A 144,179-nucleotide genomic window follows, 5' to 3' on the forward strand; every position below is an offset into this window, starting at 1 on the left:
TTGAAAAAATGCCCTTTATTTCATCTCAATCTTGAAAGGCGGTTTTACTGAGTACAGAATTTTAGCTTTTGTTTTTCTCATCATATCATTTTTATTTGTTTTGTTCAAAACAGGCTCTTGGTCTCAGTCCATCCCGGTCTGGAATTCATTATGTATTCTATTCTAGGCTGACCTTGAGCTCTTGGCAATCCTCCTGACTCAGCCCTTCTTCAGGGCCAGCACCACTACCCTCCACCTCTCCTAGCACTCCCAAGATGTCCTCCAGGGTTTCTGGTAAACGCAGTTAAAAGTGAGAAGGTAGCTGTCCGTTTCCTTGGCCTCAGTTTGGAGGTGACCCGAATTTTCAGATCTGTGTAGGGGCGACTATTACCCTAGACCAGGATGACTCGAATGCTGTGGCTAAGGTCTGAGTCTTTATCGGATTTGACAAACAACATTCCCTGCTAGGGCTAGAAACAATTGGGGAGCCAGAAAAATCAGGGACGCAGACACTGATGTATACGCTACATAGAAGCGCTGTTCAATGTTCACTGAAACAGATACAGTCTGTTTGCCCATGCTCATTAGCCCGTAAGGCCAGATTCATCAGAGGCCCCACCTTGAGAGAGACACTGGATGTGGGTGGGAAGATGGCAGGGACACAGGCGCTCAGAACTGCAGAAGCCATGAGGATAAGGGTGGGCAGGCCCAGGATGGGTCAGATCCTGCAGGAAACCCTGAGCTCTGGCCCTGGTTCTTCACTTTGAAGAACCTCCCCCACCGGCTGCTCCCATTTGTGGCTAAATACACACTTCTTAGAGTTTACAGATCAAACACGCCGCCTTATTCTCATTTAGCAAAGTATTTTATTCAAAAGCTTCTCAGCACCATCAAGTTATCAGAAGAAGGAGCATCACTTCCTCTCCCCACCCACACCCCAAGGCAGAGACACAAGTTAAACCTGTCAATGGGGCACCCCAGTGACCACAACTGACCCCACAAGGTTTTCTCTAAACCTGTTTAACCTGACCCAAGCGAAGCTGTGTCCCACAGGAAGGAATCATGTCAGACTGATCAACCTTCCCTTCTCGGGCTATCAGAATCACATGAAGCAACCCTGCAAAAGCTGAATTAGTGACCACCATGTAGGACGGACAGTGACCTGTGAGGCAGCATGCAGCGCTGAGAGTTCAAATCCTAGCTAACCCTCCCCCAACCTCCTCTAGAAACAAGGAGCACGGGGTCTGTTTGTTCTCCACACATCTCAGGGGCTCATCGTATTCTCTTACTACAAACACAATGACTATGACAGTTAGGACAATTACATCTGATTAAAATGCTAAGAGATCCTGAGCCGTCAGAGATGAGGAGAGCAAACAGTACTCTCCCTTTTTCTTTTTTTCCTTGTGAATATTTTGTTTCAGCATAAAGCATCTTTCCCAAAGAGATTCCTGGAGGAGACTGGGAACCCAAGAGTCTGCCTGTGTCCTGTGGGAACAGCCACCCATGTAACTTTGGTTTCAGTCCCTGGATCTGTCCTTGGCAGCTATATCCGATCCCATGGGAGGAGGAAAGAGCTGGAAGCAGTGCCACTCACTCAGCCAAAGCCCCCATGGGGTCCCATGCCGGCAGGACAATGGGCTCCTGCTCTAAGACAGCCAGCACCTCTTCTGGGACGTGTTTCCTGTCCACCACCACCTCGTAGACGTACTCGGAGAACCACTCATCGGTCATGCACAGGTAACCTGGAAGGAGAGAAGGGCACCTATGAGTTCAGAGGGTGGGCAAAGAGCAGGGAACCTCCTGCAGAAAGGTCTTTCACCAAAGTGCTTTCCAGCTTTAACCTGCAATCACATTTGAATCCCAGTCTTATTAGCAATTTGGTGAAGCAGACAGGATAGACATGGCTGTACTTTTACCAATTACAAAACGGGAACTCGGAGGAACTGATGTCCAGTACTAGGGAAGTTTGGTTCAGAGAGGACCATGACTATGGTCCATTCTCACCTCACCCACACTCCCAGTATCCCAACTAAGCTGCTCCAGGATGTAGATGGGCCATGTCACCATGTCCAGCAGCCACTTACTCATGCAGTTGACAGTGAGTGATCACACAGCCCTTGCTTTTCTCAAAGGGAATGTGTAACGCCAAAACACCGAGACGGCAAGTGTCCCACATTCCCCAGCATGGTCCTTCCATGGGGAGCTGTACCCACAAGAGCAGCCTGCCTCTTCCCATCAGAGAGATTAGTCTGAATCTCAGCCTCTACAAGGTCACACAAGTTCCTCTTCAGGACCATACCTCCAGCAAGCTCATGTGGGCAAATAATCTGCCTAAGCCACCAGCAGTATGAAAAACAAAATGGAAATGAGAGACTACTAAAGTGTGTGTTAAAACATGTTAAAAGCATGATTATGAGCTAGGGAAGGGATGCACAAGCATACGCAAAACACATACCTAACAGGAGCACAGCAGGCGCATCAAAGGATTTGCAAGAAAGAGCATCCACTAGCTACAACTATATAGACACTTAGCCACCTTTCTCTCTGTTTCTGCAAACTTGGGTTTGTGGTATTAACTCCTGCACAAGACCAAGAGTAAGGGAGAAGACATAGATGTTTCTCCCAAGAGGGTTTTCTAAAGTTAGGTATGGTAGCACACTCTTATAATAGCAGCATTTCGGGGGGTGGGGGGGGGAGGCAAGAAGATCAAGATTTCAAAGCCATCTTCTGCTACATAGGGAGCTCAAAGTCAGCATGGGCTACATGAGACCCTGACTCAAAAACAAAGCAAAGCAAATAATACACAGAAAGAGACATAGAAACAAGTGTGCGCGCGTGCACGCACACACACACACACACACACACACACACACACACACACACACACTCTCCCAAACCCCAAGAGGGTTCTGTAGTTAGGCGATTTCCAAACTTCTTTGGCCTCAAGATCTGTCTACACTTTTAAAATAATTAAAGATGGCTGGAGGGATGGCTCAGTGGTCTAGAGCACTTACTGCTCTTGCTGAGGACCTAGGTTTGATTCCCAGCACCAATACGGTGACCAGCACACGTGCTCCAGTTCCAGGGCATCCAGGGCATTCTTCTGATCCCCAAGGGCACGAGATACATATGCAGTACACACATGCCTGCAGGAGAAACTCTCACACACACAAAATGAAATAAATAAACCTAAAAAGTTAGTTTATGTGGGTTATATTACTATTTATTATACTAAAAATTAAGTGATCTGCCCTGACACTGATTACCGCCACCTGTATCAGTGCACCCAAATCCCCTCCACTATATCCGAGCAGGATGCACTCCTGAGAAACTCACATTCGCCTTGTCAAAGACATGCACTGGCCAATGCCTGCAACCCTAGCATCTAAAAGGCTGAAGCAGGATTACTCCAAGTTTGAGGTCAGCCTAGGCTACAAAGTGAGACATCTCCAAAGCTCCCCAGCATCATTGTCCCCTACCCCAGTGCAGGCTGCGCATGTCCTAGAGCGGCCGCGGCAGTGAAGCAGGTTAAGGGCAGAGCAGACTCCGTAAGAAAGCTCTGTCCCCTAACAATACTATCGCACACAATCAAATGAGTCTCCCAAGACTGCCCCGAGAAAATGGACAGAAAGTACATCTGCACGATCTTGTTCCAAAAGCAGATCAGATTAAGTCCTCACAAATTAAATCTCCTATCAATTGTAGCCCACCCTTTCCATGTCCCTGCCAAGAGGACCGCCTTGATTAGCTTCTCTCTGCAGGATATGAGTTCTTCGAGGCCCACGACACCCTCACAGTGTGAAAGCTGCCAAGTAATTGCACACAGGGAAGATAACAGACCTGGCAGCTCCAATTGTTGACACCGCATGTCTCAGAGTTTTACCAAGATTAGGATCAGTGGGGCTGAAACCAGGAGGGCTGACACAGTCTGGAGCCCCAGGGTACTGGGGTGCACTGGGCAGCAGATTGTGGGTGCAGGGCTCTGAACTTCAGTTCCCAGTCCAAATGAGAACAGCAAATTAGGATCCCAAAGTTAACATTTAGGAAGACAGACAATGCAATGTATAATGAAGTCAACTTCAGAGATAAAATTTCACTTAAGCATTAGTATCTTATTTATATTCTTTGAGCAAATAAAATAAAATAAGCAATTCCTAAAGTTTTGTATGGGGAACGGGCAGGCAGGGTCTGGAATAAAGGTGCAGAGCCAGGTGCTGAGACTCACACGTGAAGAGCGCTGGTCAGCAGCTTTACAGACTGGAGTGCTTACCCGAGTTTCTGACCACCTGCCAGGGGTCGGAGATTTAAACCTTGTAGACTATATTAAAACAACAAAACATTATCATTTATTTTTTAACTGACTAATACATATTTTTAATTATTATTTTATTTCTAGTTATATGTATGTAGTAGGGTGTGTAGACGCAGTGTAGAACTATGGAGCCAGAAGAGGAACATGGATGTCCTGGAGCTGGGGTTACATACAGGTGACTGTGGGCTCTCTGTCTGATCTGAATTGGGTGCTGAGAATTGAACCTGGGTCCTCGGGAAAGGAGCATGTGCTCTTAACTGCTGAGCCAGCTTCAGTCCCAATACTGCCACTTATGAATTAGAAATATTTCCTAGTTTTTCTCATCTTGTTCTAAGACATACTGTACCTCACTGACAATTTGTAGTTAATTATTATTTTGCTATTAAAAAGGTGTGTGTGGGGGAAGGCCGGAGAGATGGCTCAGTGGTTAAGAGCATTGGCAGCTCTTCCAGAGGTCTTGAGTTCAATTCCCAACACCTACATGGTAGCTTACAGCCATCTGTAATGAAATCTGGTGCCCTCCTTCTGGTCTACAGGTGTACATGTAGATAGAGCATCATATACATAAGATAAAACTTAAAAAAAATTATTAAAAACAAACAAGTGTAGGAAAAACAAAATCATTAAGCTAGGAGTGGTAGTGCACACCTGTATGTAATCCCAGCACAAGCAGCCAGACAGGAAGACCACACAGTTGAGGCTGGCCTGAACAATGTAATAAGATTTTGTACATATAAATAAACCGTGAGACATTGCCTGCTCAGCTCTGGTGAGTGTGTTCAGCTGCACTGACCTAAGGAAGGCAACTTGTGACTCGACACCCTAACTCAAGGGTGTAGCTAGGCTTCCAGAAAGGAAACTGAAGCCTGCCTGTCTTGTGGTCCAAACTGTCTAAGACAGAGTGAGAGACACCTTACAGACACTAGCCAGCCACTGCAACGATACTGCAAAGAACACACAGCAACTGAAAAGGTACTTAAGAAAGCACACATAAGGGCTGGAGAGATGGCTCAGTAGTTAAGAGCACTGGCTGCTCTTCCAAAGGTCCTGAGTTCAATTCCCAGCAACCACATAGTGGCTCACAACCATCTGTAATGAGATCTGGTGCCCTCTTCTGGCCTACAGGTATACATGCAGACAGAATACTGAGAATACTGTATACCTAAATCTGTATAAATACATAAATACTGTATTAATAATACATAAATGTATACACAATAAATCTTTAAAAAAAGAAAAAGAAACCACACATAAGCAGTATGTCATCTACACAACATGCACTGTACACACACAGTCCAACACATAACAGTAACTAAACAGCATGTCATGCCATGAGGTAATCCATGTTCTCTCGCAGATATTTGAAAAGTTCTATTATTTTTTGTCTCCTTTAAAAAGTTACCCAAATAATTCAAGTTTATTATAAGAAAATATTTTTAGAAACACAGTAAGAAGAGAAGAGAAGAAGGAAGAGGTAATTTTAAAACTACCTACACCTACTAGAGGAACCCGTTAACTTTACACCGCAGCTTCAGTAAGTCTCTACCTTCAGACTGCATCCTGGGGGACAAACCGCAAAGCACCACGTGCTGCTCTTCCAGTTCCTCTCCTTCCACAATGCTCGAGCTCACTCTCACTACTAAGTGTCAAGTCCGGATGAATCATCCACCCCCTACCACTGAAGTCTGGGCTGTTTATTCACGCTCAGGACTAATACTGTAATACTAACAACATTCTGGAACTGAATCTGTATCTGCATTCTCAATCTCCATGTGTCTCTTTTATTAATGCTTATAGAGAAAATTGCCAACTTTTTTTAATGGTTTGTTCAAGCCATTTTTAAGTTTTCTTGTACCTCAGGCCTCTCAAGATGGCTTTTGATGGGCAAAGGCACTGGCTGCTCAGCTCAATAACCCAAGTGTGACGCCTGGAACACACATGGTAGGAGAGAAGCAGATCCTTCACGTAGCCCTCTTCCTTCCATATTCTGGCTGTGGCATGTATGCACACACACAAATAAATGTATGGAGAAAAGGAAAGAGAAGCAGTAGAGGCTGGAGAGATGGCTTAACAGTTAAGAGCCCTTGCTGCTCCTTCAGGAGACCTGAGTTCAGTTCTCAGAACCCATGTTGGGGGGCTTACAACCATCTGTAACAAGCTCCAGGGGACCCAATACCACCTCCTAGCCTCCAAAGGCACCTGTACTATGTGCACATACACATAAGGACACACACATATTAAAAAAAAAACTCTAACAAAAGAAAAGGCAATAAATTATCTGAGCTCTGTCTTACCCCTCATAAAGGGTCAATGTTTCATAAAGAAAAAGGCAGAGGGAGGTGACCAAATAACCACTTGTACTTATGACTGTCACTTGGACAGTGACTTAAGAAGCTGCTTCTCCTCCAGACTAGACACAGCTGTCTGGCTGGGCTGAGGACACATTCACGGTCATGAACCTTTGCTGATAACAGCTGAGATATCCAGAGCCGGATATTATGGGTGGCCACTCTCAGACACAAAGGCTAGAGAAGGTAAGGTGGCCCTGCTAAAGGCACAGGAAAAATGAGGCATGGTGAAACAGCAAACACAGCAAAGGAGGGCTGCTTGGGTATCTTTAAGTGTTTAAATTATATTTATTTGGATGTGCAAACAAGCCATGGTATAGGAGTCAGAGGGCAACTTGTGGGAGATGGCTTTCACATTCTACCATATGGATCTCAGGAACCAATCTCACGGTGTAAGGTTTAGAAGCAAGGTCCTTAACCCAATTTCACTGGCCCCATTCATACTCTCCCCCAACTCCCTTTTTCTTTCTTTCTTTTTTTTTTGTATTTTGTTTTTTGAGATAAAGTTTCTCTGTATAGCCTTAGCTGTCCTAGCTATACTGAACTCACCCTGTAGACCAGGCTGTCCGCAAACTCACAGAGATCCACCTGTCTCTGCCTCCTAAGTGCTGGGATTAAAAGCGTGCGCCACCACTGCCCAGTTTTCATTTGTACTTTTAAAATCCATAACAAAATTCAAGAACCAAAAGTGCAGTCACCCCGAGGAGGTGTCCTTCCCTAAGTGGTCCAGAGACGGCAGCTTACTGCAGGGCTCAAGTCTCCTACCCCCAGAACCCAGGCACGCCTAAGACTACATGTGAGTGGGTCAGGCCAAGTTTTTCCTGCCCAAAGGCCTGATTTCACAGGGAACTTTTCTCTGATCCCCCAAACCGTCACTCCTTGTTCTAGGGTAAGACCCCTGGATGGCAGGCCACATTACTGCTTGGCCACATACCTCTTGTCCAAAGCATTCTCCAAATGCCAAGGACTGCTATCTGAGCTACTACCAACTCCCTAGCCAGCCTCTCCTCAGCCTTGGCAAGAAGCCCTACCCTTTATCAAGTTGTCTTCCTGGAGAACTCCTAAGGAGAGCCCACAGTTTACTCTCCTTGCTCACCATTCTGTTCCTCTGCACTTATTGTGTTTGTCACACTCACACACACACAGAGTGAGCGAGACTAGCCTCAACCATCCCAGCTTTAATACTCCCCCCCCCCCCCCACCAACACACACACTGTACTAGACTAGAAGATACAATAGTGAAAAGCTGGTTTGGCACAAAGGACACAGTGTTGGCATCCCGGTCTCCTAAAGTTCCCAAAACCAGCCGTGTATCTAAGCCCAAAGCTCCTTCCTTTGTCCTGACTACTCCTTCATTACATTACTATGGCCCTCCCCAATCTCCCAAACCCTGACACCTGGCTGCTGAGGTAAGCTTTCCACCCTCACCTTCTCAAGAACCTCAGCCCTGTCTTCCCATATCCCCCCACTGAGGGGCCAGGCCCAGCCCTTCCTCTCTCCGGAGAGTCACCAGCCTCTTGGAGCAATCACCTTTGCTTTTCTCGGTCTATTTGTCCTGTATCTTACAGTCTGAGGAGCACACCATGAATGCCACTTCTGTCACATCACAGCCCTCTTCAGATCCTGTTCCCGTGTCCCAGGAGATTAAGTATAAATTCCTCTGAGGGTCAGGGACATTCACTTCATCACAGTCTGTGCACGGGTCTCTGCATCCTGTTGATAAATGGGAGCTGATGCCACTGCTAATGGCTTTTCCTCAGCACCAGGTTTATCCATCTTCACTGCCTTTTCTCACGAAACCAAGCTTACAGTGTAACTGTGACGCAGCAGCAGTCATGTTGAGAGCTGTATTCTCAAAGCTCTGAAGTCATGGCAAGTTAAACAGTCCTTTCCAAACGAGAGAGTGAGTGAGCGATGTTCCCGCTCCCGTCAATCTAGACTAGCGACAGCAGCCAAGGCTGCGGTGTGCTTCCTTTGCACTTCACATAACAGTTACATACCAGCCTTATAGATGAGAAAGTCACACTCAGACAGGCTCAATACCACACAACACCATGCACAGCCAATGGACGGTAGGACACTTGGAGGTGTCCATACAGCCTAGCTCCAGATTCTGTGCTTACCCATCCTTAAAATGGCATAAACACGCCTTAGGGCAAAGTAGAGTCTTTTACAGAAAAAAGCAGAAATATCCACATAACATTTTGTTAACTAGGAGAGGAGTTCTCTCAGAATCGGAGCCCGTTTACAGGTTTGAAGCCTTGGACCTGGAGTGTGTCCCTGTGCCCACATGGCAGCTGTCCCAAGTTCTGCATGTCAATAAGGACGTACCGCTGACCCCACAGCCTGTGCTCCCTCTGCTCCACTCACACGCACCAGTTTTCAGTTAACAAAGATAAGCAGTGAAAAGTCCTCAAAGAACTACACTCCCAGATGTTCCTTGCAAGAGCTGAATCGACCAATCGTGGGGAAAGTAAAGTAACGAGCTCTCGAGATCAAGGACCTCTGCCGTAAGCTATAAAAATCACTCTTATTACAGCCAGTTCAGCTCACATCATTTATACTATTTGAGTTTCTAGCTTTCCCCAAGTGAATCCTAAACACACCAGCAAATATCGGTTGTTCTCTGTAAGTCGTATATGACTAAGGAATCTATGAGATTTGAATCCCAACTCTGCCCCAATCCCGTGCAACATGTACACATCAAAATCTCTCAATAAGCTACAACTGCTTCACACACAGCACTGGTGCAACCACACAATCACATCCTGTCGTGCTGCGGTGCTGTGATAGGAACACACATGCACATTAGCAAACCCATCTTGGGCACCTCTGACAGCTAACTCTGGAGTCTGAGCAACTGCCATATACAGTCTGAGCAAAGCTTTATGGGAAAGGCAGCAGCTGTGCTGCTGGGAGGGCAGCGCAAAGGCCAGCGAGGCCCTCAGGGATCTGTGCCCAGGAACCGATAAGCAGGCTTTCACCACAGCACACCAGCTTCCACGATAGGAAATCACAGGAACACAGCAGGTTTTGTGCTAAACTCTGAATATACTGCTTTCAAAATTATGTGCTATCTGGCTAGTGAGAGACACTTATTGGTCATGATGTTGGATATAATAAAGCATGTAACATAAATTGGCAAGGAAGTTTCTTTTTGATTAATATCCAACACGCTGACATTTCTCTAACCAGAAACACAGAGTTCTTTTTTTGGAGGAAGTCTAGACATTTCACTAAAATTAAATCAGAAACAGGCAAATTTATTTATAAGATAAAAAAATGTGGGTTAAAGTCATTTTAAAAGCTTATGTACCTGAAAGATGCAAAATAATCTGAATGTGTGAAACTCATCTTGGCTCAAAACAAAAAATAAGAGATTTTTTTGTTTTGTTTTTCAAGACAGGGTTCTTTGTGTAGTCTTGGCTGTTCTAGAACTAGCTCTATAGACCAGGCTGGCCTTGAACTTGTAGAGATCCACCTACCTCTGTCTCCTGGGTGCTGGGATTAAAAGTGTATAACACCACTGCCTGGCTAAGAGACAATTTTTAAAAGACAAAGATTTTCATCCAATGAAGAGAATTTGCAGTACTGGAAATATCCCCTCTCAAAAGTTACATTATTCTCTTACCTTCTCATGTAATCTTAGCACTCAGAGCGCAAAGACAGGAGGATCGTTGAGAGTTCAAAGCCAGCCTGGGTAACAGTGTAGGATGTTGGCTCAAGACAGACAGACAGACAGACGGATGGACAGATAGACACACACATACACATATGTGTTAGAAAGCAGACTGAAGAAGCACTAAGAACTCTTATATGAGATCCTGTCTCAAAACAACGAAGAACAGAGTCTTATATCCCTTCAGTCACTGTTTCTGGTCACCAAAGATCAATGTCTTCCTTTTCTGTTGCGGTGATAAGAGACCATGATCAACACAGCTTATGGAAAGTTGTTTGGGGCTTATAGTTTCAAGCTATGGCTTGCGACCACCATTTGGTAGGGAGCACGGCAGCAGGCAGGCAAGGTGCTAGGGCTGTAGCTGGGACAACCACAAGGCTGAGAGCTAACTGTGGACTTCTGAAAACTCAAAACCCATTCCCAGGGACATATCTTCCCCAATGAGGCCATGTCTAATTCTTCCCAAACAGTTCCACCAATAGGAGACCAAGTATTCAAATATAACTGAACCATGCACTGTCTTGTGACTGAGCCAGATGCTTCCACAACATGAGTTCAGAGAAAGCATTGCTTGGCACTCAGGAAGCTGCTCTGCAGTCAGGGCGGGTCTGACCTGGCTCTGTCACACACACATCACTGTGGCTGCAGTCATTCTGGCCTAAAGACTATACTCTCTCACATAAATTTCTGACTAAGGATGAGTGGAGTCAAGGGCTATTTCCTCTATTACTTTTCTTTTTTTTGGGGGGGGGGGCGCTGATACTAGGTCTCCTACAGCACAGGATGACCTTGAACTCCTAATCTTCCTGCCTCCACCTCCCAAGTACTGGGTCACAGTGTAGGTCACTATCCTCAGCACTATTTCCTTGAACTTACACTTCTGAACATCTTCTATTTTACCAGATCACCTTTTTAAAATAAGAAATAAGGTAGTAAATCCCACAGCCTCTTTTCTCATATCACTATGAGACCCATTTCTGATATGATTCATAAATGAGGATCAAACGAGGCAGGATTTCATGCAGGGCAGGAAACAGTTGTGTGGGATGCCTGCTCTACACGCATTCCATTTCTAGCACAGCAGACTGCGAGTACTCACACCCACACGTATGAAGCGGCTAGCCCAGCCAAACAGCCAACTTACCCTGAGTAGAAAATGCCAGAAACATGATCAATGGAGAAGACTGAGGTCAAGTCAGGGGAGGGAGCGAAGACAGCCTGCCTAAGTATCTTTGCCTGTTTACTTCCAGCTTATAGGATCAAAGCTACTTTTCAGAAACTTACTGAAATCCTAAGTAGTAAGAAATCCTACTTTTCAGGGTCTTAATGGACAGAAATCCCAAAGAGAACAATAACAAACTGTTAACAATGTCTACAGGGGCCCACTTCACACAAATTACAAGGTCTGCCTTCATGGGCCAGCCATGGACTACAGACGAAGGACCTTGTCAGCAGAGTAACACATTAGGTGCTCTCCAAAGGACAGGCCAAGTGTGCCAATAAAATTAGATCATAGTTTCCTTTCTTCCTGTTAAGTTAGAAAGGACATTACCAAGAAATACTTAAGAGTTATTTATTTTGGCTTTGAATGAACAATTCCTTGCCCATCCCCAATTCAATCTCTTATCTTTGTGGCTCTACAATCTCAGGCATTTTAGCTATTTGAGAATAACCACCAAAACGGTATTGAGCTTTCTCAAGACAGATTCCAGAGAGTGTGAGCATCAAGACCCTGGTTCTCTCAACATGACAGAGGTGGTGAGACTGAGAAGGTAACCTGTACTCACAGGGAAAGAGTCCAACCCAAGGGGAAGCCAGCCAAGTGGCTAGAATCCTCTCTGGAGCAAGTATTTGATTTGGTTTTTTAGTAGTAACACAGAACATTCTCCTAGCTTGATAAGTGTCCAGCCTTCCTTCTATCTGAAACCCAGTGATGTCACAGAATGAAACTGCCAAAAAAGCAAGCTGTATGTAACCTTAGTTGTTTTCTTGGACAAAGATGAGACAGCAGGGGCTGGAGAGAAGGCTCAGTGGTTAAGAGCACTGCCTGCTCTTCCAAAGGTCCTGAGTTCAATTCCCAGCAACCACATGCTGGCTCGCAACCATCTGTAATGAAATCTGGTGTCCTTTTCTGGCCTGCAGCCATACAAATACTGTATACATAATAAATAAATAAATATTAAAAAAAAAGATGAGACAGGAACCAGAGAGGTTCACCTGAAGCAAGAGAAAAGTAACTTGAACTCAGTATTTAGATTTGCTACAAGTTACCCCATCTTTAAAACGTAAGCATCCCTTTCTTTTTTAAAAAAATTAAAACTAGAGAAGAATGAACACAGTAAGTTTTCTGCATCTGGGGAAACTGCAGCGGGTCAACAATGGAGGACAACGGATGAGTCTCACTCTGGGAAACCACCTTTGTGCATTTCCCCGCCAGGTAACATAAGTGCTCATTTGTTGCCAGACATTTGTACATTGTGTGAACATGTATTGCTGTGATTGGTATAATAAAAAGCTGAAAGATCAATAGCTAGACAGAGGTATAGGCGTGATTTCTGGGGAGAAAAATTAAGATGAGGAGGAATCTAGGCATGTGGGAGGCATGGGGAGGAAACAGGAAGTGCAAGATAGAAGAGAGGTAATGTCACTTGATAGAACATACATAAATATAAATGGGCTGATTTAAGTTATAAGAGCTAGTGGGATAAGCCTAAGCTAATGGCCAAGCTTTTGTAATTAATGAGATGTCTCCATGCTGTTATTTGGGAGCTGGCTGGCAGTACAGAGAAAGATGTGCTGCATTTATTTCTTAGCCATCACTGACTCACGGATTTAACAGACGTTGTCACTCTTTTTGCTAGCTTTGTTAAGGCTTAAAGTCTCTACCCCCAGATACCAACTGCATTTGTACTAAAATGAAATTTATTTAGTAAGAAAGCATACTTTTTAAAGTACTGCATTGTAATTCTGTTTTTGTTTTTGTTTTTGTTTTTCAAGACAGGGCTTCCCTGTAGTTTTAGAGCCTGTCCTGGAACTAGCTCTTGTAGACCAGACTGGCCTGGAACTCACAGAGATCCACCTGCCTCTACTTCCCCAGAGCTGGGATTAAAGGCGTGTGCAACCATCACCCCGCTGCATTGTAATTCTTAACAGTGGAATTAGCAAAAGGAACACTTCTGGAGGGAACTCCTAGGATTCTCTTAAGTATGAAGCCTAAAGTGACCACTTAAAACACTTTCTATACTTCAATCCCAGACCCTGGTAGAAATCAGAATAAGTTACAGTGGCAAGGCTAAACAAAATAATGTAGGTATATACCGGCTGTAGGAAAATTTTAAATAAAGATAACTAAAAGAAAAATTAAGATCTCTAATGACTACTGATTAGTAGTTGGGAATGTTCTTGGAAACCTTGAGATTTTTTGTCTTGTTTTGTTTTTTGGATACATAAAAGCTTTTTAGGGGCTGGAGAGATGGCTCAGTGGTTAAGAGCACTGCCTGCTCTTCCAGAGGGCCCACGATCAATTCCTAGTATCCACATGGCAGCTCACAACTGTCTGTAATTCCAGTTCTGGGGACCTGATATACATGGCCAAACACCAATGCACATAAAATAAAAGTAAATAAATTAAAAAAAAAACCCAACACTTTTTAAAGGCTGTTTATGCTTGAAATTTTAGAACCTCAAGCAGAAATGTGGTCTGGGGATCCAGCTCAGTGGTAGAGTGCCTGTTTACCAGGCACAGGCCTACCTGGTCATACCTCAGCATGGACAGAGTGGGGAAGATGAAGAGGGAGAAAGAGGGAGAAGTTAGGTATAGTAGCACAGCCCTGTTACCTCAGCTGAAGGATTGAGAATTTAGTCAGCTTGGGCAATTTAGTGAAGCCCTCTTTCAAAACGAAGTCTCAAAGTGGGCTGGGGAATATAGTTCAGTAGTAGAGTGCTTACCTATGCATAAGGTACTACCTAGAACAGTCCCCAGCATCATTAAAAAAAAAAAAAAGCTGTAGCTACAGTCACATGTGATAGGACCACATACATGTGTGTGTGGGCTGGTGTTTTTGTGGTCACCTCTTTCTCAGCATCTGTCTTCCTTACTTTTGGAAAAAACATGAACTACACAGCCTACCAGTGTGTAGTTACAAGACCAGTTACAAGAATGAAAAGAGTGAGTGTGGAAGCCAGAGATACAAGACAGACACTTAGGACCAAACTTAAGCACACATCTCACCCCAAACGGATCAAACAGCTGGAAGGAGGGACGGTTTGATCTCAGCCTTTCTTGTTGGGGCCCCATCTCTAACATGATGGTGCAGGGACAAGAATGTATGAAATGTCGCATACCAAGGACACTGAGAAGGACTCACCACTTTCATTCAACCAAGATGCTCTGTTACAGTCCTAACAACACATGTTGGTCTCAGTGAACTTGGGAGTTTAAGTACACATAAGAAACCGGTTTTTCCTGTAGAAGAGCTGAGCCAGAGGGATCAGTATTGACAGATCCCCTACACTGGAACATTTTTCTACCCAGAGAGGCAGAGTATAGCAGGTCCCAGGTTCACTGAGTTACAAGTTGAACCTTACCTTTGTGGCCGTGGTCTTCACCCCATGAATTCTCTACTCTCCATTTCACAAATACACCATCCTGATCATCCTGCCGAAAGTGAACAACAGTATGGTCTGAAATGAGAGTCAGTTAGCTGGTTGTCACGTTGTTTAACTCATCACAAGCTACTTAGAGAACTGTGGTGAGCAGGGCCATGTTACCAAGACACTCCAAGATTAGGGGAATTGTAATCTCTTGGAGTAAAAATACAGTAAAAAAGGAAATACTACCTTCTTTTTTATTTAAGAGATCTATGTTTTATTTATGTGTGTTTGTGTGCACACATGCGCATACATATATGTGTGTGCTGTTGAAGGCCAGTGGGTATGAGACCCTCTGGAGCTGGAGTTACAGGCAGTTAGTTTCTGAGTCCCCTGCCCTTGGGTGCTGGAACACAAAATCTTGTCCTCTAAAGAGCAATAAGCTCTCTTAACCACTGAGCTATCCCCCTCCCCCATATTTCCTCCTTTATGTTCTATTCTATACAAAAAGAAAAGGCACCTAGGGCTGGCTGGAGGGCTCAGTGGGTGAAGTACTTGATACACAAGTCTGACTACCTTAGTTGGGTCTCTGGGACCAAGCAAAGGTGGATGGAGAGAGCCAACTCCTCAATGCACAAAGCTGTCCCCAGGGCCTCTTGCTTTCACTCAGAGTCTTTAAAAAGGTATCCCACTGCTTTAATTTTAGGAAATTCTAAGGCCTGGCCAAAGTTTTTATAAAGCAAAACAAAAAATATCAAGATACCCAGTTTTTTATTTGGGGAAACTAAGTAATGACATCCTCCAAATATGTTCTTTTACTGATTCAGTTACATAAATACTGAATTTAATATAAGAGATTGAATGGCAAAGCAAAAATAAAAAGAACAATTTCATAAACAAAGCCCAGGCAGTTCAACTGTTCTCCCTCTTTTGTCTCCATTAATAAAGGAAGTTCCATTTTCATCTTCTTAAAGAGGCAGTGATACTCACCATGATAACCCTCATTCACAGTATTTATTAGAGACACAGAGAGAGACAAAAGGCAAGCTCCATTTGGGAAAAAGGTTTTCCTGTGTCTACTGAGGACACTGCTGCTGTCAGAACAGCTCCCATCTCTGACCCTTGTGTCATGTTCCAGTGACTTCATGTGCCAGCTCCCACTTGCATATCACTGCCTGATGAGTGTCATCCACTGGGATTCAGTTTCTTCTGGCTTTGCCCACCCAAACATTTGCTATCTGCTCTTAGGAAACGTTTCTTAGATCTCAGATTTAGCCAACAAACAAACTCACACACATCCAATACCTGCACTAACAATACCAAACTAGCCATACTGGGTCTGACTTGTTAAGTGTTGGCTTTTGCTCTCTACCCTGCCCACTGCAATCCCTCTTCTCTTCCTCTGAAACATCATCGTTACCATCACATCTGTTCACCTGTCAGTCTAAATCTAACGATGTTTGCTGTGGATTCCTGTGCAACCTAGATCAAGCGGTCCTCTAGATCATATACAAATTGTGAATGACACATGGTCCTGCTTCATAGAGATTCCAAGAAATTAACAACACAGCAGGACATTTTAGGAATTATCACTAGTGTGCATTTAACTCAGTATGACTATTAAAATATAGTTCAAACTAGTTTTAGTAGCCAAAAACTTGTGGTGGTAGGAAAGAAAACGTTTTTCTTTCTTTTCTTTGAGATAAAAGTCTCACACTATAGCCAGGCTGGCCTCGAACTCATGGCAAACCTCCTGCCTCTATCTCTTGAATGTTAGAATTATAGGAATGAACTATAATGCTTGGCAAATGTTTTCCTTCTTAAAAACAAAACAAAAAACACATGTAAGAATGTGCTGCTGCATGAATGGCTTTCCCAATCTACAAAGGCAACAGTGACTGTACTCCATATATCTGTCTGTATCTTTGTATCTTGGTATGGGAACCTCTCTACCTACTGAGCTGAGAAGATACAATGATGAAGAAAACAGCTGCCTGGCTGTAAGACCTCACCTTCTAGCAGTTTAGGAAAAGTACCTAAGGATCAGAAATGAGCACTGGCTGCCTACTTAGCTCAGGGTGCTTTATATACCACAATGGGCTTGAACTCACATAAAACATCTAAGAGTCTTATTGCTTAAAAGCCAAACCCTATAACTTACATAAATGTAATTAAACCTGTAAGATTAGGTTTTGGTTTTGGATTCTTCCGTTTTGAGCAGAGTCTTGAGATACAGACCAAACTGGGATCTAGCACTCAGCCTTCCTGTCTCAGGCTCCCCAGGGCTGGACGGTAGGAGCTGCACCTTTACAGCCAGCTAAGATCTGGATCTGAGTATGAGAGCACAGGGTTCTGGAGCACTGTGAGGTCAAAAGAATATCCTCTAATGAAGCAGCTGCAAGGGATGGGAGGAAAGCACACAGTGAAAACTCCATCCCACTCTCACTTCTGCCTAGAGAGCACACAAAATGATTCAGACAAATGCCTCAGAAACATCAGGACTTCTAATAGGATAGTTAAGAAAATCTGGCATAACAATACGCCAGATATTTCTAAATGCTTTAGTGATCATAAATCTGGCAGGAAGCATAGCAAAATCAACTACAGAACACTTCCTAAAGCAACTTAGGTAAGGTAGTGAGTGAGCCCGAGTGCCTTTCTGGTGATGGTGCTGGACAGAGAACACACTTGCTTGTGAGGGTAAAGAGCCAACAAAGCTCAAGCCTGCTCTCTTCTGTGCTTCCTGACCCCTCCACAGCTTAGAATGAAGCTTATCTGTGAAAGGGTCCGAGAACAGCAGTACTGCCACTGACCGAGTGCCCAAAGTGTTCACATCCCAATAACTATAGCTATGTGTAAATCCAGTGATGGGCACGGAGGCCACAGTTATCGTGGACCACAGCAGCTTGTGAATCGGAATGACCATGGCAAAGAAGGTGAGCAAGGCCATCAAGATACTTACTCTAAGAGCCCATTTCAGTTTCTGACATCTTTTCCTAGGTTCCTTTCCTAACCTTCCAAACCTCGGGAAAGAAGTTACTGCTTTGCTTCTTGCTGACCCAAACTTTCATTCTCCCAGTATATTACTGTTTTAATTACCACTGAGCAAGTAGCCAAACACTGAGTGACACAGGAACATCTTAGCTAGCAGCTAACACTCAACAGAAATCAAATACAGAATGCCCATGGCTCTGCTGGACTGACAGTCTGCAGAAGCTGGATCCACCTGTGCATCAACGAACCCATTAGTGGCATGCTGGGGGCCTACCTTCTCTGAGACAGCAGTGAAGGTCATGGCGTGGGTCATGAGTGACTCACCGAAAGCCAACCTCTCGGCTTTATTCATGTTCTTCAAGGAGACACCAAACACTAACTCATGGTCGTAGCTGTAAAAAGAATAATAGAGTAAAGTAAGGAGAGCGTGGCCAGTTTGACTACGGGAGGACACAGCCTGGCAGCTCCAAAGGAGTGGCTGCGAGAGCACCGGCACACACAGCCAGTACCAACGGGCGCCCACTCCTTTCATGCCACTACAGTGCAGGGCAAGCTCGATTTGTACTGTTATTTTGGAAAGAAAACTTAATTTCTTTTTTCTTTGTTTTTGTTTGTTTGGTTGATTTTGTTTGAGACAGGGTCTCTCTACATAGCTCTGACTGTCCTGGAACTCACTCTGTAGACCAAGCTGCCCTCTAATTCAGAGATTCACCTACCTCTGCCTCCCCAGTGCTGGGATTAAAGCTATGCACCACCATATTAGGGACAAAAAAATGAAAAAACAAAAAACCCTCTATCTTAAGAAATTAAAAAGCTTTTGAAATAACTTCTTTATTATGAAAATGGTCTCTTTCAAGTTGGTAGGCCCTCCCAGTTACTGACTCAAACCACTGGTTGTGGAATTAGTTAATTTATAGGCAGAGTCTTATATAGCTCAGGCTGGCCTTGGACTCACTATATAGCAGAGCTTCACTTGAACTCTTGATCCTTCCTGCCTCCACTCTCCAAGTGCTGGGGTTACAGCCCTGTGCAACTACACTGCTCTAAATGTGAAATTTAAATATATAAATGCTAAAACAATGGAGACTAATTTCAAATATAAAACCAAAAAGTTGCCGGGCAGTGGTGGCGCATGCCTTTAATCCCAGCACTCAGGAGGCAGAGGCAGGTGGATCTTTGTGAGTTCGAGGCCAGCCTGGTCTACAAGAACTAGTTCCAGGACAGGCTCCAAAGCTACAGAGAAACCCTGTCTCGAAAAACAAAAACAAATCAAACAAACAAACAAACAAAAAAAACCAAAAAAGATTAACCATTAGAAGTTTCTTTCCTTTTGTTAAACATCAGGATATTACTCCTACTAGTAATAATTACTTATGGATAAATCTAAAAAGATGTATTTCACTTTATTATTTTTGTAAAGATTGCATGTGTGTGTCTGCAGACGCCGATGGAGGTCAGAAGAGAACATCAGATCCTCTGGAGCTGGAGCCACAGATGGTTGTGAGCTATCTGACATTACCTGGGAACTGAACTCAGGTCCTCTGCAAGAGTGGCAAGTGCTCTTAAAACCATGCTCAGCCATCTCTCCATATCCCTAAAATGATATATTTTAAAACCTAGGAATCTTGCCTGATTAGGCTTGGAAATGAACCTTCAATGTCAGCAAAGCTGAAGGAGAATGATTTAAGGTAAATATATAAATTAGCCCAATTATCCTAAAGGAAAATATATAAGGCATCAAAGTAAGAGAAGCATTGAAAGAAAGATCAATGGAAGAGCTCCAGAAAGCCTCCTATTACACCACAATGTGCCGAGCAGCTTTCCTGCCGGCCCACTGCATGTTCAGTGTCTTTCCCACATAAGCCAGCATCTTAAGAACTCCGGTGAGTTCTGCTAGTGTGATCTTGGTTTCCTGGGTTACAGCAGTTACACTTGTGCGGCCTCTGCCAGGAGCCACAACTTCACAGATGCAGAGAAAGACCCACCCTCAGGCCAACCTTAATGTCTTGATGAACCTCAGCAGAGGATTTCAAAGCAACAACCCACAGAGAACTTTCTATTTTGAATTCCGTGCACTCACACATTCATGTCACTGAGGCCCAGCTTGCCATTGAAGTGTTTTCCAACATCACAGCCAAACCACACAGCCTAGAAATAGAAGAAAGTCAACATAAACCAAAGCAGTGAAAAGGAAAGCAGCAGCTATGTTAACACCCATGTGGGAGACACAGAAACGTAAGGCAGTACTAACCTCTCCATCTTTGATGGAGGCAGCAACCATCTTTTTCAAGAAGTCAATGGGCTGGTTGTTATACAGCGTTTTTCTCCCTCCAACCATATTGCTCAAGTAGTCTACTGTGTACAATTTATTGTACTTGTGCTGGGGTCGTGGGTCATTCACAAAACAAATCTTTTGAGATCAAGAACATGTGTATTAGAACACAAGACCAAAGATGTCAAGCAAGACACAATCCTCACTGCTAGGTTGCTATGGTTACAACAAGCTCATCACCTCTACAAGAAGAAACACTATAGTCACAAGGTAAAAGTAACAAATAAGCAAAAACTGGTCAAACACGTATAAAGAAAAGGTACTACGTATTCTAATTAGTACAAAGAGCACACTTGAGAGCTGTCTCTACCTGTCTTCCCTACTGGTAAAAACTGCCCCCAAATTAATCCTGTCATGCTGCACATAACACATGAGGCACCACTCGTGGAACATTGTCATACACCCTTCCTCAGAGTGCAAGAGAGGCTCAATGTGCAGCAATGCAATTTCTTGAAGAGGGTCAAAAAGCCCATTGAGGGAGGGGGCCCTGGTCATCCTGCTAGGCAGATGCAGAAGAAGGAAGAACAACACTGGATGCCTCCTTTAACAAGAAAGCTCCCGGCAAGGCCAGGAGATTGGGGTGCTCTGAGCCTATCCATACTATCCAATATACCACTATCTATGCACCTGAGATTGATCGGGACCTAACTTACAGGAAAGAAGGGTGGGATGTGGGAATAAGCTGACTCTTGGCCTAGAGTCAGGAATCCTCTGAAGAGACACACTGGGGGAAGTGACCCTGCTGTGCCTACTTCTGTCAGGTGCATATAAACTTCAGAGAATGAAAACAAAAGGTTTCTAGAATCCAGTTTGATGGATGTGCACATGAACCTGGGACTCTTATGCTCTCCGTGTAACAACAGACCTGACCATTTACATAGTCAGCGGCTGCCGACACTAGTCTCTGACCTTATCTTCCATATTGAAGAGTGGCTTCACGTGTTCCTGGTAAAACTGCAAGGGGGTTATGGGGCCAATCTTGTGGTAGTTTTTGTCTTTGTCTCGATACTCCCAGGTGAAGGTCTCTGGTGGGTTACCCAAGCAGATACACACCACTCGGAAGATCTGGAAGAGATGGGTGATTAAGGGCTTCATTTCCACAAGCCTGAAAAGTGCTCAGGAATTAACAGCTATGTTTCAAACCCAGAAACTGCAAAAGAATCTACTACTGCTCCAAGATTTAAAAATTATCACAAGTCAACATCTAAGTTCTCAGGCACTCTGAACAGCAAAACTCTGAAATGTGAATATATTAATATTCTTAGCCAAGTGCTGCAAACTTCCTTAGCTAAGAAACTTGTCCACACCAGGCAAGGTGGCACTTGAACAATTAGTAGAGCAATTAGCTTTAATCCCAGCACTTGGAAAGCAGAAGCAGGTGGATCTCTGTGGGTGGAAGGCCAGCCTGGTCTACACAGTGAGTTCCGGGACAGCCATAGCAAATAGTGAGACCCTGTCTCAAAAGGAAAGAAAGGTAAGTGCTCTAACACTAAACAATACCATCAATCCCCAAATAATGTATTTTTAAAATACTTATTTATACTTTTAATCATGTGTATTTGTGTGTCTGTGTAGGGAGGCACGGGTGCTGGAGAAGATACTGGATCCCTCTGAAATTGGCGATATAGGAATTTATAAACTGCCCCATATGGATACTGAGAATCAAACTCAGGTCCTCTGCAAGAGCTCTTAACCAGTCCCAAATGGTCTATTTTTTTTTTTCTTTTTAAACTTTTTTTTTAATCTATTTATTTATTATATAATACAGTATTCTCGGTATTCTGTCTGCATGTATGCCTGCAGGCCAGGAGAGGGCACCAGATCTCATTACAGTTGGTTGTGAGCCACCATGTGGTTGCTGGGAATTGAACTCAGGACCTTTGGGAGGGCAGGCAGTGCTCTTAACCACTGAGCCATCTCTCCAGCCCATAATCTATTTTCTTAAAGTTATAAAAAGACCTTTGTGCTAGCATTAATAAATTTTAAAATATACTTGTATTATTTTTACTTTATACAAAAAAAGAGGAATAAATACTTTGTACAAGGCCAGAATATACAAAATATTTCCTTTTCTTCCTTCCTTTTTTTTTCTTTCTTTCTTTCTTTTTTTCCTTTGAGAATACTATTGTGGTTGTTTGGATAAGAATGGCCCCTATGGACTCATACATTTGAACACTTAGTCACCAGGGAGTGGCACTATTTGAAAGCATTAGAAGGATTTAGATGTGTGGCCTTGTTGGAGGAAGTGCATCACTAGGAATGGACTTTCCAAGGTTTCAAAACCCATTCCAAGCCCCAAATCTCTCCTCTCTCCCTCCCTCCCCCCACCTCTTCCCTCTCCCTCTGGAGGAAAATGTATTTCTCAGTTACTGTTCCATGTCTTCTACCTGCATTCAGCCTTGCTTGCCATGATGATAATGGGCTAAACCCCTGAAATTATAAGCAAGCTCCCAACTAAATGCTGTAGTTCCTGGGTGTGGCAACTTCACAGAAATGGAACAGTGAAGAAGACAGCTATTCTGGGTTCAGTGGCACACATCGTTAATCCCAGCACTTGGAAGGCAAGTGGATCTCTGTGAGTTCAAGGCAAGTTCCAGACCAGCCAAAACGACAGAGTGAAACCCTCCCTCCCTCCCTCTCTCCCTCCCTCTCTCTCTCTCTCTCTCTCACACACACACAACATAACAACTTGCCTCTCATCTCTCTACCCTACTGTCACTACTGTTCCAGGCTCATCTCTAACTCAGCTTCACTCCTCGAGCCACAAACGTGTCTGCTCCGCTACACTCAAAGAAGTGAGTCTTCTGCCTACTAAGTATGAGCTGTGCTAGTGTCTCTGCACACTACTAGGGTAATTCTAACACTCTCAAGGTAATCTACTCCTTTCCTCCTTTTTTCAGTTGAGATTGTGACTCAAAAAATTGAAGTAACCTACTTAAAATCATTGAGCCGGTGACTGTAAGGTCAGGATCTGAGCTGAAGTCACGTGCTATTAAAGGAAAGTATTCTACTTAGCTTTAAAAGGGGACCATCTACTGAAGGCCGACTGTGTTGTGCTATAATCTACATACTGTAGCGCTCAATCCTCTCAACTAAGATGGCAGCTGTTACTGTCACTTGAGAGATAAAGACCACAGCCTCAGGAAGTAAGCAGTGTGCCGGAAGTCCCAGAGAAAGTAAATGGCAGATCAGAACTGAGTTTAGACTGAACTTTCCAAAATACTGTAAATTCACCTCATGGCTTTCTGGGTTTCATATAACTTTTTCCCTTTAACGCAGTACAAGGCTTTTAAAAATAAAGGCCAGCAAACTGTCCTCTGATCTCACACTTGTATCATGGACTGTTTGTGCCCACATGTGCATGTATGTGGCAAATGCACACACCTGTTCTCTCTCTCTCTGCTAAAGAAGAGAGGAATGACCTGGCTATACCAGCACACCTGGCTCATTTTCCACATCACCTCAGGGTAAATAATTTTAGAAGTACTTTCTTGGAGTCACTTCCCTGTTGAAAATTTAATAAAAGTTGTCTATTACCTCCCACAACAAATCCAAATTCCATGACCTAATTTCTTTTTCTTATGTTTTGTTCATATGTTCAGGAAGTATACATGCACTACTCTTAGACGTACAACTCAATTCACTGTGTTTCACATACATGGAGGTAACCACCGTCTAGAACAGAATACATTAAAAAGGATCCTTGGTTCTTCTTTAGTAAATAACTCACCTACTTCATGGAGGGAACCATCATTTGACTCCTACACTCTTGCCGACATGCCTGTGGGCTTCGCTCACGTTCCCGTGCATGTAAGCAGTGTGCTCCTAATGCTGTGACCCCATTGTCTACAGGAGGAGGCTGACCTTCAGAAGAGGCTCTGCTGTTTTCCAAGAGAACTGTCCTTTAGGGGGATTCTCTGTGTGCTTTATGAGCTGACACAGCTAGAACATCGACACTGTCTTCTAGTACTACACTCTCAAGCTGCTTTCTGCATAGCACAGAGGCAGAGCAGTTTACAAGCAACTGTAATCGAGCTGTCTCAGCCATGGACTATGAGCTTTGCTTGGGATTCACATAGACCATACAGTGTCTTGGATTTGCTCAGTGGTTAGGCTATAGAAGGCAACTTTAGGACTCTGTCGCCATGGGAACACTACCACTGATAACTAAAGCAGACACCATGATTGTATGTTCAACTGTTAACTGCTAACATCCATGTATGTATACCTATCAGTGAAATTGCTCTGGTCTACTCCAAATTATCCAAAAGTGGTGAATCTACCAAGCTCTAGCCAAATAAAACAGAATGAAAGTTTAACACAACTTTCTGGTTTCACTTTCCTCTCTAAGGTGCATGGTACCGTACAGTATATTCTGTTTCCCTACCTGAATATCCAAAGTAAAAAGTATTAAATTACTACCTCCTCCCCACTACCTCCTCCCCAAAGCTGCACCTGAGGTAATACTCACAAATACACAACACACACACACACTCACGAAAGCATCAGAAATTGGTACTGGCCAAATGGCTCAGCAGGTAGACACTGGCTGAATACGCCTGAAGAGCTGAGGGTTTTCAAAACCCGTGTAAAGGTGGAAGGGATCAACCGCACAGAGCGGTCCCCTCTGGTCTCCTTATGTACACCATGGCACATGCACACCCACAGACACACCATACACAGAAGTAGTAATAAAATAATAATATAGTTTTTTAAACTTTTTAAAAAGAAATCTGCATTTACATTATCAAACTGAATTCTCTAGAAAACCGCTTTGCAAGATGATAGTTACCCAGTTGCTCACCCCTTATAAATCTGAAGATTTTAATCAAATATACTTGATATGGCTGAGAGCTCTTCCTTTTAGATTCTAGAAAACTTCAACTTAAAACACATAGTTTTTCAAGCCAGGAATAGTGCACACCTTTAGTCCCAGCACTGGGAAGCAGAAGCAGGATATTTCTGAGAGTTTGAGGTAGGCCTGGTTTACACTGTGAATCCTAGGACAGTCATAGCTACAAAGTGAGAACCTGTCTCAAAAAAACAAACAAAAACACATGAAGTTTTACTATTTAGTCACTACTTTGGGTAATTTATAGCCCATCTATACCAAGGTGCAGGGGACATCTGGCCCCAGTCAAGTATCGATAAATAATTTTAAGGATTCCTCCAAAGCATAGTCTCCAAGGTTCATAAGACTGCATTTTCTTGAAATGTAAGAGTCTCTGTTTTGAAATAACACTATCTTCAAAGGTACAAAATGGCAGTTAATGTTGACCATCCAAGCCTGCTCTCTGGTGGACAAATCAGGAGTGTCTCCTGATTCTCACAATATCTGACTGACATTCATGACACAGAATATGCACAACAGTCAACCATATTCCTCAGAATATAACTACATATGAGAGTCCACCATTAAGCCCCTGGAGAAATGCACTGGTGACTTCGGGATTCTCTCTCTCAGTCCAGCACCTCTGCTCTCCCTTTATTTTCTCCACGGGATATTATACTTGTTACATATTTTATTTGTCTATGCCTATTAGAAAGTAAATACCAGAGACAGGAATCCCTGTTATTTGTTCACTGCTAAATCTCCAATGCCTAGACCGTACTCGGCACAGGTAATTTACTATTTGTGCCTTCTAATTGTGATTTCAGAGTAAACCTAGTGTACAGCCCAGCCTGACTTAGAACAGAACAGAAGACTACCATAGTCAGGAGAATGAGCTGAAGCAGTGCTGGCTCTCCAGAACACTGGAAAGCTACAAGCTTTAAACACAGATGCCCTGGATTTGATTCTCCTTTCCCAAATCCCCAAGCCAATAATTACGTGGTCTTGTTGGTTTTTATTTTTATTTTAAAAAAGAAGCCAATGCTTTTTAGCTATGCTCTCTGGTCTGTGGCCCACTGAGACCCTTTTCCCTCTCAACTTTGGAGAAGGCAGTCTAGAGCAACCATGCTGAGCATGGCTACACGTGTCTCCTAGTCCATCTGGCTTTTAATTCTTGATTAGTTTAACTGTAATTAAGTTGGAAATTTAAAGTATTCTTACTTTGGGAATGTGTAATCTTTGTCTACCAACATATAACCCTTCAGAAAAGCTGAAGTCTGTATAAGAAAGATCTAATTCCTATCTCGAGTTAAATACATCTTCTAAGGGGGCTTAAGAGTTGGCTCAGTGGTTAAGAACACTGGCTGCTCTTGTAGAGGACCCAGGTTCAATTTTTAGCACCTACATGGCAGCTCATAACCATCTGTGACTCCAGTTCCAGGGCATCTGACACCCTTACACAAACATACATGTAGGCAAAACACCAACGCACATATATAAAAATAAACTAATTAAAAAAATACATTTTTCTGGGGCTGGAGAGATGGCTCACCAGTTAAAGAGCATTGACTGTTCTTCCAGAGGACTCAGGTTCAAATCCCAGCACCCACATGGTAGCTCACAACTGTCTATAACTCCAAGATCTGACACATTCAGAAACATACAGGCAGATAAAACACCAATGCACATAAAAAATAAAATAAAAAATATTTTTAATGATACATCTTCTAAGAAGGCAGAGTCTAAGTTTCAAGTTTACTTTTGTTAAAAAAAAAACTATTTTAATTGGCTTCTAAAACTATTTCCCCTAGCAGAGATTTATTTTCATTGACTTATCGAAGTCTAACATGAAATGACATAGACAGCATAAGGAAAGGAAAAAGGAAACAAGGCACAAAAAGCATGGGATTCAGAACAAAAGCAAAGCCTACCTGGCCTCAATTTAAAGACAAACAGATGGAGAAAGTCAATTCTCACGCACATGGCTACATCTGACTACATCAGGTGAGGAAGAAAGAATTTAAAGCCAGTCAAGGGTAACAAGAAATGAATAAAAGGTTAGAAGGAGACAACAGGTAAATCTGAAGATTCCAGAGGTCAGAACTACGTAGAGGTGACACAATCTTAGAAGCAATAGCTGTTGGGGGGGGGGGGGGGAGGGGGGGGATGAAAACATCTAAAGCATGGTAAAACTTAGTTACTCCCATTGTTATAAAGTACAAAGCTACAATGCTGTTTTATTTTGAGATACTTTCTGACTATTTAGGCTAAAGTAGCTCAAATTTGTAATCCTTCTGCCTCAGCTTTGGAAGTGAAGAGATTACAGGTATGGATCAGTGTCCAGCTAGCTACAATGTTCTTAAGAAATCAATTACCTAAACTTCCTACTTTTACTGATGGAGAAACTAAGTTTAAAGGTAAAATGAACCACTGACCAGTCTGGCCACAAGCATCTTCATAAAAGCAGTGAACTTTGAAGGCAGTTCAGGAGTTCAGTGAACTGACTTCCAGAGAGGTATGTTACAGACCTTTGTACTGAGCTACACAGAGAAAGGGGACAGGAGGAGGGCACTCTCTACAGCTCCCCGGTAGTAAGATGGAATAAGATGCTTAAAAACAAAAATACCTCCCTACGTAAAGAGGGCAGATACACCTGGAGTCATTAAATCTATCTTCAAACAGGAAAGGCATGCAAGGTGCATGCCGGAAAACACAAGGTATAAGCTGCTCTGAGAAGCTAGGAGAGTGCGCTCGGTAACCAACAGTGTTCTTGAGATTGCTTCTAGAGTAGTGTGTGGATTAAGGAACCAGAAATGCAGACCTTCCTTCCCACCTCACTGCAGACTCTTAAACTGTATTTTCTGTACTGCTTTATGTAGACTTGAAAAGTTTTTAAGTACTTCATTAGACCATATCTTTCCCTCCTCTCAAATCTTCTCAATTATTATTTCTTTCCCACACAGTTTCCCTTCTCCTGATTGAACTGATAAAAAGCCTTTCCTCATATCTACAATCTTCCCTCAAGACACCATGACATCACCAAGATACCTCCCCTTCCCTGTCTTCCACAGAGCTCACTGGCAAGTCCTAACAGCAACCCTTCCAGACAAACCCAGAGATGTCACTGCTCGTGAGTCTCTCTAACCTGTGTGCTTACAACTAACTTTCCGTCTAGTTTCTCTGCTTCTACAATCTGTTCTTAAAATAGCCAGAGCGTAGGTGTCTTTCTGTCCTTGCCTCTCCAACACACACACACACACACACACACACCTTCCTTGAAACAGGGTTTCATATAGCCATACTGGCCTCAATCTTGTGATTCTCCTGTCTTAGCCTCCCTTGCACTACAATTACAAGTGTGTTTCACTATGCACAGCTTCAGAGTAAAAAAAACTAAGCAAAATATTAGTTAAACTCCCCCAAAGCTACCTTACTTAGAATAAGACGTAAGCTCTTCACCACAGCTCTGGGCCCTGCATTAAGCTGGTTCCCATTTCATCTGCTTTCTGTCCCACTCGTCCCCATCATCCCTTCCCAGGCTCAAGCCACAGTGCCTTCTTTCTGTTACTCAGGAACGCCAGCTTCTTCCACCATGGGGCATTTGCCCTTGCTGTCCCCTGCCTGGCTCACTCTTATTATTCTTAGCTCAGCTCAGATTTTACCTCTGAAGACCTATCCAAACAGGTAAAGTATGAATCCTGGGACTGTAAGGATGGTTCAGTGGTTAAGAGTGCTTGCTACACTTACAGAGGACCTGACCCAATGGCTCACAACCCACATGTAATGGCTCATGCCTACCGTATCTCATCCAACACCCTCTTCTGGTGTCCTCAGACACTGCACTCTTATTCACATATCCACACACACAGACACACACATGAAGAACACATAATACGGTTTTTTAAATAGTAAATTTTAGGACCTGGGCAGGTGATTCAATGGTTAAAAGCACTTGCTGCTTTTATGGAGAACCCAATCACTTCTAGCTCTTGTTTTAGGGGATTCAACAGCCTTTTCTGACCCCTGCAGGCTCCTGTACATACACAACACAAACATAAACTCAAACACAGATACATACACACAAAATTAAAAAACATATACCTAAACATGATTTTAGAATATTAATATAGTTCATAAAAATGTTCAGTCTCACCCAAAATCATATATCATGAGATAATATTGTTTACCTATCAGACTGATCCAATCTAATTGTCACTGACGATAGGAATGGACATTAGTATAACCCCCAGATAATTTGGAATGTGTTATCAGCTCCTTCCACTTCGCCTCCTATGGACATTAAAGACCTTAAGCATGTTAGGCAAATGCTAAACCACTGACCTATATCCTTAGTTCAATGTTTTATTTAAGGTTTATTTATTTATTTATTTTGAGGCATCTCTGTGTAGCTCTGGCTGTCCTGGAACTTTTTCTATAGACCAGGCTGGCCTCCACCTCAGAGACCTGCTTCTGAGATCAAAGGTGTGTACCACCACTACTTGACAGGTTTATTTATTTTTATTTTATGTGCATGAGTGTTTGCCTGCATGTGTGCCCGTATCCAGAAGCCAGAAGAGGGTGTAGGATCCCCTAGAACTAATATTACAGATGTTATGATCCACCATGTGAGTGTTAAGAACAGAACTGGGTCCTCTGGAAAAGCAGTCAGTGCTCTTAACCATTGGGCCATCTCTCCAGTACCATTAATGTTGTTTTAAAGAACCCTGCTATAGAATTTCCTAAGCCATCAAAATTATTTCCTGTCCATTTTCACAACCCTGACAAGTACTAGCTTTAGTCTTTGTTTCAGGATTTAATTTTAATAGAGCATGTTTTGGAAGAGAATATATTAGTAATCCTAAGGGATCTGGAGGCTCCAAGAGCAAGCACATGGAGAACACCTGTAATTGAAGTGGCTACATGATTCCAGAAAGATCTGCTGAGTCTCCCACATCCACAAACCACCTACGCTCCTCTCTGAAAGAAAGCCTTTGGCATAAACAAGTTCCCTTCGTGCTACCTCGGCTTCATGGTTACTCACTGAGATCATCACTGAGACTTGCCCATAAGGCTAGGTAAATCATAGGTATTAATTTGTGGCTTTAAGTGAAGCTAGACTCTTCATTACAAAAGAGTCAGGTTCAATAATGAGGAGTTATTTGGAAGATTGTAAAAATGTGAAAACCTACCGCACAGATTCTGTAGTGAACAGATGAAATAAGTCCCTAAGTAAACAACCCTATAAAACACCTGGACTCAGGACATGGCAAAGTATTATCTTTGGATTTCAAGGCAGGGGTAGAAAAAGAAAACAAAACAAAACAAAACGTAAAAATGTATGGCTATAATTCTGAATCATTTATTATCCCCTACTAATCCTATGGTTAGGACATAAATCTTAAGACTATTATTAATTTGAGGATCACTAAAACAAACACCATAGGCCATGATACTTATGGTCTATAAGCAGTGTATCTGGGAGCTGGAGAGATGGCTCAGGCAGTTAAGGGCATTTGTTCCTGCAGAGGACCTAGCCACCCACATGGCAGCTCACCAATGTCTGTAACTCCAGTTTCATGGAATCTGATGTCTTCTGGTCTCTGTGGGCACTGCACTGCACTCCCTGCAATTATATACATGCAGGCAAAGCACTCAGAAGTAAAAATAAACCCTAAGAAAAAAAGAAGGCAGAGCAATGGTGATGCACACCTTTGATCTCAGCACTCAAGAGGCAGAAGCAGGAGGATCTCTATGTTCGAGGCCAGCCTGGTCTACAGAGTGAGTTCTAGGACAGCCAAGGCTACACAGAGAAACCCTGTCTTGGGGGGAAAAATACTACTACTGCTACTATCTGGACCTTTTTATTAACCATTAGCGCACAATCTTTTAAAGTTATTCCATTCATTTATTTCTTTGTAAATGCATGTGTAGAGGCCAGAGGATAACTAGCAAGAATCCATCTTCCCTTCTACCATATGGGTCCCAAAGACTGACCTTAGGTCATCGAGCTTGGCGGCACACCGTCAGTACCTGCTCAATCACTTGTTGGCTGACTTACAGTCTTCATGCCTGCTATATTCCCATTACCTTAATCTAACCACAAGTTAAGGCAAACTGTCAGGAGAGATGGCCTCAGCAAGAGACACCATTCCAAATGGGAAGAGAAGTCAACAAATGACACAGGGCACTAGCACCTGGCATTCTGACATTAATTCCTTACCATTCCAATGAGGGAAGTATTTTAAATCCCAAACTGAGTCTCAAGTTAGTGAGCAGATCTCAGGATGAGGGTAACTAAGACAGAATGTAAATCCATGATACATCAAACTCTAAAGTCTCTTTCCCTCTGTACTAAGAGACTGTTCTTCAATAGAACATTTAAGAAAGGTAAATATAATTTAAATGCAGTTAACAAATAAATGCTATGCATTCATCTCTTCTAATATATAAGAAACAGTTACCATGTCAAACACTGGATATGGAACCCATGGACAAACCAAGACTTGAAGCGGTAAGGAACTTGTCCGGGCATGCAGTCAAGTAGGAAAGGTCACTGTTCTGACTGTAAACACGCTCCACTATGCTGCACTGCCTCCCTTAAACAGGAAGTTTCCACTGAAGTGACAAAATGTGAAGCCACTCCGCTCCCGTCTTCACCGTGGTCTCACCAATGTGCCCCAGGCTGAAGAAGGTGATATATGTTCTTTTCTCAGAGAGTTTCCGTTTCATGTCTACCAGTACTGAATATGGAGATTACTAATACAGATGCTTATCTGCCTTGAAAATAAACACTTATTTGGTGACTTTTCAATTTTCTAAGTGTTTCACACACATTACTTTTAACAGATACAACCATCGCCAGCTCTCATTACAGAAGAAACCCAGATGCTCTGCTGGCCATCCACCTGTGTACACAGTTTCCTACGCCTGGGGTGGCTCACACAGTAAATTCCTACTGCTGGTTCAACTCTTCCCTGAGTTAGTCATTTCCATCCTTGACCACAGAACTCTGTTACACATCTAGAACACAACTTATTATCATTAATCATGGTTTTCCTTTTTTCCCAAAAGACCACATGTGTAAAGCCAGGGATACAGCTTGGTGGTAGAGCAAGAGGTGCTGAGTTTCATCTCCGGTACCGGGAAAGGGAGGATAGGAGGGAACGCCACACAAAAACTGAGCTCTTTGAAAGCAGAAACTGCCTTCTCATCTTTATCACCTAAGTGCCAAACTCACAGAAGGCAGTACTTATGAATGTGTAAAAAGTGGTGTTTATATAGAACCTAAACTAGGAATTAAGAAAGCTCAGTACAAGTCCTTAAAACACAAGAAAGTGTAAATTTCATTCTTTTTTTCAGCTTTAAAATAAGTAGTTTTTGTTGTTTTCTGAGACAGGGTTCCCTGTAGCCAAGGCTGACTGTGAACTTCTCGATCCTTCTGTCTCTACTTCTAAAGTGAAAAATAAGTAGCTTTCATTCAATTAAATATTCACACAGTGACTGCATTCTGTAATCAGTTTAGTAGGAAATTCTGAGTGCTTTTTAGACAAGTCACAAAAGTCCAAAGATTCTTATTACCTCCTCCATCATGGCATCTTGCGTAGATGAGATTTCCCCTTTGGTTGCTCCACTGTGTACCAGGTTCCGCAGCCGTATACAGAATTCTCTCATCTATGATAGAAACGTATTCAGCATTCCAGTAGTTGCACAAGCTGTTAATAAGCCTAACAGATCACCACTAGCTATGCTTGGAAGTACAACACAGCCAACACCCTGGGCAAAGTTTATAAAAACAAATTGATTTTCCCCAATCAATCCACTTAAACAGACAGTGAAAAATCCTTTCAATAAGGGCACAGGGATTATTCCTAAAGAACACTGGAGAGAACTGATCTTCTTCTGCAACTGACAGCCCCCTCTGCATGTGCACGGACAATGTCTGGTTCTGGTGCCCACCACCCTTAGAAAGCAGGAGACAGATCATAGAAGCACTAAGCACTCGTATATATTCTCATTTAGACTCCGATTTGCTGTCCACTTTGCCTTCTCTGCCAGTCACTATGACTGTGACTATACTAACTTCCAACATGTTTTTCTGTTTCTTTCAATTTTGGGAGAAGTCCCACATTAAAAAGATTCTGAAACTGAACTGCAGCACTAAAATGACTTGTTCTCAATCAGAATGAAATCCAAAGCTAAGACTTACGATCTTCTAGCCTTTGGATAAGAGGGCCCAGAGTTCCCTAGGTAGGAAACAGCCTACATCCAATACTGGGGAAACAGAGCTATGCTTATTTTTAAATGCACACTTTTCCTTGGGGATAACATCTAATTTCAGTCTTGTAGATATGGGCGGCAGATTTTGGCAATGTCCAGTTCTCAAAAAAGAGATCTGGCAAGCAGAACACCACCGCACAGGGCTTATAATCATCCCTGGGAGAATGTGGAGGAGAAATGATTCATTAGGGTAACTTAAGCCATAAAAAACAGCTCAGTGACTACATCAAATCCTCAGTGGGTGGCTAAACCACACTGATGTGGTCTGGGTAAGCCTAAGAACAAAGCACACTTTTAAAGGAAGTCTTACAAACTGCTCTGCTGGCTTCTGCTAGTGCATGAAGCGGCCTCAGCACACCTCCACTAAAAGCCAGTGGGCAGCACTGTGTGTTCAAGACCCAAGTTAACTGAACCTAGTATTTTTTTCCCTTGAATATGTGTAAGAAAACACTAAAATCAACAGAACCAAAACACAGTAATCTTAACGATTTCTTGAGGTTAATGTGTAGCCACATTGCTTTTGATAGACCCTGACATCAATAGTTATCCTGTCTCTATAAAAAGTCAGTTAGTGAAAGGTCAAGTACACTAACCCAGTCCCTCCTACTCATATTCTGTACCTTATGATTCAGAATATCATTCATTCTTCTGCTTGCCTCTGTCGTATGAGATTCAGGGAAGCATTTCTTAGGGACAACACCGTATTTTTCTAAAAGACAACAATTTTAGTGTTCAATAAAGTGAAAATAATTTCTAGTATTAGAAATTCTGTCCAAACTATTGGCTACTTTAAACTAGGCTGTATTAATGAGCAAGGGTGGGGTTTATTTGTTTGAGAAAGGGTTTCATGTAGTCCAGGCTGGCCTCAAAGTCTATGTAGCTAAGAATAACCTTGAACTTCTAGTCTTTCTGCCTTGACCTCCCGGAGTACTGGAGTTAGAGGCACATACTGGGCACAGAACACTAGATCTAATTTATTCAGTGCTGGGGACTCAACTCAGAGCTCTGTGCAACCAGGCAGCCCTCTACCGCTAGACTTCATCCCCAGCCCTACCAGTGTTGTTGGATTGTTTGATTCTAAGGACTGAACCTAGGGCCTCGGGCATGCTGAGAAAGTGCCTTACTTCTGAGTTATCCCTCTAATCCCTTTGACAAACTTTTACCATGCAGCTACCTGCCTCGAAATTCAGTCTAATATTCCCACCTGTCGTACTCTATAAAACACTCAGCACAAGGTCTTCCACAATAAAATGTTTGTATAACGACATTTTCACACAGACGCAGGGTTTTGTTTGCTTGCGTGCTTGCCCTGCTGGCTGGCTGTTGCTGTCTGCAGTGCTAGGGATCAGACCCAAGGTCACGTGCATGCCAGGCAGGCACTCTGCCACTGATCTACACCACCAAACCACTTTTCTTTCCTTTTCAGATTTATTTTTATTTTATGAGTATTTTCCCTGCATTTATGTATGTGCACCATGTGTGTCCCTGAGGAGGTCAGAAGAGTGTCTGGAGTTAGACAAGGCTGTGAACCACCCCATAGGTACTAGGAACTTAACCTGGGTCTTCTGTAACAGGAACAAGTGCTCTTAACTGCTTGCCTGTCTCTTTAGCCCTATTAATATGCTTCTTAATTCCCTGGTGCTTTAAGATTACTTTAGTATGTATGGGTGTTTTGCCTGCACATGTCTGTGCACCATGTAAAGGCTAGAAGATTTTAATACACTAGAATTGGAGCTACAGAAGGTTATGGGCCACATCTAGCTGCTGGAAATTGAACCTGGGTTCTCTGGAAGAGCAATCAGTGCCTTTCAGTCACTGAACCATCTCTCTAGCCCCTCAGTGCTTTTTATGAGAAGTTACTTCTAATTAATTCTCCTCCCAGTCAAGCCTTCATGGTATCTACTTCTTCATCAGTTATTTAAAGAAACAGACTTCACATTGAGAATGAGGAGTAAAAGTTTGTAGAGCTAACTATGCAGCCTTCTTGGAAGTCAGTTCCACTGTGAACATAACCACCAGAGAAATGGCCTATTCCTAACTGCAGAGCTTGCAATTCCATCAGGGACAAGCTCTTACCAACAATATTGACAAGCATATCCCATTGTCCACCATCATTTGTAGGGTTCATAAGCAAATACTGCACCAGTCTCCCATCTTCAGGCTCTTTTTTCTGGGCTGTATCCACGAAAGCATTCAAGAAGAAATAACAGCGTTCAACCTAAAGTAAAAGAAGATAAATAAAATTAAAGGCAAAGGTAGCCAATCACATCACTGCCATGCATGATCAGAAGAATGGGAGCCCTGGTTCAACTAAGAATGAAATATGGAAGCTTTTTAAAACTGAAGTTGGTAATTAAATATCGGTACTTGGCTTCAAAAGAATATCTGGTCTTTTCTTATACTTGCATATATATCTAAACACACTGCATCCATGTACTGCATATACAGTCTAAAGTTTAAATAAATCCTATTTTAGAGTCTTTACTTAGTAAACATCTAATGAACAGTTGTATTTTAAGATTTTTAAATGAAATAGAAATAGTTACTGCTTTTTTTCCCCCAGAAAGGTGCTACCAAAAGAAACGAGTGCTTAAAAAATCAAATGACCTAAGTAATGATGCTAGACAGGCAAACTGCTGAAAACAAAATTTTAATTTTTAAATAAAGAAAACACAAGCAGTGAATCAATAAATTTGTTACTTCCCCAGAGAACGCAGCCACCTACCAAACAGAAAGCAGCTGCGGGGCTAGAGTTCAGGGTCAGAGCTCTGTCAACAGCGCGCCAGAAGCCCTGACCCTAGCACCACTAAGGGAAAAGAAGGAAATACACTTCTGCCTTTGATAAGATAAACTTTTGATTCTTGGGAAATCAGAATGGTATCACATCTGTAATAAAAAGGTACATTGTAACGAAAAAAGCAAAATAACATAAACGCTGCCCCTAACTAGGTGCTATTGAAACAAAAAGAATCATGCAAGGTCAGTCCCCTACCTTGTCCCAAAAAAACAGGTAAGATTGGCTAAACTCAAATTCTTCAATATTAAATTTTTTCATGAATGGAAGTCTCATAACATTCAAACAAGAAAAGATCCAGCATCGTCCTAAAATGAGAAAGCAAACCGAGAAGTTTATGACTGTTTATGGATCATACTGCCCCAACTGTATTTCCAAACACCAGATCCATAAGATCTGGACATTAAAGACTAAATAAGAAATAAAAGAAATATCAAATGTATTTGTTTTTGAGACAGTCTTATATAGCCCACTATATATAGCCAGGGTGATCTTAAACACCTGATCCTCCTGCTTCATGTCTCAAGTATAATATAGACATGTGTCACAATATTTGGTGTTATGTGATACTAGGAATTGCACCCAGGAATTTGGACATGCTAGACATTCTACCAGCTTAACTACATCTTCAGTCTGGAACAGAAATATTAAAACCAAATCAAAACAAAAGACATGCAGTGATTGCTATTATATAGTACACACACACACACTTAAAAACAAAATCAAAATGAAACAAAAAACCAACCAGAACCTTTTAGGTTGGGCATGGTGGCTCATACCTATAACCCCAGCACTTAGAGACTAAAGCAAGAAGACTGCTGTGAGTCAACGTCAGCCTAGATAATATAGTGAGTTCTAGCATAGTCTAGAAACACTAAAAGAAAATGAACAGAAATCATGAATAAAGTATGTGATGTCCAAAAAAGACACAGAGGATAAAGAAACTTTTGCTTTTTAAGTTCTTCATAAGACAGTAGTAAAGTGGGAGAATATCCTTTTTCTTCTCGATAATGCCCAAACTGGCAAGGATGTGCAAAAACAAGCATCCCCTTCTGAACAGAGCTGAGGAAATACAAGTCACCTGAGAACAATTCAGGAAATCAAAATCTTAACTTGAAATGAACAAAAACCTTAATTTAGAATGGACAGGGCATCCTTCAGTGAATGCAAAGCTTAACATAAAGCTCTTGCCTACGCTCCCAAAAGGAGTTGTTTTTAAAGCTGGTATTTGACTAACCAGGGTACATAAAAATTCAAACACAAATGAAAAGTTTGGGAGAGCTGACGCAGGAAGATCACGTCAGCTCAAGAATTAAAATACGGGCTGGAGAGATGGCTCAGAGGGTAAGAGCACTGGCTGCTCTTCCAGAGGTCCCGAGTTCAATTCCCAGCAACCACACAGTGGCTCACAACCATCTGTAATGAGACCTGGTGCCTTCCTTGCCAGCAGCACATTGTATGCATAATAAGTAAATAAATCTTTAAAAAAAAGAGTTAAAATACATATAATTTAAAAACTGAGACATAAATGAAACAACAATCCTCTTAAAATCACGTTAACACAGCAAATTAACTTAGCAGCACTGCTATTCCAGGACAGAAATGTGGCTCAGTTGGTAGAATGCTTAACTAGCATGCAAGGACCCTGGATCCATCCTCAGCACCCCACAAAGTAGACATGTAGTACATGCCTGCAATCACAGTCTAGCACACGGAGGTGGAAGGAGAAGGACAAGCAGGTCAAGGCCATTGTTGGCTACCAAGGAGGACCATTTACCTACTCTATTTTCACAGCTTCACATTCTCTCCATACACCTGGCCATCAGGAGCCACATTTTCAAGCACAGCCCACCATCATTCTTCCATTTAGTATGTTTCTGACAGAGCGATGTTCTAAACCCAAGCGTGATGCTGTCTCTGAAGACTTTATGACAAGCATTAAGGACATAAACATGTCTTCATAACCAGAGCTTGTTGTTCACCGCTTTCCATACCAATGTGGGATTTTAGAGGTCTCTTTCCAATGACACCAACATTTCTATGTGAGGTCATGTCCAGAACTTTCAGATTATTTTGCCTCTCAGAAACTGATGGAATCTAGTATCTGTAAGCATTCCAAACTAGTGTGAACTAGAGCAACTTCTGACTGATGCCTTCACCAAAACACAACTCTACTGCAAGATAAACTCAGTGTGTCTATTCAGAAAGCCTTTGGGAGCCGAGACTAAAGAGTAATGCTCTTCAGGAGGAAAACGCGGGGAAGTTTCCAACATATTTGGATATAATGTTTTTACAGATATGAAACCATTTCTATAACATACAACAAAAGGTTTATAAAAGGCACATGTAAAAATTCTTAAAGTATGATCTCATATTAAAAGCAATCATACAGGGAATAAAGATTTGATGGGTAAACAAATCTACTCTACTGTACATTACAGGTTTTCTACGCTGGACAAGAGCGGGTCTGTAACAAAGGGAAAGCCTTACGCTGTGTTTCTGAATAGTGACATCGTTGTTTTAGGCTGGCTTATCTGCCCACTAGTTGTCTCCTGCACACTATTTCTACTTCTGAGTGAACTCTCAGGATGAAAACATCACAAGAACAAACTACATCATTCATGCACCATTAGTATTTAAAGTAAAGAGATACATCACTTAAGACCTGATGTGTTCCAGATTAACATTTCCAAGCTTACCCTAGACCACTGTAGGGCTACTGTGATATATTAACTAGGTAAGTCCTTAGCCTGACAGACCTCACCATTCCAAACGCTTCTGAACTAAGGGCCTGGGCATGCTAGGTAAGACCTTTCTAGGACGTAGGAAGATTTTTGCAAGGTCATGATTTTTTTTCTTAAAAAATGATTTTTAAATTTAAAAATCAGTCTCACTAAGGTATAATTTACATACAGCAGAACATTACCCATGTTAAATGTATCCTTTTGAGTTTTGAATTGCTCTAAGTAGCAATAATGTGTTTTCTTTAAGTACACATGGACTTGGAGTAGTAGCAAAACAACAAAAAATAATGGAAGGTCTCTTTAGTTCAATTTTGTTGTGAGACTATTTCTCCTCCTTGGATTCCTGGATAACCAATTTCTCAGATGTATTTCTAACAGTGGTAACTGGACAACGTACAGCAAAACAAGAATTCTCAGCCAGCAAGGAATGAAAACTCAAGAGTATTACGAAGTGACCTATGAGCACAGTAACTCCAGCTGTAGCCACGGAGCACATTTTAAAATAATAGTCAACAACATTCTATTGTAAACACATTAAGGTTTTTCTATCTTATATATTTGGATTTTAGCACAATTCTGGGAAGTCTTCTAGAGTAAGGATATCTTTGCATGGACTTCTTGTGACCAAGGGCATAGCTCGTCTTTGCTTTAAGTTGATCTGTATACAATCTCTCCCCACATCTGTTTCTAGCTTCTGCTACTTCTAGATGAACTGTTAACATAAAAACTGCACGGGAACAAACCACATAAACCCAACATCACACAACATCAAGACAATATGGCGACATGCATCCAGTGACCATCATCCATCACTTTAGTGTTCAAACTAAACGCTAACAGGCCACCACACAAGCAGTGCTCTTGGGCCTGCGTTTTCTTGTGCCTCTCCTCTGGTTTATTACGACTTCTTTCAATGTGTTACAAAGCTGTTCTCCCAAGGCCGTTTTTAGGACCACAAAACAGACTGCTGTCAGTAAAGTAGGGAAGAAGTCGAAGACCTCACCAGAGCTCTTCTGGTTGGTAACCGGCTTGCCTTCCTGAGGCACAACGTGCTGGAACACATGCTGAGCACCCTGGACCGTGGCCCTCCTCAGACAGATGTCCAACAGATCATGGGTGGTCCCAACATTCTGGGCAAGTACGAACTGAGGGTCTGAATTTAGTTTCTGGATCAGAGCAGCTACCTTCTCCGAATTCAGTCCTGTGGGGAGATCAAATGCCATTATAATCATAACATACCCCCTCCAAATAAATAAATAAATAAATAGGCTGACGGGGGCAGCTTTAGGATAGAATCACTGTAGATCCTAGATTTAACTTCGAAAGGGCATCCTGGAGAGTGCAGAAGCCCGAAAGCCCTCCCACGGTGTCCTGCAAGATGTCGTCTCCCTCCGCTCCCGGCCCCCCGGGAGGGCTACATCCCCGCCCTCGCCTAGGTCTCCCCCCCACCCCCGGCCTTTCACCGTAGGGCCTCACGGTCCACGGAGCCTGGGAAAGGACCCTGGAAAACACTCGCGGGAAGAGCGGCGCCTCACCCGCGTTGTTCATGGCGCCCACGCTGCCTCGTAGGGAAACGTTAGTTCTCGGGGTCCTCAGGTGAGCTCTGGGATTACACTACAGCCCGCTGCCTATCTGGCCGGACCTAGTTCTCGCACCCGGAGAGCCGGAAAAAGGAAACCCGCTCAATGGTGGCCGAGAGAAACGGGGTCCGCGGAGGGACAAAACTCCCCCCTCGCGTTGCTGAGTCAGCGCCGTCGGGGGCTGGCCCCGCCCGGGGGAGGGCCGACGGGGGGCGGCCTCGTTGACGCTGGGGCCGGCATCCCAGCTCGGGCGCGGCCCGGCGAAGCCACCCACGTTGGCAGACCGGGTCGCCAGCATTGCTCACTCTTCATCCCAGCGGCGCCCTCCGCCATCTGTGATCCCTGTTCCTAGCCACAAGGGCGTCCTCCCGGGATCCCAGGCTCACGGAGGAAGTAGGCTGAGGGTTCCGTGCTGAGCCCAGATAGCCTCACATTCTAACTTTGGGAAAACTAACGCCCAGAGGTTTTTTGAGAAGCCAAAGGGAGGCTCCAAGAGATGAGAAGGAATCGAGGGTCCCAAAATTTGGCATGGGATCTTAGGATGGGTTGGCAGGTCTCAAGAAATCCATCCGAAAGCTTTTCCTGTGGACACTTAGCTGACCAATCTGTTCATTTTTCAAGTGCAACTTGTTGCTTGGATTCTAGTGAGAACAAAGTTCTTGTGTTTGAAAGGATTTTTGGAACTGATCTCTTTCCCACCCACCCATAAGCTACAACCACGGTTCTACAAATGCACATCTGCTCGTTCCATCTACACATTCTGGGCATCACAGGGCTCAGGAGCGGCTCCTACGCAGCCTGGCTTGTGCTAAGGAGAATGACTAGGTCAGTTTTGTGCACCTTCCTCCCCCCCCCCCCCCCCCCCGCCAGTATCTACAAAACCTGTGAAAGAAACACACACCCTTCAAGATAACTAATCAGTTTTTCAAGATTGGGTGGGTGGAGCACTGCATATAAAATAAGTTCAACTGTACCCTTACTCAGCTGTTGTCCGCGAAGCCTAGAATCTATTTTTTTTTTTTTTTTTCAAAACGGGGTTTCTCTGTGTAACAGCCTTGGATGTCCTGAAACTCGCTCTGAAGGCCAGGCTGGCTTTGAACTTACAGAGATTCTCCCTGCCTCTTTCTCCTGAGTGCTGGGATTAAAGGCATGCGCTACCACCGGCTCAGCCTAGAATCTGAGTCTTAAATTGATAATTGACCATGGTTCAGAGAATTTCCAATGCTTGGAAAAAGCCAAATGCCGACACCCATCTGTCACTTGAGAATTCAGTCTCTATGTCCCTGAGAGACTTCACTAAAGGCTGCAATGTGACAAAGCCACCATCTTCAAGGGAGCCGGCCCATCAGCTACCCTAGTGTGAGATTTTCTTCCCATTTTCTGAAAAAGAGAAACAAGCTAAAGAAACAGGCTGAGAGAAAGCATCGCTTGTCTCACACAATCAAGTTCAGTCTTCCTCCCCAAGGCAAATCATAAACGTTTACTCAACATCTACCACAGAACAGATCCTTTGGCAAGCTCCCGATGATACAAAGATTAAAAAGTTTAATCTTGTCCCCAACAAACTCATGATGTAGGCCTGAGAGATGGCTCAACAGATAAGGGCACTTGCTGTTTTTCCAAGGGACCCAAATATGTTTCCCAACACCCAAATCACTCTGGGAGGATCCAACACTCCCTTCTGGCTACCATAGGCACTCATCATGTGTGCACATATATATGCAGAGACACACACACATACACATAAAAAAATAAAATCTTTTAAAATGTGGTGGGAAAGACATTGGACTTAATCTCTAATAACCACACAATAGAGCTCTATAAGTAACAGCCTGTAGTTAGAGCCAGATGCCGGAAAGAAAAAAGGGGGGGGTGATAGGGCTAGGCTCAATAGTAGAACATTTGCTTAGCATACACTGGGACCCTAGGTTTAGTCCCCAGCACCACAAAAAGAAAAAGGGGACAAGTGATTATAATTTTAAAGAGTGGATGGAATTTTACAAGAAAGAGAATAAGAGAGATGGCATTCAAGGTAACAGTGAAGACACAAGGTGTGAAACACACAACGCCATCAGACTGGGGCCTCTGTGCATCACGATCTGATGTGGTTAAAAACAAAGACTGTGTTGAGATCAGAGGCCAGATGCACACCCGGGAAAGTAGGTTTGGGCTGAGATGTGAAGGGTTTTATGTGCCACACCTGAGCATCTGGACTTTATTCTGTGCTTAATTAGGAGTCAAAAATAGTTTTAAACAAAGTAGCAATGTTCTCAGATCTGTGTAAAGAGAAATCTGGTGGCTATGGGAAAGGGAGAGACCTAGGTACAATTCTCAGAACCCACACTGTGGCTCACAACCATCTGTAACTCTAGTTTCGGGGATCTGATGCCTTATGGCCTTTGTGGGCTCTCAGCTGTGTGATACAAACACATACATACAAGTAAAGCATCCATACACATAATATTTTAAGAACCAAATCTTTTGTTTAATTAGCAATTGTAAAATCCATTCAAAATCCAGCACTCAATGAATTTGAAATGCGTCTGGCAACACATACCTGTGTTGACTCATATGACATCACTGCAGCCTGGTATTTGGATACAGAATATGATACGAACATTGTCCCGTGTATGCTGTCACACCATGTAACATCAATGACACTGTCTGAGATACCTCAGCAATAGATTATACACTGTTGTATACTATGAATTGCAGTGTTTTACTGTACATACAAAATGTTCTGTTTTTATTGAAATATAATGATTTAATTACAAAAAACATTTTAAACATTTCCTATCATCATTTTCTTCATGTAAGTGTCAAATAGTATATCCTTAGACTATTTTATTTTAAAGACTGCTGTTTGAGTGGCTAATTTATGTTTCATTTTTTTTTAAAAAAATGCTGGCTTGGTGGTGATGGCACACGCCTTTAATCCCAGCACTTGGGAAGCAGAGGCAGGTGGATCTCTATGAGTTCGAGGCCAGTCTGGTATACAAGAGCTAGTTCCATAACAGATTCCAAAGCAATACAGAGAAACCCTGTCTCAAAAAACCAAAAGAAAAATATTGCCAACATTTTCTGACTTTTTTTTCCTTTTTTTTGGGGGGGGGGCGGGCATAGGGTCTCACTATGTAGCTCTGGCTGCCTGGAACTCACAGAGATCTTCCTGCCTCCTGCGTGGGAGTAAAGGCATGTGCTCCCACCACCTGGCTCTCCCAGCAATTTCTGAAAATGCGCTAAAAGTACTTCTTCCATTGAAAGTATTTTTACATTTATTTGTTATATGATTTTGTATGTGTATGTGCATGCACTTATCTGCTAAGCCCTCATAGCCCACTTCTGCTATTTTTCATTCTATATCTATGCAAAGCATCATTCTCAGCATTGAAGATTATAAAACCAAGTTATTGGTTGGTTAGATCAACTCTAAGAAATGCTGAGGATGGTTCATGCCCTGCAATATCGAGTTTACATTCAATACTTAATTCTTTTGTAAAAATAAACAAACATCTCCATCTTCTTGGTATGAAAATTCACCTTGGTCTTACATGTATACCAAAGAATTATATTAAAATAAGTTTATTATTTATTAATAATAAATTTTTGGCATATATACACATACCCCTGAGGTCACATAAAAAGTGCCTAGGTGACAAGGGACTGTAAGTTAAAAAAGTTTAAGAAACCCTGAATCAAGAGAAGAAATACAAAAACCCAGCAAGTTTGGGGTGTGAGGGTACGGGGGTGTGGAGGTATAGGGGTGTGGGATATGGAGGTATGGGGGTATGGGGTATGGAGGTGTGGGGGTATGGAGGTATGGAGGTGTGGGGTATGGAGGTGTGGAGGTGTAGGGGTATGGAGGTATGGAGGTATAGGGGTGTGAGGTATGGAGGTATGGGGGTATAGGGTATGAAGGTATGGAGGTATGGGGGTTTGAGGTATGGAGGTGTGGGGGTGTGGAGGTATGGGGGTGTGGGGTATGGAGGTATGGAGGTATGGAGTTATAGGGGTGTGAGGTGTGGAGGTATGGGGGTATGGGATATGGAGGTATGGGGTGTAAGGTATGGAGGTGTAGGGGTGTGGAGGTGTGGAGGTATGGGGCATGGGAGTCTGAACTCTATTTGAGTCATGGCAACTTTGAGGTTCCTACAGGAAAACAAAAACAAGAACTGCAAGAGACATATGAAAGTCTAGAAATTAGGCAAGGACACACGAACTAGAGTTATGACCATGACGTTTGCAGGAGAGGCTGGAACCAGAAGGATGAGGGCCAAGGTTAGCACCCTGGACCTCAGCATATAACTGCACAAGGTGTTCAGGTCCTGAGGGCTCTAGGCTAAGTGGGCTCAGAGGGTTGCAATCCATTCCAAGCTCTGTTTGCTGTACCACATACCCTGGCCCAGGAATGTGCCAATCAGGTTATGACAAGTCTTTTACTATTCCTTACAAGGATGCCAGTGGGCAAGGGGCACATCTATGAAAACCGAGGAGCTGGGAGAAAAGGAAAGCCCAGGAAGTTGGAGTTGGCCTTGCAAGTTCTATGCTCAAATTCCAGAATGGCCAGAGGTGATGGCCAACTTGACATGCCAAGCCAATGAGACTGCTGGCGCTGGAAACTCTGTGAGATGAGAGGGCAGCTGCAGAGGAAATAGAGGGCGGGGAAAAGCCTCACTGTAGCAAGTCAAGATGGAATTATGTCTGCTGGGGTTTTTGGGGAAGCAGCTAGCACAGATGTGAGACAGGACAGTGCAGTTGCTAATATACACACGCAGGACAAGAGAAGATGGGATCGGATTGGAATCACCCAGGAGGTGACAGGGACTCGGTTTACAGCTACTGCCACCCCTTTCCTGCCAGGCGTTCTATTTCTCTGCCCTATGCCTAGAGATTCCAATCATCATTTCCTCCCAGATCTCCTGCTCTGCCCTATTGTCAGGGTGACACCCTTTGTACTAGCTTTCCACCCAGCTGCTCACACCCATACATTCAACCCTCCGTGTGGGCACGGAGGGGAGGAACACAGTAAACTGGTTTTCCAGGTTTTCCATTCCATCCTCCTCAAGGGAACCACCCAGGAAGACAGTTTTCCTCAAATAAAATATTTAGAATTTTTCCCCCCTCTAACTCCAGCCAGAAAAATGCGCTGGGGCCCAGTGACACCTCGTGGTGGTACAAAGCTATCCCCTAGGGAGCAGCACAGTGTGCCACTGCATTAGACTTTCTGCCCAGTGCTTCCATGGCAGAGCAAACAGGGCCAGTCTCCAGCAAACTGTCCATCCAGGCACATCAGCATGCTGAACTCTTGGCCAGCTCTCCTAGCCTAATCAGTGACTGCAAGCAAAGTTCAATAAGAGACTCTGAAAATAAGGCGGCGACTGCTGTATGGGCAAAGGTGCTTGCCGCCAAGCCTGACCACCCAATTCAGTCCCCAGGACCTACGAGACAAAAGGAGAGAACTGACTCTCGCAAGCTGTCTTCTGATCTTTACATGCGTGCTGTGGCATGAGAAATACATGAGAAATAAAACACGATACGAACAAAATTTAAAAAAGAGGTGAAGAGTGATAGAGGAAGGTACGCAACATTGATCTCTGCCCTCTGGGTGCATGCACCCAGCATGTACATGTGTAAACATGCAAAGGCATCCCTCCCATACAAAATTGTCATTTTCCTCCAGAGAGTCCACATTTTACATGCACACACACACACACACACACACACACACACGCATGCATGCACGCACACATCTGTGTGTGTATAACTTGCTTCACATTTATCTTGACGGCCTGTGGATCCAAGAGTTTTTTCAGTGTTTGATGCAGGGTTTCCTAAATGAATTATGGAGGCATTACTTCTCCTTTCCATTCTTTCCCTTACCATCATCCTTGGAACAAGGAGATGCTGCACCTGGAACTTTCTGAGACAAAGGAGCCTATATCCCTTTGCTACACTTTCTATTTTCATTTCTGTATTTTGAGACAAGGTATCGTTAGGTAGCCCCTGCTGACCTGGAGTGCTCTCTGTAGACCAGACTGTCCTCAAACTCATAGAGACCTGCCTGTGCCCTTCACTACAGTTTCAACGCATGAGCACAAGTGGACTGCGTTCTTATGAGTTCTGTGCTCCCTGCTGCTACTAAATCCCTTACAAGTTTAACCCAACACTTGACCTTTCTCTCTTGGCTCAAAGACTTGGCCTTTTGGCATATTCAACACTAGTTGTAACTGATGTCTGGGTTTTTGCTTTGCTCTGCTTCCTGAAATATTGCCCAAGGATCTTGAATTAGGCTGTCCCTGCAAGTGTTTTTCTGCCTCTGTATAAGACACTGCTCGCAACTGCCATTCTCCCAGGTGCTAGCCATCCACTGAACAGTCTAGACAGAGAAAAGGGCGCATACAGAGACAGAGGCCTGCATGAACCCGGATGAATGTAGGAACAATGAGACAGTATGGTCAAATCAGGTTCCACGGGGAAATGTCACATACTGGGAAGTCTCAAATGCTCAGGATGCTCGTTGCCTTGGTATAAGATTGCAGAGTATTCACCCACCACCTATGCAATCCTCCCAGGTAGTTTAAATTAGTTTAGATTGCTGATACTACCTAGTGTAAATACTAGGTAAAAAGTCGTTATATCATATTGCTTAGGAAATAATAAGCAAAGCTGGTACATGTTCAGTAGAGGTGCATTTTTAAAGATTGTGTGTGTGCATGCACAAACATGTGTGTGTGTGTGTGTGTGTGTGTAAGTGCACACATTCATGCATGTGCTTAAGTGCAGTGTGTAAGGATGTCAGAGGCATGAGATCCCCTCGAGCTGGAGGTACAGGCAGTTATGAGCTGCCTGACATGGGTGCTGAGAACAGAACTCAATTCCTCTGCAAGAGCAACACTGTAACTGTTGTGTGGTCTCTCCAGCTCCCAAGTGCATTACACACTGCAACTGTTCCTGTTGTGTCATCTCTCTAGTTCCCAGGTGCATTTTTAAAAACATTTTCAATCAGCAATCAGTTAAATTTTCAGATACAGAATCTATAAATATGAGTGAAGGACCAACTATATTTGATGCTTCAGTAGCTATGATTGATTGTTGCTCTTCCAGAGGAACCAAGATCAGTTTCCAGTACCCACATCAGAAGGCTTACCATCTATAATTCCATCTTCAGGGGATCTGATACATCATATAACCTCCACTAGCACGCACACATGCCTATGAGCACGTACACACAAATAAAATAAAAATAAATCTTAAACGAAATGCATACTTTTGAAATTGGTAGTGGTGAAGTGAACTAGACACTATCTGTGCTATTGCCACACAGCAGAGCATTTTAACTGGGGAATAGTATCTGCTCTTCAATAAACTTATGCTTATTGCTAAGAGGAAATAGCCTTGAATTAAGAAAATTTTGTGTGGTGTGTGTGTGTGTGTGTGTGTGTGTGTGTGTGTGTGTGTGTGTAGGCTAAAGGTCTTCCTCTATTGCTTTCCACTTTATTTCTTGAGACTGGATTTCTCACTGAACCTGGAACTTACCACTTCAGCTAGACTGGCCAGCCAGCTGGTTCCTAGGAATCTCCGTTCCTTCTCCTGTCCCAGTGTTTGGGTTACAGGCATGCACTGCTACATCTTTTATGTGAATTCTAGGATCGGAACTCAGGTCCTCACTTGGTACAGCAAACCCTTTACTTGCCAAGCCATCTCCCTGGCTCTTGTCTGAAGGTTTAGGACCTTATCCTGTCTATAAAAACCAAATGCTCTGGAATTTACTGTGGCCGAAGATAGAGGAAATGGTGGGGAAAGAAAACATTTAAGAAATCAGAAATGAGGTTGAAGGATAGTTTATATTCATATCATAAAGACTTTGAGGCATGTTCACTTTGGTGTGGGAAAATTGTCCGTATTCTGTCAATCATATTTTAATAAAACGCTGATTGGCCAGGCAGGCAGTGTAGGCGGGAAAGCCAGACAGGAAGTAGAGGTGGAGCAAAGAGACTGGGAGTATTCTGGAAAGCAGGAAGCTCCCTCCGCAGTTCTGCCCAGACCACCGGAGAGGAAAGATGTAAGCTGCCCAGCTGAGAAACATAGATAAGGATAATGGGGTAACATAAGTTATAAGAACTAATAAGTAGCCTGACCTAATGGGCCAATCAGCTTTATAACTTATAGAGATCTCTGTGTGATTGATTTTCTCTGGGACTTGCTGGTTGTGGGGTACCGGGCGGGACAGAAACCCCAACAAGCCGGCCCCTCGTGTTACAACACTTTTTTATTTTTATTTTTTTATTCTATGTGCATTAGTGTTTTGACTGCATGTATGTCTGTGTGAGGGTGCTGGATCCCCTGCAACTGGAGTTACAAACAGTTGTGAGCTGTCATGTAGGTGCTGGGAATTGAACTCAGGTGCGAGCCATCTCTCCAGCCCCTGGGATGTACCCTTTATTCATTGGGATATTTCTTTTCTGGTTTATCTTTTGTTTGTTTGTTTTGTTTTTGATGCAGGGTTTCTCTGTATATCCCTGGCTGTCCTGGAACCAGGCTGGCCTCAAATGCAGAGACCCTAGACCCACCTGCCTCTGCTTCTTGAGTGCTGGGACTAAAGGCGTGCACCCCCACTGCCCAACTCACTGGGATAGTTGTATATGTACAAAATCTCCCAGTGAGAATAAACCTCAAACAATTGCCGGAAGCAAAGACCTGTATTTTGAGATCTGTATTTTGTTTACAGCCATCTTAAGCTCACAAGATAAGTAAGCTATTCACCTTTGCAGGGCAAGTTTCAGGCCTAGGAAATCAACCTGGTATCTTATCTCCTAGTGAGACCTGCAAGCCCCAGGTTTTTAGAAACAATTAGCATTTCCTTTGTTAGTCAACAATCACAGACCCTCAGTATTTCCTTATCAGCTGGGAATGTCTTGGGACCTGAATTCCAGCAGACCTGAACCCTATCCTTCCCCCTACCCCATTTGCTATATAACAGCTTCTAAGGAATAATAAACTGCAGCTTGATCAGAAATCCTGTCTTGCCATCGTTTCTTGTGTCTCTTGCTCTTTCATTCCTCTCCTCCAGGTTTATCAGGGACCCCCGTTTGTATCCCGCTGGCCAGGATAAATAATGTTGTTGCTGAGCCAAGTCAGTCCTGTCTGCTGTGTGGTGTCCCAACTGTTAAAATGACTTTTGCAAAAAGAGAGTTTAGGTTCTGGAGAGACAGCTTAACAGCCAAGAGGGCCTGCTGCTTTTCCAGAGGACACAGAGTTCAGATGCCGCTCACAACTGTCTCTGACTCTAGCTCAGGTGATGTGACATCCTCTTCTGGTCACAGGCACCTGTAGATGCATGACATACACACTCCTACGTAAAAAATAAGTGTTGAGGACCTCCCCCCCAATGTGTGTATCTGCCAAGTGACCACATGTGGAGACCAGGTAGCAAATTCCGAGTCTGCAGGAACAGGATAGAGGTTTGGGGGTGGTGACAGGCTAAGGATGGGGAAGGTGACTTGAGTTAGAGGTCACCAATGCTCTGCATACACAGACTGCCTCAGTTTACCATCAAGTCCTACAGAGGAGTGCTATCTACACCTCTCAGGTGGGTGGGTTGAATTTTTTGTTTTGTTTTGGTTTTGTGGAGTTTGTTTTTGTTTGTTTCTCAAAGGCAGGATTTCTCTGTATAGCCCTGGCTATCCCAGATCTCCATCTGTAGAACAGACTGGCCTCAAACACAGGGATGAGCCTGCCTCTGCCTCCTGAGTACTGGATCAAAAGTGTGCGCCACCACCACATGGCAGGTGGGTGGTTTTCAAAGGTCAACTAAAAGCAGATGAAAAGGGTTGAAACAACTCTCTCTAGTTCCCCTCCCACCTCCACAAGCATGTGTGTGTGCACATGTGCCCATAATGTATAAAATAATTAAATGTAATTAAAAATTTTAAAAATAAGCCAAAAGAAAAAGGTACCAAGACCTAAGTAAGCAACACACAGATGGCAAGAATGATAGAGCTACAAATCAAAACTCAAGATTTTATACCTCTATAATAAAACAATTCAAAGAAAGAAACAAACAAAAGCAAACTGCTGTTGACAATTCTCATACGCTGCTCATGAGAGCATAACTTAGTATTGCCAACCTAAGAATATTCACCGGTGCTGTCTCTGCTGCTGAACGACAAGAGTGTTTCCTGCATTGTTGACTTCATTGTTGTGCAAACACACAGTGAGCTTACACAAGCCTGGGCGGCATAAGTCAATCCTTTGATATGACCCTTTGATATGATCAGGATGAGGTAAGCAGTAAAGAGGGGATGGATGGTGCTAATGCTAGTATACCACGGCATATTGTTGGGCAGTAAAACGTTCCACGTAAGTGGAAGGGGCATCCTCTAAACGAACAACGAGAAGTATCATATCATGAACACGTAAACAGTCATTTGTCGTCAAGCAGCATGTGCTGGATGTGCTATGCTATCCCATGACTGGCCAGCCAGCCGGCTTGCTCATAGCAGCACCTCTGTTGTGCTATAGCACTGGGGTATGAGATCACTAGGCCACAGGAATTTTCCAGCTCCACCACAATCCGGTAGAAACACTTTCTTGTATACTACCTGTCATTGACAGAAGCATCCTCATGTAGCACGCGGCTATATTTCACAATATCCAAGGTGCACATACTGTCTCACCCAGCCAGTCCAGTCCAGAGTCACTCTGGCTACTAGGAGCTTGTGGCTACTTAAAGTAAAAATTTAAATGTAGATTAGGAATGTAGTTCCGTGGTAATCATGAGTGCCTGATAAGTGTGGGGCTTTGAGTCCAGCCGCTAGCAGGAAAACTAAAAACAAAAATTCAGTTTTTCAATGGAGTAGTCACCTTCTATGTGTTCAATATCCATATCTGGCTGGAGAAAAGGCCACGGGGTCAAGCTGCTGTACAGAAGAAGGTTTTCATCACCACAGTGAGTTCTACTGGACAGCACCAGGAGAAACTGCTGCTTTTGGAGTCATGGTTTATTTTAGCATCTCTGGGGATTGCATAGAATCCCCCCAAAAATCCAGTAGTTCATTCATAGACACTTGCATAAAATACCACACAGAACTAAAACATTATTAATGCACATAGCAAATTATGAACACTATGCAGCCATCTTTAAGGGTTCAAAAACAAGACAAACTAAAGAATGAATTGGTTAGAGAGACATATAAAATGGCAAAATAATGAGGGTATATGTAGTTTGGTTGATCCCTATCAACACACACACAGGGAGGGAAAAGAGGGTGAGACAGTGAGATCCCAGCACATCAAAAGAGCCAAATAAATAGATAAAAAAGATGATAGACAAGGAGACAAAGCAATGTTAATATCAAGACCAATATAGTTAACAAAGAAGAGATGATCTGAACTTCAAAGGCATTTGCAATTTTTCATTTCTTTCTTTTTAAATTTTTATTAGTTATTTACTTATTTACTGTCTGTTTGTTTTGCAAGACAGGGTTTCTCTGTGTAGTCCTGCTGTTATGAAACTCCTTCTATAGACCAAGCTGGCCTCAAACTCAGAGATCCACCTTTCTCTGCCTCCCGAGTTCTGGGAACTAAAGGCGTGAATCACCACTGCCCAGCTGTTCCTCTGTTTCCTAAATTGGCTTAAATTTTCCTAAATTGGTAAATTGCTCAGTGTACTCATTATAACTAATTCAGTGCATTGTCTGAATTTTGTATAAGTGAAATCTCTCTTCTTAAAAAGGTCATTGTGAGGGGTTGGAGAGGTAGCTCAGGGGTTAAGAGCACTGACTGCTCTTCCAGAGGTCCTGAGTTCAATTCCCAGCAACCACATGGTGGCTCACTACCATCTGTAATGACATCTGGTGCCCTCTACTGGCCTATAGGATATATGTAGGCAGAATACTGTATACATAATAAATAAATAAATCTTAAAAAAATTTAAGGTCACTGTGACTGCAGTGTAAATAATAAGTCTAAAGAAAGGAATGAATATAAGCTGTGTGTGTGGTGTGCTCACTACTTAGGTGTGGGAACAAGAGTATTCTGAGTCAAAGCCAGCCTTGGAAAACAGGGAGACCTGGAGAGGAGGAGATGGAAGGAGAAGAGGGAGGGAGAGGAGAGGAGTAGAGAGAAGGAAAGAGTGGGGAAGGGAGGGGATGGTGCAGGAGTTGAGAAACATCTTAGGAGACAATAATTTTATCCAGATAAGATCAAGAAGGCAGTCCTATCTGGGCATGGTGGTATAGGTATTTACTTCCAGCACTCAGGAGGCAGAAGCCGGAGGATCCCTGAGTTCGAGGCAAGCTTAGTCTACATAGCATGTTCCAGGCCAGCCGGAGCTACATAGTGAGACCCTGTCGTGGGGGCGCAGCACTAGAGGTGGAACTGGATGGCTATGGGATACACCCTGGTAGTCATGCTGCACAAGATGTTTGCCTGATGTGATGTGGAGCATGAAGAAAGAGCTTCAAAGTCAGACAGGGAACCCTGGGGAGAGCTTTTTCGGGGAGACAAATAACCACCATGTCTTGTCCAACTTGGAATTCGTCGAGTGACAATGCCTGGGGAGAGAAATTCTAGTTGGAGTGTCCAAGTTTGCTTTCGGCTCCTGGGATAAAACACTAACCAAAAGCAACTCGGGGAGGAAAGGGTTTGTGCTGTTCCCAGCCACAGCCCATCGTTGATGGCAGTCAGTGAGGGACTGCGAACAGGAGCAGAGGCAGGAACCGTGGAGGAAACTAAGGATCCACTCGGCCTCCAGGCTTACTCAGCCTTCTTTCTTGATTTCCTATGTGCAGGGGTGTTTTGCCTTCAAGTATGTCTGTGTAGGTGTGCACTCAGTGCCTGTGGAGGCCAGAAGAGGCTATCAGATCTCCTGGAACTGGAGTTACAGACTATCGTGAGCTGCTGGGAACTGAACCCCAGTCCTCTGAAAGAGCAGCCAGCACTCTGGACAGCCGAGCCATCTCTCCAGCCTCTTCAGCTTATTTTCTTACAGAACCTAGGACCACCTGCCCAGCCCTATCATGTGTAAGCTGGGCCCTCCCGCAGCAATTGTTAACCATGAAAATACCCCTCTGTCATGCCAATGGGCCAACCTATTGGGAGGGGATTTCTCAGTGGAGGTTCCCTGTTCTCAGATGTCTCTGGTCTGTGTCACACTGACAAGAGTTGACCAGCACATGGAGGTTCCTTGTGAGAAACAGGATAAGGGACGGAGGATATAGCCCCATCAGTACAGCCCTTGCCAGCAGGAGGACCCGAGTTTAACCTCCAGTGCCCAAATAGAAAGCTACAAGTGTGGCAGCCCACACTTGTAATCCCAGTACTGAGGGAGTGGAGATGGGCGGGTCCCTGGGGCTTGCTGCCCAACCAGCCTAGCCTACTCTGCCAGTTCTAAGTCCCAGTGAGAGGTTCTGCTTGCAAAGCAGGGTAGATGGTTCCTACCCTGTTAGAGGTTGTCTTCTGCCTCCCCGCACAGGTGCCTGCACCCACACCCCAAAAAGAAAAGGAAAACAGGATCAAGCATGTCCTCGGGATTGTGGGGATCAGGAAGAAGGGAGCCCTTATTGAGCTCTGCAAATGGTTCATGTATGAGCCCCTGAGGTAGGGTGAGGTTAGGGGAGCATCTAATTCCTTGAATTAAATAAGGTAACTCCCTGCTCTTACAAATCTCACCTACAGTCACCAAGACAGAAATTTTATTGAAATATAGAAAAGTTGGACTGAAGAGAAAAAGAAAAGCAGGGCAAATCACAGGCGCTAAAACCAGGAGTTTTGACCTGTGGGGAAACAATAACTAGGTTCCACTGGAGACCACAGTCTTTGTTCCCTTGCAGGAATGCTGCTGGACTGGCTTTGCTTGGCTGCGGAAGCCAGGGTTTTAATTCCTCCTTTGATTCTAAAGTAGATGCTCTCTAAAGCAAATAAATCTCCAGAGCAATAACCACGTTACTGTTTTTTTCCTTGGGACAAAAAGTGAAAATGTTACTAAATAAAGCACACAGGAGAGGGTGACTGGGTCCCACTCTTCCCAGCGCGTGCCATTTTGCTCTTTTTCCCGCGGTGTATAGCTTGTCTTCTCACTTTAGTTTTCTCTCTTTGTTCCACAAAAGGATGATTCATCAGACAGAAGGAAAACTGTTCGTAGCCCAAACGAAAACCATGAAAGATTTGGCGGTATCTCACCCTGAAAGGGAAGGAAAAAATAAGTTTTCCTTTTTAGGGCAAAAAGAAAAAAAGAAAAAGAAAGAAAGAAAGAAAGAAAAGAGTAGAAAAGTAAGTGGGTTGGAGAGATGGCTCAGAAGTTAAGAGCACTGACTGCTCTTCTAGAGGTCCTGAGTTCAATTCCCAGCACCCACATGGTGGCTCACAACCATCTGTAATACGGTCTAGTGCCCTCTTCTGGCCTGCAAGCATACATAAGGCAGAACACTGTATACATAATAAATAAATCTTTTTTTTTAAAGATTTATTTATTTATTATGTATACAACATTCCTTCCACGTATTCCTGCACTCCAGAAGAGGGCACCAGATCTCATTACAGATGGCTGTGAGCCACCATGTGGTTGCTGGGAATTGAACTCAGGACCTCTGGAAGAGCAGTCAGTGCTCTTAACCTCTGAGCCATCTCTCCAGCCCCATAATAAATAAATCTTAAAAAAAAAAGATTTCCTAAAATTCCTTAATTTAAAAACCTGGAGATGCCTCTCAGTGGTGAGTGATTGCTCAGCAAGTCCAAGTCCCTGAGTTGGAGGCCACATGGTGAGAGGCCAGATTTCTTAAGGAATACATGCAAGCACCAGCACCTGGAAAGCTGGCCATGGTGGTACATGTCTGTAATTCCATCCCTCAGGAACTGAAGCAGGAGAACTGCAAGGTTTGAGGGCTGGGCTACAGAGAAAAGGTCTGCCTCACAAAACAGTACCAGAAGAAAAGAAGCATAGAGATTACAAAAAAAAAAAAAAAAGCCAATATTTGAAATCCACTCAATCTGGCTTTACCATTTAGAGGTGTATACAGTTACTTATCGCCAAGTCCATTTCCTCTTCTAAAAAGGGATGTTCCTATTAAACACAAAATATCGTGAGTAAAATGATTCCTACACCAACTATGTCACAGGCTTCGTTTGCTCAGTAGTCTGTGGTCATTTATTCCCCATTAACACGAAAGACCCCAGTGTAGGGAGCCTCTCACTCAAATCTCGGGATAACACGACCCCCCCCCCCCAGTAACTCACGAGAGACCGTCCTTGCTGCAATCACACGAGGTTTATTGACAGGTAGGGACCAGTGCACTGGGGCCAAAACTCATAACCCACGCAGGGGAGGAATTCAACCCCGAGTAGCTGGGAGAGTTTTCAAGGGAAGAAAGCACAGCCCAGTAATCCAAAGGGGGTAGAGAGGGCGTCAAAGAAAATTCTGAAAATACCAATGATCACAAGGGGGCAACTCCCTGTTTCAAGATTATTCTCAAGATTACAATCTAACTTTATCTTCAGCTAGTTCCTGAAACAGAGTCACTGAACCTGCTAATCCTAGATTTCTGATTCTTCCTTCCCTGCTTAGATTTTTGGCTCTATTTTTTCTTGCTAGGGGGATCTGGATTTATCCAGGTCTTTCAAACAACCCTATGCCAGAAGTGAGTTTGTCGCTGTTCCCACGTCTTAGGGTTTCTATCTCAATGAAGAGACAACATGACTATGACAACTCTTATAAAGGAAAACATTTAATTGAGGTGGAGGCTTAGAGTTTCAAAGGTTTAGTCTATTATCACGGCTGGGAGCCTGGTGTCTGGGAGCATGGCAGCTGGGAGCCTGGTGTCTGGGAGCATGGCAGCTGGGAGCATGGCGGCTGGGAGCCTGGTGTCTGGGAGCATGGCGGCTGGGAGCCTGGTGTCTGGGAGCATGGCAGCTGGGAGCCTGGCGGCTGGGAGCCTGGTGTCTGGGAGCATGGCGGCTGGGAGCATGGCGGTTGGGAGCCTGGTGTCTGGGAGCATGGCAGCTGGGAGCCTGGCGGCTGGGAGCCTGGTGTCTGGGAGCGTGTCAGCTGGGAGCATGGCAGCTGGGAGCATAGCGGCGGCGCACAGGCAGACATGGAAGAGCTGAGATTCCTACTTCTCAACTCACCTGTGAGTCAGACCACTTCCTGCTGCCTGCAAGTCAAGATGTAGGGCGCTCTGAATAGTTTAGGTTTCCGAATGCTGCTTCTCCAAGCTTTGACGGTCAGACAGGACACTGCTATCTTAAAGCTTAGGCATGCGTGCGTAGCTGTTAAGTTTTCCCATTCATCTGATACAGGTGGAAAAAGGATGGCCAGCCAGTGTTCACACAAGGAACACACAGCAGAAGCGTCAGTTAAGAGTAGTGACTGTGAGATCAAAAAGCATCCTCTCCACCTTTGCAGCGATCAGAAGAAACTGTCAATTTAGCAGAAAGACAAAGCCGGCAATAAATCAGTCGGGATTTCCTTAAAAACAAATGCAACTCACATCTCCAATTGGAACAAAGTCCTTCAGCCTGGTAATTTCTGTGTGAGCCAAGTTTCGTTATCAAGCCGTTTTATGAAGTCCCATAACTATAAAATCATTTCTGGAACTCAAGGTTATGGTGCCTCAGCAGCAACAAAGTTTATGCCCTCTTTGATGGAATTGTTTAACGATGCCCTTGAGCTGTCCGTCAGACCCACAAGTAATAGCTGGAGAGAAATGCCCTGCTTGGGACTGACACTTTGATTTGGAAGGAACATGCAGTTTGCAAAAATGACATCCAAGGTGGCAAAGCCTAAGAATCATTACTGCTAAATATACACTTTTTAAATCGTGTAATACGGGGACTCATGGGACTGAACAGAGAATATTCCTGAATGGTCCGTCCATTCTGAGTCTATCAGAGATGAATGATTCTGTGTGGTAGAGCCAGAATGAGCGTCCAGCTTTTCAAAGCAGCTGCTCATATCCTATACGTCATGGATGTCTGTCTGGCAGTTACAGCGTTCCCATGAGCATTGTTGGCGGAGCATAACGGCGCAGCATGAAACCACGGGAAACCTGGCTGCTCAATTCAGTAACCAATCTGACCGAAGGTACAAGAGGAGCCGTGTCTTCCCTAAGGACAAGATTCCAAACCCCAGGGGTGTAAGTCAGCTTTTCACCACTGTGACAGAATAAATGAGATCTCAATTAGAGAAAAAATTCATTATCAGCTCACAGTTCCGAAGTTTCAGTCTATGGCCATTGCATCCTGTTGTTTTAGGTTGGTAGCTGTGTAGACAGGAAATTGTGATGGAGTGCTTGCTTCCTTCCACAATGACTAAAAAGAATGAGTCCCACAATTCCCTTTGAGGACACACCCCCACTGACCTAAGACCGCCCACTAGACGGTAGATCTTAAAGGTCCCATCACCCTCCAGTAGCCCCACAGGCTGGATCAAACCCAGGTACCTGGCAAGCACTCCATTGACCTACACCACCTGCGTTCCCTCTACAGCAAATCCTTGAACACAAGACTCATCCTCAGTTCATGATCTACTCACACTTTAAGAACCTTGAAGGACCCCAGGACCCGCTAGGGGGCGTATTCCTCTTCTCACTCTCTTTAGGGCTCCCTCTTTCTGAGCGAATAGGCGGAGCCTGCCCCTCCACTTTAGATCTTTCCATATCACTTCTTTTTTCTCATTCTGCACTCCCTATATGTCCACATCTATTTTCTATTTGATGTTAAAAACGTCGATCCTGGGTGTTTCCTTATATATCTGAGATACAGGAAGTATCTTATGGGATGTTCATTCTTTTTTCTCCTTCTTCTTCTGGTTTTTCGAGACAGGGTTTCACTGTAGCTTTGGAGCCTATCCGGGAACTAGCTTTTTGAAGACCGGGCTGGCCTTGAACTCACAGAGGTCCTCCTGCCTCTGCCTCCCAAGTGTTGGGATTAAAAGCGTGAGCCATTGCCACCCGGCTTAGATGTTTATTCTTGATGTAGGAGGCAGATGTGAACTGAGGTTTCTGTTGTCTATATGAAATAAATATGCAGACTGCCTCTGGCTGACTTGTGGACAGATAGAACGTTATAGGTTGAGATCCAAAATTCTCTTAATCTTATCACGGACCCTTAATGACCTAACGACACCAAATGGAACAATTGGTGCTTATGTGTCATAGTCAAAATTTTTACTGTCTGTCTCCATTCCTCTTGCCAGTTTGCCAAAGAGCTGAGCATCCTGTAAAACCAAGACTAATTGTGATACGTAAGGCCAAAAGGCAGTGATAGAACTGACTGGCCCTCCTTCCTAGCCATGTGGCCTTGGACAGATCACTTAACCTTTCTGAACTTTAGTATCTCCAATCATAAATAATGCCAGCATTACCCACCATAGTAGGTATGTGAGTCAAAAGCAAACAAACAAACAAGCAACCCCCTCAAAAAAAAAAAAAAACCAAACAGATGTGAAATGTGAGATGTTTTGTAAGTTACAAGGTAACAGGAAAATCCAAGTGAAGGCCCTTCCTAATTTATTTAAACAGGGGCTAACATTTGCTGAGAGCATTGGAAGAAATAAAGGCCAGCAGTAATCCATGAGTTTGCACAGCAGCACTTTAGGAATCCGTTGCGGTGGTTCAAATCTCCACACACACACACCCCCACCCGAGCCATACACATATGTGTAGTAAAGGCTCTGAGAACTACATGTTTGACAGCACTGTGGAAGTGCGAACAACCTGTGCTTTGCTACACACCCACCTTGACACTGTCAAGATAAACTCTCCTGGAAAGATTACCTAAGTGCTGAGACATCTGTGCTTAGTGGGGAGTGCGTGTCCTCTGCAGTCACCGGCACCAAGGACTTTGTTTTGAGACAAGTGACTTGATTTTAGTTGGGCTCACATTATTGCTGCCCGTCTCCTCAAAGATATGCTCCTAATAGACATAAAAATACTCATGATTTGTGGCAGGTCAGTCAGCACTTTCTATGACTCAGAGTCCATAGCGGGTAGGAGACACGAACTTATTAAGAAAACTGTCCTTGGGTTGGCAAGATGACCCAGAGGTTAAGGACACTTGCCACCGTGCCTGATGACCTGAGTTTCATCCTTGGGACCTGTATGGTAAAAAAGGAGACTTGATCCCTGTAAGTTGTCCTCTGATATAAGCAAGCTACCTCCCCACACAACAAATAAATATAATTTGAAAAATTAAAAAGAAACTTGCCTTGAAATTATACATTATTTTAATTAAACTATTTTCTTATATGATACACTGTTTTGATTCATTGCTGGAGGTTGAACCCAGGTCCTTACACATCCTAGGAAGTGCTCTGCCAGGAAGCTACACTATCGCTCTTGAGTTTTTACTGTGCTGGAAATACCTGTATTAGTCAGTCAGAGGCTAATTTGCTTACAGTAACAACAGCAAATACTTTCCCAATCTGGTGGCTTAGCACGGAGATCTAGTTCTCATTTGCACATGAACAGGAAGCTCTGGTTATTAAGAATCCCAGGATGGCAGGTGTCCTGATCTCTTGCCACAGCTGCCACATCTGGGGACAGAACCTAAAAAACCCATTCTGCTTTGCTTTGCCCAGAAGTGGCCCTATTCAATTCTCTCTCTAACCCCTTGACTAGAAGTCATGTAGCTGTTCAGGCAAGAAACATGATGAGCACAGAGACACCCGGGAAGTATCTTTGCCACAATCCTCAGCACCCCCAAAGGGCAGGAGGCTCTGGATGACTCGCAGGCCTTCATCCTCATCTTTGCACCACGGAACAAGCTGCTCGGCCCAGCTCATGCCACTTGTGTGACTAAGCAAGTTACAGCCTCCGTTTCCACACCTGTGGAGATTCCAACACCTACCTCTGCACAGGTGCAAGAGACACTTGGTTGTCACCGGGAGGGCACAAAATACCTAAGGCAGCAATTCTCCCCCAACAGTTCTGATATGGCAGACTATCTCAAAGACTATGGTGACATTCTCCAAAGACATCATGACTGAGATTACTGTAAATTACCTTTGCTTAGAAATTCTCGGCAAGTCACCCAGAATAGGACACATCCCGATGCCATTCTCGGTAAAATGGGAGGTGTAGTTTTCTGCTGTTGTCTTTTTCCCCTCTGTGACATGGTCCCCACTCCAGTGTCCAAGCTTTAGACCAGCCTGGGTGTGAATCCCAGCTTAGTCACTTTCTTTAGTTAGCAAGGGCTCTGAGCCCAAGTGTCCTCATCATTTTTTTTTTTTTTTCTGAGATTGATTCGGGGCTTCTTAACACTGGAACAGTCACGACGGTTACACAGGGCTGTCTCTAAGACTAAAAACATAATTCGGATCAAGTCCCCAGCACAGTATAGCATAATTTTCTGTCCTCTGATACATTCTACCTAGCATTCCTGCATTTGGTATGAGAGCTTTGCCACAGACGCCTCAGTGAGTTGGTGAAAACCCACGTCAACGTCAGGTTAGGCTCTCTGTCAGGAAATGGCTCTGTTAGCAGGAGAGAACACATCTACTCCTAGACATTAAGGATCAAAGCAAACAAACAACAAAGCAAATTAGATATGGAGACTTAGACATACAAATACACATTTCTGACTTCTAAAGAATCAATCCTGTCTCCAGTGGTCAAAGTTTGCTTCTAACATACAGATGAGCTCTAACATACAGTCCTTGCCACTCCAAAATAGGGGCGACTGAAGGGGTAAAACTGGCAGGGAGGGGAAGCCATCTTCAACTATTCAGCCAGGCACTAATGATTATATTGGAGATATATCTATACACACACACACACACACAGACACACACACACACACACACACACACACACACATGTTTTTTGAGACAGGGTTTCTCTGTGTAGCTTTAGTGCCTGTCCTGTAACTAGCTCTTGTAGACCAGGCTGGCCTCGAACTCACCACAGAAATCCACCTGCCTCGGACTGGAGAGATGGCTCAGCGGTTAAGGGCACTGGTTGCTCTTCCAGGGGTCCTGAGTTCAACTCCCAACAACTACATGGAGGCCCAAAACCATCTATAGTTGGGATCTATGCTCTCTTCTGTCATAAAGGTGTACATGCAGATAGATAACACAAATAAATCTAAAAAGAAAGAAAGAAATCCACCTACCTCTGCCTCCCGAGTGGGTATTTTTGCTGCTTCTTTTATTTTTATTATTTTAATTCTTTGAAAATTTTATACAGTATATTTTTATCATAATGTTCCCCATCTCCATCCCCCAACACTATTCCTTTTGGGTTTTGGTAGTTGTTATTTGACACAGGGTCTCATCTAGCCCAGGCTACCCTCAAACTTACTATGTAGTTGAAGTGGACCTTAAATCCTAATATTCAAGGACTGGAATATAGGCATTTTCTCCTACCCCTGACTTACATTGTTAACCTCTAAAAGACTGTAGAATTTAAATAAAATACCATTTTCTTTGCTTTTAGGTGGAACCATATCGAATAGGTAATTGAATTATCCTAATGCAAATTCAGACGAACAAGTAAATATCATTGATAAATGTTTCTAAAATTCAGAGGAGAGATTACTACAATAAGTAGAATTTTCTTGATAGATTAATTCTGGCAAAAACATGGTGGGATAAAGGACATAGGTTACTGGTAGAGCATTTGTCCTGGGTTCAATCCTCAGCATTGGGGACGAAGAGAGAGAGAGAAAGAGAGGAAGAGAGAGAGAGGGGGGGGGTTATAGAGATGTTTCATCAGTTAGGGCACAAATGCTCTTACAGAAGACTTAAGTTCAATTCCCAAGATCCATGTTAGGTGGCTCACAACCGTTTGTAATGCCAGCTCCAGGGGATCTGATGCCCTTTGTTGGCCTCCACGTGCATTGCATTCACACACACACACACACACACACGCACGCACGCACGCACACACAAAATTAAAATTAAAAATAATAAAATCCTTAAAAAAAAGAATGAAGCTCAAAAAGAAGAAAAATAACAATAAAAGGTGTTCGCTTTAATGGGAAGACTGAGAAAGGAGCAACTGCCTCTGTCTTTTCCACCCGAACTTGATCTCAAGTCAAAACTAGAAGTCCAAGTGTCAAGATTTCGGTTATCTCAGAGTAGTAGAGACAATCCTGGGGAAGAGACAGATAGGGCCTGCTTCTGAAACCTGTAGTTTCATGGCCTAAGCAGGCTGACTGTGACTTTAACAGGAGACATCGTATTACTGCTGACTCTGTCTTCTCTGAACAGAAAGGCAAATAAAATGCAGTGTCCATTTATGTCATTGCTGTGCGTGTGTAGGTCACGGTCTTGGTGCCAATGTACAAGGTCACCATATTGTACACGGGTGAAGAAACTCTCTCCTGATGACCTGCAATTCTCAAGGATTGTTATATGTCCTAGAACGTATTGTGATTCATAATTTTGCTATGTGGGGCAAAGGCATTACCTTTCCAGACCTCATCAGCTCTTCCCCACATTTACCTAAAGCATGTGGGAATCAGAATTGCCAAGCTAATGTAAATGTATTAAAGCTCTCCCAATCCAGCCTCCTCATTTTCCAAATGCCCAGGGAAGGGAAAAAAAAACAAAAAAACAAAAAAACAAAAAAAAAAAAACAGCCCAAGACAACACAGTCACACAGAGCCAGTTTTCCTGCCTTTGCCTTCATTTCTATAAGAACATTTGTACTTCCTTTTCCTTCTCAACCAAACTGCCTCAAGCAGTCACTGCCTGAGACCTGTCTTGTCTTTACACATTTAAGCTCCTGTCTAATCATTCAAGCTTTCCAACCTACCCACATCCTCCTACTTTATCCTTGTAGCATCTAACCAGGGCTTCCAGATTCTACTTGGAGAAATCCTGTGTGAAGCCAGATCATCTTTTCGCCCACCCATCCCCTCTCCCCCTCCCTTTTCTGGTATATTTATTACACTAAATAATGTTCACATTCTGAACAGGGGAGAGGCTCCGTTTCTTGTCTAGGATGTAAGGAGCACTAGATTCAACTCCACGGACTAAAAAAGCGCAAAGAAACAAAGCAGAAAAGAAGTTTCTTTCAAGTTAGAAATGGATTGCTATAAAAATACTAAAGTCGGTTCTGGCCAGTGCTGTGTCTTGCCCAGCTCACTCCAGTTGCATGGGAGAGGAGCAGAAAATTCTTATAAAGAAAAAAACCAAGAAGGGAAAGAATGAAAGTAGAGGGAATCAACGATGAGTGATAACTGAGTGATACATACAGCTCGAGCGCAGGCTGAGTCCTAAGGAGCACAGAAAGAGCTAAGCAAATGACCGCGGGAGAGGAGACAGAGGGCCGCCTTGCCCTTTGCACGTTCCATACCACACATCAGTTTTATGACAGTGTCAGCCGTGTTGAGATAAGGAAAACAAGGACATATGCTGAAAATTTCATGATCCTAAATTTATTCCATTTGAAGGAACTTTTTACATTCTGAAATTAGATCCGGACTTCTTCAGTTCTAAGACATTAAGGGGAGGACACTGAAAGCAGGAGATCATCTACGTCTTTATGTGTTTCCTGACAACTCCGGGAATATCATCCTATGGTGTTCTCTACTTTGATTTTCTTTCTTTTTCCTTTTCTTTTTTTTTTTTTCTTGGCTAATGCATTGGTTTGGAAAACCCCAATGTCAGTTAGTTTCCTATCCAGGAAAATAAGTCAGATAGTAAATGGCTATCAATCTATTAGGAATAAATCACAATTAATTAACATATACTTCAAGGAGAGGGCTTAAACAGAATCTTCATTTTAAAATCTCTTGCAGAAAATAGCTCCATAAGTAACTTCAATTAGTCATAACAACTACTGTTCAGTAATTAATTAAATGCGCCTTCGTAACCTCTGACAATTGGACTGCAGTGAATTTAAAAGCAGCAATAAATACAGATGCTGAGACACAAATTGAGGTGGTCCTGATGCAAAACTCTTCATGTGTCAGCTGGTGGCTCAGCTCTCTCATCTGAAATGAAGCAAGAAATTAATTCGAACTACGATAGTAGGAATAAGAAAAAAAAATTCAAAACAAAATCCATCCTTTCAGGCAGAACGTCTTGGTTTGTTCCGCACTGCCCACTTGCCATGTGTGAACAATAGGCAACAGCATGGAGAATGGGGCCACGTGCCCTGGCCTTGCTGTGTGAACAGAGGACAGCAGTGACTCCTACCCGGACAAGCTCCCTTGGTGGCTTGTGTGGCAATGCAGTTGCGCAAGCCTTGGCCAAACCTGCTTAGAGAGTGGGCAGAAAGCCCCAAGGTGTTCCTGCCGTAGGCAACCTTCCCAACGCTTCCTCTAAAGTGGAGGTAGGTTTCCCCCACTGTCTATTCTCCTCTGAACCCCTCCACCTTCCAGCACTTCCAGTCTCTGGAGAAGGATTCCTGGAACGGGGCTGATGAGGTGAGCCTGCTGCCCCACCATCTCCCACTCCCACCCCCCACCCTGCCCTCACCGTCCCCCACTCCCACCAGAGTACTTACAGAGCTGTCTCTGAATTCTTGTTTTTCTCTTTCACACAGAGCTACAAGGCAAGCACAGGTGCGTGAGTTTGCATCCTTTTCTAAGGTAGGGGGTGAACATTTTGAACGTATTGTCATGGCAATGGGTGCTGCGGAACTACAAGACAGCCATCTCTTTGACCACGTGGATATATTTTAATGAATGACAAGAAGATATTGATCTTAATCAGAATGTTTCTAAAGTTCACGGTTAGGTTTTCACTTCATTTCATTATATTAAAAAAAAATCTTTGTGTGTGTGTGTGTGTGTGTGTGTGTGTGTGTGTGTACACATACATGGTGGGGAAATATCATGCCATAGTGTACATACAGAGGACAGAAGACATCCTGTAGGTTTCTTTTCCTGTTCTTTTCCTCATGTGGGCTCTGGGAATTAAACTCAGATAGTCAGGCTTGGCTGCAAGTACACTTACTTGCTAAACCATCTCTCTTATTTTCTCTCTCTCTCTTTCTCTCCCCCCTCCCTCCTTCCCTCCTTTCCTCCTCCCTTTCTTTCTTTGGAAAAATGTTTTGGATTGGAATAGAGGGTGGGGCAAATTTCTCTTGGGAAACACTGTTGCCCTGAATCAGATCTAGTTACTGTTGCATGAAGAATGACTTGCTGACTGATGAATTCGGCCTAGGGCATTCTGTCTCTCTTTAAAGGTTTCTGCCACATGTGCCCTCTTTGGCCCTGAGTGATCTGGCAAAGTCAAATGCATGGCATTAACCTAAGCATTGGCATATATTCTGAATCACAGTAAACAGCAATGCCAACCGTTGGACGGCTCAAACTCCAGCCCACAGCTACAGAGCATGTGGCTGTATTCAGGAGCAGAGAATGCAGGCATCTGTTCCTCCCTGTGTTTATTTATTGTACCAGGGGCACCATAGCAACAATGAAAGGGGAAGTTATTGATTGGGGCTTTTGTTTTTGAGACAAGATTTGACTATGCAGTCCTGGTTGGACTTAAATTCAAGATCTTCCTGCTTCTTACCTCTCCAGCACTGGGAAGACAGGTGTGTACTGCCACATTGGGCAGGAGAAATTTAAAAGGAAGAGAAACCAACTCCAAAGCCCCCGCCCGTGATACCATAGGCATTTCCACCCCAGCTTCATCCACATGTACTTCTCTTCTAGTAAAGCTCCACACAGGAGAGATGCTGGAGCCTTGCACATGTGTGTCACAGTCTCTGCTAGAACCATAGCCCCGGCCTCTTAGATGAATTTTTACCCCAGTAACTTAGAATACTTAGGTACCTTCATTATTCTTTTTCTCCTAGCAAACAGCCCAAAAGCCAAAGTCAGGAAGACCACGACACAAGCAGCAATGATTGCCTCTACTGGGACACCTGGAACTTTGTCTGTTGGGAAAGCAAACACAGGGAAGAGCAACTAACTTCTAAGTTACGTGTTTGTAATATGAACATGGTCCCTTATATTTGCACACACCACTCTTTTAATTAAATCTTTGCAACAACCCCAAAAGATGAGGAATGGGGATCTTTGACAGGTGAGATTACTTACCCAAAATGACAGAATTAACAAATGGCATGGGGAGATTTTGAGCCCACTCCTTTGTGAAGGGAGTTTCTGAAATATGAGTACCCCACCCCGAGTGACCGTCCAGTCCACTTTGTGCTTTCTTTATTTTCCTTTGTTTACTTTTGCCACAGAAAGCAGAAGCAAATTGAAGTCAAGACCTTTTCAAAAGCACAAAGGATTTTAGGAGGACTCTCAGAAGAAGAAAGAGGGAAGGAGGCAGGGAGAGCAAGAAGACAAGACAGAAAGGGCTCCCTAGACTAAGACAGACAGGAGACATGGTTGGGCCCAAGGAGCAGCGTGCACAGTGGTCGTGTCCGTCCGTTCTGTGCTAGTGCCCCAGGCAGACAAGACTCATAGAGAGTGGCTGGGTGTCTGTCAAGAAGTAGAATTTCAGTCATCAGCCTTCCCAACCTTGGCAAAGATTTCCACAGTTCTCTAAATGACGAGGAAGGACAGTAGAGGAGCTGCGGCAGACATGACAGCTTGGGGACAAAACTCACTCGAACGTTAAGTTTACTTATTTGTGTTACGCTTATTCACTTGTGTGTAGATGTGTGGGGTTCGGAAGATGACTTGTGGGAGGTAGTTCTCTCCCTCTACCATGTGGGAAGCAGGGGCAGAAGTCAGGTTGTCAGGTTTGGCAGTGGGAGCCCACTGAGCTATCTTACTGGCCCACACAATTATCTTTTAAATATTTTCTTCCAATTATATTCAGCTCCTGCTTAGGATAACTGCGGAGGGGAGGCGGGGAACGGGTAAATGGATTAAATATTCCTCATTCTGTGTGTGTGTGTGTGTGTGTGTGTGTGTGTGTGTGTGTGTGTGTGAATACTAGGGCTAGAACCCAGGGCCTAACACATGCTAAGCAGAAATTCAACCACTGAGCTACACCCTTAGCTCTAGAGTGCCCTTCACTTCTGCCCTCTCCTAGCCCCTCCCCCCGAAATTATTCTCTTGAAGGTGTGAGTAGGGTCAGCCCTCCGTCGAGGGTGGCCTGAAGAGCCGTCTAGACGACCCCAGCTCTTTATTAATCAACTCTGGGATACGCTGCAGTCACTACCTTACTGGAGACCTCCACTTGCACACCAAGGAAGTCTATCATGTGGGAACAGAGAGGAAGGGAAGACCAGGTGACCAGGAGAAGAAATCAGAGCGCTGTCGCCGATAGGAAATACCTTTCACCAAGCTGAAAACCGTGAAGCCACAACTTTCCTTCCACAAACCAAGCTGCAACAAACCGACTGACCCACTGACTCCCCTTGCACTTCAAGTTCCTGTTTAAAGTGACTCTGACATATGCTACTAACTGCCCGTACTCCTCCCTTTGTCCAGTTTTGTTGGTCCTCTCACTCGGACCATTCTGGTAAAATAGTTTTTAACACGTGGGCTAACTCTTGTGCTGGTGAAGAGCTTCATGTCATTCCCAGCGTCTCGCGGAGCTTTGGAAACCGCCCCCACGGAGCAGAGGCGAGCCTGCGGGAAATCTGGCATCAAGCCTCAGTGGGCACTGGGAGCAGAGCAGAGCACGTATACTCTAGAAGGCAAACGGACAGCCTGGGAAGTAACGAAGCGAAAAAAGAAAAAAGGAATAAGAAAACAAGCTGGATTGGCAGACCTCCATCCAAAACAAGCTTCTGCCCACCTAAAAGGCAACTTGCTGATTGCCACAGAAACCGCGTGATGTTTTTAAAAAAACATGGACATGGAGCAATTATGCTTCCTTCCTAACCAAGAGGGATGCTATAATCACTCAGTCTCCAAGTGTGGTCTCATAGTTAATTAGAATAGTACCACATGTGGCTCACTGTACCATGTTTTTGTAAAGGTTCTGGGTAAAGTCTAAAAAAATGTCACAAGCGTCAAGGTGGTGTCCCTTCCATTGCTTCTGTCCTTTGAACACAGGCTCTTTGGTAGGGTTTTGTTGTAGTTGTTGATTTTAATCAAGTAGCCCTGAGGCAGACAGTGTTTCTCTGCAAGACAAATTACTGAAAAAGTCAGTAACCACAGTGATGGGGCGGTCAACCTATAGCCACGCCCCCTCCTCATCGGCCACTCCTCATTGGCCACTGACTTTGTATCCTTGGCTCCCTAGTGTGGGGAGGAAAAAACTGCTGATGTCTGGTGACATCAGGATTTGGCAAGGAGGTTGGTTTGTTTCCTGGGAAATGGCAAGGTTGGCAATGAATAGGTACGGTGAAGAATGTTCTAGCAGGATGCAGGAGCCTCAGCTTGTTTCCCTGCTCCCTGAATACCTGCCGGAGACCGAACGTGCACGAAGGAAAGGGGTACATTTGTGGCATCGGGCATTTCAATCTCCTTTTTGTCTGAGCAAGAAGCCCAAGGAGACTCATGCCTATAGGGCACGCATATGCATTCAGGCAAGCACTCATACACATAAAGCAAAACGAAATCTTTTAAAAGGAAATGAAATCTCAGGAGAACACTGCAAATCTCACTGGTTCTCCGTGATCACAGGGGGATAAGCCTGAGGGAAGGGAACACAATGCTGAGGGAGAAGGCTCTGTGATTAACCTTGTTTTCCCACCCCCTCTGCTGATCAGGTAACAGGACAGAAGTCAAGAATTGCGAGTGATTTCAAAGATCTTTTTTTTTTTTTTAATCTTATCAATATTTTTCTTTTGTGCATTTGTGAATTATCTTCTGTTACAGGCTGTGAACTCAAAGAGCTAGTTCCTACACACATCGACGCTGAAGGGAAGCTGCAGGAGCTTCTTCGACAAAGTCACACCAGAATTGCTTCCTTCCTTGGTCCCAGAATCTCTGCTCAAAAGTCAGAGGTCTATATGGAGTGAGCATATTCTTCTATATAAGGTCTCACTGTATAACTCTGGCTGTCCTGAAACTCGCTTTGTAGACCAGGCTGGCCCTGAACTCACAGAGATCTGCCTGCCTCTGCCTCCCAAGTTGTTGGTATTAAAGGTGTGCACCACCACACTAGGCTTAGATTTTTTTCTATTTAAAGCAAATACTCTACCACTGAGCTATCCCAGCCCTTCTCAGTATCCAGGATCAAACTCAAGACCTCCTGCACACAAGGAAAGCACCACAGAGCTATAGCCCCAGCCTCTAGCCCTTTTTACTTTTTTGTTCTGAACATAATCTCACTAAGTTACCAAGGCAGGACTTGAACTCACAGCCTTCCTCCCCTAGCCTTCTGTATAGCTGAGATTATAGGCTTGTACCAAACCTGACTCAGACTAGAATTCCTAAGGAAAATTCTCCCAGATGGGGATAATTTCCAATGAAAATCTTAGCTACAAAGCATAACGGTCACCACCAGTGGTTAGCCCTGATAATATTTGCCAAGCCCGTCTTCTGACTTATGCATCATGCTGAGCAATTACTTAAGAAGAATTACCTGTAACGACCAGGTAGAAGTCCATGGTCTCCACTTTGAGAGCAGAGCTAGCTACACAGCTGTAGGTTCCATTGTCGGATTTCTTGACTTTGGGGATTGACAACCGAAAAGACTCCTTTGTCTCTTGGATTTGGTGACGGCCTTTCTCTAAAACCAGGATGTCGTTGTCTTTACGCCACTCCATTTGAGCTTGGGGGTTGGCTTTCACGTTGCAAACCAAGCTTACATCGCTGTCTTCCTCTACGGTTTGGAAGTTATCTCCGCTTAGAAGAGGAGGGACTGTAAGACTCAAGCATTCCAGATTAGTTAGAAATGAACAGTAGTTAGTTCATGATCAACAATTCTCCTTTCCATCTTTCTTGGAGTATATTCACCCCTTAGACAAAAATGTGTGGCGTGCTAAGCACACAGGTAGTAACCAGGGACATGAAAGGAAATGGCAAACATTCAATGCTAACTTCATAGGACTTGGAGGCTGTAAAGATAGACCATGAGGGGCTGGAGAGGTGCTAACGGCTTCTTCCGGCTTCTGTGGGTACTGGCACATACAGGACACAGACATGCATGCAAGTAAAATATTCACACACATATAATAATAAAATAAAATGATTTAAATGTAAAGAGTTTTCCTAAAAAAATATATACCTAAAGCTGTATAAGATAAGGAATATAATATTTATAATAATAGCTGGGCAAGGTAGCACATGCCTTTAATCCTTGGGAGGTAGAAACAGGCAGGTCTCTATAAGTTTTAGACCAGCCTGGTCTACATAGCAAATTTCAGGTTGGCCAGGAACCCTCTTTCAAAAACAGTCCTTGCTCTCTGAGCGTATTATACTAATCCAATTTGTACAAGGGTTGGCTAAACCAGCACAACACTAAAAACAAGCATGGTAGCTAGCCCCAATTCCATACATGCCCTCTGTTGTGACCCTGAGACAGCTACTCAACTGTTAGAGTTTCAGTTTCCTCTTTTTAAAAGAATAGAGACAACGACTCGGACGGCGATACCTTTCTGCGCTGAGATTAATTGCGGCAATGCCTGTGAAGAAGCCGGTAGCATGCTGACCACTATTACGAATGTGGTTGTGGTTCGGAAAGCTGTTCACACCCTTGGGTTTTGCACTTTGTCTAACCATATTTGTCTGGGCCACAAATTTGCATCGGCCCAGTGGCCCTCTACAAAGTATGTCCTGCCTCAGGAAGTCTTGTAAGTGTGGTAAATCTTGCCTCTATGGAAGCTTAATAAATTCCCATGCCTCTCCTCTTACGTCCTCCACAGTGAGAGCAGTTGTAACCGGGGATAGTCGGACACATTCATCTTCATCAATGATTCCAATCCTCCCCCATGTCCAGGGGGAGAAATGACCAAGCCACACTTCCCTTCTCATCTACACCCCTTGTGTTTATTGGCAGATGTTCCGGAAATTAATAAATGGCTAGAGTGGGCAGTAAGGAAGGAAATAAACCTGGAGAAGGAGGGAAAAGGAGCTTGTCTCATCTGCACACTGAATAATTAGACCTTGAGTGGGCTGTGTTATTAATAACTTTCGCAGAAGAATGACATTTTGTTGCTCATTGGAATGAACTTGAATTCTGTATCCATTTCCAACAAGGATGGTGTGGTGTTCAGACACACAGGAAGCTGCTGGAATAGAGAACAGGACTGCCCGGTCCATTTGTGGAGACATCCTATTAATCATTCCTTTAAGCCATTTAATGTTAATAAAAGTTTAAGCAAGTCCTCTATTCAGGGACGCTGGCCCTTTAAGAAAAAAATGACATCTCAGATAAAGCTAAACATTCTCTTTGACTTGCAGCCCAGTCACTTCCTGAATCCCTACTGTTTTGTTATTGTTGCTGTTTTTGAGCTAAGTTCTTGCCATGTAGCCCAGGCTGGCCTTTATCTGACAATCAATCCTTCTGCCTCAGGCTTCACATCAATGCCAGCATTATGTGGCCTTGTACCACCGGGCCGTGTTGTTGATACAAATTAATGAATAAAAGGTACAAATACCCAAATAGAAACATAATTATAAGACATGGGCAGACATTTCACAGAGAAGAAACATGAATAGTCATTAAATGCATGAAAAGCTGAATATCCTCATTTTTAGTTGAATAAGCCAGGTACAGTGGCTGACTTTGAAAGACTGAGATAGACCAACCACTTGAGCTCCTAAGTCTGAAGCTAGCCTGGGCAACACTGTGAGATGAGAGACACACGTGTGGGTGGGTAGGTGTTGAATTTCCAATGTTACTGGCAGATACTTGGTGCTCCTGAGGGGATGGGAAAATTGAGGCATTCTGATGTTTCATATGGGGACATGAATTGAACAGTGTAGCTAAATCAAGATTAGGACTTCAGTTGTCACTTAACAAAATGCAGACACCCAAGATTGGCAGCTTCTTTTCCCTCTACTCACAAGTAACATTCAGCACCACGGAGACCGACACTGTCTGATCTCTCCGCAACTTGCAGGTAAAGCGAACTCCATCGTCCTCTTCACTGATGGGAGAGACACAGACAGAGCTGATGTTGATTTTATTTCCAGTTCTCAAATCTACTATTCCATCTTCTCGGTACCAGAGAAGTTCTTCATCTCTGGTGTGGTTTTGAACTGCGCATTCCAGAGAGGCTTGGACCCCAGATGGGGTGTCCAGGACATAGTTCTCAGTTCTGCCATTTACAGTTACAACAGAACCTGTAGATAAAGGGAGAAAAAAAAAATTAAGGTAGGCAAATGTCTAACCTGGATGTCCACCAGCAGAGAATTGGTTAAATGAATTATGTTGCACCAATGCAATAAAATATACTGTCAACAATTAAAAACAATTATATCGATCGACATGATTTTACAAGGAGTTAGATATAATGCTTTTTGTTTGTTTTGTTGGTTGGTTGGTTGGTTGATGAGTTGTTCTCAAACTGAAGATCCTCCTGCCTCAGCTTGCCAAGTGCTAGTATTACCTGTATGAGAGCGTGGCATAATGTATTATTAGCTAAAACGAGAAAAACAGTAAAAAATTATGGCCACCAAATTTTGCTGCACATTGAAACCACCTAGAGACCTTTTACATTCTGATGCTAGGTTCATACCCTGGCCATCTGATTGCTTGACAGAAGTACAACCTGAGTATTGGGGCTGTTTAAAAGCTCCCGGGGTGGTTCAAATGCACAGTGAAGTTTGATGACCACCAAGCTAGAAACAGTGTGTACAAAACAACTCCAGAATGAGCTGATAGAAAAAAATGGGGTGCTCATTAAGAAAAGCCTTGGGAAGATACCATACGTTTATATAGACTAGGACTGGTAAATATAGGTAAGATGTGGAGAATGACCAGGTTGATGCCTTTGCTTTGATGGGGGGTGAGTAGAGGAGAAAAGCAAGGACCCGAAAAAGACTAGCAAAATGGAAAAGTATTTAAAACCTAAGTTCAAAGGTAGAATACAAATTCCATCTTTAATAATTACCACAAGCATCAAAATTGAATATGTATATGGACAAAAACTGACTTAAAATACCTTTTTTGTTAAGTGATAGGAATATGGATGATTCTATTCTTGCATTTCTCATGTTTTAAATTTGGACAGGAGAGTAAAATTCAAAAATGTTTAAATGATTATGATTCATGAGGTAGACAAGATTTTGTGGGGTTTAAAATATCTTTTGTTGTTTGGGGTTTTTTGTCTTTGTTTTTTTGTTTTGTTTTGGTTTTTGGTTTTTTGAGACACGGTTTCTCTGTGTAACAGCCCTGGCTATCCTGGAACTTGCTCTGTAGACCAGGCTCAAAGTCACTGAGATCCACCTGCCTCTGACCCCCAAGTGCTGGGACTAAGAGCGTGTGCCACAACTGCCTGACTGTTGTTTGTTTTGGGAGACAGGGTCTCACCATATGCCTCTGGCTGCTTTGGAATTTGCTCTGTAGACCAGGCTGGCCTCAAAGTCACAGAGATCCTCCTGCCTCTGCTTCCTGAATGCTGGGATTAAAAACATTCACCCCCATGCCTCACAGGTTTTTGTTTTTGCTTTTTTGCTCTGATTTTTAATAATTTTTTCCCTCATTACATAGTAACATACGCCTGAGTTTCAGTTTTTATTTTCCTGGTCCAGAAGCAGATAACAAAAGATAGAGCTTTGGCGGCTGCTAGGCCGTCCTCCCAAATATGTTTGCACAGCCTCTAACTTGACTGTAAGTGTGCCAGTGCCTGCAACTGTGCACACTCGTGCAAAGGCCGGAGACTCCAGGGCACATCCTCTATCTCCGCACATTATTGCCTTGAGGCAGAGATTCCCATTAAGCCAGAAGCCTTCCACTTCAGCTCTGCTGGCCAGTGACTTCTCAGTCTCCACCAGTCTCCACTCCTTAGTGCTGGGGATACACATACACAGAGCGCTGCCAGCTTTTACAATGCATGCTGAAGATGTCGGCTAAGCCGGCAGCCCAGCCCCCTCGTTTTGTTTTCTGGTGTTTCCAATGGAACCTGGAGCCTTTAAGCTACTTAAACATTCATTTTACTACCAAACTACAGCTACAGCTTTTGGCCTAATTTGTTTTATCATGGATAAATATTTTAAAATGTCTTAAAATACTTAAAGCCTCTTTAAGGTCGATAATTTCCTGTAGATGACGTGTTCAAATAAACAGAGGATTACCTCTCTTGAAATTGGTACCTGAAACATATTAAAATTCGAGAAAATTCTGACTACAGTTCTAGAGGCGATAGCACACTTCATTCTCTTAGACAATCAGAGCCATAAAACAGTGTTATTCCCCCCCCCCCCTTTTTTAAATGTTTTCTGACTCCTATACTGTGAACCATTCATTGTACTGGGTAACCATTCCAAATGGGTACTTAAGGCTGTTTCCAATATCCTTAAATCATTATTTTAATTAATTTTTTAACCTAAAAAGAGGTCATAGAGAATATCAACTTACTTGTCCTCCCCTGTGGCAGAGATACAATCACTAGGAGAAGTTTGCACGCTTGCAGTGGCCCCATGATCTTCCACACCATCCTTAATGAATGCAGGCTGCGTCTCCTGGAGGCAAAGAATGTGGTTGGTTCTGTACTTTGATCTACAATGAGTTTATGAACTTTCTTCCTATTAGACACTTAAAAAAGTCCCAAGTGAGTCACCCCAGCTGTAACTGTACACTCCTTCTAGTTTTTAATTAAACAAGTCTGATTAAGTTCTTTTTTTTAAAAAAAGTCTTAAAAACTAAAAGTGACAACAAAAAGAAAACTACAATGATATGTTATCAGGTAGCCTTGAAGAGGGGGAAACGTCTTTCCTAGAAACAATGAGAAAACCGTCTCTTTAACAGAGAGGCAAATGAATTCTGCAAGCTCAGGTAGTCCGAAATGAGCAAAGCCACTTTTTTGAAAGTTTGACTTGAATCATATTTGGAAAGCTGTTCTCCACTCAGAGAAAATCTTTATTTTATGAATTTGGAAATTTTGCCAGTGTGTATGCCTGCACCACTTGTGAGCCTCGTATTGAAGGGGGTGAGGAAAACAATGTTGAGTCCCCTGGGCTCAGAGCCACATACAGTTGTTAGCTGCAGTGTGGGTGCTGAGAATCGAATCGAACCCAGACCCTCTGCATTAGCAGCAAGTGCTCTTGACCACTAAGCTATCTCTCCAGCCTATCATGGAGAGTTTTTGAGGTTGTCACAGATACAAAGATGTCTCCTTGTAGCAAACATGGCCTCTTGTCTTACTATTCCCTCCCCCTGGTCACATGTGGTCTATAAAGGATAGATAATCAAGGCCTTCCTTTTCCCTTCTCCTGCACATTGGTGCTCCATCCTTCTAAGATATTTCAGGTCTGTCTGGGAAAAACATGTATACACGGTTTCCTTCAGAGCTAGGGGCAAGGAGTATGGTAAAGTACCTGCCTCAAGTGTGCAAAGTCCTGGGTTCGATGCCCAGAACTGCAGGCAGATGGACAGACAAAAGGCAAAAGGGTACTGCTGTGCTTGTGTCTGAAATACATCTGGAATGACTTCTAAACTAAGTGACTTCTAAGCACCTCACATACATTTGTTCAATCATAGCTAAGCCCTATGACTTCCTATTTGTTTTGTCATTGAAACAGTCTTTCTTTCTTTCTTTCTTTCTTTCTTCCTTCCTTCCTTCCTTCCTTCCTTCCTTTCTTTCTTTCTTTCTTTCTTCCTCCTTCCATCCCCCTCTCTTTCTTCCTCTCTTTCTCCCTCCCTCCCTCCCTCCCCCTCCTTTCTTTCTTTCTTTCTTTCTTTCTTTCTTTCTTTCTTTCTTCCTTCCTTCCTTCCTTCCTTCCTTCCTTCCCCCCTCCCTCCCTCCCTCCCTCTTTTTTCTTTCTTCCTTTATTTCTCTTCCCTCCTTTCCTCCCTCCCTCCCTCCTTCCCTGCCTCCCTCCCTCCCTCTCTTTCTTCCTTCTTTTTTTCCTAAAGATGGGACTTCTCTTTGTAGCCCTGGGTGTTCTGGAACTCCCTTTGTAGATCAGGTTGTCCTTAAACTCATAGAGATCCACTTGACTCTGCCTCCTGAGTGCTAGGATTAAAGATGTGTACCACCATCCCATAATGCTGAGCCAGAGTCTTTGTAGACAGCCCAAACTGACTATACAGAAATTTATGATGCTCTTAGCTCAGCCTCCTAAACACTGGGATTACAGGTGTGTGCCACCATATTCAGCAACAACCAACCTATTGATGCAATGATGCAATTTGCCGAATACATTTGCCCAAAGTCAGTAAATGTTATGGTCAGTATTCAAATCCAAGACTGCCAAGGCTACACTCACAACCACTCTTCTGCCTAAATAAATATTCTTCCTCTTCAAAGGATGCTTCTTGTCTCTTCTCGTCCTTTGTCCCTCCGCTAGCCTTAGTGACTTGGTATTTTGTCCCCTTACCATTAATATTAAGTTTCAAGAGCAGGAATGTATCTCTGACTAATCTGGGGCTCTCTCGCTCTTCCCTTGCTCTAGTCCTTTCCCAACAGGAGCAAGAGTGCTTCCCACCAGATGGGAAGGCCCCTACCAACCTTAAGACGCAATTTCTACTAAACTGAAAAATTTGTAATTGAAATCTTCTTGCCCAAAGTATCTCTGTCACTCTGTTATAAGAGTGATGACCTCAACCAGGCGGTGGTGGTGCATGTCTTTAATCCCAGCACTCGGGAGGCAGAGGCAGGTGGATCTCTGTGAGTTTGAGGCCAGCCTGGTCTACAAGAGCTAGTTCCAGGACAGGCTCCAAAGCTACACAGAAACCCTGACTCGAAAAAAAAAGTGATGACCTCAGCACCAGTGAAATGATGACTCAGCAGATAAAAATGTTTGCTATGCAAAACTGACATCCTAAGTTTGATCCCCGGATCCCATGTAAGAAAGAACAAACTTCTGAAAGTTGTCCTCTGACCTCTGCATGTGTGCTGTAGCCTGCGTGAGCCCACTCCCCCACACACACTAATAATAAATACAATAAAAAGAGTGATGATTAACTGGGTAGCACACGCCATTAATCCCAGCATTCCGGAGGTAGAGAAAGGTGGATCTTTGTGAATTCGAGGCCAGCCTGGTCTACAGAGAGAGTTCCAGGACTGCCAGGGCTACACAAAGAAACCCTGTCTTGAAAAAGCAAGCAAGCAACCAACCAATCAACCAACTAAACAAACAAACACAAACCCATCAAGAGTGTGAGGTTTCACCCTACTCTGTGAAGGGGACGAACAAAAGATACCAATATTTCAAAGTCAAGCCCCCTCACTGGACTTCACTTTCTATAAAAGACAAGCATGTCACTCACCGACTGAGCTCTGAGCAGCTGACCTCCTCAGCTGACTCTTCCTCTGCTCAGGAACCCTGAATTATTTCCCTGTTATGATCCTTTATAATGCTTGGATTTGAACACTTTATGACAGCAGTGTCAAGTAACAGAGATAAATTGGGTGCAAAGTCTGTTTCCCTTTCTGGATTCTTTGAGAAGACAGTAATTGGGAATGGCATCCTCACAAGACCTAAGCTTTTCTGTGTACCTCGGTTACTAGGTGGGGCCGGATATTACTAACAGGGGTATATTGTTCAAGGGAAGCCTGAACTTGTGCAAAACCCGATAGCACATCTCACCCCACACTGTCACTCTCGACTGAGCTGGCAGAGCCTAATGACCTGATCTGATCGCTGGAGAACTGTGACGGGACACGTCAACGGAGAGGTTTGGCTTTCACAATCGTCGTAACACTCGGAGAGTTCACATAACTTAATTCTGGAAATTTTTAATCATCAGTAACTCGAGCCCAGTGCTGAAGCTGTGCCAAGCAACCAGAGACGGTTTTAGCTCCTCGAGGCTCTCTCTGGATGGAGGAACATTGCATGAGACATCAAGAATGAGCTAAACTGATTTTGTTGATGAAAATACTCAAGTTGGATTCAAGAAGTGGCTCAGTGTGTTACTTGCTGTGTAAGTGTGAAGTCCTGAGTCCAGCTCTCCAAGGCCCATGTAAGAGTTTGATGTAATAGCTGTAACCCAGCACTCCTGCAGGGAAATGGGAGGTTGAGATGGGGGGAAGAGACTGAAGAATTCCAGAAAGGCACCTGCCTCAAACAGGGTGGAAGATGGGGACCAACACCCAAGGCTGTCCTCTGACTTCTGTACGTGCATGCACACAGCCCCACCTCCACACACTCATATTTATGGAAGTATGACTAATGGATATTTTATCTGCCAAGTACTATTGTTCCCATTCACTCAAAAATAGAAGGATGTTTGTGAGTATCCATAACCCCCTTTTCTGTTGCTGGGAATCAAACCCAGAGTTTTATATATGCTGGGCAAGCACTCTACCACTGAGGTACACCCTCAACTCTCCTCATCTTTGTTTAGTGGTCATTTGTTTATTATTTTTAGGCAAGGTCTCATATAGCCTAAGCTGGCTTTGAACTCACTATGTAGCTGTAGCTACTGTAACTCCTGTTTCTCCTGGCCCCACTCCAAATGTTAGGATTACAGGTGCATACCACTACACTTGGCCCTTTCCATGGATTGTAACACATTGGGTAATCACACAGGAGACCTATTTCTTACTGACTGTGTGACTTTGGAAAGTTATCTAACCCCTAGGAGCCTTTTGTTCTTGATGAACACAATGGAATTACTATTAGCACCCTCCCTATAGAGTCACTAGGAGGATTAAATGAAATGGAGCATGCAAAGCTGCTGTACAGTAGCCTCTTCATAAGCTGTAATTATTATTGTTATGAAGATAGGCTGGGCATGGCCCAGCCTTGCTCCAACATTGTTCAAGCAAGGATCATCATCGAGAATAGCTCCTGTGGGCTGGGTACAACCCTCTCACCCCAAGCAGGCGTGGAGTCTGCTCTCAATGGAAACAAGAGCAGTGTGTCCTACTATTATTATCTAAAAATGGTTTTCAGCAGTGCTGGAGAGATGGTTAGGCTAGGAGTGCTTGTTGTTCCTGCAGAGGACCTGAGTTTGGTTTCAAGCACGCATGTCAGATTACTAACAACTGCTTTTAACACTAGCTCCAAGGAATCTGATGCCCTCTTCTGCCTCCAACAGGTAGCTGCACGCATACACATAGAGGCATACATCACATTAAAAAAATCATTTTTAATGATTTATTTATTCTTATTCTATGTGCATTGGTGTTTTGCCTGCTTGTATGTCCGAGGGTGTCAGATCCCCTGGAACTGAAGTTATAGACAGTTGCGAGTTACCACGTGGATGCTAGGAATTGAACCTGGGTCCTCTGGAAGAGCAACCAGTGCTCTTAACCTCTGAGCCATCTCTCCAGCCCAATATAAATAACTTTTGAGAGTGACTTTTTGCAAAGGTCTGATGCCTTTGGATTTGGGATCTTTGGAAAAAGCTTTGAGAACAAGTAGTTCATCTACCAACCATCTCAGGAGGCATCATAAGTAAGACAGGGGGAGGAGAGAAGTCCAGCGGACGTGCTAGTGTGCAAATGACCACTGTGGAGCCTTCAGTGAGCTCTGGACCACACAGCCCACAGCCAGTGCAGGCTGGGCAAGGAGCCTGAGCCATTAGCCATCAGTGTCTTTCCATCTTTGGTTGAGAGGCAATGACTCTCCAGCACTTCTAGCCTGCTGGTGAACCAGCTTAAAGGCACACAGGAAGTTACTCGCACTCTGGGAACTGTTTGTGGGTAACTTCTATGTAGGCCATGAGGACATGGGTAGGGCACTATCAACAATTTCTATACCCAGATATTAGATAATATTAGGAAACAATAGTTGATTATTCATAGGGGTGATAATGGTGTTGCGGTTACGAAGGAAGAATGCCCTAATTCTCAAGCGATACCTGCAAACTATGTAGGGGTTAAGCGCCATGAAATGAGTCAGCAGAAACAGGGCTGGGGACCTGGCTCAGTGGGAAAGAGTGTGCTTTGGGTGCTCTTCAGCAATACAAACACCAAAGCAACAGAATTAAACACAGTAAAAGTTAGCTAACATTTACTGAATCCACCTAGGGTTATACAGATTACCCTTTTAACTGCTCTCCTTTTAACTTCTGTGTATGCTTGACAGTTTTAATATTAAAATGTTGAAGCAGTGTGTTAAGCAAGTATTTATTGAGTAGCTATTGTGTACTAAATATTTGAAATACCAGTTCCAGCCAAGCCAATTATGGTGGCTCCATCCTGAAAGGTGTCTTCTCAAGTCCCTCTACTGCCCTCTGTGGAAGACTGCTGAAGTGATTCTACAAAGCTCCAGTATCTCCTGGGGTGGGGCGGGGAGGGGGCGGGAATGTTCTGATGACAGCTCTCCCAACTCCAAGGTGAAAATGTGTAAGGGGCCGCGGCGAAATGGTGCCAGCGGCCCTGCAGCTTGGAGGTAAACAGATCCTTTTGATGTTGCTGCGCAGGCCAGAGCACCCTGGGCCTGTATTTTGCATAACTGAGCCTTGGTTCCCTAGCCTATCCCAGAACCCCCGGGCTTCAGCGAAATGGTATTAACCAATCAGTATCCGAGCCTCTCCACCCTAGAAAAGCGGCTGCCTTTCGGTTTCTCTCTCTCTCTCTCTCTCTCTCTCTCTCTCTCTCTCTCTCTCTCTCTCTCTCTCTCCCCCCCCCCATTCCCCCTTCAACCGAGTGCTCCAATAAAGTTGTGATTTGGGAAGGATTATCGATTTCGTGGTCGTCCCTGCTTGCTGGTCAAGGGGTGCGTCTCACAGAAATGGCTCTAGTCATTCTAGAGACGCTAATACGGAAGCTGGCGAACCCTGTAGAGGGCCTTCAGCCGACAAGGAGGGATTTCCAACAAGAAAATGGTAGTGTGGTGGTGCCCGGTTTGGAGAATCAGAGAAGTGATGTGACTGTCCAAAGTCACCTAAGCCCTGGACCCGTCCCCCTCCTAGAACCGAGGGAAAGGAAAATTATCTTCCTGCAAACAGTTGAGTCCAGCAGTTAACCTAAGCCTAAGCGTATGGCTGGCCTGAACTGTTAGCAGAGTTCAGGGCTTGGGGAGGGCAAGTAGCAGAAGACCTCTTTGGCATGCGGAGGATCCTGGATTCCATCGCAAGCCCTGGAAACATAATTTAGTACACCGCAGCTTTCACAGGTCGCTCAGGCCCAGAGGAGGGCCGTCTTAGTTTGAAAGTTCTAAGAATAGTGACCCATCTGCTCCACATTCCCCAGACACAGGCCTTTCTGGAAAGGTGCCAGAGAAGAAGTAAAGAACCAGGAAGTCATGGCTTTCTCCTTAAGGGGAGTATTACGGGGTTGGGGTGGGCAGAAGTGTGGCTTATCAGTAGAAAGTATGCACTTAGCACATGAGGCCCTCAGACAATCCTCAGCGATACACCTACATGCTCGCACACATACACACACACACACATACACGCAAACACTCACACACTTACACAGACACATATATTCCCTACATACATAAACACTCTCTCACATATATATATATACCCCAGACATACACACATATATGCCCCCATACATACATGCACACACACATACACACATACACATAGATGCCCCCCCCCACCTTCCCATCCACATATCACGCCCACACTCATACATACACACTCACCCAGGAACATCTCTAGGCACTGTTCCTTCATCAGCTCTGAAGAGACACGGGAGTCTTACTGGAACAAGCCACTCAGGTATCTCTGACACAGTGGCTTTTGACTCTCCTTGAGAGCCATGGACTATAGAACAAGGTCTAGATCGGTGCGATAAGATGAAAGCCCTTACCAAAGAGGAGGATCTGATACAGCCCCCACTGCATGGCAGCCACTCAAAAACATGAGCTGGAGGAAGGGTCGCAGGATGTTCATTCCAGCACCAATTAGAGGTGCGAGCTAGAGTTACTCAGGGCTATGCTGTAGGTCCACAGCAACAGGGTCGCAGGTCAAGAGGACTGCCTAGACAAGTCCCTGGGGATGCCACTGAGGACTGGAGAGTGACAGAGAAGCAAGGAATCTGGCAGTCACACTCTAGTGACCAAAGAGAAGCCTTTGGACTGACACAGGGGCCCAGTGTGTTACCCTTTCTACCCAGAATCCAACAGTGCCCACTAAACTGCTTTAAGTTAGTCACAGGAGTGACAGACATCTATGAACCCAGCTACCTGAGGCTGAGGTCAGCCTGGATGACATTAAGTTCAAGGCCAGCTTAGGCAAGTTAGCAAAATCCTGTCTGAAAACGAAAATGAAGGGCTGGGCATGCAGGTCAGTGGTAGAGGATCTGCCTAGCCAGGCCCTGTTTCATTCTCCTGTATTAAAAAAAAAAAAAAAAAGTCATGCGACCTCCAGGATTTCTAGCTTAAGCAATTCTCCATTCCCTGTCATTAGGATTCCTCATCATAAAAACTATAGCCCTTGAATCAAGGCCTGAATTACCACAGAGCTGTCGTTCAGTGTGATTAGGGAAAAAGCTTAGTCGTTGGGAGGCCCTTGGTTCAGGCCCTAGGACCAATAACCAGCAACAACGACGCATGAAACGATGACTTGAGGCTAGAGAGATGGTTCAGTTTTTGGAGAATTGATTGCTTTTTCAGAAGACCCAGATCCAGTGCACAGCACCCACATGGTGGCTCACAATGGTCTGTAACTTCAGTTCTAAGGGATCCAGTGCCCTCTTTTGGCCACTGTGGCACCAGGCGTGTACATGGTGCACAAACATACGTGGAGGAAAAACATTCAAACACATAAAATAAAAATAAGTAAATCATTAAGAAAAAAAAGGCCAAAGAAACCATGTGATCTAGCCAGTGAAAAATACAGAACACGCCTCACTGAATTTAAATTTTAGGTAAATAATACTTTTAAAATGCAGGTATGTCCAGTATAATGATTAATGTGGTAACTCATGACAAGATCAACACTTGGTATACACTAATACTTAAAAAAATGATTATTTCTCTGAAATGCAAATATAGTTAAGTTTCTTATCCTGCATCGGACTTTTTTTTTTAAATTGATATTATTTTGTACTTTATGTGTATGGGTATTTTGTCTGCATGGACATCTAGGCACCACAGGCTTACAGTGCCCAAGGAGGCCAGAAGAGGGTGTTAGATCCCCTGGGATTGGAACTACACATATTTACAAGCTACCATATGAGCTCTGTGCACAGAACCCAGATCCTCTGGAAGAGCAGCCAGTGCTCGTGACTGCGAAGCCATCTCTCCAGGCCCTCTTCTTTCGAGACCTACTCGCATGTAACTTAGGTTGACCTCTTTCTCACTATGTAACCAAGAATCACTGTGAACTCCCTTTAGAAAAATATATGAAACGGTTCACAAACTTGCAAGTCATCCTTGTGCAGGCTCTGGGCTAATCTTCTCTGTATTGTTCCTGGTTTTGTATGTACACTGCTGAGGTGAGCACCAGTGTGAACTTCTGATCCCCCTGCCTCAGGCTCCTACGTGTTGGGATTACAGGTGTGGGCTACCATGCCTGGTTTATGCCAGACTGGGGAGCAAACCCAGGGTTAGGCAAGTGTTTGATCGACTGAGCCCCGCCCTCAACTCCTCCCTTGTCTTTTGAAAGGTAGAGAGAGAGAGAGAAAGGAAGAGAGAGAGAAAGGAAGAGAGAGAGAGAGAGAGAGAGAGAGAGAGAGAGAGAGAGAGAGAAGATAAGGAAAGGGACTTGTCTAAAGAGGCACATCTCTTGGGACTGGAGAGGTGGCTCATTGCCTGCTCTTCCAGACGTCCTGAGTTCAATTCCCAGCAACCACATGGTGGCGCACAACCGTCTGTAATGAGGTCTGGTGCCCTCTTCAGGCCTGCATGTAGACAGAATATTGTATACATGATAAATAAATAAATATTTTTTTAAAAAAAGAGGCACATCTCTCTAGTGACCAACTGGGGTCAGAATCCATTGAAAACTGCTGAGGTGAGCACCAGTGTGAACAGTGTGTACAGTTTCCTGGAAGAGGATCTCTCATCCTGGGCTGAACAGACTCAGACGTCACCTCACCCTCCACAGCCTACCTATACTAAAATCTAAGCTCAGGCCCCCCACGTCGGTCCTATCCCTTTCTTGCTTCTTCGCCCTTTATACATTTTAGATCCAAAGGAAGGACTGAGAAGTGATTTTTACCGAGTGCCAATCACTTGCTGACCCTCTCCTTACACCTTGCGCATGCTCTTTCAATCCATCTTTGCCTCCATTTAGAAGATGTCCATGATGGTTACCATTTCACTCGTAAGCATACTAAGCTTAACGGGCTTTGGGTTAAAGATGATAAAACTAAGACGGTGCAGCGGCTGTAGCTCAGTGGCAGGGAGCTTGCCTAGCATGCATAAAGTCCTTGGTTTTTATCGGCAATATAAAAACAAAACCAAAACCAGACCAACAAACACAAATACTAGCAACCCAGAAACCCAAGTGCAAATGTTCCCACAATACATGTTCCCTGTCCCCAAAGCAGATAACATAGTAGTAACCATGCCAGTCTGGTTCTAATCATTTCTCTCTCTCTGTGTGTGTGATGTGATGTGATGTGTGTGTGTGTGTGTGTGTGTGTGTGTGTGTGTGCACGCACATGCATGTGCACATGTAGACGCTGGGTTTTAATACCAGATGTCTTTCTCTATCACTCTTCACCTGTTTATTTGTTTTGTTTTGTTTTTCAAGATAAGGTCTCCCTCTGTGGCCACGACTAGCCTAGAACTCACTGTGTAAACCAGGCTGATCTCAAACTCAGAGATCCCGCTGCCTCTCCCCAGCCCCCAACTCCCTGTGCTGGGGTCAAATGTGTATGTCACTAAGCCAGGCTTCACGCTATTGTTTTAAAACAGCATTTCTTGCTGAATCTGGAGCTCACAATCACTAGCTAGATAAGCTAGTCAAAGAGTCCCCAGAGATGCCTGCCTCCCCACCCACCCATCCCTTGAGTGACAGGCGCATTCTTCACCCCTGGTTTTGACCTGGGTACTGGGGACCTAAACCTAGGTCCCCACACTTGGATATCAAGCGCTTTACAGACATCCCCCGGCCTTTATCTTATTCACGACACAGGATTTTACTACCAACTCAGGCTGGCCTCAAACTCAAAACCTGCTTTGGCCCCCAGTAACACTCTTCCTCCACTTGAGGGCGGGCACTGGTAAGAGCCAGAGTACACCGGTGACCTTTGTGACTGACCACTAGAGGTCACTTCTCACCCACAAAGGTTCTTTCTCACAGGTCTCTCTCACTGGCCGGACAGGTCTAGTGGCTCAAAGAGGGGAGGGGTGGAGTGGGAAAGGAGATGGGGGAGGGGACTGGAGATTTGGGGAGAGGAGGCTAGGATACAGAAGGAGCAATGCAGAATAAAACGACTCCTTTAGAAGGAGGGGACAAGGTCTTCTAGTATCAGTCTTGAGAGAAATGGAAAGAGAGTTCTAAGACTTCCTTATCCAAAGGAGGAGAGGAAGAGGAGGTGGGGCGGTACCTCCTGATGAGTTAGCTAGTCCACCACCTGTAAACAGTCTCTTTCCTTCCCAGAACTGCCTCGTGGAAGTGGGTGGAGCTCCAGCCCCAGGTCCTGAGCACTAGTCACTGAATGTTTGTAATTTGGTACTCTTTTCCTTAAAGGGGCCTCTCCATATAAGCACCAAGCCCCACAGGACGTGGCTTTTAGCCCCACTGGCTCCAGTACAGAGGATTTAAAGAGAGAGGAAAAAGAGGCCAGGAGTTCCAAAGGAAAGCATCCGCCCCAAGACTAACAAGCGAGGGTTCCCTGTTGGGGTAGGAGGGTTCATTCAAAGGCCAAAGATCCCGGGTGATGAACTCCCGCCGGCCGGCAGTCAGAGGTGAGGGGGTCCTTTCTCCTGCTGGCCTATAGGTTCCTGTGGCTGGTAGTAGTTTGCCTGAATCTTAACAGACAGGCCTACAGCATCCTGTTAGCTGCTTTCTGAATAAACAGTGGTCTTGCCAACCGTTGTGTTGATTTTGGAAAGGAAAAAAAAAATCAACACCGAAAGGACAGTCCCATAATTCCTGTGCTGTGAACTTTGCAAAGGGACAAATGACAGGGTAGCAGGAAATCACCTGCTCACAGTTCCTGAATACCTGCTTTATCAGTTCTTGGTTAGCTGCCTCTCACCTATCCCCACACCTGAGGTTATAAACAGCCCCAAATCCCACCCTCCCAGAGTGGATTTGAAACCTGAGTTCACTGGCTGCCCTGCCTGTAATCTCCTTTGCAAAACTTGTCATTTCAGAATTTGATATACTGTGTTGTGGGCAAATGGACCAGGTTCTGTGAGTTCTCAAGGAAGAGCTCGCGGCAGGAGGGGCCAGAGGGGAAGTGCTAACTTTCCTCCATAACCGCTGAACTGCTCTCCAGCTGAACTGTTGCCTTCCGTGTCTCCCCGGGTTTAGGAGTAGTTGTAGGAGCCTCGGCTGCGGGAGCGGGGAGGGATGAGAGAGAAAAAAGGATCAGAAGAGGAGCGGGTCCTTATAAAAGGCCAGCCCAGCGCCCACTAAATGTTCTGCCAGCTCTGGAAACCCCACCCTTCCTGACAGGGTGCTCTCTGCTTCTGCTTCAGTAAACACCTGTCTTCAGCGCTCCTGCGTCGTTACTTCCTTTGTCCCCGGACGTTCAATGCTTTATTCACCTCGGGAGAGACTTAGGACATCTGAGAAGCCAGCATGGCTCTTGGTACAGTTCCATATTGAGATCGACAGTTCTATTTGGGAGATGTGATGGGTTCTGGGATGAAAGTTCAAGCAATACCCATAAGGCTAAGGGCAGATGACACGAGGAACCTGGGTTTTGAAGCGAACCACAGTGCTGGAACCTGGCTGGACCCAGCAGCTCCCAGGCACAGATGAGAACTGACTGCCTCTCTCCCAACTCCACGTCCAGCAACTTCAATTGGGTAGCTTGAAATTGACCAAGGTGAAAGTATTTATATAATTAAAACTGGCAACCACTGCAAATCCAGACTCTCCTCTCCGGAGCTGTCGGACATCTACCAGAGCATCGTTGTGCCACCCCAACACACGTACCATACCGACTGCCTGCAGTCTCTGTGTTTGTCTATGTATGGGCTCACAGAGGAGGCCTGACTACGGCCCCTGGCAATCTTCCTTGTTCTGTTACGCAGATAATTTTAAGTATTTTCCTGTTAATTATATCCTGATTCCAGACAGTTATCTCTTTTCTTTCTTTTATAACACATAATTATTCCTGCACCTCATTTGGACGCCCTCCTTGCCTTAGGGATTAAATGGCTTCTTGTGAAATCTGGGGCAATGATGCAGCCAGGACAGCAAATCACCCTTTCTTTCCAGGAGTGAGCAGTACAGATGCCATCGACAACTGCACGGTACAATCCAGATGTACGCTGTGTCATGATTCGGTGTCTGTCTGGGCACCTTTGCAATGGTAGAGACTGCGCCATCCGGCGTCACCCTGGTTGACACATCATTTACCAAGTTCCATTCTGTGCCCTGAGCAGTGTTCTTTCAAGAAGCTGGAGGCCCTTCCAGAGATCCCACAGTGAATATCCTGTCCTTCTAGGACACCGGGGAAATTTAACATGAACGTATTTGTATCAGATAGAGAGAAACAGGCAAAGAGAAGTCACCTGATCTGCTCAGGCCAGTCCCAATGATGGAGGGCTCAGTGTGAAGACCATTAGCTGCAAGACATACCATGGAGAGATATATAGGAGGGAGAGGTCACCCACATGCCCACTTCCTACCAAGTACTCCTATAATAAATAATTTGAGGTGCCAGAGGTACTTGGTGGTAGAATACTTGTCCCTAAATTCAGAGTTTAGTCATCAGTAACACACACACACACACACACACACACACACACACACGGGTGGGAGGACACTGGGTGTGATGATATACCCCTAGGGGGCCCTGGGTGTGATGGCACACCCCTGTAAACCCCATACTTGGGAGGCTTAGACAAGGCTAGCCTAAGCAATGAAGTGAGATGCTGTCTCGATAAAAGAAAAAGAACAAAAACCCACCATACAGCTCATAAATAGCTAATAATTTAAAATATTTAAAACTTTAAATCAAGGTGCACAGCAGGACTCGTGAGGAAAAGCAATCCCAGGCCATGCCTCTGGTCCTGGCTCCCCTCTTCTAAACCTGCTCCCCAAGGCATGTCATCATTGTCGTTGAGATTTGTTACTGTAATAACAAGTACAGTCACTTTGTTTTGTGTTCTTGGCATATTTATGCCTAGAACAGTGTTTGGCAGGCGGTAAATAGCTGTTGAAACCATACTGTCCCTCCTGTCTGGGCTGGGGTTTGAACCCAGTGCTTCTAAGCTACACTGTCAACCCTAATAATATTTTTACTCACTTATATATTAACCACGTTTCCTTTTTATGTCTCCAACTGCTCCAAGGTTTTGCCAAGGTTTATCACTTCTCTGTGAAGCCGTTTACACCTTTGTTTCTTCTTCCACAACTACAGATAATATCTCTGGACTCTTATCTTGCTTTCTGAGCCAATCTGCCTGACTTGAGGGCCATGCCCTTCCACGCTACACTGAATATCGCACACTGAGCAATCCTGGGCCAGAGCTCCTCTGTATAATTAGGGGAAACATGTTTTATAACAATGCGCAGGGGAAATGGATTTTGACTAGCACATCCCAAGGAAGAACAGAAAGAAGATAATGGAGGGAGCCCTACTTAAGTTATTAAATTAAGGTCAAGTGTTAAGATTGTGGATATAGCTCAGTGGTAGAGTGTTTCCTTAGTATTCATGAGGTCCTGGGTTCAATTCCCAGCACTGCCTTAAGTATAGTTCAGAAACACTGAGATATCAGCATATGTCCACAGCTCAAGGGCTGGGGATGGAGTTCAGCAATAAAGCACAGGCCAAGCATGCACAACTTCCCCCCGCTTTTAAGGGTCAGGGAGTTGGATCAGTGAGTAGGGGTACAGTCTCCTACTTAATGACTTGAGTTTGGTCCCTGGAACACACATGGGAAAAGTTAAGGACAAACTTCTCTGACTTCTACCTTCCCACATAACACATGTACAGCACACACACACACACACACACACACACACACACACAGTTTTTAAATGTCATTTTAAAAAGCTCAGATTTTTGCTAACAGTCTCCTGTTACCTAAAGTGCTCTCCTGACCTTTCTACAACACAGGACCTGCTTTCTACAGTAAGAATTCTTTGGACCTAAGAAACTGGTAGGCACCTTGAGTTCACCTCTGCTATTGTTGAATCCTGCAAATGCCATCTGTGTTCTTGGCACACCGTGAAAAGGATGGTGGGAGGCGAATATAGCCCTGGCATAAGCCTGAGTGTGGGTTACACTAACAGCACAGGATCAGAGGAGAAGAGAAATCAGGCTTTGTTTTCCAGGAGTCCTTGGCTAGCACTGTGCGCACAAAGCAAACACTGTCCACGTCGATGCCTCAGTACGGACTTCTTGTCTGTATCCTTTCTCCACCTACTTCCAGAAGTAGAAAAGCATCTTTTGTTTTTTTATTGTACTTCCTCATCCCCAGCCCCTCCCACTCTTTGTTCTTAAAGGCACACACTGCCTCTGTGGATCTCAGGCCTTTGGACTCAGGCAGCACTCAGGACAGATAGCAGGGAAGCAACAGCTTCTCATGGGGCTCCACATGTTGAAATCCTAAGGACTACCCCTTACTCTGCCTTCTACCCAGACTCATCCCTGTGGTTCAGTAGGGGCATCCGGCTCTCTGCCAACTTCCCCACACAACCAGCCAACTGCACATCTTGAGTTCTTACCCACTGCCAGTGGAGCCCTGTCAATGTTTGCTGTGCCTTTTGCTCACCATGTAGAGACAATACACCCACTGGAAGAACACTGTAGGAAGTAGTAGGGCTTCTTGGGCTATGATCTAGCTAGATTTGAATTGAATAAATTTAGCATTTGGATTTAAACAAAAAGGCCATATCATTAATTGATACTATATTCTACTGGAAATAACAGGAAAATCTAAAAGTGGCTTTAGAAACCTTTTTTTTTAAGTTATAAACTGATTGGCCCATTTGCTCAGGCTTCTTATTAACTCTGATAACTTACATTAGCCTATTATTCTTGTCTATGTTAGCAATGTGGTTCAGTACCTTATTCTGCAAGCCAGTCACATCTTGCTTCCTCTGTGGCTAGGTCAGGACTGCAGGATAAGCTTTCCTCTTTCCAGAATTCTCCTGTTCTCGTCGCCCCACCTCTACTTCCTGCCTGGTTGTCCCGCCTATACTTCCTGCCTGGCTACTAGCCAATCAACATTTATTTAAAATATAATTGATAAGATAGAGACCATTGTCCCACAGCACTTCCCCTTCTTTTTTTTTTTAAAAAAAACAAGAACTCTAAATCTAATATCCTTTGTTTAGCTTTTCTCCTCACTATTAGCCAAAACAACTTATAATCAACATTCTAAACAAAGGAAAATATTCATAGTCCATCTTTTGGAATGTGGGAGTGGTTTTCCAGGCTACTTCCTGCTGGTTGGGGGTGCTGATAATCTTACGGGGATCTAAAGAAAATTTAGAATTATGATCAAGTCCTGACTGGAGTATCCTGTGAGCCTTGATCATCTCAGGCAGCAGTCTTAAATCTGTTCTGATGTAGAATTCAGACATCTGGGCCATCTGTTCCTACTAGAGATTTCTCAGGTGGTCTTCCTTGATCAAACTTGATTTTTCTTAACTCAGAATGAATCCACAGCCTCTCATTTCCTGTGGAAACAAAAACAAAACCTATTCTCCAAAGTAGCATACATTTTTACTTCAATTTTGAAGTCAAGGAATTTTCAAAATACCTATCTTGGATTAATTCAGCAGCATTTATAAACAAATATTTTTTAGCAGCTGTTGCTCCTTCCTCAACATTCAAATAATTCAAAGAGAACATAATAACATACAGTATCCTGATTCTGTATATTTTTCATCTTTACATGGCTTTATTTTAACCTCTATTTCTTTTATTTTTACTTTTAATTTTTGGCTCTTTGAGACAGGTTCTCTGTGTATCTTTGACTGTCCTGGAACTCCCTCTTTAGACCAGGCTGTCCTTGAATTCACAGAGATCTGCCTGCCTCTGCCTCCCAAGTACTGGGATTAAAGGTGTGTGCCACCACACTCAACTATTCTCTTTCTTTCTATTTTATTTTAAGGACTTTAACCTTTTTCTTTTCTCTCCCAAGCCTGTATGTATTTTAACACACTGTAAACCATTTAAAGGTTTTCTTCATCTTTGAATCTCTCTTTACTATGTATCTCTTTTTCTGACCACATGAGTCTTTAATTTGCTAAGCAATATGGCTAGGATTAAAGCTGTGGCTTTGATGGCTGGATCCAGCCCATTCTTTGGCTTTCTGAGATTCCAGCCTCATGGCAGAGGTACCAACCAGAGCCATGTTTATCGCCACAACTCTATGGCATTTCAAGGTCTGTGCCACCACCAAGAAGCATACTGTAGGCTATTCATAAACGCCATTTAAGTGTTTTGTGGCAGAGCCTCTTAAAAGGGCTGCAAAGTTTTTGCAGCTAAAGCTGAGTCAGGAAGCCTCTCTTAAATGAGAGTGCTTGCCTCTAGCAAGCAGAGCCCACTCAAGAAAGTGCTGCTATTAATAAGCCATGTTTTAATCTATTTTTTGTCTAGAATTACTTTTTAAGCTCTTTCAGGCTTTATGTGGATGCAGTTATCCACACGTTGAGCACCATTCTGTTGACTGAGGTTTCTATCCCACCCAGTCCTGTAGCCGTTCAGCCCCAAAGAAATCACACAGAGATCTACATTAGTTATAAACTGATTGGCCTATTTGCTCAGATTTCTTATTAACTCTTATAACTTATATTAGCCCATTATTCTTGTCTATGTTAGCCACGTGGCTTGGTACCTTATTTGGTGAGGCAGTCACATCTTGCTTCTTCTGTGGCTAGGTCAGGACTTGAAACTTAATTTTCTATTGCACACTTGACAAGTCAGAGATAGCCCAGGACTGATATGGCAACCTGGTCCCTGCCACAGGAAGGAAGAATGGTAGGCTAAGATCTGACTTATCAAAGAGTGGTACAAGGTATTCTACTTTCCCTTTGTTTCTGTGATAAAACACTGTTGACAGAGTTTCTGTTCTACCAGGTCCTGCAGCCATTCAGCACCACCCCCCCATACACAGAGGCTTAATGATAAACTGTTTTTTGGCCTGTTAGCTCAGGCTTATTATTAACTAGCTCTTACAACTTAAATTAGCCCATAATTCATCTATCTTTAGTGACATGGCTTGATGCCTTTTATCAGTAAGGTATTCTCATCTTGCTTCCTCTTCATCTGGCATCTCTGCCTTTCTTCTTCCCAGAATTCTCTTAGTCTGGTTGCCCCGCCTATATTTCCTGCCTGACTACTGGCCAATCAGTGTTTTATTAAAACAATATCAATGACAAGTCTTTACAGTGTACAAAAGCATTATCCCACAGCCAAACACCACTTAGAGAAGGGAAGAATTTATTTGACTTACTCTTGTGGATCAAAATCAATCACTGAAGGACAGTAGGATAAGCAGACACCATAGAGGGATGCTGCTTACTGGCTAGCTCTCTGGATTACTCATAGGCTCATGCTGAAGTAGCTTTCTAGGGATGGTGCTGCCCACAGTGGGATAGGCCTCCCTGCATCTGTTAATAATCAAGACAAACCTGACAGATATGCCCACAGGTTTATCTGATCTAGGTAGCTCCTCAGCTGAACTTTCTTTTAGGACTCTAGGCTGTGTCAAGCTGACCAAGTGAACTGAGACAACAGCTGTGCAACTTCACATTGGATTTTACACTTTCACTATCAAATATATTTTTTATGCACTTACCCAATAAGTTTTGATATAACCTATTTTGCAATACAGGTTTGGATATTCCTAAAAAATTCTTTTGTTTATTCTCATCATCTCATAAAGCTTGTTGTGCCCTGTTGCTTAAAAGTATCAGGTTCAGGTTATACCAGATGGGAAAACAGAGCTTGAAATAAACCAATCAAGAGTAGAGAAATACAAATAAGCATTAAGAGTGTCGGTGATTGGGCTGGAGAGATGGCTCACTGGTTAAGAGCAGTGACTGCTCTTTTAGAGGACCCAGGTTCAATTCCAGCACCCTCATGGCAGCTCAAAACCATCTACAACAACTCCAGTCCCAGAGGATCTATGCCCTCTTTTGACCTCCACAGGCCCTGTATACACACGGTGCACAAGCATACATGCAGGTAAAACACTCATACATATGAAAATTTTAAAAAGAATGCCAATCATTGCTGTATAGGATAGTATATACTGTTAGTACCAGCACTCAGGAGGCAAAAGCAGGTGGATCTCTGTGAGTTCAAGGCCAGTCTGGTCAACATAGTTAGACCTAGAACATCAGGGCTACAAAGTCAGACTTTGTCTTAAGCAAAAACAAAAATATACAAAAAGAATATCAATGATTAAAATCACAGTCTTTTAAACTTCATTTAACTATTTGAGGTCCTGGGGATTGAACCTAAGTCTTTGCACATGCTAGGCAAGTGCTCTACCACGTCGCTATATCCCTACCCCCACTGCCACACACACACTTTTTACTTTTCATTTATTTCGTTTATTTGTTGGCTTTTGAAACAGAGTCTTAGCTAGCCCAGGCTGGCTCCGCATCATTATCTAATCAATGATGGACTTGAACTCCTAATCCTCTGGTTCCTTAGTGCTACATTACAGGCCGATACCACTACACCCAGGCTCAGCTTTCATTCTGGCACAAGTTCACAGTACATTGCTAGACCTGAACTCACTCTGTAGCCCAGGAAGACCTTTAATTTGTGATCCTCTTGCACCAGCCTCCAGAAGGAAGTGATGACAGGCAGGCTCACTCACTTCCTTTTTTTTTTTTGGTTTTTCAAGACAAGGTTTCTCTATAGCTTTGGAGCCTATCTTGGAACTAGCTTTTGTAGACCAGGCTGGTCTCGAACTCACAGAGATCCGCCTGCCTCTGCCTCCCAAGTGCTGGGATTAAAGGAGTGTGCCACCACTGCCAGCAACTTCCTTTATTTTTTTAAAAAAATGTGGCAAATACCCTGATAGCCAACAGACCTTTTTATAGAAAGTCTTGAGGCATCTCCGGACACTCATGTGGTTCACAGATATACATGCAGACAAATTGCCCATACACATACATTTTAATAATAATAATAAAACATGGTGAGGATTCCATAGGTATTGTATTCAACATATTTATTTCTCACAAAACAATTATTATAGATGAAAAATCCCCTCTCCCAGAGCAAAAGTCTGTGATGATGGAATGTAAAAAAAAATGCCCTTGCGTGTTTCCCCACATGTGGTTTGTACACACTTGCCAGAGGCTCCTCTCTATTCAGCACTGGCCTTTTCCTTCCTCTGTGGTAAGAAAAGTCTCTAGGATGCATACATACTAGCATTTACTTTTCTGTGATATTGCGCAATATATATATGTGGTCTTCCCTGTCTCCTGGTAGACCAGCTCCTAAAATCCTTGTAATCTTACAAGTGATGAGCCTCTATGCTAATGCAATTATGGTGGTTGGCAACTCTAGATTCCTGAGGGGTGACAGCTGGTCTGGACCAAGGTGTGATTAGAGGGTTGGGATTTATGAGCCCCACTTCTCAATCTCTGGGCAGGGAACTAGGAGAGTGACTGAAAGGTAAGTTGATCATCAGTGGCCAGTGATTGACTCTATGATTCAGCCTCCATAAAAGCCCCAGAGGACAGCTTCCAGGGAGCTTCCAGGGAGCTGACCAGCAGAGATTCTGGGAGGTGGGGAGGCGGTGGAGGCTCTGTATCCCTTCTTCTCTGCTTTACTTCCCTCCTTCTTGATGTGATGCTGTCTATCAGGAGCCTTTGGGTTTCGTTTTTTGTTTTATGGTGCTGGGGAATGAACCCAGACCTTTATCATGCTAGGCAATCACTCTACCACTGAGTGCCACCAGTAGCCTTTCTAATACCTGTCCCTGTTATTTTATTATTTATGTGTATGCACACATGTCTGTATGTGTGCCTGAACAGTCAGTGAGGCCAGCTTGTTGGAGTTGGTCCTCTCCTACTCTATGAGTCCTCAGGACTGAACTCAGCTTGTCTGTCTTGGCAGAAAATGCCTTATCCCACTGAGCTACCTCAATGGCCCCTTCATTTTAATTTTTATGTATTTATTTGTTTTACTTAATATTTTTATTAGTTTTAAAATAAGTGCACATGTATGCATCTATGTATGAGTATGTACATGTGTGTGCAGGTGCCCTCAGAAGCCAGGATACACTGGAGTTGGAGTTACAAGTAGTTATGAGCTGTCACGTGGGTGCTAAGAAACAAACCCTGATCCTCTGCAAGAGCAGTCAGTGCTCTTAATCACAGAGCCATCTCTCCCACCCCCATTTATTTGCATTTAGGCAGTCTTCAGACTGCCAAGGAACTTATTATGTAGCTCAAGCTAACTTCCAAGTCATGGTAATGCTCCTGCCTCCCAACCACTGGGATTATGAGTGTGAATCGCGCTCGCTGCACTGAGAGGTAGTTCTGCAGCGGACCAGTCATCCTGTTTCCCTGAGTTCTAGGAGCCACTCCAGAAGACGAACCAAAGATGAGAATGAGGGTAGGAGCTCTGGCTTAAAGTCTGTAGCACAAATGCAACAGCCTGGGGACAGGCGCTGCAGTGGGGGAGGGTAGCAGCATGGGGGACTGAGCCCGTGAGCGGTGGGTGAGTGTGGTCTAACCAGCATCAGCACAGCAGAACCAGAGAATGTCTGTTACAGGAAGGATCATTTGCTTGGTGTCTGTGAGAGAAAACCCAAATATTTGGTCACACAACTCTTTCTTCTGTTGGCTGTTGAGTAAGAGTAGAGGAACTGGGTTTGTTTGTTCCTGTTTGTTCTCGATGCCTTCACCCTGTGAACTGTTAAACTTATGCAACGGCTGAGACTGTCATAAAAGACTTCAGTTCACCTTCTCCTCACACATGAGTCCTGTCTGCTTTGTAAACAGACTTGTGCCATTTCAACAATAGACTGACTTACAGCCTTGTTTTGTCTTAATAGAATCAGATATCAGCCATGTTCCGGTGGTTTTGGTATTTACTAAGTCCATTAGTTAGAAAATTTCTTTGGAAAGCAAGATCTTGTTCTAGAAAGGGAAAAACATTCCCACACTAGACAAGTCTCTGTGGTTTGTTTGAAAATGACAGTAAAACAGAAAACAAATAAACAAACCAAGATGAACAGCCACGGTGGCACCCGGGGTATAGCTCAGTAGATAACAAAACCAAACCCGCTTAGCTCATGTGAGACCCGGGCTCTATCTTCAGCACAAAGATAAATGAGAGAGAGAGCCCAAGTGGTGGTGGCGCACTCCTTTAATCCCAGCACTTGGGAGGCAAAGGCAGGAAGACCACTCTGAGTTCAAGGCCAACCTGGTGTTCAAAGTGAGTTTCAGGACAGTTAGGACTGTTACACAGAGAAACTCTATGTCAAAACCCCTTCTCGCCCCCTCCCCCGCAAAAAAAGGAAAGCAAAAGAGAAATATAGATAGCTTCATGCTCATATATAAATTAAAATTTAACGATATATATTCAGAAATAAGGACAAATAAATTGTGAGTCTAGTATATCTGTCAGGGTTCTCCAGTAGTCTCAGTCTATGTACCTGTCTATCTTTATCTGTCCGTGATGAGACTTCTGGGATTGACTCATATCTCCAAGAAGGCCACCGAGTCCCACCATCTGCCACCTGCAAAGCTGAAACCCGGGAAAGCTGGTACTAGAATCATTCTGAGTCCAAGGGCCAGGTCCAAGCAAGGAGGAGGTGGATGGTGCAGCCCAAACAGAGAAGATGGGTGCCTTGGCTGCCTTTGCTTCCTCAGTGGGTTGGACGATGGTCACTTGGACGATGGTAGGGACTGAGGATAGCTGGTCTTTTTTACTCAGTCTACTGACTAAAACTTTTCCAGAAGAGCATCTCCTAGGTACCCTCAAATAATGTTTTTTCCAGCTCTGTGGGCATCAACTAGTCCAATAACAGCAATGCAACATGCACTAAAATGTAACGATGTGTTTACACCATCCTTCTGTTATCTGTACTGGGTTTTTATTGACTACTTCTGCATGACAATCATATCTTCCGATACTTATATGGAGTCACATTTTAACTAGCATCCTCTTCACCATTTGGTTTTAGGATGCTATTCTGATGTGTGGCTTTTGTATTATTATAGTTATGATTTATAAAAACTTTAATAACAGGTTTGATATACCATTCATATAAAACTGACCCTTTAAGATTACAGTTTTGTAGGGCTAGAGAGATGCCACAGAGGTTAAGAGTACTTGCTTTTGCAGAGGACTGAGTCTGGTTCCCAGCACCCGCATTGCAGCTCACAACCATCTATAACTCCATTTCCAGGGAATCTGACGTCCTCTTCTGACCTTCATGAACACCAGACTCAAACAAGGAGCACACGTGTGCTTGAGGGCAAAACAACAAACTTTTAGAAATTACAGTCCTGTGCTGTTCAGTATATTCACAGAATTGTACAACTGTCACTAGTATTTAATTTAATTTCAGAGCATTTTCACTGCCCTCAGCAGTCACTCCTGATTTCCCCAGGTTTTCCTGGAAGCTGCTAATTGACTTCCTGGCTCTTTGGTTGCTTACTTGAACATTTTAGGTGAGAATAACCTGCAAAATGATGGGTTTTTTGTTTTCTTTTGTTTTTCAAGACAGGGTTTCTCTGTGTAATAGCCCTCACTGTCCTGGAACGAGCTCTGTAGGCCAGGTTGGATTTAAGCTCACCTGCCTCTGCCTCCCGAGTGCTGGGATTAAAGGCGTGAACCACCATTGCCTGGTCTTGTTTTCAGTTTTTAACTAACCTCTTTCTTTTCACATGAGTGTTGCTTTTAGATTTATTGTTAATTATGGTGTACACGTATCTCTCTCTGTGTGTGTGTGTGTGTGTGTGTGAGTGTGGATATCCACAGAGGTCAGAAGAGGTCTTCAGAGCTGGGGTGACAAGGCTGTGAACCACCCAACTTACGTCTCCTGCAAGGAAACCAATTTCCCAGGGCTAGAGAGATGGCTCAGTAGTTAAGAGCACTAACGGTTTTTCAAATGATCTGGGTTCAATTCCCAGCACCCATATGGGGCCTAACAATTGTCTATAACTCCAGTTCCAGGGTATCTATGCTCTCTTCTAGCCCCCTAGTCACCAGGCATGCGCATGGCACACAGATATATACTCAGGTAAAACTCCCATGCACATAAAATGAAAAATATTAATAATAAAAGAAAAGCAATTTTCTTAATTGCTGATTCATCTTTCCAAGCCCAGCATGGTATAAGACACCAGGGACCTCGTTCTTTTCATTATTGTAAAATGTCATCACATGCATTCGTCATCACTCATCAATTCACAAACCTTTAGATTTTTCTCACTTGAGCTATTGTGAACTATGTGTCCAGCAACAGACGTCTCAAGTGCACACCTCTTTTCATTTCTTTGGGGTACATTATCTGTGAATATAATTTCTAGTCAGAGGCTAAACCTGTTTCAGACTTTTTAAGAACTAAGCCCCAGTTTTCTTCCTTCCTTCCTTCCTTCCTTCCTTCCTTCCTTCCTTCCTTCCTCTTCCTTCCTTCCTTCCTTCCTTCCTTTCTTTTTTTTCTTTCTTTCTTTTTTTCTGGTTTGTCGAGACAGGGTTTCCCTGTAACTTTGGAGCCTGTCCTGGAACTAGCTCTTGTAGACCAGGCTGGCCTCGAACTCACAAAGATCCACCTCTGCCTCCCAAGTGCTGGAATTAAAGGCGTGCGCCACCACCGCCCGGCCCTAAGCCCCAGTTTTCTAAAATGGAACTATTTTTTATCACATCATCAATGTGTTGGAGTTGCAATTTTTTCACCAACCTAACATCTCAGTATATGTGCGTATGTGGTGGTGTGCGGGGGAGGGGGGTTGTAATTGCTTTACTGAATGACAGTTCACTAAAGTATGGCTCACCCTGGAACAGTCACAGCTCAATTTCTGTTTGGTTGGTTGTTATTTTTTTTCTCCATTCACAAGTTCTGATTGCAACCACTACAATTCACTCTACAGCATTAACACTCCTATTCTCAAGGTGGTTTTCATTTGCTTTTCTTCAGTGGATAATAATACTGAATATCTTATTGGTTATTTGTATATTATTTTTCTTTAGAGAAAAATCTCTGTTCAAATCCTTTGCCTGTTTTTTAACTGGGCATTTAAATTGAATTATGAGGGTCTTTATATATGTAAATTATAAGTCCCTTATCATATATATGATGTGCAAATGTTTTTCATCAGTTTGTATGTTGCCTTTTAATTTCTTTCTAGTACTCTCTATGGAACAAACATTTTTAATTGTAAACAAGTCTAAGCCAGGTAGGGTAAAGTGGTGCATGCATATAGTCCCTGCCGACAAGGAAAACTGAGACATTTGAAGCCTGTGATGCTTAAGCTGTCCACCAGAAGACTTACTTTTGAAAAGACAGGGTCTCCCATGTACCCATGGGTGTTCTAGAATTCACATCGACCAGGCTGACCTCAAACTCACAGAGATTCCCCTACGTCTGCCTCCTCAGTGCTGGGATCAAGGACACACGCCACCATACCTGACTGACTGTTTTTTAGGGGAAGGATGATGCAGAGACAGTTCAGAGGTCAAGAACACACACGGCTCCCAGAGAACCCAAGTTCTTCTCCAGTACCTTGTCAGGTGTCCACACCACCTGTAACTCCAGTTCCAGGGGCTCCGGTGCCCTCTGCCCTCTGCAAATGCTTGCACACACACACACCCTGCACACATACATGTACATAATTTAAAATACAAAACAAAACAGAGGGCTGGCAAGGTATCTCAGTGGGTTAAGGTGGTTGCAAGCCTGACAACACAAGTTGGCTCGCCAGGATCCACACGGAAAGAGAGAAAGGGACTCCTGCAGCTGTTTCTGACCTTCACGTGTGAGTGGTGGCCCGTGAGTCCACCCTTGTACACACACACACACACACACACACACACACACACACACACACACACACACGTGTCTTAAAGATTCAACTGTTGTGTGGCTTTAGTGGGTTTGTATGTGTGGTGTGTGTGCTGCCTCCACCCTCACAGCATTCTGGTTGCCAGCATTCTTGGATTTTTATGTGGATTCTGAGATCCTAAACTGAGGTCCTAATGCTTGCACAACAAACAGTCTTATCCCTGAGCCCTATCCCTCCTAAGCCCTGTTCTAATTTTCATTTTGAGACAAAGATTCCTGTAGCCAGGCTGGCTTTAGGCTTGCCAAGTAGCTGAGGATGACCTTGAACTCCTGATCCTTTCTCTACTTCCATTTCCCACTGGCCGTTTGGTCTATTTTTTGTTACTTGTGTTTCTGATCACATATCTAAGGCATTATTCTCTTGTTCACCGCCACAAAGATTTATTCCTGTTTTCCTCTGAGAGTTTTATGGCTTTACAACCGTGATCCATTTGGTTGTATATAACGTGAGATGGTTCAAATTCATTATTTTGCAAGTTACCATCCAGTTGACCCAGCACCATTTACTCAAAGGGCAATTCTTTCCCCTTAGTGGCTTTAACAGTCTTGTTAAAAGTTGGTTGACAAAAATTGGAAGCATGGGGACCACGGGAGAGGGTTGAAAGGGAGGGGAGAGAAAGGGAGGGGAGCAGAGAAAAAAAATAACTCAATAAAATCAATTAAATAAAAGAAAAAAGAAAGAAAATTGGTTGACAAGGACTGGGAGGGCTTTCTGGACACACAGTTCCAGCTCATTAATATCTAATCTACCCCTAGGCTATAGCTGCTCTCCCCTCCAGGATTTAACGTACCCCATGCTGACCTCAAATTCACCACGTATTTGAGGGTGACCTTCAACTCTGATTTTCCTGCTTCCACCTCCACCTCCTGAAGGATGGAATTCCGTGTGTGCACACCATGCCTACTTTATGGAGGACTGGGGAAGCAAACTCTCAGTTACCTGCGCTTTTTCATAGGTTTGGTAGGTTTTATCATTTTCCAGATAGTCTTGGCTATTCTGAGCCTTGCACTTCTCTACGAATGGTAGGAGCAACTCACAAACTTCTGAAAGAAAAAAAAGAGTAAGAAGTAGCAGCTGAACATTAAGCTGCTGCTGCTGCTGGCGTTTGACAGAGGTTGTACTGGATCCAGAGAGGTTTGGAGTTAACACTATCCTGTCATTTCTCTGATTGTGAGCATGGGAACTCTGTCTGTTTAGGTCCCGTCTCTTTCAGTGAGGTTTCAAAGCTTTTCAATGTAAAATCTTGAACTTCTTTTGTTAAATATATTCCTAACCATCTTATTCTTTTGGACGCCATTATAAACGGCTGTCTTCTTCATTTTCTCATCCTACGTGTCGAGAACACAGAAATACATTGAAGCCACGTGTGGTGGCACAGGTCCATAACCCCTGCATTTTAGAGGCTAAAGCAGGAGGATTGAGAGTTCAAGGTTAGCCCGGGCTACATAACAAGGCCCTATCTCAAAACAGAAAATTGAAAAAGTACAACTCATGTTTTGTACAGCCTTGCTGACCTTATTCTGGATTTTTAGAGGATACCTTGGGCTTGTCTATTTAGAGATCAGATCATGTCATCTACAAATAGAGGTAGCTATATCGTTTTTCTTACTTAGATGACTTTTGTTAGTTTCTTTTTCCTCATTTAATTACCCTGATGATGGATGTGTCACCACATCCAGCTTTAAAATATGGAATGCTTCGTGAATGTGCACAGAGGCCATGCTAATTTCCGTATCATTCTGTTTTATATATGTGCTGCCAAAGGGAACACTTGTTCCTTATTCTAAGGAAAAGACGTCAGTCTTTCACCATTAAGTATCGTATTAATATAGTTATGATGCTGTAATAATCCCTTATATAGGGGTGAATTCTCTTTTAAAAAAGATTTATTTATTTATTGCATGCACAGTGTTCCACCTGCATGTATGTCTGCAGGCCAGAAGAGGGCACCAGATCTCATTACAGATGGTTGTGAGCCACCATGTGGTTGCTGGGAATTGAACTCGGGACCTCTGGAAGAGCAGCCAGTGCTCTTAACTAACCTCTGAGCCATCTCTCCATCCAAGGAATGAATTCTTTTAAAGGTTTTTTGTTGTTGTTCAATGTTATGGCACACATGCACTGCGTTAGTAACATGGAAAATGCAAAGTTGACCCTTGCTTAGCCTTGCTAGTTATTCCTATCAAGGAACAGAGAGTTTAAGCACAGAAGTGATCCTCTGAAGAGGTACTGTTGAGGAAGATGGAGAAGCAGGCTCTGAGAACGGGTGGGAGAAGAGGGCCCTGACAGCAGCTAGACAGCAGTCTAAATAACGCCGCCATAAACCTGAGTCAGCACAAGCACTCTGTGACCTCCACTGCTTGGAGGAGGGTGACGGACTTTGGCTGTGTTATACTCCGGAAACCGAAGTTGCCCCGGGAATGGATGTTTCTCTCACCATGACTGCGAGTGGACACAGTCATTAGTTCTCCTCTTTATCTTCCTAATTGCTGTGAATTCAAAGTTGGAAGGGCTGAGGGTGTAGCTCAGTGGGTAAATGCTTGCCTAGGTTCCAGGTCAGCACTGCCAAACCAAACAGCAGAACAACAGACTGCTGCTCTGGACTTACAGGCACACATGCTGGCCTCGCTGTTGGCTGAATTCACGAAGACCTTTCAAGACTGTTGTATGGGAAGGAAGGCTGGGATTTAGTAAAGCACTTTGGGTGCATTTGGTGCCTGTAACTAAGAATATCCTTCTCAGCTACGACGGCAGTGAAGACCTATTTTTAAAAATGAACTGAAATTAGAAGTGTACATGCGAGTTACTGCCTCACAAGTTGGCACGCCGGTGTGTTTTGAAAATAGCAGATGCTTCTCGATTATAGAAAGAACAAATAGTTTTGACCTCTAAAAACTCAAAAATGAAAATTAAAACAGACGGGGTATCTAGATCAGTGATAGAATGTGACAGAATGAGATAGAATATCAGAGGCCTTGGATTTACTCCTCAGTACTGGGGGGAGGGGAGTGTTCACTTTCTATTTCCTTTTAATTTTATATTAATATATACATGTACCTATTTTGTAATGTATATGTTTAGCCATCCAGGTACATGATTTAGAAATATATAATATGTAAAATACATATATGATACTAGAGATTTATGCTCAATCATTTTTATGGATACAGTATGCTTTGCCAAGGGTTTGGAGAACACTGCCTCAGAATAGCTCTGTGTCTATGTTTGAGAGAAGAGAGGAGGCAGAGCAAAGAGGACAAGAGGAGAGGGATTTCCTAAGCAAGGCAGCATTTCAAGTCCACAGTAAGAAGAGGCTGAGTTAGGGTATTGGCTAAAAAGGAAGAAGTCCCAGGGAACGTGGTAAAGGGAAGACAGAACGATCGACAGCCAGCAGTACACGAGCTAAGGTATGGCATAGGATCAACTACTGGACTGAGAAGAAGAAAAAGTCATTAGGGGATAAGGAATGAATTTTTCTTTAACTATGTTGAATCAAAATGCCTCTGGGGACGTCCTGTGAATGGACCTGCGATGCAATTGAGAAAGAGAAGCTGGATGGCAGCTGCCAATAATAACTTTTTAGAAAAATTTTAAAAATCCATGTTTTACAGTTCTACAGTATGATACTATAAAGATGCTGTTGTGGAATACTACTTTAACTAGACAAAGATGTGTTACATTTGTTTAAACTGCAGAATACTATGTTAACTGTGTAAAGGTGTGCTACATTTGTTTATGCTGCAGAATACTACGCTAACTGTGTAAAGGTGTGCTACATTTGTTTGTGCTGTCTTTGTTTAACGATGTAAGGTTGTGTTGCATTTGTTTCACCTTGCCTGCCTAAGGCATCTGATTGGTCTAATAAAAAAACTAAATGGCCAATAGCTAGGCAGAAGAGGGATAAATGGAACTGGCAGGCAGAGAGAATAAGAAGGAGATGAAATCTAGGCAAAGGAAGAGAGAAGAGAATGAGGAGAAAGAGAGGACACCTGAGACAAAAGATAAATAAAGAGAAACAGGTTAAAATAAGAGCTAAAATAAGATTGGGCAGTCATAACTAATAAGTCTCCATGTCATAATTTGGGAGTTGTTTCGTGGCCTAAAAGAAAAAGCCTGGTACAAGATGTTATCATAGGAAACAACAAATTTGACTTCTTAAAACATGGACATTCCTCTGGACATAGTGGTACATGCCCTTAATCCCAGCACTCGGGAGGCAGAGGATTCTGTGAGTCCGAGATCAGCCTGGTCTACAGAGTGAGTTCCAGGATAGCCAGGGCTACACAGAGAAACTCTGTCTCAAAACGAACAAACAAATAAAAAATTCATTCTAATGATTGCTCATTATAATTCTTGGAAAATAAATGGGCTCCTGTGCCATTACTCAGTTGAGGGTCACATGACACCCCACCCCACTTCCTCCCAGGAGGGAAGATAAACAGTCAATAGGCCCACTGAATGGTTAGCAACATGCTATCTCTACGTAGCAAAACCTCTATACAGAGGATAGGCAGAACAGTGATGCAAAGTCCTGGGCCACTACCCCATAATGAATAGTGGGTTATAAAGATAGCCTTGGTGAAGCACTCTGGACAGTTCATTGCCATCTGCTCCATGCAGGTGTCAAGTGATCGCAGAAGTTTCGAACTAAACAGATACCGAAGTCAAACATCAGCACGGTCTACCATAGCATGGAAAGAGTCCCTCCATTTATAGCCATTGCTTCCTCCCCAGATCAGTGTTGGATCCAGTTGCTGGGAAGGTGGGCACTTAGTCAGCTCTTCGCGATCTTCCCTCATTCTCTCCAAGTCACCTACTTCTGAGTCCCGGATCTCTCCATGGGACCTTACTGTATTTCTCCTGCTCCGATGAACTCAGTGGGACTGACTCAGGTGCTTGACCCCTCCCATGGTCTAAGAAGAGCTAGGCCCCACTGTTCCCTGTGGTACCTACTGATTTCCTGTGCCCAAAGGACCCTGGGTTGGCAATGTGATTACAGCCACAGCTGTAGACGCTCCATCCACACCTGGATGCTACGGGAGACCCTGACTGGGCAAACCATCTCCAGTTCTAACACCACCTTCTTCAGGAAGGAAATGTTTCATAAAGATCCTGCCGCACTAAGGCGTTCAGCACCACCACCAAGGTTCCGGACCAGTCCCAGGTCTTGCTAAATCATGTTTCTTTCTTAGGTCTCCCACAAACACAGTCTGGGCCTGTGGCCTGAGCATCAGATTCCTGCATTGCCAGTTCCCTCGGTAGTGCCTATTGCCTTCTAGTTCCTAGTGTTCATGGGCATCTCAGCTGGAGATAATCCCCATGTCCTGATGGCTCACGTGAGCTGACTCCTCAGGGTTTGCACAGTATTGCCTTAGATTGTGAAGCCTTTGTCTCAAGGAGGCATATGTGGTCAGATTGCTCAGCTTTTCTGCCTCTGCAGCACCAAATTGATTGTGTGTGCCTCTATGGCCCACAGCCTCGAAAGCCAGGCCACGAGGGTCTCCTTCACTGCTTGTTTCAGAGTCTTCCTTAGCTCCAATAGCTCTGATACCAGCTGTCCTTTTCCTACGGTCTGCTCCACGTTATTGTTAAGACCTCTATTGGTGGCCGTAAATTTCCCCTTTCTCTGCACTGAAGGTCAGACCTGAGGCACATCTTTTGTCACTTATGGGTCACTCCCCCTTCCTCACTGCTATCTGGCTTGTCTCAAGGGGTCCATGTTTTGTGGTCCCAGAAGGGACTCTGTATTACAGGTATTATCTAGGACCCTTCCCCTGTTGGCTCCCTAGCATCACGGAAAATGGCAGACCAGCATCTCCATTTCCCCTTATTTTTTTACCCAATTACCTGATAAGCCTGTGACCAATACTAAAGACACTGCAGTCCATCCCTTACACCAGCAGTCTCCCTCTGGGTAGTCACCTCTGCCTGCGATGGACCTCTTGCTGTCTGTAGCTACAGCCAGGCTGCTTCTGCAGCTCTTGCCGATACTGCCACCCTTGATGTGCCACTCCCAGGGCCTGTCACATGTGCTCTAGACCTTGAGCATGCCACCCCATATCACCTAGACGACTATGCGTAGATCCACCCACACCCCACATCCCCATCCCGTGCTGCCCAGGTGGTCCTCCACTGTAACATGTCTCACTAATCCCTGCATCTTTTGTGCCCCCGCCACTACCCCCACACTCCCTATAAGGGACGGATCACCATGTCAAAAGTTCCTCAAAATTAACCCTCCCCCTTCACACAATGCTACTTTAGTTGTTTGTCTCATTTCCCACACCAGGGACACCAATATTCGTCCCAAGCTCATCTTTGATTTTGTTGGATCCCTCCAGGTACATGTCAAGTGTTGCTCAAATTCCTTCCCATAGGGAGACAGAAATAAAAAAAAACTACCCTCTGCCTCTACCCCTTTGCCATTCCAATGCCAAACCCAGGTACATTTTCACCAAAGTTCACTCTTTGGAACCATGGAGTTCATTGGGCTTACCTGCAAAGCAATGGGTGAGATGTTATTTACAGGACTGTGGGTGCCCAACCTCCAAAAGACCACACTAGAAAGTTTTTATGTGGCAGGGGAAATGGTGTTCCTAGAACTGCCTAGATAGAGCCCCTTCTCCTCGTTCTGCCCCACTTATATCCTCTAACCCCTCCCCCAAATCCCATTCTGTTTACAGAATTAGGGCAGAATTGCACACAGCCAGTTGACAGGGGCAGCTGGATATCCAGATGGGGGTCCCATGACCCAAACTGACCTCTCCTATGAGGGAAAGTGAACAATCAACAAGCTCAGGTGAGATGATATTTGTGGAAATACCCAGCCAGGCTCCCAAAGAGCAGTAGTTTGACTTGGGGCTTCATACTATACAATAGCCATCTTGTATCTCAGTCTACCTCATCATATCCTACACAGTCACACTCACACAAGCTTACAAAATAAAAGCCACTCACAGGTTCTTAGTACCCAAGACCTCAACTAACAAAGGGGATAAAGATCTCCATACTTGGATAATTCCTGTGATGATAATTATCCTTACATCTATTAGAATTTGACAGTCACAGATATGAAGTGACTGAATATCATGAGCTAAGTAGCTAATCCTTTAGGGTTATAGGCAGAAAATACCAGTTACTTATAGTAGGAATAGGTAAAGATAAGTTCCAACCTAAATCACAGTAGCAGTCAGTGATGTTCACCATTGAAAAGAGAAACTATTATGTCGCAACAGTTTTATACCCAGCTAAATTTCCACTTGTGTATAAAGGCAAACAAAACACAATGTCAGGGCTGGGGAGATAGTGCAAACAGTAAAGTGCTCCTGATGCAAGAACGAGGATTTGAGTTTTGATCCCAACCCACATAAGAAGCCAGGTACAACATGTGCCAGCGCTAGGGAGGCAGAGCTCGGAGGATCCCTGGGGCCTGCTGGCCAGCCAGTCTAGCCAAATCAGTGACTCCAAGGTCAATGAGAGATGCTATACTAAAAAATAAGACAGAGACATCTAGAATTGACTTCTAGAGTCTATACATATGTGCATATACACCTCTACACATGAGTACACACACACATGAACATGCACATACACTTATATACACCTTTTCAAAAAAATCAGTTTCAAACACTTAAAAGTTTATACTGAAACACTTTTTGAAAGTTATCTGATGGTGAAGTCCAATCAATGAAGAAATTCCAGGATGAAAAACTGAAGAATACAGAAACCATAGCCTGTCATGAAATGTCAGGGTGCATAAATCTAGAAATGAGGACAAAACAATTATAGATAACTTAAGTTAGGACCCACATAGTGAACAAGAAAGATCATCTGCTGAGCAAACTGAGGTGGATTTCCATGTGGTGATGAGGACCAGGATGGAGTCTTCAAATCTAAGGAGAGAGCACAGGGTACCAGGGTCTGTCCCCATCCCTCTGTTGGAAGATGGCTTCAGAGCAGGGTGAGGGGATGGAAAGTAGTGGTGGTGGCTCAGTGTAAGACCAGAGTCTGAGTCAGATGAGAAAAGTGTCCTAACAAGAAGGCAGTGCTGTTAGGCCCTTGGCAGGATGGGCATCCCCATGGGAACATATCGGGGCTGGAGCAAGATAGTTTGAGAATGGTGACAACAGTGACAAGGAAGTCCTTGGAAAGGGAATTAAAAGGTTTCTTTTTGTTTCATTTTTATGGACTGAGGTGGGGAATATATTTGACTAGACTGCGCAAGGCCCTGGTCTGATCTCTAGCATTGTAGTTTTCAAAAGTTTCTGCTATTTATTTGCCATTTTTCTTAAACTATAGGACTGATTTTTAAAATATGCCTTGGGCTGGGGATGGGATGTATCTTAGTCGGCAGAGTGCTTTCCTGTATAAACCAGATGTGGCGGCACATACTTGTGTTCCTAGTACTAGAAAATCCAAGGCAGGAGGGTCAGAAGTTCAAGTTCATCCTCAATTACACAGTGGGTTCAAAGTCAGCTTGGGATATATGATACTCTTTCTCAACTTAAAAAAAAAGTCTTAATCAGCAGATATTTGTTTCTTCTTCATATTACAAATAACTAGCTGGGAAAAACATTAAGATATACCTAAAGTACTATTTGATACACATGTATAAAAATGCAAGTTATATCACATTATTAATACTAATTCCTTTCAACTTTGTCTTGCTTCCCTAATGCATAATTTTAGGTGCACCAATGTGAAGATTTGTTACAAGCATTTAAAAACTACTCCAAGGGATCAAGGGGATACAAATTGGAAAAGAAGAACTCAAATTCTCACTGTTTGCTGATGATATGATAGTTTACATAAGCGATCTCGAAAATTCTACCAAGGAACTTCTACACTCAGAAACACTTTCAGCAATGTAGTAGGATACAAGATTAACTCAAAAAAATCAGTAGCTCTCCTGTACACAGATGATAAAAAGGCTGGGAAAGAAATCAGAATCAACACCCTTCACAATAGCCACAAATGGCATAAAATATCTCGGAGTAACTCTAACCAAAAAAGTAGAAGACTTGTATGACAAGAACTTTAAATCTTTGAAGAAAGAAATTGAAGAAGACACCAGAAAGTGGAAAGATCTCCCATGCTCTTGGGTAGGCAGAATTAATATAGTAAAAATGGCAATCTTACCGAAAGCAGTCTGCAGATTCAATGCAATGTCCATCAAAATCCCAGAAAAATTCTTCAAAGACCTTGAAAGAACGCTACTCAACTTCATTTGGAAAAGCAAAAATCCCAGGATAGCCAAAACAATCCTGTGCAATAAAAGAACTTCTGGAGGCATCACAATCCCTGACTTCAAACTCTACTACAGAGCTACAATACTGAAAACAGCCTGGTATTGGTATAAGAACAGACAGGAGGATCAATGGAACTGAATAGAAGACCCGGATATCAATCCACACATCTTTGAACACCTGATCTTTGATAAAGAAGCAAAAAATATCAAATGGAAAAAAGAAAGCATATTTAACAAGTGGTGCTGGGATAACTGGATATTAACATGTAGAAAAATGAAAATAGACCCATATCTATCACCATGCTCAAGTCCAAATGGATCAAAGACCTCAACATAAAGCCAGCCACACTGAACCTTACAGAAGAGAAAGTGGGAAGTACACTTGAATGCATTGGCACAGGGAACCCCTTCCTAAATAGAACCCCAGCAGAACAGACACTGAGAGAAACAATTAATAAATGGGACCTCCTGAAACTGAAAAGTTTCTGTAAAGCAAAGGACACGGTCAACAAGACAAAAAGACAGCCTGCAGAATGGGAAAAGATCTTCACTAACCCCACATCAGACAGAGGTCTGATCTCCAAAATAAACAAAGAACTCAAGAAATTGGACACCAAAAGATCACATAATCCAATAAAAAAAAAATGGAGTACAGACCTAACCAGAGAATTCTCAACAGAGGAATCTAAAATGGCTGAAAGACACTTAAGGAAATGCTCAACATCCTTAGTCATCAGAGAAATGCAAATCGAAACAACTCTGAGATTCCATCTTACACCTGTAAGAATGACCAAGATCAAAAACACTAATGACAACTTATGCTGGAGAGGTTGTGGGGAAAAGGGAACACTTCTGCATTGCTGGTGGGAATGCAAGCTGGTACAACCCCTTTGGATGTCAGTGTGGCAAATTCTCAGAAAATTAGGAAACAACCTTCCTCAAGACCCAGTAATACCACTTTTGGGTATATATCCAAAGGATGCTCAATCGTGCCACAAGGACATGTGCTCAACTATGTTCACAGCAGTTTTGTTGGTCATAGTCAGAACCCGGAAACAACCTAAATGTCTCTCAACCGAAGAATGGATAAGGAAAATGTGGTACATTTACACAGCCGAAAAAAATAACGACAGCTTGAATTTTGCAGGAAAAATGGATGGAGATAGAAAACATTATTTTGAGTGAAGTAACCCACACACAGAAAGACAATTATCACAAGTACTCACTCATAGGTGGTTTTTAAACAAAGCAAAGAAAGCCAGTCTACAAACCACAATCCCAGAGAACTTAGACAACAATGAGGACACTAAGCGAGACTTACATAGATCTAATCTATATGAGAAGTAGAAAGTAGGAAAAGACAAGATCTCTTGAGTAAATTGGGAGCATGGGGACCTTGGGGGAGGGTTGAAGTGTGGAGGGGAAAGGCAGAGAGGGGAGCAGAGAAAAATGTAGAGCTCAGTAAAAATAAAAAAAAAAAACCCTACTCCAAGGGTATGGAAAGACAGACTGCACATACAGAACCTGAGATCTCTCAGGCCACCTCAGCCTGCCATGTCCAGTTACCGAGTTCCTTGGCACTACTCATAGACACACAGAATTTAGTCACTGTGCCAGCTTTCAGAATTTCACGGTTGAATGTTGGAACCAACTTTTAAATTCATTTGATTTCACACTTGTTATTTTCTTTCTTTTGTGGTAGAAGGCATCAAACCCAAGGCTTGCACATGCTAGACAAGTATTGTACCACTAAGCCACATCCCCAGCCCCCGCACTAGCTTTTCGTGCTACCTTGCCACCACCACATAGATGTAGCCTTGAGGCTTCATCAAACTTGGGTTACTTCATTTCCTGGCTTCTCGGAAGCCAAAGTTGCAAGGGCTTGACTGGGGAAACTGGTGCCACATTAAAGGCACACACAGTAGAATCTAGATACAGGATAGCCAGACGAACACTTGTCTAAATGTTTTAGGCAAGAATGACCTATTTTCCCAGCTCTTACTCAGCCTCTGGAAGGGAAGCCTCTGTCTTCAGTCTTCCAGTAGCTGTCTGTGGGACAGTTTTGCATGTTTTTCTTCTATATCTGAATTAAAGCAGCTTCTAGGACATGGGGGAAAAGATACTTTGGGTCAAAGTCAAGTCTTACAGGCTCAGAATTTTTAATTGGTGGTAGTACCATCAACTCACTTTTTAATCTGTAATGGTTCCAAACTCTAATTCAAACTGAAGCTGATTGGAAAGTTTTTTTTTTTAATTATTAACCCACAATGAAAAACAAACAAACAAACAAACCCGAGACACTGTAATAACATAGAAGAATATAGAATATATCCAGGCTTCTCTACCATTCGTTTCCCAAATTCCCATCATCTTGCCAAATTGGAAGTGCTGCGGGAAAGTGCATAGCTAGCAACTACGCGCCTACTGGGGCGTGGCTTCATAGACTACCTGGAAGCACATTGGGCCCCCAGCCCCTGACCCCTTCCTCTCTGCTTACCCCTGGGCCCCTTTTGCTGTTCGGTTTGCTTTGAATCTGTCTTCATCCATTGTTCAAGCAGAGAATCCTGACTTCGTAAGTTTTACCTTTTATTTTTTTATTTATTTTTATTTATTTATTTTACATTTCAAACTTAATTTACTTTCTAGCAAGTTTAAACAGGTGGTGCTAGCTATCATCTTAGGCAGTGTAGCCCCCAGGAGCTGCTCATAACGGTGAGAGCTGGGTCTCTTGGATTGATTTTTTTTTGGGGGGGGGGAATGTTTTAAATTTATTTATTAAAAATTTCCACCTCCTCCCCGCTTCCCTTTTCCTTCCCCCTCCCCACCTCCCCCTCCCTCTCTACACCTTTTAATAAACACCGGTCTATTTCTTAGTTCTGAGCTAGTATGAGATTCCTTTTTTAAGTGTCCTATCACTCCGCCTTCATGGAAGTCTCTGCCTGCTGCTGGCAACCTATATAAGGAAGTGGAAGCAGAAAGAGTCGCCCTTTGCCAGCAGCTTGCTCGCTCCTGCCTTTGCTATCAGTCCAGTCCTTCACTGGCATTAGAGTCTGCTTTTTTGGGATTCCAGTGTATCCTGAAGACCAGCTGAGACATCCAGCCTCACAGACTGGACAACTGCTGGATTCTTGGACTTTTCGTTAAGACAGCCACTCTTGGGCCGCTGTGCTGTCTCCATCCTTTCACTACTGAGAATAACCTTGCTATAAACACGACCGCATGAATACTCTTTTTTTTTAAGACTGGACAATAATTAATATATAATAAAATGTATGGATTTCTTTCTTATTTCTAATTTGTTTGAGACAAGGTTTTAGACAGCCAAGGCTGGACTCGAACTCCTGATCCTCCTACCTCCACTTTTCCAGTGCTTAGCATGTTGCCATGTCTAACTAAAACACACACACAAGGAGTTTGATGAGTTTTGACACACATATTGATCAGTTTAACTGTCACCCAGAGTACAATACAAAATAAATTGTGCTAAGAAGCCCCCTGGTGCCTCTTTTCAATCAGTATTCTCTCCCATACAACCACTGTATGACTTTTGTCACCATGGATCAGTTGTCTTGTTAACTTGCTACAGATGGAATTACAACAGCATGGATGTACATTCTTGGGTCTGGCTTCTGTAGTGATATTTGTTTGTGTTTTAACAAACAAAGCTTGCCTGAGAGGTCAGAGAAGCAGTGTGGCCAGCCACTAGAGAAATCTTTTGCCTCTACCAGCGTTCAGACCAAAGGGACAATCCTGTCATCAGACTGTCTCCTCAGACTTTGTACTCTACCTGCAGGGCATTCCTCGGCCTACAACTGTCTCCATCAAACCTTAGACTGCACTGAAGTCCTGTCTCCTTCCTCTTTAGTGAGTTTCTTTTCTGTGTCTGATAAACAAATAAAACTGTAACTATAACTATCTGGTCTCCAACTCCCTCAGAGACCCAAGAAGGAAATATTATTAACTGAGTAAGCAGGAAATGCAAGCAGGCAACTTCCAAAAAATGTGAGAAATGACAGAAACAGCTGGCTGCCTAAACAGTCACCCAAGTTTCCTCTGCAATGTTGGTGCATCCATATTCAGCCTACAGGCCTAGAATATTTGACAGACTTTTCTATAAATTTTGAAGAACTGTCCCACCTTGTCTTGGCAAGGTTTTGTAGTCATTCTCTTTTGTGTCCTGCTTGTCCAATTTGGACAGCATACCATCAGCAATTGAGGCAAGAGTACTTTCTTACCCAATGACTTACTTTTGCTATAAGGAAAGTAAACTCCATGTGGAGTTTTTTCAATGCCCATTATTCATGTTGAAGTAGATTGGTGCTGCCAGAAGCAGTCATGTCTCATTGTCATAAGGAAAAAAACCTATGTTATTAAAATACCTTTATGTCATATTCTGTAGATCTTTGAAGTGTTTGAAGATAGTACAATACCTTGAACAAGAGTATAACAAGAGTATAAATATACGTACAGTGTGTTCTAACAAAATTAGTCTCAATTTGTATCAATATATAAAATTTATATACAATATACAAAAATCCAATCCAATGTAAAATATTTTAAACTAGTAGTTGCTTTCTTGAAAGTAGATTCAATAATCTACCCTTTTTTCCTATCATATCTATGTTGTCTTTTTTCTTTTCAAAACAAGAACTCTGAATCTAACTTCCTTTGTTTAGTCTTTTTCTTGACTATTACCAATAACAACTTGTAATAAATCTCCCTAAACAATCACAAATATTTATAACCCAATGAAAGACCAAAAACCACCCACCCCACCTCTTGGGAATGTGAGTGTCATGTTCTTAAATTTACCTCCTGCTTTCTGGGGGCGACGGCATCTTTAGGGGATCCAGAAAAGAAAAATTTGGGTTGTCAAGTCCTGGGAGAGGTAGCTGTATCATTTATTGTCCAGTCTCTGCGTAATGTGAAAGTGCTTGTCTTAATTCCTGGTTATAGTAGTCTGTGAGGCTGGATCATCTCAACTAACTACCTTGAAATTGCTCTGGGCAGTTTGTAGTCCAAAGTCAATCTTTAGGTAGTGTTTTTTCAGCTTAGTGGTGTTATCACAGTCCTGAAGGAGTCATCATTGTGGGGCTCCATCCTTCTTTTGGGGACTTCAAAGGTCTCTGGTAGGCGTGGTCATAGTTCACTGCAGAAAACTGATAGAGACTGTGGAGGGCCGCAACCACATTCTCCATTACTTTAAGGGGCAGAGGTAGTTGACCTCTGTGACTTCAGGGTGTGGCAGTACACACCTTTAATCCCAATGCCTGGGAGGCAGAGAAAGATCTTTGTGGGTTCAAGGTGTTGTAGCACACGCCTTTAATCCCAGCATTGGGGAGGCAGAGACAGTGGGACTAGAATGCACATGTGCTTGATAACTTTCCACTGCTGCGTCCCTGCCTACTCCCGAGGCGTCATCTGGGTTGATGGGCAGCGGACCAATCCAAGAGTGACATGTCCGAAGCGAGGACTGTTTCCTATATAAGGGATGGGTTCCCCTCATTCTGAGTCTCTGCTTTGTAAGCTTATGCTCTCTCTCTCAAGACGCATTAAAGCTTTTCTGCAGAAGGATCCTAAGTGTCCCGCGTCGTTCTTGCTGGCGAGAAGGTAGCGCGGGACAAGAGACTTAACCCCAAAATCATATACAGGAAGGTAGATGAAATCTTGTTCTAGAATTAGTTTAGTATTCTATATGACCATTAATATCATAACAAAAAGTTTAATATACATATATATATTAATCTTATACATTTTGAGATAATATTTATACCTTAAGGAAAGCTGTTAAAAAGTCAAAATAAACCAAAAGTATCTCCAGTATGCATAGTATCTCTGCGGACTTATGGAAGTAAAGAAAAGACAGGTGAGGTTAATTAGAACCTTGGAGGCTTCCACACTGTGGATGGGAGACCTTGTAGGGCACAACTAAGGACCAAGAAAACGGTAAAGACAGAGCTGGGGAGCAGGATGAAAGGCAATGTTGGAGACTTGACTGGAGCATCGGTTGTGCCTGGAAACTTGCTACAGTTTCTGCCAATTTTGTCTTATCTTTGGTTGCAGTAGTTTCCCTGACTTTTATCTGGATTCATATCTGGTCTTTCTTCTCTTTGAGGATTTCCCACGTGTAATGAGCAAGAAGGCAGTAATTATTTCCTATGAGGTACTTTTGCAAGCCGCAGCCCTGCGCTGGGAGCAGGGTCTCCTTGGGTGCTCCGGTTCTCATGCAGGCTTGTGGTATGTGGGTAACTGCTTTCTCCAGGGCTCTAAGCATCACTTTTCCCCCAGACCTGTGACAGAGAGGTGGCTGCAGAATGTCCCCATAAATAGCATCAGTTTCTTCACCTTCTGGTGCTTCAGCCTGTCCTCTTGAGACACAGTCCAGCTGGCTGGGTGTGAATGTGCTTTATGCCAACTGAATCTCAGCAAACATTTTCATCAAAGTTGGAGGCAGAGATTTTTGCCTACTGGAATATCATTAGTAACCTAACTTTTTTAATTTACTTATTTTTATTTTTTTGGTGTGTGTAGTTTAAGGGTTGTAAGTTGTACTCTGGGCTCTGTATGCAGCAGAACACAGCTCTGATTGCTTGTCATTTTTCTTTCATTGGAAAATGCCTTTGACTCAGGGTATACTTTGTTATATGTGGGCAAGAGAGCAAATACTTGGGACCATTTGAATTTGCTGCTAGAATCTAGGGCCAGTCTTTGGCAAATGTATAAAATAAATATAAGATAGAACTGAAGTTGTAATCTAGTTGCCTTGAGTCCTAACAGGAAAAGTCACATATAAAAAAAAAATCCAGTTCCACTCCTATAAAAGCATTGAAAATTAAGTGAGGTAAATGTTCACTGTGGTTATGCTCAGGATATTAAGAAGGAAGCTCTGGGGCCGTTGAGATGGCTCAGTGGGTAAAGCCACCTTGCCTGGTTATGCCGGCAGTTTTAAAGAGCATGATCCCATGATATTTAGTATACTCAGACAGCCCTACCAAGCTCTATAAAGTTTACCATCGGAACAGGAGAACTTATGCAGCACTGTCCCTTTATCTCTGCTTTCATTTTCAATAGTTTCAGTTACCATCGTGAAGCAAGATTCAAAAATATGAGATGGAAATTCTAGAAATAAGCAATTCACATGTTTTAAATCGCATGCCATCCTGAGAATATGATGGAATCCTATCGTGTCCTGCTCTGCCCAGTGTGGAACAGGAAATATCCTTTGTCCAGTCTCCATGTTGTGTATGCTGCTTACCTAGGAGCCAGTTGATGGCTGTCTGGATTATCAGATTCACTGTTACAGGATTAAGGTATCTGGGTCCAATTAATTTTTACTTTATTTAGTAGTGATCTCAGAGCATGAGAGTAGGGATGCTGGCATAATACTTTAGTGAGAGAAGGACGAAACAAAACCAAAAAACCATCCAAAGCCTAGTCTGGGGAGATGACTCAGTGGATAAAGTGCTTGCCACGCAAACAAGAGAACCTGAGTTCAGATCCCCAGGATCCTTGTAAGAGCTGGGTACAGTGGTATACATCTATAACCCTAGTGTTGGAAGAGGCCGAGACAGGGATCCTGGAGCTTATCTATGGTTTTGGGCACCTACCAGGAGTCTTAGGATCTTTTTTTCCAAGAGCAAGGAGAACTAACCTCTGAGCCGTCACTGGCCCCACTGAACCTGGTTTTGTTTGTAATTACTTGGTTAAATTCTAATGGATAACTAGGATGAGCACTGTCACTTGACAGTAATCTAGTCCGCCCCGCCCCCACCCACTCCTGGAGCTGAGGACCGAACCCAGGACCCTGTGCTTGCTAGGCAAGTGCTCTTCCACTGAGCTAAATCCCCAAACCACACATTTTTGCCCCCACCCATCCCCTACAATCTAGTCTTCTCTGAGGCTTTCCTGCATCGAGCTCCACTCCTTTTCTAGACGATGGCCAGCCAAGCCAATGACCTACTTTAGAAATGGCGGACAAGCTCTGCTCGCCCCAGCCGCATAAGTGGCCCGCGGCAACCAAACCTCTCTCCTTTTAGTATCTTCCCTCGTTCTGTGTGTTCTACCTGCAGTCTACTCTCAGGGCTCTGGCTCCTATGCAGTCCATGAAATCCTCTCTGGGGTCAGAGGACTTAGAGGAATGCTGTCTTCAAAGCTAACAACCAGCATTTCTTCATCAGAGGCAGCTGTGACTACTTGCAAGCACCCAGTCAAGATCCAGCCTGTTGATGCGCTGGCATGGAGGCTTGAAAGGAGGGCAGGAAGGGTCATGAGATCCTCACCTGAAATTCCTGACTCCCTGTGGCTTTTCCTGCTCAGCTTCGGCTGTGTGTGGTCTCATGGTCTCAAAGAGGCTCGGTGTGTTTTAAGTCCCTGAAAGAGAGACTCCATCTATCCAGCTTTAGGGAAGTCATTATCCACACGGGGCTGAGACTTGGTGTATTGCCATTTTAAGGTCACCATGAGCACTCTCAGTAACTGCTCACCCATGCTCTGTAATTAAGCCCAACAAACTTACTGTTTTACCATGCTAGATATAGGTGGGTTCTTATTAGAGGGTAAGTAGCTGTTTGTTCACACTTCCCCATTGAAAGGAAGGTCACACACAACACCACCGCATCCCCAGATATCAGCAGTCACATTCTCAAGCCCCGTGGAGTATTTGCTTCTCTGCCCCCCCTCCCCACGTCACTAGACAGGGTTTCTCTGTAGCTTTGGAACCTGTCCTGGAACTCGCTCTGTAGACCAGGCTGGCCTCGAACTCACAGAGATCCGCCTGTCTCTGCCTCCCAAGTGCTGGGATTAAAGGCGTGCGGCACCACTGCCTGGCCTTGCTTTTTTTATATAATACTTTTAGATTTATCTATGTGCATGTTCTGCCTACTTGTATGGATGTGCATCGCACGCTTTCTTGTTGCCCTTGGAGGTCAGAAGAAGGTGTCAAATTTCTTGGAGCAACAATTACAGAGCTGTGAGCGCCATGTGGGTGCTGGGAATTGAACCCTAAGAGTAACAAGTGCTCGGACCGCTGAGCCCATCTCTCCAGCTCATTTCCTTTTTCTTTTTTTCAACATAGTATTTTTATTGATTCTTTGGGAATTTCATATCATACATCCTAGTCACACTCATTTCCCAGTCCTTCCATGTCCACTTCCCCTCTCTTGTGATAGCCCCCATAGGAAAAATAATAATAATAATGTCCAATTTGTATTATCCATATACATGCCGCAGCACAGTCAAACTCTCAGTTCCCATTAAGCAGAACTAATCCTTCCTCCTGCACTCCTTACCCCCCCCCCAGCCCCGCAAGCAGCCATCAGTTGTGAAAAGCCACACTTTGGCATCCTTACCAAACTTTTAAACACTTCTCTCCAATGGCGTCTCATTTGTTTTTCTTATTTTTTTTATGGAAGAAAAACTTTAGAATGCTGGACCCCTTTCCTAATGGTGGGTTTAGGCACTTGACAGATGGAGCAAGGAATGGGTGCTTTTTGGAAACAAAGGATCCTGTCCTGTTTACTCTTAACCTTGAGCAATGCTTAAAAAAAAAAAAGTGGTGTTTGAAGTTTCCAGAGAAAGGTGACAAACGTGATCCTAGGTGCCAGTTACTTAATCTCGTAGAACCTGTACTCTCCCCTGAAAAATGAGACGAATACGGCCCTCCAAGGATCATGCTTCAACAAGTTGCAGCCCCAAGAAACTAGTTCTACTGTAAAATGCATCCAGCACAAAGATAATGGCTGGCTGGGACGTGGCTGATAGAGCACTTGCCTGGTATGCACAAGGTTTGACACTGCCCAAAAGAAGATAAAAAATAAGCAAAATTTGTTTCTCTATAAGTGAGACGATCTGCAAAGAATACTTTACTGTTTTCTTGACTTGGAAAACCCCACAAAAATACGAATATCTAGGGGTCCAAATTATCCCTGAAGAGAAGGCTGCACAGGAAAAACACAAACAAACAAACATCTCAAAAGAAACCAAACTATGGCAAGGCATGTGTGTGTGTGTGTGTGTGTGTGTGTGTGTGTGTATGTGTGTGTGCGTGCGTGTGTGTGTGTTAGCTTTTCCTTGCTGTGCAAACAACTGAGGTTAAACCAGCTTAAACAGAGAAATGTCTTGTTTTTGTCTTATTAAATCAGCCTAAACAGAGGAATGTCTCATTTGTGGCTCACGATTTGAGTTCCTGGTTGACTGGCCCCTTGCTCTGGGCCAGCGGTGGTGCAGCAGGGGCCTCTGTCAACTCTTTGCTACTAGGGAACAAGAGCAGAAGAGACCAGTGTTCCCATTTCCCTTCAAGGACAAGGCCTCAGTAACCTAGCTTTGTTCCACTGAGTCCCTCCTCCCAAAGGTTCTGTCAGTTCCCAGCAGTGCTTCTGTCTGGTGACCAAGTTGGAACACATGGGACGCTATTTATGCCCCAAACTGACAGCACACGAATACATCCAGCTGAAAATAAACACAAAGAAAAGCAGAAAGACACTGACTCATTCATAGATTTACCAGAACGTTGGACAGATTATACACAGAGAAGAACAATGGAAGTGGCCGAATTCAAGACACTGCGATCACTAAGTGCCATCTGTTGCCGCTTGTCCCACCATCACCTCTGGTTCTGGAAGTCAAGTGTCCTGTTTTCTGCGTTGCCCCAGAAACCGGATTTCTGCCTTCTCCATTCCACCCCAGCTAGAATTAGCCACCGCCTATGCTTCACTGTGTCCCCAGCTCCCAAAGTCAACTCTGTCACAGGTTTATCTGCTTGGCTAGAAGTAGGCTAATCGGCCCTGCACAGGCAGGGCAAACCTGACCTTTTCAGTCTGAGGAGTGACAGAAGGTCCTGCGTAAGACTTCTGAGGGGGCGTGTTGCCTCAGCGGGGGAGGGTCCCAGATACTGAACAGCCAAGAACAGGACACTTGTTTCCTTTTGCACTGTGGCAATTATCAAGATAAACTGGAGGAAATGTATATTGCCATGCAGGCCCTGGCTGTTAGAGTTTGTTCTTATCGTTGCTAACTTCACTGCAAGGCTCACTTCTTCGGGTCTGCGCTCAGTCACCCTAACTTCTAATCCAGGCAAGGCATCCTGGTAGATGGTCCGAGAAAAAGATGCTCTGCAGGTTGGTGTTTACAGGGGGTCTCCTCAGATTCTGTTCCCTGATGTCTGTCTCCTTGCCACAACCTTGATTTCCGTTGTGGATCCAGGTGGCTTGTGGGAATTAGACACCATTCCTGAGACGCTCAAAGGTTACAGGTGTCTTCCCCTCGGTCACAGTGATTGGTTCATGGGTAGCCTGAGTGAAACCAGATATTTGGCCGCACCAAGGGCATGATCTGTTTTTCTTGCCAGGCATGAGTGAGAAGACACGTGGCATTGGGAGCTCCCAGCAACCTTCTCAGAATCACGTGGGGAGCCAAACTTGAAATAAAGTAAGCACTGTAGAAGGCAGGGCCAAGAGGCGAAAACAAACTGGGTGCTTGGATAAAACAGTGCCTGGAACCAGATTTCTCCTTTGGACTTCTCAGTTATATGAGCCAATAAATTCCATTTATTATTTGAGCAAGACTGACTCAGGTTTTCTAATATGTATAACTGAAAGTATCTGAAACCTGCTTGCTTCCCTGCCTGTCTTACAGAGACAGGACTGTCCCTCTGTTGTTGGCTCACAGTCTTTTGGAAATAAAGATCAAAATCACTAACCTGATTTCATAATTCAGTACCAATGGCCTACGCCCTAGACTCTAGTTCTAACAGATATTTAAATAGGATTGGAAGTATAGCTCAGTGGCAGGGCATTTGCCTAGCCCATTCACAGCCTTGGCTTCAATTTCCAGCACTGGAAAGAAAAAACACCTTTTAAATAGAACAGTCCTACCTATGGTTCTATTCTAGTGGTTTCAAGACCAGCTTGAGCTACAGTGTGAGATCTCATCTCAAAACAAAACAAAACAAAACAAAGGAATAAATAGAATAGACCTATTTAACCAAAACCAAATCTGAAACTTCAATAAACATATTTCATTTCCCTTTGGCATAGAAGGAAGAAGAATCAAAGAAACTAAGAATTCTGTAAAGTAAAAAAGCTACAGAAGCAAAACATCACTAAAATATAAAATAAATAAAAAATTCCAGTTTTTAATTTTTTACATGTATGAGTGTTTTGCCTGCATGCATGTACATGTCCATGCACATGCCTGGTACCAGTGGAGGCCAGAAGAGGGTGTTGGGTCATCTGGAACTGGGGTTACAGGCAGTTGGGTGACAGGTGGGTACTAAGAACCAAAGTCAGGTCCTCTGCAAGACCACTCAGCCTGAGCCCTCTCTCTAGGTTCACAGGGGGCTGCCTAAATGCAGGTTCCTTAGAAGCATGTCCTGAGACAGGAAGCTCACCTGAGGGATTTGCTGGGGCTAGTGTCTTGAGGAGAAACCTGTGGGGTTCTAAAGGAAACAAGCTAAAGAAAGAAGCTAAGCAGGGACAAAAGAGCTCTAAGTGCAGTCTGACCCCAAAGAAAGCAAGAAGGGGAACTGTAACCTGGAAAAAAAAACAAAACAAACAAAAGGTAGGTTGAAAGCAAAAGCCACTCCTGTCAGACAGGAGAAATCTCCCTACAGCTGCGAGAATTGATGGGCCAAAGCCCATCGTGAGTTTTCCCTTCACCAACACTTCCCTCTCCGAATTACAATCACTTTATTTTCCAACTTGTAACATATCGGCCAGTACATGTAAATTCTAGCTGCGCTGCACGGTTTCTGCCAACTCCCCTGCTTCTTTAAGCTAACGGGCCTCTGGAGTCCTGAGTTCATTCCTCAGGTTTCTTTCTAACCACATACAAGCTCCCCTCCAGATTGCGTTGCGTGCCTTTGTTAGTGATCAGTGAACCTTAGCGTTACTCACACGTAGTTCTCACGACATGCATCTCTGTTCTAGGCTTGCTTGTGACTGTCCTTCACTTTTTCTCACCGTGAGCCACAGACTTGTGCAATGTGCTTGTGGAACAAAATGCAATGAAGTCCACGCCGCCATGACAGGAGCTCCAGAGAGTCTCCACAGACGTGGCCGTCTGAAGCTCTCCTGGGTGTCTTGCTGTATTCCTTCCTGAGCTAGAGAGTGGCAGCTTAAAGCTAAGACCCTCCAGGGTGCCCTGCCAGCCTGCAGCATTGCTGTGAGCATTGCTTGAGATGATGCATCAGGGGATGTTACTTTTATTATTAAAATTTTTCATTTATTTTACATACCAACCACACTTTCCCCTCCCTCCTCTCCTTCTGTTCCCTTCCCTCAACCCCCATCTATCTGCCCCTTTCTCTTCTCCTCCGTTTTGAAAGGGGCAGACCTCCCATGGCAGTCAACAAAGCATGGCATATCAAGAGCATGGCAGGACCAAGCTCTTCCCCCTGCAGCACAGCTGATTGAGGAACCCCGGGATGGAGAATAGGTTCCCAAAAGCTAGCTCAAGCACCAGCGCAGGCCCCACAAACAAACTAAGCTACACAACTGTCACCCACATACAGAAGGCTTAGGCTGGCCCATGCAGGCTCCCTAGCTGTCAATCCAGAGTCTGTGAGCTCCCAGGAACTCAGGTCAGCTGTCTCTATGGGGTCAAGAGGATATTAATACACAGACTATGATTGACAGGATATTTTTCTTTCTTAGCCAAAATTTTCTTTCAGATACATTGTTACTTATGAAACTACTTATTGAGTTTGGGGCCAACCTGGGCTACATGGTACCCTGTCTCATAAAACAAAAACAAAAGAAAATTCACCAGTAGTCTCTGCATTGCTAAACTCAATGACTGAGTCCTGGTTGAACCTGACCCTGGGTAACATTTAACACGGTCCCTTCTTTCTCCTTCAAATACATTGTTTTCCCAATCCCTCTCCCTCCAACCTTTTCTCTTCCTTCATTTCCTCCCCATTGCTTTTTTTCTTTTTCTTTTCTGAGACTGGCAAGCTCTCCATCCTCCTGCCTTACCTCCCAGACATCCACAACCACACCTGACAATGGCTTTCAAGAACTCCTGTTCTCTTGACCTTTCGCCCACTTACTGACCACCCAGAGGCTTTTCCTCTTTCATTTTTCTGTTTCCCACCTGCACACATCAAAGGGCCCCAGGGGATGGGACCCAGTGTTCACATCTCCGTTTCCGGCTCTCTTCCTTCTTTATCGCTCCTATGGTGACCCTGCCTTCCTGTTTAAATGTCTCCTACCCTGGACTCAGAAGGAAATCCTCCACCCAGCCCTCTCCTAGGACCTCAGATCTATATATCCAACTGCCTATTTCACCCCTTGGATGTCTAGTAGACATCTCTATAAGTCCTGTTTCAACTATTTCTCCACAAACCTGCTCTTTTCCCAAACCTTCCCTCTCTCCAGTAAATAGCAGTTCTTTTTATTGTTAGTTGAGCAGCTTAAATTCTGGACTCAGCATCAATTCTTCTTGTTCCGTCACACTAATCCATCCGTGAATTTTATCATTCTACTTTGAAGATATATTTAGAATACATCTACTTCTCAGCAGCTCGACTCCTACCATGACCTGTTCCAAGTCATCCGCTGGCAGGGACCCTGCAGAAAAGGAGGAAGTGAGCTAAACACTGGCATTCATTTCTGCTTCGTGACTACCGTGATGACCGCTTTGCTCACACGCTTGTCTCCATGTCATCCCACCATGACAGACTGTATTCCTCTTACAACATCAACCCAAATAATTCATTTTTTTTTCTTTAGCTGCTCTGTCAAACATGTCACAGTGGGAAGAAGAATAACTAATATGCTGTCTGAAACCCATTTATTTTGAATATTCACTTTCCATCTGTTCATATTCATGTCTCTTGTATTATATAAGCTCTCCCAAAGGAAGGGATCGCTTCTTGTGGTGATAGTGATTAAATTCAGGGCCTCATGCATACATGCTAGGTAAGCACTCAGCCAACCAGCTACAACCCTAGTCCAAGTATTTTCTTCTATTTTGCTTATTGCTGTTAATTATGTCTGGCATATCATATATATTATGCATTTAAATATGCATAATCAATATTTATTGAATAGATGAATATAGTGTCTCATGTTTAAGTTGAGAATCCTTAGATTGCAGCTTTGATCTGTAAAGAGATCCATTTGCATTCAGATGGGCCTCAGTGTTGTCCTTCAGTGCCTCAGCTGTGTGAGCTCAGATATCATCCAGCCTTACTGGAAGACAGACTTCTGGGATGCTACTTCAGAAATTGTCCCCACTGCCTCCAAGTCATGGTCACCCCTCTGAGACCTGGTCTTACACACACACACACACACACACACACACACACACACACACACATGTGTCTGGAACTCAGAAGTTAGAGGCGAGAAGAATAGAAGTTCAAGGCCATTCTCAGCCACATCGGTAGTTGGAGGCCAGCCTGGACTGCAGGAGACTGTCTCTAAAGGAAGAGCATACAATGACAGGCACGCCCATTCTGGATTTCACACAGACACCTCAGATCTGAAAGGTCTCCAGCCTACGATCCAATTCCTTTCCCTCACCCCAAGATCTGCCCACTTAGCTTCCTTTCTTCTGAAGTCTTTCTTTCTGATAACAGCAAAGCCACCTACCTGGTCACCCTCACTGATTGTCATCTCTTTTTTCCCTCCCTTCCCTCATTCTCATCCAGGCAGTTGTTAAACCTTGTAAACCTGACAACCTAAACATCCTCCAAATTCCCCTCTCCTTCTTAAGTTTTGTTAATTTTATGTGTATGAGTGTTTTGCCCTTATGTATGTCATAAGGATACTTGTGTGCCTGGTGTCTGGGGAGGTCAGAAGAGGGCATCGAATCCCCTGGAACTGAAGTTATGGGTGGTTATGAGCCACCTTGTAGGTACTGAGAACAGACTTGTGTCTTCTACAAGAACAGCAAGTGCTCTTGGTTACTAAGCCATCTCTCCAATTCACTCTTTTTTAAATTAATTTTATATGCATAGGTGTTTTGCCTGCATGTAGTTATATACACCATATGCATGAAGTGCCATTGGAACCCAGAAGAGGGAGTCTGATTCCTTGGAACTGGAATTAAAGACAATTGTGAGTCACTGTATTGGTACTGGGAATTAAATCTATGCCCTCTGAAAGAACAACCATCTCTCCAGCTTCAAATCCTTTTGTCTTTCTGAATTTAGCAGAATGAGCTCTTGTCTAAACAGGACTTTTATGCCCACTCCACACACTGGGCACGCTCATGCTAAAGCACAGGTGTTGTCTATACCACCCTCACATAGAGCTCTGCAACTCTTCCATTTGATGTGGAGTTAGAGAAACTCTTCTAGGCATGACAATCTAGATTGTTTATTATTTGACCATCCTACCTTGTGGTTTTGCCTTTTACTGCTTCTCCCAATGTGCCTGCTGTTCTTTGCGTTGTTCCCTGCATACCTTGCTGGTCCCTCTCCCTGGAGTGCTTCTCTTCATCTTTTTTTTTTCTATTTGAGATTTTTTTTATGATTATTAAAAACAACACTAGGCATGTGGCTTATTGGTACAGCATTTGTTTAGTATGCACAAAGCTGTGGGCTCAGTTCCCACACATGCAGAGTGATGACTTGTTAAATAGTATACATGTAAATCATCTCATTTGATTTTCATAGAAATAAAAGAACTTACTCAAGATGAATAATCTAGAAAATGATTGTTGGAGGATAGAATCTCAGTACTGACATCAAAACCAATGGACTAACCATGCGATGGAGGCTTTCTGACTCTTCATAAATGGTTTTTCTTTAGGGTTCCAAAAGCAAGCATTTGTTTTTCAGTTCATGACATTGAGACAATGTTTGTAACAGAGGTCAAACACCCAGATTTTTGAAACCAGATTTCTAGAACTTGCACCTCACTGTCTTCATCTTTGAAATTGAAATAGTACCTACCTCCTTGGACTGTGAGTACGTGTTATTAGCTGGCCCTGATGACATGTTCTTGTCATTTGTTATGTCTGTGCTAATCCTTCAGTAGATTCTGTCTCTGAGAAAGAAGAGATCCTCCCTATTTATCTCCCAATCCTCTTGTGCCCACAAAGCAGAACTTTCCTTAGCTGGTGTGCTCCATAAACGACTATCACATTAAGTTTCTAAAAGTGTAGGTGTTATACCAGACAATGAGACATTTACAAGTGCATGATTATACTGTTTTAATTATCTATAAATCTTTTGAAGAAAGTGGATATTGACTAAGGCTGGCTATCCACTGCCTTCTGTTCTGTTTTTTTTAAAATTCCAGATTACTACTCAGCTACTGTAAATGGGAAGCCAATTTTTTAAAACCTTTTTAAGCTTTCCCCCAAAAGCGTTGGCTCACAAAGAAGCAAACAATTTTTTAAGACCTTTTTAAGCTTTTGTGGGAGGTGGAGTAGGAAAGGGACACCTGTCCCAAGCTCCTAGAGTTCTGGAACAGAGGGCGATATTCAGCTGTGGGTAACTACAAAGCCAGCCCTCCACCCTACCATTCCACTTCACTGAGCAGTGGGTGACCTGGTCTGCAGCTTTGGGTTTCATGACAGACCAAGCTGAGAAGAAGAAAGCTCCAGCCCTGTCAGAGCCCAGAAGTGCACCATGGGAGGCCTAAGGTTGCCAGGGAGGGCACTGACTCAAGTTATGTACTATTATTTCCTTGACACTTGTGTTCCAGCCACCCTTCCTAGGTGAAGCTGCTCTGCCAGGGTGAGGGGCAGTCAAAGAAGTCTGGACATGCTAAGAGAAGGAAGCATGTGAATAGAGGTTAATGTGTCCCCTGGGCTCCTTCGATTTGGGCGATTGCAGAAATGCACAGTGTAATGATTAAGCATCCACAGGAGAGAAGAGGGTCTCTGCATACTGTTGGGGCTTAATTTCTGATGAGCTACAGCTGTTGTGCAGGATGCAGTCAGTGTACATGGGACATGGAGAAGAAATGTTCCCAGAACCTGAGTAACAGACAGTGTGCTGTGTAGCAACTTCCTCTGAGATTAAACCCTTCCATCTTGGAGGAAATCTTAGTAAGATGCAGAATGTCAAAGGAGAGGAGAAACTTTCCATCCTGCCCGGAAGCTCCATTAGCTCCAGAAGTAAACACGTCAGTGGCTTCAGGAAGGCCCTGAAACTGATCGGATTCAGTAGACTCCTCCTTCCCTAAGCATGTAAGCCATAAAGGCTGCTGAGAGAAACTCTTCGGGCCTGCTGAGCTGCCTCAAGGAGGTTCAAAGCAACTGAAAGAGACAAACACTGCCTGCAAGTTGTATTGTGCTCTCCAGTTTATGAACCATCACTCATACTGGGTGGACTTTTGGTGATGCAACTGTTGTCTTTGAGTCATTTCTGCTCCCATAAGAAACCCCTCACTCATATTCCTATAGCCTCAATAAAAGTCATTAGTTCACCATGTTGTACTTTGATGGTGTCCTTGCTTTGTCTATCTTTGATTTCATATTTGGGGTAAGCAGACATTTGTTCATGCGTCTATAGGAATAGTGCCACACAATACTTTCGTTGCCATGGAGAAGTATTAGTTCAGTTTGGAGCCCACCTACCATCCTCTCTGGGTGGGCAGGACCTGTCCCATTTCACCCTTAAAATCCTTTGCATCCATTTCATTTTCACTTTCACCAGCTCTGCCCTTGTTCAAGGTCTCATCATCTTCTTGGATGATGTGCTTCTTGTTGATCTCTCAGCCTCATAAGATGGCCTCTTCCATTCTCCAAGTTACTGCCAGAGGGGGATTTTTTCTAATTAGCTTCAAACCCCTCCTTTGCTCTCCATGGATTTCTGGACCAAATGTAGTTCCCAGCTCCTGGTTTGCAGGGTCCTTCCATTTTGGCCCTACATATCGTATTTGTTGTTACCTCCACATCCGGGATCCTCTTCACTAGTAACCTGGACCCACAAACATTCTAGAACACACAGTCTCTGCTCTCAAACTTTGCAAGCTTCTGTGTTCACTCCTCCTACCCAGAATTCTTTGCTTCTCTTAGCTTCTTCCTTGTCTTACTGTTTTCCTCCTACTCAGGCTGAATGAGTTTTTCCTCAGGAATGCCCCCACAGATGTACCGTAGCATTTATTACAAACTGCACTGAGTCTCTAACTAGGCAGAGCTATGCACTGTTTCCCAGAATCCAGCACACACTAGTTACTCAATAAATATTTGGTAATCAGTGAATTCCAGTGGTCCTGTAAAGAGTCAATTTTAGTTCAGAAAAGAGATCTTGAAATATCCAGCACTGAAAGCAGGGAATAATGATAATAATAGTAGGTAGTAGAGTAGTAATAATAGCTATCACAATTATGTTGTTAGATGGGTTAGAAATTCATTCTCGATAACAGGATTGTAAAACTTCAAGATTCTTCAAGCTAAAGTGATTAACGCCTACTTAGAAGGATAGGTTTTCTGGATTTACCCAAACACCAGATTGGGGAAATTACCCTCGCCGAGCAGTTATTTCTAGAAATGCTAAGTCTATCTCTTAAAAATAGCATTCCAAAATTACAGTTAGAGCTGTACAGAGGTGATCCAGATGCTCCTACTCGAAAGAAGTGTGCGAGAAGGGAAGGATTACTATAAAATGGTCTCTCCTTGATGAGGGCCGAGACCAGCACACACAGAAGACCAGTTGCTATCCAACACTTGCGGGTGTCCAATGAAACAGACAGCATTACCGCAGGGGGAGCCTACTACAGTTTGCACTTCAGAAAGGAGTCATCTAGCCACGCGGCAAATCAGAAATAGAATGAATTTATGCTTCATGAGGTCTGCCAGGTGTTTCATTCTCTTCAATGGCATGCCGGCAGGTGGGCTCAAGCCCAGGCAGGAGGTGGGGGAGGAAGGTGCAAAGAAGCAGGGACTAAGGAGGCCTTTGATTCTTCAACGTAGGTTCTTCCTAACTTACTAATTTTCTCAGGAGTCTTTTGCAATTTTGGAACCATTTAATTCTTTCGATTATCGGCTCGAAAGCGTTAAAGTGTAGCTGAGAAACGCTGCAACAAAGAAGGGGGCTAGTAAAAGCTCTCAGAGAAAAGGGGGTAAGAATTTTTGGGACGAAGCCATAAAGAAGAGACTGAGCGAAAAGAGAAGCCCGAGAGCAGATGTAGAAGAGGAAATAAGAAGGAAGAGAAGACAGAGAAGAGAACCTTACTGAAAGAAGGGAAAGTGACTCAAGTCCCTTGGGACTGGAGTGGAGAAGACACGCCCAGAGGGAAATCGATCACTTTAAGGAAAGCCCCTCCCCCTAGCTTGACGTCCAGACATTTCGGGCCACGATTGGCTGAGGCCGGAGGGCGGGATGGGGTTGCTAGGCGCGGAGGGGATCCGGCGGGCCGCCGCCGCCCGGAGTGCGGAGCCGCTGGAGCGGAGCGGTGTTAGCGGCGCTGCTGGAAGATGGCGAGCGTCCGGGAGGAGCGGGCGCCCTGGCGGCTGGGACGCCTGCGGCGGCGGTTGCGGTCGCCACCGCTGCTGTTGCTGCCGCTGCTGCTGCTCCTGAGGAGCTCGGCGCAGGCCGCGCACATCAAGAAGGCTGAGGCGACCACGACGACCGTCGCCGGCTCCGAGGCGGCCGAGGGCCAGTTCGACCACTACTACCACGAAGCGGCGCTGGGCGAGGCGCTGGAGGCGGCGGCGGCCGCGGGGCCGCCCGGCCTGGCCCGTCTCTTCAGCATCGGCAGCTCGGTGGAGGGTCGGCCGCTGTGGGTGCTGCGCCTCACGGCCGGTCTGGGGCCACCGCCCACCGCCACCGCCGCCGCCGCCGCGGGGCTGGACGCCGCGGGGCCGCTGCTGCCCGGCCGGCCTCAGGTGAAGCTGGTGGGCAACATGCACGGCGATGAGACGGTGTCGCGTCAGGTGCTGGTCTACCTGGCCCGTGAGCTGGCGTCGGGCTACCGCCGTGGGGACCCGCGCCTGGTCCGCCTGCTCAACACCACCGACGTGTATTTGCTGCCCAGCCTAAACCCTGATGGCTTCGAGCGCGCCCGCGAGGGCGACTGCGGCCTCGGCGACAGCGGCCCGCCCGGGACCAGCGGCCGCTACAACAGCCGAGGCCGCGATCTCAACCGCAGCTTCCCGGACCAGTTCAGCACCGGCAAGCCCCCTTCCTTGGATGAGGTGCCAGAGGTGCGCGCCCTCATCGACTGGATCCGCAAGAACAAGTGAGTGTTGCCTGACCCTGCTCTCGCACCCACGTGAGTGTTCAAGGGCAGAAGGCTGATTCCGGCACCCAGTAGGCGGTCAAGCAATGCTTGCCATCCTAAAGGGTGGGGGGCAGTCAGGGTGGAGAGTGACACCCTGTAACTGGAACGGAGGCCGGGCTGCAGTGCGTCCTTGCTAATTGTAAAGAAGCCTGCCTGGAGCTGTCATTTGTGCAGGGCATAGCCCGAGGGGAGACTTTCTGTCATTCTGTCCCTATTTTTGAAGGGCCATCGTGTATAAGCGCTGGGTAAGATTTTAAGGATTCTTAAGTCAGTACCTTCATTATGTAGCTAAGCTGTCAATGTCATCACTAGAAACACTGTGGCAAGCACTTTCTGTGACTGCGTTATATCACTTGATGTTGACCACAACCGGGCGACCTAGACACCACGCATATCCTCTAGACACTCACTCATACTCTTGTTTTGCATACGGGGAAATTGAGGGGCAAACTGGTTAACTAGACTCAGGTAATCCAAGCCTGGTTACTCAGTGCTCCACTGCCAGGGAGACAGAATGTAGCCCCGATATTGCAAATGACACCCCCAGTACTTCTGATGTTGTAAGGAAACAGTTCTCCTGTCTTTACTTCTGATTCTGCTTCGGGGAGAATGGGATAAGGGGGAAGGCCGGAACTGCTTCATTTCAGCGTACCTTCTTATTGGGGTAGCACAACTAATCATTTACATTGATTTTAAAACTTAAGAACTGGAAGGACCTTCAGAAATTAGTTTATAACAAGAGCATGTTATAAATATATATGTGAGCTAAAACTTACGGAAACCGTTCCCCTGACAAAACGTGGGTGAGCTGCAGTCATAAGGAATACCTCTTGTGGAGAGGTAGAATGTGGTTTGAGTCATTAGAGATGGATAGGGAGAGGAAGAAGAAATAAAGGAAGATGATACTTACTCCAGCTGGAATCGGTTCTGAGGTGAAGAAGGTGCCTCTTTCTCAAGCGTCAGCTTTGCCAGCATGCTCCCATGCCATGCCTTCACAAGACATTTGAAGGCGTTAGTTAACGATCTTTGTGTCTTGAGTTGAAGGGTTTTTTGTTTGTTTGTTTGTTTGTTTGTTTTGACTGGCAGATGAGGCAAAGGTAAAAATGAACAAAGACGTTTCTCTGTGAGACTTGGGATCCTTTCTTATGTAGCCCAGGCTGGCCACGAACTGGCTCTGTAGCTCCTGATCCTCCTGTTTCTGCTGTACCATCACCCTTGGCTTACACCGTGCCTGTGACTGAACCCAAGGCTTCATGCATGCCAGCAAGTGGTGTACCAGCTGAGCTACATTCTACCCTCCTGAAATAATTTTTTTGCAAGATTTCAGTCATATATTATAAAACCTAGAACATTCGTGGACATTTTGATGATTCCAAATGTTGTAATCCTCCGCTTTCCACTTTACTAGCATTTAGAAGGTCCCTTGTAGATTCTTAATTTGTTTAAATGTTCTAGGACGACTTCCTTTCCTTGATCATGTCAGATCTCTGAACAGCTATAGAAATTTGATTTTGATATAATACTGTCATAAGCTATAGTGAGCAGGGCTTTTTATTTTATTTTTTATTGTTGTTTTAAGATAAGGTCTCACTATGTAGCTCTGGCTGTCCTGAAATTCACAAGGTAGACCAGGCTGGTCTCAAACTCACAGAGCTCCTCTTGTCTCTGCTGGGATTAAAGGTGCTTGTCATTGCCAGCTAGGACTTTTTTGAGAAAATGTATCAGCTGTACTGTTTCCATTGCTTGGGTTTAACATGTTTCAGCATAACTCTTGTAGGGATTTTTGTCTTCGGTTGTGGCCAATATGAAGAATTTCCCTTGGTATAAATTACCTTGAGGCTATACTGAAAGTCTCAAACCAAAAACAAAACAAAACAAAAACAAAAAAGTTCACTTTTTGCTTAATTCTTCCAAATTAGTAGTATTATTTAATGATCGTGAGTTATGTCATGGTCTTGTAAAAGCTCATGGAAACACTTGGTATTTACAGAATTTTTTTGCCTTGTGGCAGTGGTTTGATTAGTCAATCCCCCATTTTTTCCCCCAGATATGTAGCTCTAGTCAAAAAGGAAAATTCAGTTATAAAAATTAACTCAAAATATATGTTCATTAATGATTAATCAATAGCAAAGGATGTTGACATGTAAGTAAAATTAGAAACACAATTAGAGATTGATGGATGGGAGGGATATTAAGAAGAAAAACATAGGCATTGTCTATATGATAAAACTACTTTTTTGTTGGTTTTTTGAGATAGGATTTCTCTGTGTAGCCCTGGCTGTCCTGGAATTTGCTCTGTAGAGCAGACTGGCTTTGAACTCACAGAGATTCTCCTGCCTCTGCCTCCTGAGTACTGGGATTAAATGCCTGTGCCACCACTGCCTGGCAAGATTCTTATTTTCATATTGTGTATTTAGCAATTTTTTAAAATCTAATGAAATTGAATCCAAATATGAGAAATACTTGAGGATTTGAATGGAAATTTTAAGCTATCTTCCAAATAGTATTGGAGTTGATACACAAAGCTGCTTTGACATAGATACTAAAGAGCAGTTTTACAGCTACTGTGTGACTGATTGCTTTGTTTTGAAACTGGCCCCAGAAGTGACTTTGTATTTTAAGACTGTAAATTTGATTAAATCAAATTTAATCACTATCAGACACTCCTAATGTTTCCCTGTTCTAAAAGTAGTTGAAGTGTCAGGTCCTCTTTATGATATTCTGAGAAGTGTTGCAGCAAATGTTGAACAAAATGATCTCCCATTTAGTGGAGTTTATATTAAAAATATATGAAGTGGCATACTCACTTACACAGACTATTCAGAGCCTTTTTGTTGTTGCTCATAATGTATTCTTAGTGCCCACAATAGCATTCAGCTCACAGTTAATACTTTTTTAAAAATGCTGGATGCTAAATGAAGTGCCTGACCTGGAAGAGCCTTTTTATAGTTTTCCCAAAGTAAGTAGAGGGAAAAAAATATACTTGAGTTGTTTTAGAAATGCAATCAGAAAGTAAATAATTAACACATTTGGTGTGGGGAGGGTAGCTAGTGGAGTTAGAAAGCTGGAGTGTGACCTTCATTGTTGCTTCTGAGTTGCTCTGTCACTCAAGAGGTGGCAATGGAAGTCAGAAGCAGAAAGAGCGTCTGCATGGCAGTTATTCTCTGACCAGGATGCTAGCTAGCTCCAAAGAAATAAGCGTTTGTTGGGAGGCCAACAGGCAGCCATTGTGCTCAGTGTTCCACGTGTGCTGTCTCCAGTTGTGACAGTCCTGAGAGGTAGGTAGAATATTCCCACTTTATAGATGAGAAAGAAATTGGGGTTTAGAGGCAATGACTTTTGACCATGTTACTGTTGGACAACATCTCTGGGAGTCATTTGCCTGTTCCAGAGTTTGTACTAATGCCACTACACCAAACAGCAGTCTCTGGTGTCTGGAAGGGAGCTGATGAGAATTATAGTCATTTAAAACTAATCTCCTTTACCTTCAGCTGTTGTCTTAATCATCACTGGCTAAGTTATTTCTTCTGTTGTAGTTTTCACTGTTGTTCACCTCAGAGATGGTACTGATCAAGCCTAAAGTGGCCTTTCAGATTACACAGGTGATAATTTTAGTTTTCTGTCAAGCATATAGAGAGAAATGTGTAGACTCTCTAAAGGTCAGTTTATTTCAACTACAAGTAAGCAGGCACAGGAAAATTCTAGTTAGAATGCAAAGAGAAAAAATTTAATGTCAGTTTTAGTAATGGTTTGAACTGTTACATAAAGGAAAGATGTATAACTGGAATGTGTGCTTTTACTTTTAGTTTCTCCACAAAAGGGGCTCTTGTGATTTTTCTCTATCTATAAATTGGACCATATAAGTGGTTCATTTAGACATAGAAATGAGGCTGTGGTCATAGCTCAGTGTTAGGGCATGCGGCTATCATGAGCATGGAGTTTGATTCCCAGAGCCTACCTCTGCCCCAAGTAGAAACATTTTTTTTTAATAGATGCAACGTTGTCTGTTGGTCAGTTTTTTATTAAGTGGCCCAGTCAGCAGCCTTGGTGTAGCAGAGGCGGCTCTGTAGGGCTGGATTGGTTTGCTCTGAAAGAAGCTCACTGTATCATGTTCATATTCTCTCTCTCTCTCTCTCTCTCTCTCTCTCTCTCTCTCTCTCTCTCTCTTTCTGTTTTTTCTGAATCTCTTCAACTTTGAAAATATAATTTGATATAAGGATTTTATGAAATTGAAATCAGATAAAATACATTGTGTTTTAAATTAGATGCCTTATGCCTTATTCTAAAATTTTTCTTTGGGCAGTAAGTATATAAAGCATGATGTTATTAACTTTTCTCTTGTATTTATCAAGTATTTATTATATTAGCTACTTCTATGAAACTGAAACATAAGTTTGAGATTATGCTATATGGAATTGTCAGTTTTGTAGTTAGAGGGTAAAAAGTTGAATTCTGGCAAGTTCCTGAAAGTCAATCTAATTAATGAGCTTGAAATTCCTTATGCAACAAGACACTTCATAAAACATTGGTTAATGCTGTATTATTCAGGAACATGTTCAGTAATAGAAAACTCTGTAAAGAGCTTGTGTAAAGTGGAAAGCACTTGAAATGTTACAGCAGCTTTGTTTGTTTGTTTATTGGTTGATTGCTGGAGATCAAACCCAGGGCTTATGCATGCTAGGCAAGTACTCAGCCACTAAGTTATATCTTTAGTTCTGAAATTTTAAATAACTTTTTATATTTACTTATGGGTGATACATATGCCAAGTGTACATGTGGAGGTCAAAAGACAACTTGTGGGTCTCAATTCTCTACTTCCACTATTGTGGGTCCTGGGGATTAAGTGAAATGCACAAGGCTTGGTGGCAGGCATTCACTGAGCTGTCTTGCTAACACCAAGATAGGTATTTATTTCATTTGTGGACCTGGAGGATGGAGTCAGCATTAACAACATACCTAGTATGTGCCCTGGCCCTGGGTTCGTCTTCAGGACAGAGTGAATGAATAAATGAATGAATGAAAAAAAGAATGAAGAAAGGAAAAATTAGTTCATTTATGAAAGATCCTGTGGAATTTTTAAATGCTTAGTATTTTCTGTATCATTTAAAGGTGACATGTAATTTGATTGTGTTTTCAAAGGTTTGTGCTTTCTGGAAATCTACATGGTGGCTCAGTGGTAGCAAGCTATCCTTTTGATGATTCTCCCAAGCATGTGGCCACTGGAATTTATAGCAAAACCTCCGATGATGAAGTCTTTAGATACTTGGCAAAAGCTTATGCTTCTAACCACCCTATAATGAAAACCGGTGAACCCCACTGTCCGGGAGATGAAGACGAGACTTTCAAAGATGGCATCACAAACGGCGCACACTGGTACGATGTGGAAGGTATGCAGAGCCCTGAAACTGCTGTGTTTCCCCTCGGTTGCTCTAGCTTTCTTGTGTGTATTCTGAATACAAGACAAAACTGTGGCATTCCGATTGTTAAAAAGGTAATTTCTCGGTATTTTTGAGGTTTCCAAAGCTATGGTAAAATCAAAAGATGACCACAGAAACATGTATATATTCTTCATTTACATTCATCCGTTGTTCCTTGTCCCATATGCTTTACCTCCCCACCTCCATATGCCCACACACGCCCTCTTTTCCCAGGCCATCCAAAAATAAGCTGCTGACGAAGTCTCTCTAAGTTCCTCAGCACTCGCCTTACCAAGCCCAGAGACTTTCCTGTGTCTGCACCATTACCAGAATTTAGAAATCAACGGCCACTCAGTACTATCATCCCATGCTGTCTACAGTTCGCTTCCCTTCTGGTCCCCAGCCATCCTCTCTACCTTCTTCTTCTCCAAGTCCAGAATCTGATCTATGCTCAGCCATTGCATTTGATCTTATAAAGAGTCCAGGCTGGGATTAGCAAGACAGCCCAGTGGATAAAGGCTTCTGCCACCAGGTGTAACACCTTGAGTTAGGTTTTTAGGACCCACATGGTGGAAGGAGAAAACCAACTCCTTTGTCCCCTAACCTCTACCAAATGCACTGTTGTGTACATGTATCTACACACACACACACACACACACACACACACACACGCACACACACGAATAAATGTAATTGTAATAAAAAAAGTCCAAGTTGCTGTCTTATAGAACATTCCAATTTTTAGGTTTATCACTTTCTATATTATAATTCAACTCCAGTTTTCCAGTAAGATTATTCTATAGACCATATCACGTGCCAGGAGACATCGAAAGTCAAGTTATGTGTCTAAGTTGTTGGGTTAGAACACTGACCACCAATCTCACCTCTTACACAAAGGCACATTTGCTGTTGTGAGTTAATCGTGGAATTCTGGCTTGCTTTTTAGCATTTATCAGGAAGTTTGCCATTTTGGTTTTTTTTTTTTTCTCCTATTCCCATCCATGTGGATGTGTGTTTTTGTTATTATTTTTTTTTTTTGTGGTGCTGGGAGTCAAACTCTAGTGGCCCATGCAACCTAGACAAGTACTTTACTACTGAACTACTCATTATCCCAAGCATTCCAGCTTTTGTTGTTGTTGATTTTGAGGTAGAGTCTCACGTGACTCAGACTGGCCTTGAACACTTTATCATCTTGCCTTCAATCTTCTAAATACTGAGATTATGAGGTTATACCACAAGTCTGGCCAGTTTTCTTGTTGTAAGACTCCAACATTAATGACAACATTCACAATGTATGTAACCATTACTAACTGTTATTTTCAAAATATTCCTGTCACTTCGGACATTCTTTGATGATCGGGTAATAATTCCTGTTATTCCCTTCTCCCTAGTTTCAGGAAACCACTAACCTATTTCTATCTCTGTGAATCTGCCTATTGTAGATATTTTACACAACTGAAGCCATAAAATAATTGTGCTTTGCATTTAGTGTGCTTTACTTAATATAATGTTCCCAGGGTTCATCCTTCCTTAGCATAGGTCAGAACATCATTCCTTTGTATAGTTATACATATTCTCTCTATATATAGAATATATGCATGTATGCACAGATATGTAATAGATTGTGTCTATTCATTCTCCTAATGGCACTGAGTCATTCTCCTTCACTGTTGTGAGTGACGCTGTAGTAAACACTGTTGTGTAAGTGAGTGTCTGCATCCTACTTGTCAATTCTTGGTATATATGGCTAGGAGTGGAATTGCTGGGTTGTGTATTAGTTCTTTATTTAGTTTTTAAGGGGACATCAAACTATTTTTCCATAATAGCCATACTATTTATTTTCCTAGCAGAAATGTATGAGGCTACTATTTTTCATAGGATACTATTTTAACAGAATTATTAAGGTGTGGATAGATGACTCAGTGAATAAAATGCTTGTGGAACAAATGTGAGGACTGGAGTTCAGATCCCCCCCCCCCAATAAGCTAGATGCGTGCCGTGGCCCATCTGTAATCCCAGAGCTCCAGAGACATAGAAGGGGATCCCCTGGGCTAGCTAGGCTTGTTGAATTGGGTTCATCAAGAGACCCTTCCTCAGTAAATAAACTGGATTATGATTGAAGAGGATACCTGATGTCAGCCTCTGGTCTCCACACACATGCATGCACACCCACAGTCATATGCACCCATATGCGTGTGCGTCTGCAAACACATTTGCCTATATGGATGCACACCCCACTCTCTCAGAAAGTTATTAAAGCAAGCTTGAATTGTTTGTCTTTCTTTTAAAACTCATGAAAGTGGAGCTCACCAGGTAAGAGCCCTTGCTGCTCCTCCAGAGGTTCGATTCCTAGTCCCTACATGGCGGTTCACAACTTTCCACAACTGTCTGTAACTCCAGTTCCAGGGGATATGTAGTCCTCTCCTGGTCTCCATGTACACCTGACACTCATGGAGTGCAAACATACATGCAGGCAAAAAAACCTATACTCATGAAAGGTAAATACAAAAAATAAATAAATAAAAGTCATGAGAGTAGCTATTATCTTAAAAATTTCAGTATACTTTGAATAGTAAAGCATAAACTTAGAATTTTTGATTAAGAATATGCAAAAATGAGTCTAGGAAGTAAGAGCACTTCCTATGAAAGCAAAGGTTACCTGAGTTCAAATCCCCAGCACCTACATAAGAGTCCTGCATGGTCATGTATGCCTGTGACCTAGCCTTGTCAAATAGAGGCAGGCAGATCCTGGAAACTTAACTGAAGAGTGAGAGATCCACTGTGGAGTGCTAGGAGAAGATACTTGACATCCTCTCTGTTGTTCTCATGCATGTACATGGGTGTGTACATCCTCTCTTCATACATTATACCCGCACGTAAGTAATATGCAGAAAGAAGCTGGTCGTGGTCGCACACATGTAATCCTAGCTCTCAGAAGACCAAGGCAGCAAGATCACAAGTCTGAGGTTAGCCTGAGCTACACAGCCAGGTTGTCTAAAAACTTCTTTAAATAGTAAGCAGAAGACAGGTGAACCCATAGGAATGTTATTAGATCCCATGGTGAGATGCTTTGGTGTCCTTGACCTTCCTGCTGGCACTCTCATTGTAAAATATCCCGTGACATACCTGTTAACACACCTTTATTTAAGCCTTTGGGTTTTTTTGTTGGTTTTTTTTTTTTGTCTTTTGTTTTGTTTTGTTTTGTTTTGATACAGGGTCTCACTATGTAGCCCTGGCTGACCTGGAACTCTCCAAAGAGACCAGCCTGATCTCAAACTCACAGAGATCTACCTGCCTCTGCCTCCTGAGTGCTGGGATCAAAGTTGTGTGCTGCTACCTGGTTAATTACTTATTTTACTTTTCATGTCCATCTGCATATACTGAAAGTGAGTCCTAAGTTTGAGGACTGAATTTCCTCCCTCCCCTGTAGTTTCTATCCATATTTTATGTATAATAAATGCCCAGAAAAAAGGCTTGAAATATTCAGGAGGTTACCTTTGTCCTCATTAGAGTGATTTTAAAACCACTAACTTTTGATAAGGGGAATACACTAATGTGCAATCCTTACATTTCAGTCTTTAGTAAATATATATATATATATATATATATATATATATATATATATACACACACACATGTAATGTGAGGGCCAGCTTGTTGGGGTTTCCATCCCACCTGGTACCCCACAGCTGGCAAATCCCAAAGAGAAATCACACACAGGACTCCTTAAGGTTATAAACTGATTGGCCCATTAGGTCAGGCTACTTATTAGCTCTTATAACTTTTGTTACCCCATTATCCTTATCTACGTTAGCCATAATGGCTTGGTACCTTTTTCAGCTGTCAGCTTACATGTTGCCTCTTCGGTGGTCTGCGCAGGAGTGGCTGAGGAACCTCCCTGCTTCCCAGAATTCTCCTGTTCTCATTGCATCACCTCTACTTCCTGTCTGGTTTTCCCACCTATACTGCCTGCCTGGCCAATCAGCGTTTTATTAAAATATGATTGACAGAATACAGACAATTCTCCCGCACCACACACACACACACACACACACACACACACACACACACACACATACACATTAAATCTAACTTTATCAACTAGTAGTTTTGTGAATTGGTTAAATTATTTTATGAATGAGATATGATTTAAGATAATAGAACAAAAGATAATATCTCTTTTTGGGAAAAAATACCTTAAAAGGTTAAAAAATAATTTCTAATTGACCATTGATTGAAAAATATACTAAGACATATTGTTTAAAATTACCCATCCTGACTTCAGAGAGAAGAAGTGTACTTTGCTACATAGTCACAGTTTATTTGGTTAAACCAATTATTAAATTTTTCTGTTTCTTCCCACATCTGATGAAGCTAAGCTTTGTTGCTGCCATTGTTCATTGTTTTGGGAGCATCAACTTCACTCTTGTTTTAGCTGAGCAGTCAGATGTGCTGTGTTGTTTCTACAGTAGCTAGCTTCTCTTCCTGCCACAGCAACTGCTCCTTAAAGAGAAAGCTGTGCTGGCTCCAGTGGCTTGAACAGGCCAAAATCACTTTGTGTATCTCACACAAGACTGCAGTGTGATATAAAAACCTGTGACTGGGCATATTTTCAGAGCCGATGACCTGGAATGATTTTACTAATACTCTCTGGTATATTTATGAATTCCTGCTCAAAGAAGTTTAGATGTCTTAGAGCTGAATGAAGGACTCTAAAAAGAAATGCCACACTAGCTTAGAATTGAGCTCTATTCTAGAGCTCAGAATAGCTCTAGAATTACTTCCAGCTGTCATGGGGGCAATATTCTTTCTATGGGATCCTGTAAAAGTAAAATGATGGTTAAGTTCCAAGATTACTGTCTGGTATAATTGCAAATAGTCTCTGAGTATTCGGTAGGGTTTTTCTGAGGTTTCTATTTGAAGTTCTGGCCAGAACATTGTAAAAAAGTGCACCATTTCAGCTAACCAAGTTGGAATCTATCTTGAGCAGCTGGAAACCACAACAGGTCTTATAGTAGCACTATCAGCATCATGATGTCATATCAACCAGGTGGAGTTGTTGTGGGGCCCCACCTTCTTCGTTGAAACTTCAAAAATTACTGCAGGAAAATTCATTGTTCATCGTGGAAAACTTAAACATTATTTACACAGACATATATTCAATGAAAGGTACAATAGAGACAAAAATATGTATAAAAAAAGTAAAATTTTTTTCTAAATTCCTTTTTTCTTTCTGTCCCATACCATGGCTCCTGACATAAGACAGAAACTCTGAATTTTTATTTTAACAGCATGCTTGGATTCAGAGAAGGACACAGCCATTGTCCAACTCCAAAGCCAGCTTTATATATTCATAAATATATATCTATATTTTTAAATGTATATGTTTTGATTACATGTCCTTATAAGTCATATTCCTTTTTCTTGATGATCCTTATTGGATAGTTATTTTTCTTTCTGCCAGTGTCCAAACATCCAGGCCAGGGTCTCTTAAATTTTTGAAGATGTGTATTTTCCTTTAAAGACAAGAGCAGAACCCTGCCCCACCCCTATATGGTTTCCTTACCACCTGTATGGTTGTCACCTCTGTGGATGAGCTGTCATTTCTTTTTATCAAGAGATTTCTCTTTTTCAAACCGAATCTTTATTAATTTTGATGGTATCCATAACTTTTCTTCTCCTGTTGAAACAAAAGCAAACCCTTTCCCCAACATAGCACATCTCCTGGCTTCCATTGTGAGGTCAACACATCCTTGAAATACACCGGCTGATTTAATTCAGAAGACTTTTCTATTACCCAATGTCTCTCTGCTACTGTTGTCCCTTTCTCATTAGTGTTAAGAAAATTCAAGGTCAATAAAGCATTGTGTAATATATTTGGGGAGTATTTTCCATCCCTTTCTGTTTAACAATATTCTTTATAGTTTGATTTGATCTTCCTATAACTGCCTGACCTGTAGGATTGTGTGGTATACCTGTAATATATTTTATATTATAATAAGCAAAAAACTATTTCATTTTCTTAGAGACAAATACTGGTCCATTATCTGTATTTGTGCAGGTATACCCATGATGGCCATAACTTCTAATAAATGTGTGATTACTGAATCAGTCCTTTCTGAGCTCAAAGCAGTTGCCCATTGAAAACCTGAATAAGTGTCAATGGTGTGGTGTACATATTTTAACTTTCCAAATTCTGCAAAGTGGAACACATCCATCTGCCAGATTTCATTCCTTTGAGTACCTTTGGGGTTATTCCCTGGAGGTAGCGATGTTTGGTTATAGAAAGAGCAAATAGGGCATCTCTTTATAATCTCCTTAGCTTGTTGCCATGTGATGCAAAACCCTTTCTTTAAACCTTTTCTGTTGACATGATATTTCTTATAAAATTCTGAGGACTTCAACACATTTCCAATCAATAATTGATCAATTTCTGCATTACTTTGTGTTAGAGGACCTGGCAGACCCATATGGGATCAGATATGTGTTATGTATATGAGACAGAGCCTATTCCTGATTTATCTTAAAGCTGTATAAATAATAAAGTCAATTCTGAATTATCTGGTATAAATTCGGCAGTTTCAATATGCAAGACAACTCTTTCTGCATATTGTGAATCAGTAATTATATTAAGAGGTTCTTTAAAAATTCCTTAGTACCATGAGAATAGCATATAATTCTGCCTTATGGAGAGAATTATAAGGGCTTTGTTGCATTGTACTTAAATCTTCTGATTTGTAACCTACTTTTTCTGATTTATTTGCATCAGTATAGAATGTACGGGCTCCAGTTATTCGTGTGTCCCATACAATGCTGGGAAGGATCCAAGTAGCTCTCTTTATATGGTTAATTCTATCACTTTTTGGATAATTGCTATTAATCTCTCCTAAAAAATTAGCACAAGCTCTTTGCCAAGGTTCATTGTTTTCTCCTAATTTTTAAGTTTCAATCAGTAGTAAAAAGCACTATAATCTCTGGAAGGTCTATACCTACTAGTTGATGAAGTCTCAATTTTCCTTTTATAATTAATTCGGAGACTTTTTCATCATAAGTTTTTAATTGTTTATTTGGTTTATATGGTAAAAAGATCCATTGTAAGAAAATACCTTCCCTTTGCATTAAAATTCCTGTAGGAGAAATTCTGGAAGGCAGTATGACTAAAATGCAATTAAGATTTGGATTCACCTTATCCACATGTGCCTCCTGTAATTTTTCTTCAACAAAAATCAATTCCTTTTTCACTTCAGCTTTCAATTCTCTTGGACTATCTAAGTCTTTGTTACCATTTAAGGTTTTGTTTAGATCAGGTGTTATCCAAACAGCTGCTTGTAGACTGGAAATGTCTTCTAACAATCTTTGAAAGTCATTCAGAATGTGCAATCAGTCTCTCCTAATTTGTACCTTTTGTATTCTAATTTTCTGTAAACCTATTTTATAACCTAGGTAATTGGCAGAATCTCTTTGTATTTTTTCAGGAGCAATTTGTAATTCCTATTTTGGCAAAACTTTCTTTACTTCTTCAGACATTCTTCCTAAAGTATCTATGTTTGAATCAGCAAAATGTCATCCATGTAATGGTAAATTGTAGATTTAGGAAATTTTTTATGCATTATTTCCAATGGTTGATTTACAAAGTATTGGCATAGAGTGGGGCTATTGTGCATTTCATGTGGGAGGACAGTCCACTAGTATCTCCTAGTAGGTCGAGAATTATAAGTAGGCACTGTGAAGGCAATTTTTTCTCTGTCCTTTTCTTGTAAAGGTATAGTGAAGAAGCAATCTTTTAAATCAATAACTATTTGAGGCCATCCTTTTGGCGGAGGAATTCCAGATTGTAGAAGGCCCATAAGTTGAATTATCTGTTAGTTCTGTCACCATTCTCCATTTACAAGATTTCTTTTTGACAAAAAATACAGGGGAATT

The 144,179-nt window shown here is 43.4% G+C and overlaps 3 protein-coding genes, 2 long non-coding RNA genes and 1 other non-coding gene across 10 annotated transcripts in view; 2 read left to right on the plus strand and 4 right to left on the minus strand.

Annotated features, from left to right (window-relative positions):
• Positions 1 to 822: 822 nt before the first annotated feature.
• Positions 823 to 40,630, minus strand: Blmh (bleomycin hydrolase). Of its 2 annotated transcripts, XM_087910289.1 has the most exons (12): positions 40,419 to 40,630; positions 39,887 to 40,084; positions 36,338 to 36,447; positions 35,422 to 35,563; positions 33,966 to 34,054; positions 32,647 to 32,739; positions 21,147 to 21,302; positions 20,157 to 20,315; positions 19,986 to 20,053; positions 18,180 to 18,297; positions 14,909 to 14,978; positions 823 to 1,724 (listed from the first exon to the last, which is right to left on the minus strand). In XM_087910289.1, the coding sequence occupies exons 1-12, from the start codon at positions 40,429 to 40,431 to the stop codon at positions 1,573 to 1,575; spliced, it is 1,368 nt and encodes a 455-aa protein (XP_087766415.1). In that variant the 5' UTR covers positions 40,432 to 40,630; the 3' UTR covers positions 823 to 1,572. The 2 variants fall into 2 exon arrangements, with proteins under 2 accessions (XP_087766415.1, XP_087766416.1); XM_087910290.1 differs by lacking the exons at positions 36,338 to 36,447; positions 40,419 to 40,630.
• Positions 40,631 to 52,457: 11,827 nt separating this feature from the next.
• On the minus strand, positions 52,458 to 57,753 carry LOC146893090 (uncharacterized). The gene is made up of 3 exons (XR_015003694.2): positions 56,586 to 57,753; positions 55,462 to 55,524; positions 52,458 to 54,645 (listed from the first exon to the last, which is right to left on the minus strand). It is a non-coding gene; the product is annotated as an uncharacterized LOC146893090 (long non-coding RNA).
• Positions 57,754 to 63,817: 6,064 nt separating this feature from the next.
• Tmigd1 (transmembrane and immunoglobulin domain containing 1) lies at positions 63,818 to 82,161 on the minus strand. 4 transcript variants are annotated; one of them, XM_087910291.1, is made up of 7 exons: positions 82,094 to 82,161; positions 74,797 to 74,900; positions 72,282 to 72,560; positions 69,856 to 70,134; positions 66,192 to 66,295; positions 64,913 to 64,953; positions 63,818 to 64,397 (listed from the first exon to the last, which is right to left on the minus strand). In XM_087910291.1, the coding sequence occupies exons 1-7, from the start codon at positions 82,144 to 82,146 to the stop codon at positions 64,394 to 64,396; spliced, it is 864 nt and encodes a 287-aa protein (XP_087766417.1). In that variant the 5' UTR covers positions 82,147 to 82,161; the 3' UTR covers positions 63,818 to 64,393. The 4 variants fall into 4 exon arrangements, with proteins under 4 accessions (XP_087766417.1, XP_087766419.1, XP_085551484.2 ...); XM_087910293.1 differs by lacking the exon at positions 82,094 to 82,161 and adding an exon at positions 81,927 to 81,948; XM_085695358.2 differs by lacking the exon at positions 82,094 to 82,161 and adding an exon at positions 77,650 to 77,799.
• LOC146893089 (uncharacterized) lies at positions 66,293 to 68,339 on the plus strand. The gene is made up of 2 exons (XR_015003693.2): positions 66,293 to 66,444; positions 67,437 to 68,339. It is a non-coding gene; the product is annotated as an uncharacterized LOC146893089 (long non-coding RNA).
• Positions 82,162 to 83,623: 1,462 nt separating the features above from the next.
• Positions 83,624 to 83,730, minus strand: LOC146893087 (U6 spliceosomal RNA). The gene has a single exon (XR_015003944.1). It is a non-coding gene; the product is annotated as a U6 spliceosomal RNA (small nuclear RNA).
• A 46,264-nt stretch (positions 83,731 to 129,994) lies between these two features.
• The window catches only part of Cpd (carboxypeptidase D), a 77,532-nt gene continuing 63,347 nt past the window's right edge, over positions 129,995 to 144,179 (plus strand). The window contains exons 1-2 of the mRNA XM_085695355.2: positions 129,995 to 130,797; positions 135,979 to 136,226. Coding sequence (XP_085551481.1) covers positions 130,034 to 130,797; positions 135,979 to 136,226 — 1,012 coding nt within the window. The 5' untranslated portion in view covers positions 129,995 to 130,033. The remainder of the gene's footprint in view (positions 130,798 to 135,978; positions 136,227 to 144,179) is intronic.

Source organism: Myodes glareolus, chromosome 9, assembly GCF_982192425.1.
Source record: "Myodes glareolus chromosome 9, mMyoGla1.1, whole genome shotgun sequence".
NCBI lineage: Eukaryota > Metazoa > Chordata > Mammalia > Rodentia > Cricetidae > Myodes > Myodes glareolus.

What these genes read in the sequence shown, in the direction of transcription:
- Blmh (XM_087910289.1), bottom strand. An exon ending in GGCCTCAGTGACATGAATGT is followed by an intron (nt 18,298 to 19,985) that starts GTGAGTGCACGG and finishes TTCTTTTTACAG; the next exon opens with CTACGACCATGAGTTAGTGT. An exon ending in TCACTGCTGTCTCAGAGAAG is followed by an intron (nt 14,979 to 18,179) that starts GTAGGCCCCCAG and finishes CACTTTCGGCAG; the next exon opens with GATGATCAGGATGGTGTATT.
- Tmigd1 (XM_087910291.1), bottom strand. Translation starts at nt 82,146, where the DNA reads ATGTTTTTGAGTGGCTGCCATGCAGTGGGGGCTGTATCAGATCCTCCT. An exon ending in CGTGGTGCTGAATGTTACTT is followed by an intron (nt 70,135 to 72,281) that starts GTGAGTAGAGGG and finishes TGAGTCTTACAG; the next exon opens with TCCCTCCTCTTCTAAGCGGA. An exon ending in CTTCTACCTGGTCGTTACAG is followed by an intron (nt 66,296 to 69,855) that starts GTAATTCTTCTT and finishes CTTTCCCAACAG; the next exon opens with ACAAAGTTCCAGGTGTCCCA.